The 144,179-nt window shown below is 42.6% G+C and overlaps 4 protein-coding genes across 8 annotated transcripts in view; 3 read left to right on the forward strand and 1 right to left on the reverse strand.

The window, feature by feature from the left end:
• Positions 1-24,999: 24,999 nt before the first annotated feature.
• RUBCNL (rubicon like autophagy enhancer) lies at positions 25,000-48,180 on the forward strand. Of its 4 annotated transcripts, XM_065054038.1 has the most exons (17): positions 25,034-25,139; positions 25,730-25,843; positions 27,901-28,009; positions 28,209-28,271; positions 30,197-30,865; positions 35,579-35,664; positions 38,663-38,870; positions 39,707-39,811; positions 40,970-41,012; positions 41,378-41,510; positions 41,972-42,117; positions 42,929-42,993; positions 44,071-44,309; positions 45,068-45,129; positions 46,419-46,572; positions 46,674-46,764; positions 47,722-48,180. In XM_065054038.1, the coding sequence occupies exons 5-17, from the start codon at positions 30,340-30,342 to the stop codon at positions 47,832-47,834; spliced, it is 1,971 nt and encodes a 656-aa protein (XP_064910110.1). In that variant the 5' UTR covers positions 25,034-25,139; positions 25,730-25,843; positions 27,901-28,009; positions 28,209-28,271; positions 30,197-30,339; the 3' UTR covers positions 47,835-48,180. The 4 variants fall into 4 exon arrangements, with proteins under 4 accessions (XP_005501870.2, XP_064910110.1, XP_064910089.1 ...); XM_005501813.3 differs by lacking the exon at positions 28,209-28,271 and having other exon boundaries at positions 25,000-25,139; XM_065054017.1 differs by lacking the exon at positions 28,209-28,271 and having other exon boundaries at positions 25,119-25,170.
• A 13,938-nt stretch (positions 48,181-62,118) lies between these two features.
• LRRC63 (leucine rich repeat containing 63) lies at positions 62,119-69,540 on the reverse strand. The gene is given in 8 exon segments (XM_065050185.1): positions 62,119-62,418; positions 63,196-63,347; positions 63,350-63,442; positions 65,683-65,789; positions 65,792-66,094; positions 66,301-66,449; positions 66,997-67,072; positions 69,284-69,540. Coding segments are annotated over 8 exon segments (1,155 nt in total). The 5' UTR covers positions 69,399-69,540; the 3' UTR covers positions 62,119-62,258.
• A 4,215-nt stretch (positions 69,541-73,755) lies between these two features.
• On the forward strand, positions 73,756-132,872 carry LCP1 (lymphocyte cytosolic protein 1). Of its 2 annotated transcripts, none has more exons than XM_065054056.1 (16): positions 73,756-73,860; positions 112,605-112,695; positions 114,493-114,644; positions 115,396-115,525; positions 116,990-117,122; positions 117,716-117,797; positions 119,783-119,948; positions 122,365-122,507; positions 124,911-125,006; positions 125,509-125,704; positions 126,350-126,428; positions 126,661-126,775; positions 127,618-127,751; positions 128,727-128,850; positions 129,751-129,875; positions 131,376-132,872. In XM_065054056.1, exons 2-16 carry the CDS (start codon positions 112,629-112,631, stop codon positions 131,506-131,508), a joined length of 1,875 nt encoding a protein of 624 aa, XP_064910128.1. In that variant the 5' UTR covers positions 73,756-73,860; positions 112,605-112,628; the 3' UTR covers positions 131,509-132,872. The 2 variants fall into 2 exon arrangements, with proteins under 2 accessions (XP_064910128.1, XP_064910120.1); XM_065054048.1 differs by lacking the exon at positions 73,756-73,860 and adding an exon at positions 99,988-100,236.
• Positions 132,873-143,803: 10,931 nt separating this feature from the next.
• Positions 143,804-144,179, forward strand: part of CPB2 (carboxypeptidase B2) — a 16,337-nt gene continuing 15,961 nt past the window's right edge. Inside the window, exon 1 of the mRNA XM_005501812.4 lies at positions 143,804-143,954. Coding sequence (XP_005501869.2) covers positions 143,884-143,954 — 71 coding nt within the window. The 5' untranslated portion in view covers positions 143,804-143,883. The remainder of the gene's footprint in view (positions 143,955-144,179) is intronic.

Consider the following 144,179-nt stretch of genomic DNA (forward strand, 5'->3'; position numbering starts at 1 on the left):
GTCTTTCTGAAGATGAGGATTTTTTTGGTATCTATCTCAGAAAGGTAATAAAAATACTGCACATTCTTCCTGATTCAAATTCTGCACAAAGTAAAGCAGAAAACTTCAGCTGACTTTCCACCCTCACGCATTGGAGAATTAGCAGGAACTCCAAATTTAAATGAAGCAAGTTAGAGAAGTCAAGATTTGAATGTAACTCAGGCCCAATATGATACATCAAGATGCCATTTAGTACACAAATAAGAGTTTATGGTAGTGGAAAACCACACAAAACATAAATGATGACAAACTCTGCTCCATTGTGCTTCCTGACTGAAAATCCAAGATGCTGAGATAGGTTTATTTCAGTAGAACTGGTAGGGAATATTTCAACGAAGCTTCTGATTTTCTTTGGTTTTAAATGAAAGAATGTAAATTTGTCTAATATTTTCATGGAAATCTTCTGTTTCAGTGAAACTTCGAGTGGGAAGATCCTTATTTCTGGAAAGGTCTTCACGGGCAAAACAAGAACTTCCACTGTAAAATAATTGCAAATCTGTGGGTTAGGGCACAAAACATACTAAAACTCAAAGAATAAAAAAACCCTTGTTTGAATCCATCTTAAACTTTATGTTTGAAACCTGGAAAGTGTTTTAGATGTCATAAAAGACAAACAATTCACACTTCAGACTTTACTTCATGACCCTGGCGAAGAGGCATCCATCTCTTTTCCTTCATGCCTTGTTGCAATAGCAAGAGACCCTCCTGTGAAAATCCCTGCCTCATTTTAAGACTTCACTTGTTGGTTTGAATGAGTTAAATTGTAGCCATTTGTTTCTGTTAAGTTTTACCATCCTAAAGAGTCCAGCATTTTCTCTCAATCAAGGTACTTACGTGGTGCAATGCTCTCATCTCTTAATTTTATTTTTGAGATATTAAAAAATCAAGCCTTCTGTTTGCCTTATTTCAGGGGTTTTGTTTGTTTGTTTGTTTTGGTTTGTTTGGGGTTTTTGGGGGGATTTTTTGCCTCTTCTCTCTGCAGTTTTTAACAGTTTTTTCCAAACAAGCCATGCAGATCTGATGCCAGACTGACTTACTGTGGTGCTCAGCTCTTGGCCCCAGATTCTCCTAACTAGCTGACTCTGTCCCTGGCCATGGTCTGTACTCTTTGTTCTTACTTGAATGTCCTTTCACGTGGCTGGGCCAAAGCAAATCTGAGACTACAATAAGACCTTTCAACAAAATTGTTATTAATATGTACCACAGCAGTGCCCAGAGTTGCCAGTTGAGATGGAGGCTGTATGTGTTGTCTGTAGACATTGTCTCTGTCCTGGACTGGAGACAATCCCTGTGTAGAGTCTGCCACACTCCCCTGGAGTATCTTGTTGCTCAAAATGACTAGCTCCATTGAATTCGGTGGCACCATCCATGCATCAAAGTACTGTTTTTCATGAATGACAGCAGCAGCAAACAGCCAAAGCGATCTGGTTAAGTTTAGAATTACCCTCATCCTTGGATGTGTGATATTTCTTGAGTTCATTGTGAGAGACAAGGTGAAAGAGAAACAACCCTAAAAATCTGTTGAGCTGCTTGCAAATCCTTTGTGAGAATCCTATTTCTTCTACAAGAGAAGCAAGAGACATTTTAAAACTAGGATTCAGAATGGCATTTCATTAAACTGGTAGACAACGACATATTGTATGTCCATATGCATTTCTGTCTAGTGAGACTTCAAAGGATTCAACTGATAATGTACAAATTAACTGATTCAAAACTCTACTCGAAGACTAGTAAATCAGAATGAGATTTGCATGTTCCACTTCTGCATTACTAAACTCTATCATTAATACGTTCTGGCTATTATTGGGGTCATATCACTGCGGAGGGGCTTGCTGGCTGATCAAAGCCTTTAGAGTTTAATTAATGACAATAAACAGCTGCATAGAAGTCTTGCACACCAGGTAGCAAATTGCATTTGAAACTATAGCCTGAGCTTGAGCATGCATAAATTACGGATAATTTTTCTCATCAGTGACACATCTTCCTTAACAGTGTCCTTGGCTGGGCCTTCCAGGCATTTCTGTTCTGCTTCAGAAACATGGATGGAAAATTAAAGATCGTGGAGCTCTGTGTGCAACAGTCTAATTTATGGTTCCATTGTCTCCACATTAAGTCTCATTCAGAATGAGTAGATAATTCTGAGGATAATGAGCTGTTAAGTTTAATTTACTCACATTTTCAGAAGGGGTTGAGGGCTTCTGTGAAATTTGCAGAGTTCCAAACTTCTTATTAACCCAGAGCTTTATGAAATTAATTTATACATGAACGATAAATAAAGGCAGAATAATAAATATTGAACAACATTGTTTGCCTCTTTTAAGACAGTGGCACATTAATTCTTTCCCTTACAGGCTTGCTCAGGGGCAGATAAGGTTGGAACATCCAGATTTCTTAGCCTAAAAAGATTCAGTCGCTTTGTGCTTTGTTTGGGTTTTTTTTTGGTTGTTGTTGTTGTTTTTAGAAACAGTTATGATGTAGAGTTTTTGAAACTACAGCTTCAAGTAGAAATCACCCCGATTCTTTATCAGATGAAATGAACTCCTGTGTCACTGTGTGCTTTGGGGATTAATTCAGAGAAGACAGAAGATGAGGATGCCAAAGCCTCTGCTAACCTGGAGTGAGAACCACGATGGCCCTTGGGCACTCTGATCTTCAGAGCTTCAACGCGTTGTCTACCGGAGCCTGGACCTCAGAGGAGAAAGCACAGTCCTAAATTTGGAGCCCAACCACCTTCCAGCAGGAGCAGAGCCACCTCTCCCCACCACACCTGCTGGGAAGACCCTGCTTTGCCCTGTGAAGCTGCCCTACTCTGCAGCAAAGACTAAAAGCTTGAAAGGCACAGCAACAGAGGGCATACAAGAACAAGCGTAGCTGTAGCCCAGGGATTAAGGGATTTGCCCAAGAGGGAAGAAAACTGGTTTAATCCCTACTTCAAGGACTTTTAATGCAAATTAATGCAAAACAGGCAAGCTGCCTGTGGAACAACTTGCATGCAAGCAGCACTCTTCATTCAGGAATGAGCTGTGATGGGGCTGTGGGAGGAGAATGAGGATCCCTGAAGTGAGGTCCCCTTAGCAATGCTGGGCAGCATGAGGTCTCTGCAAGGCTGATGGACAGGGCAGTCAATCATAATTTCAGCACTGATTGTAACAGCAACAAGCCAGAGCCCAGGGATTTTGAAGTGTTTAAGGATGAAAGCTGCCATGCATAGTCAAGCCACTGTGCAATAAGGCATCACTTTAATCCATTAACTTTCCATTACGGGCTAAGTATGTTTCTTAATTACTGAGAGTGACTTTGGAGAGTGGCTTAACCACATGATTCTCACCAACATGAAAGAAAAGTTTATTGTTGCATTCTAGACTTTGCCTGATATCTTAATCTCACCCTCAGAGTTGTGCCTGCAGGCACCAAAGTCAGATGAGATCCATTTGAAGAAAAATGTGTTTAGGATCAGCATTCAGGATTTATTGCACATAGCCTGATCCACTCTGTATTTGTAATTCCCTGATCACTCATTTCCCTTCTACACTGTGAAAGCAACTGGTAATGCTCTGAAAAGGCCATAATGAGACAACATTTGGTGCAATTACGGCAGAGTTGCTTTTCTTGAAGTTAAGGAATGTGAACACAAGGATTCCTGGGCCTGTCCAGTTTTTAAAATCAGATTGTGGTCAACCACAGAACAGGAAGCAGGGAGCAAACAGGGTTCTGTGTCTTTTTTCTCCTCCCTTAGGTTGCCTCCAGTGTCACCAGCCACATAAGATCAAATCTCAGCTCTTCAACTACTAGTGCTCATCTGCTGGGAGCTGCCACAGCCCTACCCCCTTGCAGGCCCCATCAAGGGCATTGCAACAGCTGAGAATAACAGGAATGCAGCAGCTCAGGTCACCTTTCTCTCACCACCACCCGCCTTTAAAATGCTCCTCTTCAGAAAGAAAAGCAATGGATTGTTCTGGTAATGCTGCACCATTCAGCAAGACTCCTCAAATTCACAATATTTGAAGTTGTGGTGGGAGAACTTAGAGGTGTCAGTGCAGAGCAGACAGTTGACCCCTTAGAAGTTGAGGGGCTTGTTCTGGAAAGCTACCTTTACCAGTGGGAAACTGATTAAAAATCTTTCCACCCCTTCCTTCCACATGCTGCAGCTCACACTCCCTTCAGTTGTGTCAAGGCACCTGCTTTGGAGATCATGCTGAAAACAGGATCCATTCAATGATCTCAGTTTAAAAATAAACCTTTTTAAAATTTTATTCTTTAGCTTAAACAATTTCAGTAATCCTCTTTGTAGCCCACCCACGCAAGCTGTTGCATTGCTCGATGGAAGGGGCAGAGAGGTGGTGTTGGGAAGGGAAATCGTGGCTGAGGAACTGCTTTGTTGAACAACAGCTCCATTCACCAATTAGGTTCCTGTAGTGTGACCTGGATATTACAGCGTGTACAAGACTCTTGGTTATTAATACTGAGCTGTACACCACTTGGTCAGGCAGCATTGTGAATTTATGCCTAGTGAAACATGGACACACTATTGCACATTTGCTAAATTGGGGAGATAATGCACCATGGACTGTGTCATCTTTAAATATTTCACCTTATGTTATGGGAAGCAAAGCAATACCTTTCCCCATGTAAAGACTGCAGGGACCAAGGTACCTCATCAGCATTCCCACATGACTGACATTAAGCTCAGTAAGCAGAAATAAGGACTCAAATCAAGTTCATATTTTGAAAAAGACCCCTAGTCTTTTTGAAGGAGACCCTGCTGGAAGACTGATGCTTATTTGGTACCAGCGGCTTCTATTTTGGTGCATCTATATGGGGGTAGGACTCCATGCTTGACTATGCCAGTCTTAGTTAGGCTCAAGTGCCTGAGCACGAGGCCCAGAGGTGCTAGTAAGACTTTTTTGCTGTATCTGAAGCAGCCTATGGGAATGGCAAGGAGAAGGAGAAAGAGACAGAGGAGAAGGAGAAAGAAGAACCAGCAGATCCTACCCAGACCACCTCTATGTAATACTATGCTCAAAGGTACTAAAACAGGATTGATCTCAGATGTTGGGACACAGATGGGAAGAGCAGGGGGAGGCAGGAGCTGCTTGACACACAGCTGAAAGAGAAGAACAGTTCATTTAGGTCACAGCTGGAAGGAAATGGTCTGGGGCCCACTGAATGTGTTGGCTGAATAGCGTGTGGTGCAGAAGGCACTGGGGGAGGTGAAAGCTTGCATATAAAACTAAGCTTGAAATAAGAAGTACGTATTTACCTGGTAGTTTTAATACTAGAAGTCCTCAACTGTTTTACACCCCTGGATGACTTATCAGGTTTACAAATTAACTGCGCTTGATTGCACACAGCAACAGCTCACACACAGTCAGTTTTACTGGTTTAGATGCACAACATCTGCAAATGTGGCTATTCTTGTATCTGGAAGATATACAGCTGCTCTAGTGTAAAGCAGAGCTGATAAACCCTGTTGCAGCCAGGCCAGCTCTGTGAGAAACGAGCTCGGGCACCTTGGTACAACACTGTGGAGAGCATGCTCGGTCAAGCTCATAAACCCCAGTGCACCACGTGGACCTGCTGCTCTTGCTCTGCCCAGCTCCCATAGGGTCAGAGACTTCTCACCACTCAGCTTCAGCTGGAATGAACGAGATCCATGATAATGCAAAGCCTGTGAAAACTAGGCCAGCTGTATCGCAGTTTAGGTATCTCACGCAACTTGGCATTTCTGCAGATGTCAGCTGAACCATACAAAGGTCAGGAAGGGGACATCAACATGTAAATAAATGTACTATATGCACACATACACCATCTCATGAAAGAACGGCATGGTTTTGGATTTCTCAGTGGTGGAAACAACTATAACACAAGGCAATCATGTGAAGCTTAAGAATGAAAAATGTACATTAAATAAGAACAGTAAAATATACTGGATTAGGCACTATCTTGCAAGAGAAAAAGCCTGCATTTCTTATATTCAACAAAGATTGGATTAAATAATCAAAATGCAACACAGGGAATAATTTGTCATAGGTGGTGAGACAATCACAAAGATAAACACACTGATCTTTTTTCTGTCTACTTTTTATGAATCTGAGAATGTAAAAGAGATTTATTTCTCACAAAAACTGTAAAAAGGTTTCTTTTTAACCACTCAAAACATAACTGAGTTTGTTAAATACTTTATTGAACTCATCCAGCTCTGTTCGTATGAACAAGACAACAAACATTAACCAAAGGATGGCCATTTTCTGATTTGCCTGAAAACGTCACTGTAGCCACTGACTTTCCATCTGAGTCTGAGCCAAGGCAAATTTATAAGCTGGATCTACAGCACAGCCTGTTCCATGCATATTTTTTATACTGATTTTAACCATTTTGGCTGAAGGTGTGGCTTACTCTGAGGAAGTTAAGGGGTGCTGCTGGAGGTAGATGCTTAAGCTGTATTTCTACTGGAACTTCTGGCTAATTTGAGGAGGAGGGGGTTATTTTAACCATAGTCCCATCCAACCGAAGCAAAGGGCTGAGACACTGTATGTAAGCAGTCCTTAAATTATTACTGAAGCCAAATTTCTTCTGCCTTTTTTACAGCTGGAGGACCTAAGCTTGGTTGCTTTGCCCTGTTGAGCAGGGAAAACAACATTAACATAAACATTAGCAGATAACTATGGGCGTTGCATTTAAGCAGGAAGGGAACTTGTTAAAATGGTTGTTTACTCTTCCACTAGTCAGCCACCACCCTCAGCCACCACCTGCATCTCTCTATTTGTCTTGCTTTTTTTTTTTTTTTGGGGGGGGGGGGCAACACCGTCCTCAAAGAGACACAGAGACTTACATACATACATTGCAGAAGGGAGATGTGATGAATGCTTCCAACCAGCTATTATTTTCCTTTGGGTTCCCCCACACATGGGCTTTCTAAATATTGTTTTGGAGGTACCTGTTATCCTCCATTAACAGTAAAAGGGAGTCTAAACTCTATAAGGTCTAAATAAGGAGTTCTAGATTTCCCTGATGAGGCCAGGTGCATTACATTTAGCCTTGAGCTTAATGCAGGTACCAGATTTGGAAGATCTGAATGCTACTTGTAGAGTTTGTCCTTATGAGTCCCCATGAGACAAGCAAATATTCTCATTTGACCAGATTTTTTAATTACACAACTGTCAGCTCAGACAAGTATTTATCTGCTTTTTACCTACAGATACTCTCCTTTAGTCCATCTGAACTCTGCCCGATCTTCTTTTTCCCCCTGAAATTCTGTACTGGTAAGGCTGCCTTCATGAGGTACGGTAACATGCTTGTGATTGAAGCAAAATTTTCTACACATTTTGGTAAGACACATAGTATAAATTTGGAAGGAGTCACATTTTCTGCAAACATCCCAGTTTTAAATGTGAACGGCAGCTTTAACCGAGAACATGTAATGATGCCAGCAAGATATGCCAGGGCAGGTGAGGTAAGAGAAACAGCTGACCTCATTTCTTTCCTACCTGCCAGTCATATCAGCACAATGGCTCATTATTCCTCTGCTTACTTATGGGCTTCTGTATATTCACACTTGCATTATCAGGCCATATTGGTACTGAATCTTGATTTTTGCACCTCCTCTTCTTCTCTGAAGTGGAAAAAAGGCTATTGATTGGCCTTTAAAAAGCACAGGTGTTATGAATCTCCGTTTTCCTACCTTGCAGATGGCAACACTTGGGTTGAAAACTTTTGAGGACAAGTGACTTCTTGCAGTTCTTTGTGTACCATGAAATAATCTAAACTGGCGCCAGACAATGTGGTTTAAGTGTGATACTGGCCGGCAAAACTCAGGTTAGGTGAACATATGCCTCTTTATCGATGATTAGGAAAGGTCTCCATGGCTACTGGTGCACTGTAGGAGGAATCATAGAATCACAGAATGTCCTGAGTTGGAAGGGACCCACAAGGATGGAGTCCAATTCCTGTCCCTGCACAGGACAACCCCACAGTTCACACCACGTGTCTGAGGGTGTTGTCCAGAGCCTACCCCTCCTCCTCCCCTTGTGAGGAAGCTGTAGCGGCCATGAGATCTCCCCTCAGTCTCCTCCAGGCTGAACAAACCAAGTGACTGTAGCCGCTCCTCATATGGCTTCCTCTCCAAACCCTTCACCAACTTTGTAGCCCTCTTCTGGACACTCTCCAGTAGCTTTATATCCTTTTTATCCTGTGTTGCCCAGAACTGCACACAGTGCTCCAGGTGAGGCCGCACCAGTGCAGAGCAGAGCGGGACAATCACCTCCCTGCCCAGCTGGCAATGCTGTGCCCAGGACATGGTTGCCCTCTTGGCTGTCAGGGCACTGCTGGCTCATGTTCAACTTGTCGTTGACCAGAACCCCCAGATCTTTCTTCGTGGAGCTGCTTTCCAGCATCTCATCCCCCAGCCCATATGTACAGCCAGGGCTGCCGTGTCCCAGGTGCAAAATCCGACGCTTGTCCTTGTTAAACTTCATGCAGTTGGTGATTGCTCAGTTCCCCCATTTGTCTATATCGCTCTGCAGAGAGGAGGCTGAGTCCAAGCCCTACACTTTGAGGCCAGGCCGGTTTGCAGGACGTGACCCAGCACTTCCCTTACGCGGGTTTGAGAGGGAAGGACCCGCTGGAAAACGTCGGAGCTGATGAATACGGACCTTTCCCAGGGGGTCTCTCGGGGACAGGCGCGTTCCCGCCAGCTCAGCGCGGACGCGCGGGGCTCTGCCGCCCCCTGCCGGCCGCTCGCCTGCCCCAAGCGCGCTCCCGCCGCCGGCCGAGCCCGCGCTGCGCCGTCCCGGGCTACCGTTTGGTGGCGTAACAACTACGTCATGGTCTTTCGTGCCAGTACCCCCTGCCAGTGGGTCTTCAGGGACTTGCTAAAGCTTTTAGGTGCCTCCTCCAGCCACCCCGTGTGCGGATGGTGGTGGTTACACTCCGGTTGTATTTCAGGGTGTTTTAACAGGCTGTAAGGAAAACACAACGCAAATCTGCTCATTGCCAACACATGCAGTAATGCCATAAGCACCAGAGAGCAATATGAACTGTTTTGGATGTTGTTTGGTTCACAGAATCACAGAATGTCAGGGATTGGAAGGGACCTCAAAAGATCATCTAGTCCAATCCCGCTGCCAGAGCAGGAACACCCAGATGAGGTTACACAGGAAGGCGTCCAGGTGGGTTTTGAAAGTCTCCAGAGAAGGAGACTCCACAACCTCCCTGGGCAGCCTGTTCCAGTGTTCTGTTACCCTCACTAAGAAGTTTCTTCTCAAATAAAAGTGGAACCTCTTGTGTTCCAGTTTGAACTCATTACTTGTCCTGCCATTGGTTGTCATGGAGAAGAGCCTGGTTGGTTGGCACAGGTCACTGCACTGACTCTGATCCTTCTGTAACTACTTGGTGTAAACCTAACACAGAACTGTGGTCTCCAGCATCCCACCCAGCAAAGGTTCATCCTTGCATTCGCCAGCCACCAGTTGCTATACAATATCAACACAAGTGCCATCAGGATCTTAATTTCCATAGCCACTCTGGAGAAAATGAATATCCAATGTCCATTTTTGAAAAAGCAGAGACCAGTATTTTTGATCCAAACAAAAGTTGTCCTCCTGAAATGTAAGGTATGAAATAAAATACTGTGATGTACCAGAGAGCAATATTTGCAGACCCTGTGTGCTGCTAGAATTAAAAACATTCGCTACTATTTATAAACTATAAACAAGGATGTCTGCTTGAGGATTCCTCCATAGATGTTTCCCCTTTCTCAACCTTGAAACTCCAATTCTGGGAAGTCTGTTTGCAGACATGGCATGGGGCCAGATCCCACAGCCATGCACCCCCAGCCCTGCACCCACCAAAGCAAGTGGACACAGCATGAAATAAAAAGCAACCATTCTGTGATGGCTTAAACCCGTCTCTGCTGAGGCTGCCATGGTCATCTACCTCTTTTCCTTCTCTCCCCAAAGCTGGCATCACTGGCTTCAAAAGTAGATGTCTGTCCCCCCCGCTGGCTGAGGAAGAGTCAGTTTAGTTTAGAGATGGCCCTGGAACAGCTTTTGGGTGTACTAATATTATACTACTACCATGTCCCCTGCCTTCTAACAACAGACTGAAGTTATTTCAGATAGCTTGTTAAATTGTGGGACTGTAGCAAAAGCAGAGGTACTCGATGACACACAGCAATTGTGCTTTTAGCATGAATCACCTGCTTTTTCAGGAGCTGGAAACCATTTCTCTTGCTAACACCAAAATAAATCAGATTGCACGGCGAGCTACCCACTAGGTCTCCAAAAAAAATACCATCCACTCCCTAAGAGCACAAGGAAAATCCCTGGAAAACAACAAGGAAAATCCCTGTGGTGTTCTGACAGTGCTTTTGTACAATTTGGCTTTATGTTTTTTTACATGGATGGTCTAATGATCTCACAATAATCTCATGGACATAAGTAATCTGTACCTGCAGTCAACATATCTGTAATTATGGGTAAAGTGCTGAACAACGCTCCCTTTATGTACTTTCTGATTAAGTTAGTACTTTTCCTAAATAAAACCAGAAACGCCAGTATACCCTCTATTCTCAGAATCCCAGTGCATTTTAATGCACAGATTCATTAAATCATCTGAGTCAACTGACCTGTACGAAGTGGGTCTTATAAAAAATAGAACAGAGAGCCTTCTTGAGAAATCATTATCATTTTTCTGGGAAAGCATTAATTGGAAATCCCATTTTAAATAGCTATCTAGTTCATTTTAATATTAAAAGATGAATTCCTCCTTTCACTGCTATAAATGCCTAAACACCTTAATTATTAACTCCTTTAATTTCGCACATTCTTTCTCAGCTATTAACACATATCTCACTGCTGCTAAGCCATGCTGAGAATTGATGGGGGGGCACTCTGCGCTCATTTACCTCCACAGCAAGAAGCCCTCATAGCTGCCAGTGCCTCCATTATTAATTGTTCCCAGTGATTTCCTTCATTTGGGGCCTCAGCTGATAATGTGAACCATTCAATATTGCACGTTGGCTCTTGTTCCCGTGAAGACTATGAACCTTTTTGTCTTTGGCCATTGGTTAAAACTGATGGGAGTGCAGAGGAGATCAGAGAAGCCAGGAGGTCTCGAGGTAGCCTGAGGTACCCGACATGAAGCCACAAAAGTGGGGTATTTCCCAGAGTATGATGTAGGAGTGTGGGGTGACATATGCACAGGCAGGGCGGCCACAAGGTTGGTCTCTTTTATCTCAATGTATGTCAACTAATTTCCTTGAAATATTGGTCTGCTGTGGCTGATTCACCACTGCAGAAGTACCAAAATTGCAGGAAGCTTTGGCCAAGAGTGGAGTTACCAAACCTCCCCACGCAGCCAGCCTCAGCATCGCTCTGCAGAATATTCATTTCAGTCAGTTTGGCAAGATGAGTAACTCAGGGCTCAGATCCCATAAAGTCGGAGCGACTCTTTTGTGTGCTTCATATGTCATTAGCTTTTATAAAAAGGAATCAAAATGTAAAGCAAAGGGAAGAAAGCAAACAAATAAAAATAATTTAAATAGAGAATAGAAAGTGAACAGAAAAAAATGGGCGAAAGACGATGTGACGAACAATCTATGCCTGAAGCAGAAGGACAAACTCTGCATTTACTTGTGCTATTCACATAGAGAAAAAAATTCCACTGATTTCCTTGAGAGCAGAATCATACCTTGGCTTGATGCCTGTGACATTACAAGAAAGGATATCTATGTTTTGTGCCTGACGTAATCCCTCTGCACTGAAAATTCACTACTTCTCACTTTTGTATCTCCTGCCAACTGACAATTTTTCTATCATATGGAGGGGCTGTGGTTTCTGAATTGTATTTCAGGGATGTTTGGTGACCTGTGAAATCCCCCCATGTTTCTGACACTATCACAGAGGCTGTCTCTTCAAGCAACACGGCCATCTGCCAGGGCTCCATCCAGCTTCGAGGACTTCAATGGTCGCTGAAGTCATAACAAAACCCAGTAGCTTCTCTGTTCACAGCTAAGTCAAGTCTTTAGGCTCATTTATAAATACCAAGGTCCGTGCACTCAAACTAGGTCACTTATTTTCTTGGAAGAGTCTATGGACTATTTTAGCCTTGAAAAGTAACTAAGAAAAGCAAGGATATGGACTGTAGACCTCCATCCACCACATAAATTTACTCATCCTTTGAAAAAAGTGCAGGATGCCTGCACATCAGAACAGTTCAAGAGCACTGCAGACGTGATCAGGAAGAAAACAAAACAAAACCAAATGAAACAAAACTGGAAAGAGAGGGAAGGAAGTATAAGGACTGTCAGCTGTTCTAATAGGTCAGCATTATAAAGAAAACAGAATTGCAGGATATGCCCTAACAGGTCCTATCACTGGATTGCACCAAATTCATTGTTGAATGTTCGATCCTTCATTGTCAAATCAATACCCCCACAGGTACCTGAGAAGGTCTGTTATCTCTCCGCTGTTCAGTTATTGATATATTAGACACCAACACATCACTGGCAGATGATTTCTTGGCAAAAGTACTTTAGAGTGCGTATGGTTCAAAGCAAGGACTAGCTCCCAATATCCTCTCCCTTGTGTGAATGCCCCAGCAGCTAAGCTACAGGCTCAACTAGTGTTTTGGGGTTTTCAATGAATTTTTGTTTCGCAATACATCTTCATTTAGAAGGAGACCGAGCACATGCAGACCAGAGCAACCCAGACCCTGGTGCTGGAGGTCCTCCACTCAAAGCCAAACACACTGTGTGAAACCTCTCACAAGGAGGAAGGAACTACACCCACCAAACCCACAGCCTTCTCAGTACTAACCATGCCTGAGAACATGGCCTCTTTCAGAAAGCCTAGCTCTTTACTTCCCTGCAACGAAAAGGTGGCATTTTCTCCAATTCCCATTATGGGAGAAAGCAAAGCAGAACTGAATTATCGACATTTACGATTTTGACAAGAAGGCATTACTGTTGGTCTTGTTTTTTCAGCTGTCCAGTTGGGCAGCCAAATAAAAATTCAAATGCTTCTACCTGGGTACAAATTAGCTGTGAATTTGTAGAATTAAAGGTTTCACTTATTGACACAAAACCACTTGTAGTCAGTGGGTGTTGCAGTATATTTTTAAGAACTGATAAAAGACTGTAGATACAAAAGGTTGCCTGTTTTCTCTTCAGCTAATGCCAGTTGTCCTAACAGTCCAGGAAACTTGCCCAGTTGCACTTCCCTTTGACTTTGCCTCTTCCTAAATTTGGAGCTTCTTAGTAGCTGCTAACAGTTCGTTTTAGAGAATACACCGTTAACTGTCACATATCACCACATTTCACAGAGAGGTGGTGTCCACTCCCTCTTCAGGAAATAGCTTGCCTCATCTAGTGCAAAAATTTACTTGCATTATGAACTGTTTTTTAAGAATTATGTGAAAACTTCACTAAACTTGGTGAAAGAGTTGGGGCAAGGAGTGGGTCTGTGTGAACTTCAAGATGTTCAATACAGCCAAGTGCAAGGTCCTGCACATGGGTTGGGGCAACCCTTGGTATCAATACAGGCTGGGTGACGGATAGATAAAGAGTAGCCCTGAGGAGAAAGACTTGGAAGTGTTGGTGGATGAAAAGCTGGACATGAGCTGGCAATGTGTGCTTGCAGCCCAAAAGGCCAACCATAACCGGGGCTTCATCAAAAGCAGCGTGGCCGGCAGGTCAAGGGAGGTGATTCTGCCCCTCTGCTCTGCTCTGGTGAGACCCCACATAGAGTCCTGTGTCCAGCTCTGGAGCCTCAGCACAGGAAAAACATTGACCTGTTGGAGAGGGGCCAGAGGAGGCCACAAAAATTATCATAGGGCTGTAACAGCTCTGCTGTGAGGACAGGCAGAGGGAAGACTTTTTTGCGGCCTTTCAGTATATAAAGGGAGCTTAAAAGAAAAGAGAGAGCTGCTTTTCTCCAGGGCCTGTAGTGACAGAACAAGGAGCAACATTTTTAAACCAGAAGAGGGTAGGTTTAGATTGGACATAAAGACCTTTTTTACAGTGAGGGTGGTGAGGCCCTGGAACAGGCTGCCCAGAGAAGCTGTGGATGCTCCATCCCTGGAAGTGTCCAAGGCCAGGCTGGATGGGGCTGGCAACCTGGTCTAGTAGAAGGTGTCCCTGCCCATGGGACTAAATGACCTTTAAAGGTCCCTTCTGATCCAAATCATTCTGTGATTCTACAAAATCCTAATAGTAGTCTAATCTCTCACATAATTTACGCACTCTAAATGTTAAATGCTCTGAAAATAACTCAACCTCAAGCCCTCTTTCACAAAGCTTTCTTCTGAATTTAGTGGTGTTGCTTTGCAGTACTACAACCTGAACAGGTCCAGTTTTCTCAGTGAACCCATACATGTGTCAAGTTACCATAACTAGGCAAAGAACCAGGCTGCAAGACATAGATTTTGAATGAAGTTTCACCCTGAAGAGCTGTCAGATGCTTCCTACCCATTTTTATTTGCATGTGTTTGCCAGACCCCGTAAAATGAAACTCGTTGCAAGCCTGACTGCTGGTTGATGCCATGAAATGAAGAACTGATTTGGTTTGGTTTTGGCCATTTGCAAAGATCTTATTAATGAGAATTTGGATCTATTTAAACTCTGTTTCCAGCAGACTCTGGAGCCAGGATAAACTCTGTACTTGTGTGCATACAGTGAAGCTCAGTGACAAGTCTGTACTTGAAAACAACTTCAAACCCAAACTCATCTGGCAAACCTGGGCACACCCAGTATTTTACTTTTCCAACTTCTTGCCACCCACCGCCCACTGTGGATTTACAAATTGGTGTCTAATTGACAATAACTAAGCAGGCAGCTGGATTTTCTTTTCTGTGTTGTGAAAGAAACTGCCTTTCTCATAACCAGTTGCCCTACATCTTACAGGCGCTTTAGATTTTATCTGGAGTAAAGGATTTTACCAGCTGAAGTCCTGCTAGCACAGGTTTCTGCTGGTGGTTTTGAAAAGCTGCCCAGAAAGTACCTTGAAGCAGCCATGGAGAGCACTAGGAGGTATCACAGTGGTATCTAGCAAGACTCATACTGTTTAACACACACAGAGAAAACACACACTGGAGTGGGCTAATCTGAAGCTTTATTTCCTAAATTAATTAAATTAGTTTGTTCCAGGTCAGTATGTAAATGATTCTGTACTTTCTAGAGTCTGAAATAGGTGGTGTGTGCTAGGATTTGGTTTCTCTGGTGTAAGTTGCATACGCAGTTGGAAACTTTATTCACTTTGACTGGACCCATCTAATATTTCAGCAAAATTTTTCAGCTACAGACATGGCCTGAAAAACAGCTGGTTTTAATATCTTAGGAAAGTAATGTAGCAATACGCAACAATAATGGAAGCAGCTGATATTCTCATTTATGAAGTAAAAGAAAAGCAAAATAATTTGATGTGGTACTATGTACAGTAGTACCTAATATGCTATCTCGATACTCTTCAATCAAAATTTTTACATTCTTTGTAATTGTTTTTCTTTCAACGAGAGAACTAATTTGTTAGCACAATTGACATAACTTCATGGATTTTTTTTTTTTTTGACAGAAGGCATTTCTGAAAGAAAATAATACATATGGAAAATCACTCTGACCTGCTCATATTATCAACAAAATGGTAGTGATATTTAAAGGAGGATGATATACGTATTTAAGGGAGGAAAGCAGAAGGCTGCTGCTGCTAGATATTTGTCCACTGACATTTAGCTCTACATTTAAGAGTATTTGTGATACATAAAAAAAGAAGTCATCGGCCTTTTACATGGCACGTGACAATTTTGAGTTACAACTCAGCTCTCCGGTGGATTTCATGGGTTAAACAAAAGTAAATACTGAGGCAACAGTTATAAAATATGTCTTGGAAGATGCAGTTGAAACAATAAAGGCTCAGACTCTGCATTGCTTATGCAAATGTGTGGCTTCTGCACAGTTTGTTTGCTGTATATCACTACATTATTTTTTTCCAGGGCACATGAGCCAGGTCTGCAGCTGCTGCCCAGTGGCTGTGTGCTCCCAGGATTTACTGAGAAGACAGTCATCATCTGAGAAGTACTGCAAAATCTCAGCTCCTCCTGAAAGCAGCAGGACTAAGAAGCTCGAGAGCTGTGCAGGGCCAGACCTCTCCAGTGGCCTTTCCAAATGTTTGGGAGTTGAAAAATACTGGGCACTTCGTCCTGCAGGCGTGGCTGGAGCTTCAAGAACAGGTGTGGAGCACCAGAGAGATCTCCCTAGCAAGATTGTCCCATTCATTTAAGCTAATTTATGGCCTTGGAGGACATGGTTATGCAGACACTGTTTTGAATGGCAATAGTGCCTTATGGAGCTCTCATTCAAATTCTCACACCTGTCTTACCCCTTTATGGAGTCACTAAGGTATGTGTGTGCGTGCAGCCATGTGGTAAACTGATCTGGTTAGAAAGCAATTTCTTTTTTTCTGAATCAGTCCAGTCTATCTCTGTTCCACTACTTGGTTTGCTACTGCGCTGTGCCAGCTGCTGCCAGGGTGGTTCAAGGAGGCGGTGGGAACAAGTAGTCATGAATGGAGAGGCGAGAATTGAGCTGCTAAAGCAGCTTAGGCAGTGCTACCACCAAATGTGACACTAGATCTGACGCTGTATGTGTTGCAAAGAAACAAAGGGAGCCAAAATAACGAGCAAACAAGTGCTGGCTTACCAATGCCTGGCATAGATTCAACCATGTGCAGGGCACTTCAAGGCCAAACCCCAGATCCGTCTCTTAGCTGTTTCAGAAATCCTTGGGCCACATAATGTAAAGTGGGAAGAAACCAGAGCTGTCACTAAATTTGGTGAAGTTAGGTCACCATATAAGTGACTTCATGAAGGGAAGCTCTCATGATGTGTCCTGGTAAGTGAGAGACAGCACGAAGCATTCAGCTCACACACTTCTTGCAATTAGCTTTGTTCATGCCAGGCCAGTCTTATTTCTACTTTTCCATTTAGTAAAACATTTTAAACAAATTATTTGTTATTTAAAGGCTGTAGCTGGAATTAAATGTCTGCTGTGTAGGTTTCTGATTTTTTTTTAGCTATTTTCTCTCAGGAGGAACTGAATTGCATCCTAGATGTGCACAATCCTCAGCCTGGCTGAGGACAACTGGCTCAGAAGTGAGGTGAAACATGTGTTGGGTGAAACATGTGGCTTCTTATGTGGGAGATCTATCTTGGTGCTCTGGGGTGGGTGACAGCCACTGATGTGGCAGGATGCAAGTGGGAAAAGTGTGAGTGAACAGAGTCTCCAAAACTGCCTGTGAGATCCCCAAAGCAGGTCATGCTAAAGAGGAAAATAACAATAATGAAGTTTGTTTAAGAGATGGCAATCAGATGGATTAAATAGTAACCAGGAAATTACCAAGAGATGCTGGGGGGGGCGGTGTGTGGAAGAAGTCTGCTTCAAAAGAAGTCTAAACAAAGCATACAGATTCCTCACAGGGGAGGAGGAGGGGCAGCTACTGTTTGTTCTCTTCTCTCTGGAGACCAGTGACAGGACCCGAGGGAATGGCAGGAAGATGTATGTGCCAGGGGAGGTTCAGGTTGGACATTAGGAAAAGGTTCTTCACCCAGAGGGTGCTGGAGCACTGGAACAGGCTCCCCAGGGAGGTGTCATGGCCCCAAACCTCACAGTATTTAAGAAGTGATTGGACAACACCCTCAGACACATGGTGTAAACTGTGGTGTTGTCCTGTGCAAGGACAGGATCCTTGTGGGTCCCTTCCAGCTGGGGACATTCTATGATTCCTTTATTCTGTGATAAGGAAAGAGAAACCTGGCCTGACAATGCAAAACACCACCCCATTGGGGTGGGGTACATGAGTTAGGGGTGCCCATAGCAGCTCTGTGCATGTGGGAGGGGGTTGAAATTTCAAGAATTATTCATAGAAGGGTGTTCAGTCATTTGTAGGTCTTTTTTAACATCCTGGCTTATCTGTTGCATTGCTGATACTGATCCCAAATTTGTAGCACACTGATTATCAGGTGATTATGTGACATTAATAAATCAATGACCAATTATTAATGAATCCCTGTGACTGAAACCAGGTGGGTGAAGCAGTTTTTCCCTGTGGTGGGAACTAGCAAATTCTACCCCTTCTCCCACTGGCAAAAATACAAACTGGAGTGGAAGGAAGGCTGATAGACATTAAATGCAAGTGCATTCATACAGTTCCTCCCTGAGACAACACGTCTTCTGGAATTCTGAATTCCTTGATAATTCTGGAATTTTCTTCTCCTCCTCCTCCTCCAGTATAATTTCATTGTCTTCAAGGCAGACAGGAGCACATTCGTTAGCCTAGATCATATAAATGTGTCTATGTGAAAGAAATTTAGCGCCATAGCAATGCTTGTAATACTTTTCTACTGCATTCTACCCCCTATATTAGTAGAAATAGAAGTAGACCTGTTTGGATATTCTGATGTATTTCCCCATGTAGAAAAGTATCAATATCAAATGTGAACTTTGCTAAATGTGTTTCTTTTGTTTCATGCCAAAAAAACTTGCTTTCTTTGTCATTACTAAATTCAGTTATGGTCACAAGGCTGTTTTTCCATTTCTAGTTAGAACTACAAAGTTTCAGTGTATTACTGACAGGGTTGTTTGTTTTCTTTTGTTTTGTTCTTTTTTAAACCAGCACTTCACTGAGAAGTATCACAGGATTTCAGTGTGCGTGTGCACATTTCATCTATGTTTAGAATGGAAAACATTTTCTAAATAATTGGTAATATATAACAGGCACTCTTGTTTTAGACAGTGTTTTGTCATTCATTGTTACCAGATTTGTGCTACAGCATCACCTAAGAGTATAAGTTTTAGCCATATGAAGTGCGAACACAATACCACTTCTGTCATGTTAGAGCATGTGAGATGATATTTATACCAGTGTTATGTTCCCTGGGTTCTGGCAGATGGCATCTGATCCACTGTAAAATCTGCTTGGACAAAATAGTTTCTGCTAAGTATGCATTACACTTCAACTGGCATTACTAGTTTGTAGCACTTAGCGTGAAATAATGGCACTGCTTCTGATCCAGTGCTTTGTGCTCTAGGACCCAGTTTCCCATGTTGTTGGACCACAGCCTTGGATGGAATTCAAGCTCCATGAACAGGGCCACCACCCTCAATAATATGAAGGACTTAGTGTCTCCATGAAAGCCAGCCTGTTCACCACTGCATCATCTGATCTAATAAAAGATATTACCTCTCACTGTAGGCATTGTCTCTCTTTTAAGCACTTGACAGCTCAAAAGTTTCCCTCTCTGAAAGACTGTCTTGACATTTCTATGCTATCACCAGAATAGTGTGTGAGCAGAATATGTCCATTATATGAATGAGACTGCTCTATCACAAGAAGTAAAATTCTCTGGGAACGAGCCTTTGACTGAATTGCTCCCACTAAGTTTGCCTGGGTGGACAGCTGTGCCTCCATACAGTCCTCACGATTTCCTGGGGACATTGTGTGCATGAACATTATTCCAAAAAATGACACTTTTGGCTCTGTCTGCAATACAAACACTACACCAATTTGTAAGTCTAGTCTAATTAAACAAATGCAAGACTGTCCTGGAGATAAAGTTCTATTGCTTTTGCAAGATTTGTTCAGTTTAACAATTTAGTGTTGCAAATACTGAAAAGCAGAAGTTAATAAAATAACCTCAGTACACTGATTGGTTCATGCTATAGTTGAAAGAATGGTGGATGTCTAAATAGCAGAACTCCTGTTTAAAAACAGAAGGCAGAAGTAAGCGAATGACTAATCATCTGTTTCAAAGATGCTGAACTGTGAATATCTGCATGTCCATCAACATTGCTAAATGCCATGAAATGTTCTGACTGAGATTACTTTTGTGAAGACAAAATTATTGGAAGAGAAAATAACTTCTGTTGAACTGGAACACATTTTATGTACTTTTCCATGTAGATAATGACCTAGAAGCTTGATGACAGAGGCAAAAGCAAGTATCTTTAAGCCACTGAAAATATTTTGTAATCTGATGTCATGTTTCTTTCCTCTGCTGTTCAGTCATTCAGCAGTGATTTTTTTTTATGATGCTTTTATATATATTTTTATTATTATTTTCCTAACAAATGGCAGATGTTACCAGGACTTATTTTAGAAATTGATCTTTTAAGCAGTAGCCCTGCAGGCTTAGGAAACAGCATAAGAATACACTACAGAATGCTCTCCAGCATTGTGGTATGGAAGTTTTCGAGAGCCTTATTCTGACAAGTGGACCTCTCTCAGCAGCAGCTGTAACATTTTGCAGGGTAAGACACCCCGCGAAAACACTCGGTTCTTCCAGCATGTTGCCTGGGAACTGCTCCTCGCCAGAACAGAAGCAGCATCACTTCCTCATCATGCAGCTCTCCAACGCAGAAGTTAAATGGTTCAGACGTCAGAAGTCAAACTTGTGATTCTGGCAATAAAACGTTTATCACTTATCAGCTGGGTGCTGAAAACCTTGTTAGAAAAGAGCCCTTTTGTTCTGTATAAATAAAGGAGAGACCTTAATGTAAATCGGGTGAGCCAGCTTCACGTTTTCATTTGAGACACATAGTTTTCCCAACCGTCCTGGCAAAGACTGGAGGAAAAGAAGCTGTGTCTGCCAGGCTCACCTACTTTAATGACTTGCAGTGACTAATCCCGCTTGATCTTTTACTTTCTTTATTTGCAACAACAGTTCTTTGAATTTTAATTTGGGTGACTTCCTTCATCTGGATCAGCCTTGTAGAGCTGTGCTGTACATTGGTTTGCCAAATAAAAACATTCAATAATAAGCTATAATACCCTTTTAATTTTTTTTTTTTTTCATTTGAATGTACAGTCTGAATTACAGTGACACTGGCAACTGTAGGGTCAATAAAATGCAGGACAGATGTAGGAACACATAGCTATGAGACAAGATAGGTGGCAGCAAGGACAAGAACTTAAGCCAGTTTTGCCAACTGAGAAAATGTATGATGCATCTATCCAGATGGGATATGGAGAACTACAGCCCACTGTTCTCTCTTCATCACACATTCGTGCCAGGAAACTCCACTGTCATCACCCAGCAGTGTGTGAGTTTGACTACGTAAAGAGGACTTAGCACAGTCAAGAGTTAGCTCTTAAATGTCTCCATTTCCTGTGTCTTTAACCTACCTTATGATTCACCCTTCTCCCTTTTTCTACTTAATCCACCCCTCCCCACACGCTTAACTTCAGAAATTGCTATGCAAATTATGTTTCCAAATTATGGGGTTTTTTTTTTAGTTGTCCCCATAAGGAATAGTTGCGTCCTGAGCTACGCAACAGGTTAAAAGCAGAAGTTACTTAAATATGCATGTACATATGTTGTTTTACTGACTTTAAAGATACAGTACAAACCTTGCCTCAGCAGTTTTATTTGTACAGAGTTTACTATTAAAAACATCCAAAAGTGATGTTTTTTCAGCTGTTTCTGGTATTCAATTCATAGCTATAAGGATTAGCCTTTTCCCAAGATGCCAAATTTTCCCATCTGCCTTGAAATGGACAATACTGGAAAGCCTTTACAGCCTGATTTTAATAGAAAACTGCAATGTCTTTTCATTTTTCTTCACTCTATCTCCTGAGTCCAGCTCTGCTCATCCTAAGACCAGTTTCACTCTGTCCTTTTCTCTGCTGCATGATTTCCACTGTTTGAAACCATGTGTGGACCGACACTTGGTTCTACCTTCTAATGGCAATCATTTCACTCACTACAGAGTCTTTAAAAAGGTCTGAATCTCATCTAAGACATAAATGCGTGTTAATCATGGCAGCTGCATAGTACCAGTAATGCACAGACTCAGAGTTCCTAAGCAGGAATGGCCAAGGTACCTTCAGTCTACTTGCCCTTTCAACGTGAGTGGCTGAGCTGCCCATAAAACAACTGTCAAACTACTAAGATTAAATGACATTATCACAGAAATTATGGTCTTTGGCTGTATTAACACTGACTACATATTTGTAAAGAAATATCCACTAGAATAAAGCAGGATGTGCGCTGCTCTGATGGAGATGTGCCATAGCACCATAAGATCTGCCAGCAAACCGAGGCTGTGGTAGCTCACGCAGGAGCAGCATGACCAGCTACCCAGCAGCTGGGTCGAAGGCTAAGGGCACTATCACAAGCTGTTGTCCTCTGCCAGGCTACAAGCATCCTCTGACATGTGGTGTGTTTTGACTGGATGCCTGTAAATCAGCATGTCTGGAATTCTTTGGAGGGTTAGCTGACCATCAATTTCCTGGATGTATGTTTTGCTTGGGATAGTTATTCAATCCTTGTAATTATTCTGTTTTTACATGCAATTATTTTTATACTTCCTTTTCTTAACATACTGCTGATATTTTAAACTTTAAACCTATTCCAGGTACCTTTTCCCGGAGAAGTAGGAATTATGAATATTTTCAAAAGGTAGAATAAAATACTCCTTTCCTTCATTTAAAAATACAGCCTGTTTCTTTCACACAATTTGATGCAAACATTAAGTAGTGAGCACTGTCTTTGACCTGTCAGGAACAATGCCTTGAATGTGTTTAAATAAACTGTATTAGAGACACCAGGGATATCTGCCTTCAGTTCTCCCCAGTGTACCCTTTTCTAGCTCGAATATCTCACTGTCGTATATATTTTGGCTACTGTTAAAGTTTTAAATCCATTTACTTCCATGTCAAGATGTGGAAAGTAGGAAGATTCATCTGCAGAAGTCTATTGATGTGAGCTCTTAATCCACCATCTCTGCTCGCAACCTAATTCTTCTGTTTTTTGACATTCTGTTGGAAGGTTTGGGGCAGATTTTTGATGATGCTTTTCATTTTGGCATGTACACTAGACAAAATAGCTCATTTTTCCTCTTCCTAAGCCAATGCAGGTCATTGTGGTGTTCGGGCAAGATGCCAGCTTGGTGCACTCTGGTCTTGTTAAGTTTCCACCTTGTCAACTTTAGAAACAGGTGGGCATTTCCTTCCTCTTTTTTCCTTGTGATCTTGCATCTGTCAGTTTTCTAATATTTCTGTTGCTGACATCTGCAAAAAACAGAGATCCTTTTAATCACATCTCAAGTAAAGGGTCTCACACAATACAAGGGTTCCTGATAATACACGTACACAAAGAGACAGCAGCACAGAGGGAAAAAAAAAAGGCACCAAATGGATATGAAAATCTTTGAAATGCTACCACTTTCTTCTTGTGCAGTAATTCTTTCAGACATATTTAATATTTTGCATTTGCATAACACTTTTCAGGTAGGAATTTTGTAAAACTTTATGGGAACGAAGCATATATTCCCTAGCTGATTTTAGCTAGACTTAGTAAGAAATTTCAGCAGAACTATGAACAAATCTATAGCCTTTCCCACCTTAATACCTGTTCTTCCCAACCTGAACATAAGTTTATCAAAAGTAGAATTTATTTTTACACATAGCCATGTGGAAATACCATTTGACAGCTGGGAATTTGAAATACATGACAGGACAACACCCAGGCCAAGTTCAGACAGCTCTGCAGCTTGGCCAGCAGCTGCCCCTAAGTTTCCAAAGCCCAAATCCACTGCCCTATTTACTGGCCAAGTCACCATCTGTGTTTAAAAAAGGGAGGGAATTTCTGCAGAGCATCTGAAAGCCACATTTTCAGCTGAAACTCTGTTTTGCATACTGTTCACTGTTTCTGCTTATTTCTGCATAGTACCATCTGGATTCTACCTCCTTTCTACTTCCTGATGGTTTGCAATTTCCTACGTTCCTGCAAATTTTTTTTTCATTTTATGGACAATCAGCAGCTTTTTAGCTCCACAAATACTGCTCAGCATTCCTTCACTTTATTTTTAGCCCAAACTGGCTATTAGGAACTGCAGCTTGCTAGCTTTAAGCCTGCAGCTGACTCAGAGACCAGCCTGGCAGATGGCTTAGTCCCTTTCTAAAGCTAAGCGAGAATGGGTCTTTGTCACCTTTAATACACCAGCTGGTTGCAAATCCTCCAAGACAGCTGATCCTGGAGGTGTGTCTGCACGTTACCTGTGGGCATCAGCACCCTCCAAGCCACTGTGGCTGAGAAAACACCCTCTATTTGCTCCCAATTGGCTTATCTTTGTTTTGGTTTATAATAAAATTATTTCAGTTGGAAGGGATCTACAGCGATCATCTAGTTCAACTGCCTGAGAAATTCAGGGCTGACCAAAAGTTAATGCATGTTGTTAAGGGCATTGTCCAAATGCCTCTTACACAATGGCAGGGTTGGGGCATCAAACACCTGTCTAGGAAGCCTGTTCCAGGGTTTGACCACCCTCTCGGTAAAAAAACATACTTCCAAAATGTTGAGTCTAAACCTTTATCAATATGTAAAGGGTGAGTGTCACGAGGATGGAGTCAGGCTCTTCTCGGTGACAAGCAATGATAGGACAAGGGCCAATGGATACAAACACAGGAGGTTCCACTTCAACATGCGAAGAAACTTCTTCACAGTAAGGGTGCCAGAGCACTGGAACAGGCTGCCCGGGGAGGCTGTGGAGTCTCCTTCTCTCTGGGTGTTCCTGCACCGACAGGGGATTTGACTAGATGATCTTTCGAGGTCCCTTCCAAGCCCTAACATTCTGTGATTCTCTGATTCCCTGGCGCAGCTTTGAACCACAGGTCCTGTCGCTCAACACCAGGAACAAGAGCCCAGCACCTCCCTCTCCACGTCGCCCCCTTGGGGAGCTGTAGAGAGCAATGGGTTGGCCTCTCAGCCTCTTTCCTTCCAAACGAGACAAACTCAGAGTCCTGAGCCGCTCCTCACCGGTGTTTTTTGTTAATGTTTACACTTGTTTGGCTTAGTTCTGTTGGGTTTTGTTTTCTCCCAGTCGTGCCACGGTACCCTTATCAAACAGCCGCGTCGCTGCACCCCACAGCCCGGCCCTACCGCCCCCCTGCAGCCCCGCCCGCCCTCGAGAGGTCCCGCCCCAGGGCGGAGCTGCGCTCCCCGCACCGGGAGGACCGGCGGCTGCTGCCGTTGCAGCGCGGGAGGTGGCGGGAGCTGCGTTGTTCCCCAGCGGGCAGGAGCGCTGCTGGCCCAGCGGGAGGAGCCGGGCGCAGGTGAGGACGGGCAGCCGAGGCTGAGCGGGAGGTCGGTGTCTTGCAGGGCGCTTGGTGCGCCTTGCTGGGGTGGGACGCGCTCGGGCAGCGGTATGTTTCGGTGCCTGTCTCCGGGTTAAATACTTTCCAAAGCTGTCCGGCCGGACGAGCGCTTCCCTGGGAAGGGCTACGCGGCTTTCCGACGCCGTGCTGAGAGGGCAACGGCGGGTTTTGGTCATCGCCGGTGCCTTCTGCCCGGCACCGGGGGGAGCGCAGCCTCTGCTACCGGGCTGGAGCGCGGAGGCTTCGCTGCCGCCGAGTGCGCTCCGTCCCTTCTTGGGGTTACAGATCGATACATTCTTCTTAATGCATGTGGTAGGCAACCCCCTTGTGTTGTTTGTGCGGTCTATTTATTTATTTATTTTTGATTCTAAATAAGGCTCTTTCTAACAGATTTCCATTGTTGCTGAGCTCTGCTTTTCGCTAAGCTCATAAGCACGCAAGGTCAAGACCGAAAACAGTTCAGAATGTTAACATCTAGAGTCTGCAAAACACATGGAGAATCGCGGTTACCGCGGTGGTGATTGTAATTCTTTCTTTATTGCTTCCAGGTACTCAACAACAGCGACAAAAAAAATGAACGTTTTCCCATCATGTCTCTCCATGCAGTAGCTCTCGCCAGCTACAGCGGAACAGAAGTTTTCAAGCCCCCCTGCTCCAAAAAGGTACGGCAAGGCCGGCATCCAAGTGTTGGTTCAGTGTTTTAGTTCGCTGGGGGGACTTTTTTCAAAAAAATAGCTTTTATTTGTCAGTGGTTGTGGTAAATATTTTTAATCGCTGGTGGTTTCATTACGGAGTTAATTTTGGAAATATCATCCCAATATTGGGGGGGGAAAGGCTGTTTTTATTTGTCATGTCAGCATGTTGTGATACTTTTCATGCATCTCTCTTGTCACATTTCCTTATAAGTACTCTCTTTAATTTTTAGTTTGATAGTTAAATGCTAAAGGAGATATTTCCCAATCTGTGATATAATGAAAATTGTAACATGTTGAAAGTAAATGGTAATATTTTATTTGAATTCTCTGAACACTGGTTGCTTCTGATCAGATCTAAGAGATGGGAACATTGTTTTTTAAAAAAGATACAATCTTAAAATTTAGCACTCTTAATATTTACACTTACTGATAATCAGGTAATTATGATACTTCCATCCTAAGAGGTAGAGCCAGTTAATTACTGATACTACAAAACCTATTTTTTTTAAAAAAAATCGACATAATTAATAAAAACAAATTCCTATAAGAACTACTTTATTCAGTAATATTGACAATATGATAGTTGTATATGTAAAGCCTCCCTACACAACAGTTTCTCTAAATTAGAGCAGAGGAAAAATAAATAAAGCAGTATCAGATGCTGAAAAAAGTATTTTTCTTAGCACCAGCATTATCAAATGCTAAATATTTTAAATTCAGCATGCTATTTTTTGCCTGAAACATTATTCTTCAGTTAAAAGGGAAATTCTTTGTGGGTTTCAATTTCTTCTGCTTTCCTTGAGTCTGAAGGGTATCTGGGCTAGATCTGCTTTCAGAGTCATCTTGGTCTCTCACAGGACCACTCTGGGAACATAGACAGGGTGTCAGAGGACAGCACAACTTTTAACTCCCCTCTCTTTCTATGGGATCACAGGGTGCAGGGGAGGGTGAGAGGTGTGTGGGGATGCTTCAGTGTGGAATCATCTCACAGAAGGCACAAGGTACACCTTGGTTAAGTGCCTTTTAGTGATGCACTGGTCAGAGAAGGGCACCCCTTTGATTTCTCTGGTTTCCATGGTGTGCTCTGCAGGTCCATGACATGCTTGAGGGAGTGGGAGATAAATGTGTGACCTTCCAAGGAATTTGTGAGCTTGGGGAGGAGAACTGTTTGTTGCTTTGCTGTCCTGAGTGTATCTTACTCCCATGTTGGAATTAGCCCCTTGGTGTCTGTGCTAAACTGCTTGCCCTGGTTCAGCCTATGCTGGTTTGACAACATGGTAAATCCGCTTTGGGGTTCAGAATACCAGATCAGTAGCACTCGACTGCATGAAGTGAAATGCTGATTTGATATAAACCTGCTCAGTCAGTTCAAATGCATTCACAATTTTTGTCAGCTTACACTGGCAGGCTGTATGCCAGGTCAAGTATTATCTATTTGTATTGCTTCTCGCCTTGTGCTGCGCCAACCACATTGCTGTCATGAAGCACATGTACTATGTTCAGTCTAATTAGGCAGGTGGAATTATGTGACCATGCTTGCTCCCAGTCAATACAGCTGGAGATCAAACACCAGTACTTGTGGAGCCAGGGCCTTGTAGGTTTAGTTCATAGCTTGTATACATCCAAACAGGCCCATGTTTCCAGCTACAGATTGGTGTTTTTTTGAGTTCTTTTCCACTTCATTGCTGCTGTTGTTTTGACAGATATGTAAACCTCTGATTCAGCATTTTGTCTTGCATGTGCCTCATGCACTTGCTTAATTCTCCTACTGTAGAGGTTTCTTTTGGTCATTTGCCGTCTGGAGGGAAACATAAGATGCAGAGTTGAGATGCCAGTGCTCTTCAGATGGTGTGTGCTTCTGGGGAGATTTTCAGACAACCAGAAATACAGGCAGTGGTTAGGTGACTGTCAGCAGGCCTTAGCATGGTGTTCTTCCAAATGGGATGACTGTGAGACCGGGTGTATGATTAGCAGGGTATTGTTGTCTTATAACTAAATTGTCTGCCTGTGTGTTCTTGTTCTAGTTAAACTGTGAAAGCTTAAAGGTGGCTTTCACCGACTCAGCATGTTCTTCAAATCCCTCAGCGAGGATTAGCTGCCTTGCTCCGACACCTCAAATCTCCGTTCTCTCAGGTATGCCAATTGGTGCTAAAATGTCTCCCTCTGGGGAGCTTTGCTGGTGCTTGTAGTGCTAGCAGAGACTATCAATGTTTGTGTGGACTAAACAGGTATAGTCTGGTTGGAGAGGGACCCTTTCTTACTGGTTTTGAAGATAAGACAACATCAAAGTATATTATACCATTTAAAAGTATGTTCTTTTTTTTTTTTTTAGTTATGCTGGCATTTTGAGTGCTCAAGAGTGAAATGCTTGAACCATTCAGATGATTCTTGGCAGGTTAACTTCTTGTTCATTCAATAAATAGTTTTTCAGATTTTGTGTGTGTGTTGGTTTGGTTGTGTGGGGTTTTTTTATTATTATTTTTTTAAGCTTGGCAGAGCAGAAGCATGAGTTAAATTTTTAAAACTTGTTCTTTCTTCTTTTACAAGCCACTAAGAACAAGTATTTGGCAGGGTAAGTTGGCATGGATGTGTGATCAGTGCTAGAGATGCTCTGTGGTGCTGGAGCAGGGGAGATGATGAAGGTTGAGAGGGGTGGAAAGGCTGTCAGAATGGGCTTTGCAATAGGAGAGCAAAGCAAAAGAGTTGAATAAACAATAAACATTTTGTCTTGCATAGAAAAGTTGCTGTTTTCAGCCCAGGTTAAGGTATTCTTGCGCATTTGAAATGTCAGTCATTACCAAAATTGCTTTCTTTTATTGAAAAGATCAATATATGTTTGTTTGAAAGTCACCTAGGTTTAATTTTCCCATTCCTGCCCTTACACTGCTGTGGCTGGCTATGTTGGCAAGGTGTGCAGGCAGTAAAATGTGCAGTTTTGCTGCTGTTTCTGCAAGGGTTTTGTCCTCATAAGTGGCAAGTGGCTGATGCTAATCACCAGTGAACTTTTCAGCTAATTTTGACCTGGCCTTACTAGGACAGCATTGCTATCAGCTCTTGCAGTAGAGCTTATACTTATTTTTTTTTTTTTTCTTCAGCTTTCTCTTGATGAGGACTGCTCTTCATGTAGATTTGCTTTTCCAAAGTATATGGGGGTTTTTGGTTTGGTTTTTATACCTTCATTAGTAATCTTTGTTATCATGCAGTTTTAGTGCACGCTGGCTTCCGGGTGAGTGACTTGTGGAGAGGTTTAGTGTTTTCCCTTGAGATATGTCCAAGGAGAGCAACCTCTGGGCAAAGTCTGCAGTCTGCAAGACTTGCTGTTTTTTTCACCATCAGTGTTTAACATTCTTTGTGGTCCTAACTAAGAGTTCTTTGCCCTGGAAATGAATCTTCTTGATTGTGTCTATTCTTAGAATTTTACAACTGACTTATCTTCCTCAAAGAAGACAGTTGCTAACTTCATTATCATAATGTGGTCAATAGTTTATTCTTGAACATAGACTTTGTATCTAATCTCTCCATTGCTTGAATGATGGCAGTTCCGTGAGGCTTTTTGTTCAAGGTATTGGACTTCAATTTGTTCTCAAATAGCTACTGGTTGCAGTGCACACTTACACATCATGCTAATGTTACCATGTTTGCCACTAAAAGCAGTTTTTCCATTTTCTATTGAACTCCAGTTTTGCAGTAGATCATGTAGGACCTTGGCAGGCAGTACTTTAGATTCCTTCAGAGGCATTATAATGAATGCTGTGACAGAACTAATTTTCTTTATGGGTTCATGTAAATGTTGCCACCCTTATGAATAATGGACTAAAGGTTGCTTTAGCCTTTTCCACACGAGAAGGTGTGCCTGACTGAACATGTAGGCATGTGACCTTTTATTACTAAGTGTATTTTTATTTTCTTCCTGCTCTATTGATATTCCATATGTCTTGCTATAATATGACCTTCTCTTTTACTGGCAACAGAATCAGTACCTGTACTGCTAACTGTACCTCATCCAGTTTTGTAGAACAATGATGTTTTTGAGCATGCTGACAATCAGTCACCAGAGTCCTAGCTAATTGTGTTTGGCTAGCAGCCGCATACTTTACTGTTGTTTATTACCTAGTCTTATCAATGGCAGAATTGCTTCCTGACTGAAGAAAGCAAGAGCTTTCTCGTAGGAAGAGGCAGCAGAGAGTGGTGCGTGAATTCAGTTCTTACCTTTCTTCTCACCCATGTTAAAACATTGTGCATTTTATTCATGTTGTAAATAATTATTTTTTTCTTTAGGATTCTTTTCTAAGTTCTCAGTTTCTTCTGTTTTCTGAACAGATGAATACTTCAGGCCAGCGGTGATTGGACATGCTGGAAATTTTAGATCATACCCAGACAGTGCTGAAGCTATCAAAGACATTCTCGTGTCTGTTTTAAATGCATCTGGTTTGAAGCCATCTTTGGTGCTGGAGCAGACCACCATGCAGGGAGCTCAGAGCCTGGACAGTGACACAGAACAGTGGGAAGAGAGCAGTGGTGGAGACAGCCATGACGACAGTGACAGCGATTCTGCACATAACAACACTGCCTGTACGCAAACAGACATTCGGTTTACAAGGCACCGGGCATGTTGGGACAACACATGCTGCAATTCCCCTAAACCTTCACTGGATACTTTCTTTTGTCCCTGTTACTCAGATGGGGATGCTGCTTCTTCCTCCTTGAATGGTTTTACACTGTCGCACGTGTCCCCTCTGAAGCGGGACTGCTTTACCCAGGTGACGTTAACTGGAGGCACTGTTACCTCGGCTGTTGTGTATTCTGGAAAAGAACATTATGCATCCCCTGAGCAAGACTTGACTTTCACAAGGTTTCTTTCTGATTCAACTGTTTGCCAGCCAGCAGATCTGTTGAAATATCCTGATGCTTTGGAGCCTACGCCTGTCAGCAACAGTGACAGCAGTTCTCCCAGTGGCCTGTCCCAGTCAGAGCCAGTCAATCGAACAGGTAACTTGAGAGGTCCACCTTTGTTTTAAGATTTCTGTGCTAGAAAAGACAACTGTAATTGAAGGGGGCCTTGTTTATGGTGATTGCAAATTAGGCAAGTGCTGTCATTCAGAATAGGAGAGAGGGGACAAATAGCTTAAAAATTAAGGAGAACCAGACAGCTGGACTTGGTGAAACGGGAGACATTTGTGCTTGCAGTGGTCATCTGTCTCATGATGCAGAAATGCTTCTGTAATATGCAGCCTTTGGTTTGTTCAGCCTGGAGGAGACTAAGAGGAGATGTTATCACAGTCTACAGCTTCCTCACAAGGGGAGGAGGAATGGTAGGGGCCAAACTGTTCTCTTTAGAGACCAATGAAAGAACCCGAGGGAATGACAGGAAGATGTGCCAAGGGAGGCTTAGGTTGGACATTAGAAAAAGTTCTTCCCCCATAGGATGGTGGAGAACTGGAACAGGCTCCCCAGGGAGGTGTCACAGCTCCAAACCTGACAGTGTTCAAGAAGCAATTGGACAACACTCTTAGACACATGGTGTGAACTGTGAGGTTGTCCTGTGCAGGAACAGGAGTTGGACTTGGTGATGGTTGTGGCTCTTTTCCAACTCAGGACATTCTATGATTCTAAAATGTAAAAACTGCTGAGCTGTGAGCAATACAGAACATGCATGGGATGAGGCTTCCACCATCTTTGTCTTATCTTCATGGTTACCCTTTTCCCAAAAGCAGATAGTATGGATCTGAGGACTTGGTAGTGATTAATTGTGTGGGCTCCCTAGGTCATCTTGTGTTTGATGTGAGCTGGAGGAGAGGTCCTTTGATTCTGGGATTTTAGAGGCAGGGCATTAACATCCATTCTCATTATGATTAAACTGGCTTGTGCTGTAGTGGGACTATTTTTCCTCTTCCCCTTTTCAAGTGTGTCCGCTGTCTCGGAGACACATAGCTCCATCTGCATAGCATCCAGTTTCTGACCAGGGGCTGGCCTGGCCTTGGGGCTGCGTGTGCCTCCATGAGATGCTGCCGGCCAGGTCCCCTCATGTTTAATACCTGACGTTGATATGAGCAGCTTTTGCTACAGCAAGATGAAGTCTTTTTATTTATAAAGGGTGTTATCAGTATCTAAAGCCTTGTTCTTACTAGATGCTGAGCCTTGGAAAGATGGTACGACTGAGGCCTGATTTTCTACTGGAAAGAAGGCAAACAGCAGGGAGCACTCAGCCTGCCTTTATGTTGTAAACAAAAATGGCAGAAACTCTGGGTTTTTTGTCCCTTTGGTCAATAATAGTCCTAGCGGTGACACTCTGAGCTCTACATCCAAGATCTGGTCCTCCCTAGCTATTTACCCAGAGCTCCTCCAAGGCCCCAAGTCAGCAGAGATACCTCAGACAGGCACGTGCTGTTGCAGGACTAGGAGCTTTTAACAATAGTAACTCTGTCATCTGGGATAGGATGTTGTCAACAGTTAATGTAGCGACGATTATGGTTGTTTCCTACTGGGTGTTTTGCTGGCCCTATGTGAGAGGTGCCCATCAGGGAGAAGGAAGCCACACCTGGCCTTGGAGCCAGCTGGAGCCTGTCGCACAGGTTTGGGTGGCTGGGTCTGGAAAACACAGCCCAGGCTCTCCGTGTCAGCAGGGACCACGAGGCATGTAGGTAAGAACAAATAAATTGTGTGTGACGTGATCTGGCACGAGTAGGACGTGTCACAAGCTTGTGTTGGGTCAGTAATGCTGCTGGCTCTCCAGAAAGCAAACAGAGGAATATGGCAGCCAGGTGACTGAAGAAGCAGCATCATTGATTTTACTGACAAATACTTCTCATAGGAGCTTAGACACTGTGCAACGTGGTGGGCTCTGTCTGCATTAGACTTTGGTTTGTTCTGTACAAAGTAAAGATTTCTGCATTTCATCATTCCTTGTTACTTCCAGCCATTTAACTCACTGCTGGGTAGCCTGGGGTGAGGGGAGTGAGGTCTCATTCTCCCCTGCATTGTGCAGGACTGTGAGGATGAGGAAAAGCAAATGGCAAACTGAAAAGGAAGAAATAAAATGCCTGATTTGAAGTCAAGAATTACACAAGAGCATCTCCTGAGTTGCCATCCTTTCCATTGCTTTCTCAGACGTGGTGGTTTCTCACTTTTGTTTCTCACAGGAGAATTGGTGAGGGATGCACAAGGCATAAAAAAAAATGACATAAGATGATTTAAATTGGAATAGATACTTTTTTTCAGTGGGATTTTCTATTAGTCCTGTGGGACTCCTGTTAGGTCTTCATACTTTTAAGGGCCATTTTCCAGTGGCCTCATGTAACCTTCTGAAAAGGCTCTGTCATTAATGATGAGCCTGTGACTGAGTTTGTTTTATTCTGGGGGCTTTGTTGTGGCTGGTGTGTCACTGGCAGTTCACAGGGCTCGTTCTTGCTTTTAACCTCTGTGTGCATCAAGGCCTCTTCCTTCTGTGGATCTTGAGGGCTCTTTCCCCAGCCCCAGCAGCCCCCAGGCAACAGTGCTCAGGAGCACAAGGGCAACCAGATTATTTTTTGCATCAGACCCAGAGCTGCATCCTGTTGCTGGATGTGCTGGGCTCCTTCCTTCTGCTCCTTCCCACTTTACATTCTTTTCACTTAAAGTTGCGAGTGAGATGCAAGAGGTAAGCAAAAGAGAAAGGTCCCGTTAGATTTCAAAATTATATTTGATTATTTGCATCTTGAGAAAGGAATACTTTTCCCATTTCCTTGTTTCTGTTTATTATTTTTAGTTCAGAGAGTAATGTTTGTTATCTTGACTAATGAGAATGTAGGCTTTTATGAAGCTGTAGAACCTTTAGCACTTACCCGTACTCCACACACAATGCTTCTCCAGTAAGGTGAATTATCAAATAGGTATAAAAATAACCTAATTAGGTGATTAAATCTGTTTTGAAAAGTCACATCAACAGTGGTTCCATTTTTCCTCCGTGGTATACACAATAGAGGTATTAATAAACCTGTACAAAAACACTACTTCTGTCTTGCTACACTTGAACACAGTATTGACTTTCCAGCCTGATGTCACTGCTCAGGGAAGCGTAACATGGTTTCTATAAATAAGACAATATAAAGCATCTAAACTAGGCTTGAGAGTCAGTGCCCTTAGCTGGAAAAGAAGTTTTCATAGATTATTCTGATGTTTTGTGGGACCTCTTTAACCTTTCAGTGACTTGTAAACAAATTCAGGAGTAGCAATTTTTATTTTTTTGTAAATACAAAGAGCCTTTGATTATGCCCAGTTATCTTCAAGGAGTTTAAATGTCACATGTACTGGTAGCATTTATATATGGTCTATTTTGTGATGTAGACATCACCACAGTGCAAAAGAGAAATTGCTTGGTTATAAGGTCAAAGAAGGAGTAGTAAATAAACACCACTCAGTGTGGGGAGAAAAAAGAGACATTTCCTTTCATATCTCAATAGTGTGTGCATCCACTGACATTATATATAATTTTCCTCATCCTTCCAGCGAATTTCTTGTAGCAGTGGTTGTCAGTGCTTTGAAAACAAAACGTGAGCACATGATCTCACAGCTTCAGTTCTCTGGGGAAGAAGATTGTGACTATATATTTATAAAAAACAGTTCATGGTACATCAATAGAAAACCAGATGTGTGCTCTGCATAGTGAGAAGTTCTTAACAGGAAAAAGAGATGGATTTTGTTTCACATGCTCATCATACTCAGGAGCAAATGCCAGGAAAACCAAACTGCTATTCTGGGAAGCAGGGAATACTGTGCTAATGCATCCACCCCAGTTGTACGTGTTACCAGGCAGTATGGGTTGCATTTGGAAACAGGAGGGAGATTTCCTCTAGGTATGGAAACATAACAACAAAGGGTTTTTTCCAAATTTGCTGTAGTCCGATGCTGCCAGCAGTGATTTGGGGAATATTCTAAGGCTGATGCACCTCTCTGCATGCCTAGGCAGCAGTGAGATTTTTCTTGCAGGTGTTGTGAATGAGCAGAGAGCAGGGTTAACTGGCTGTGATGCAAACTGCAGAGCATCACTGTAACCCCACGTTCTGGCTCTTGTTTTCCCCAGCAGTGTGGGTCGTATCTGGCAGAGGGCTGGTGTTGCTGTCACTGCATGGCATTTAAACCATGTATCCCTAGTAATTGATACTGAGGCTTCAGGTTGCCAGGGTAGTTCAAATGCCAATGTGTTCCTCGCATTTCTCTCCTCCTTAACTTCTGCCACAACCTCCAGCCCTAACGTTACTGAAACACTAACCAAGAAAACTCTCCAAACATAGTTTAAAAAGCTGACACTGGTTTATTGCAGCGCTGGGTGCGTGTGGGATTTCTCTTCCTACCATGTGTGCCAAGGATCAGAAGCACACTTATTATATACACTACAGTAATCAATATTCATGCAATTTCTGAGAAGTACGTTACAAAAATGAATATTCATACAATTTCTGAGAGGTCCTGTCAGTCTTCAAGAAATCTAATGCATATGCTAATCTATTACAGGAGTGCACAGGATGTATAGTGCTGATATTGAGAAACACAGAATGTATAGCGCTGATATTGAGAAGCGTAGGCCTGCTTTAACAAGATTATTCAAGCCAAAGGTGTTCAGTTGTGGGAAGGAAAGTTTGCTTTGCTTTCTGGAAATCACCCTGCTCACATCATGGGAGCTGCAGAGAAAGAAATAACTGATAGAAGTTCTTGTTATGCCCACAGGTTCTACTTCTCCTTTGAACATAAGTGCTATACCCTTGAATCGTTCGTTGCAGGACATCTGCATGCTTCCAGAAGATGTGGAGAAGGTAAGGACAACACTAACTGTTGTAATAATATTTTCTCCATTTTGATAGTGGCAAAAGCAAATGATAGGAGTCTCAATAACAGAATTTTCTGATAGATGAACTAGTCTTTTTAAATACTGTATTTTCTCCCCACTGAGAGTGAACCTACGAACCTTTTTTGTTTTTACTCTTAATCCATTAATAAAATATTTCAATTATTTTAAAATAGTGGGAATATTTTAGAACACTATACATTTCTGCTTTTCATTCTGTCATTTTCCCACACATTCCCTGAGACAAAACTTTAAGATTTTTATGATGACTTTAAAGTTACATTGGAATATATTACGTAAAATTTGTTGCAGCTACATGCACATGGATGGGATTTACTTCATGCTTTTACAATGAGGAGATAGGGATTGTATAAGGGGCCCAAATGATCTTAGGAGTGTTGCCAGATAGGCAGCCTATTTGAACTTATAAACAGAGGTAAAGATGAGAAAATAATCCTGTCACACATAACTCTTTGTGCTAAATGTTAATCTTTTTTAACAACTGGAAAAGACGGGTTAATCTCATAATTAGTTGTTGCAATGAGGAGGAAGTAATACAAAAGAGCTTTAAAAATGTGCCTAGAAAAAGAGATTTTTTTGCTGGCATGTGGATGTGCTTGTGGTCCCATGTCCTGGGCCCAAGAGGCAATCACCTTTGTGCAAAGCACTGGAGTGGCAAGTTCTACATTTGATTTGAAGCTCTCAGCATCCCTAAGGTGCATTTAAAACAAGGACAAAACCCACTCAATAGATCACACACCAAAACCAAGGAACTTGTGAACTGGCTTTTCATGTTGCCTTTTGTGAAAGGTGTTTTGTAAAGGAGATGATGTTTCTCAGTCTGTAATTTGGGAACCAAAACCAAAGTAATTTGCTTTCAGTCACCAGGAGACCAGTGAGTAGGTATCTGGGTTAGAAACCATAGTCTGAGAACTATTGAGTGAGGCAAGATCGCATCACCTATCTCTCCAGTACAGATAAGTGGGGGCTGATGTGGTTACAATTTAAAAGATATGAAGAGTTTAGTCCGTTACAAGTGAGGTTGCCTTAAACCAAAACAAAACACGAAAACCACACAAAAAAACCCCACCACTTCTAGGTTGTGAAATAATACCTTTGAAACTTAGGAGGCTGAAAACTACTGTACATGTAGTGTCAGCAAATCTGAGAGTTGTAGTCATGGGCCAGAAGATCTGGAGGGACCTTGCGCTGATGCAAGTGGGAGGGAAGAGAAATGAGAAGGCTGGTGTGTCATGGCTGAGTTGGTACCGCTTCCTAGGGTGAAGGACCTAGCTGGTGGCAGAGCTGAAAGCTGGTAGTCATGCTGAGTACAGGAGTGCCTGTCTCCTGTTCCATCTTTCTGCAGCGCAGCTGTCTCAGATACACTCATTGCTTTTGTCAGCAGGACATGCTGATGTGCTGTGCACTGCCACTAACGTGGGGTTAACCAGTGCCGCACAGGCTTTTTGAGTCTTCAAAGTAAGAGAAGTCTTCTTTATCTCCCAAAAGGGAAAAGGCTGTGTAATTATTTCCTTTGCTAATGGTGTGTCCTGACTTTCACTGGAAATTGTCTCTGGAGAAACTGTGCACCAAACAAGTGGTATTAATCACTGTTAGAGAAAAGATAAATCTCTTCAAGCACCCACGAGGACTTGTGGGCTCTCTCTAATGTTGAGATTAATCTCTCCTAAATGCATTTTGCTGTGGACAATAAGAAAGCAGGGATGTCCGTGATGCTTCTTAAGATTTAGCTATTTCAAAACACTGATGTCTACGTGCTTCCCAAAGAGGTTGTAGGGGATGTCATGAATATTGATGATGGGTGGTACAATTTTCTGACCATAAGCCACTTTTATAAAAATCTTTTAATTATTCTGCACTCAGAATCTCTAGCCTTAGGTACTGCCATGGTGTTTTAGATGGAGGTTTAGCTTTGCATGATGCAAACACAGGCAACTGAGGGGAGAGGGCAAGAGTATCCTGGGCATCTCTGGGTTCCCGTCCATGCACCTGAGTGTACCTGTCTCTCCACTGCATCCACTTCTGAGCTGGGCACTGGCTGGGAAGCTGTGCCCAGGCCAGCAGCAGTAGCACAGGTGGGGCTGGTCAGATTCTCTGTTAGACCAGAGGAAACGAAGGATACAGCAGTGACATTGGGGCAGGGAGTCCTGGGTCTGTCTGGATTAGTGGTGCCAGAGGTGACTTCACAAATTGCCTTTTCCCAGAGGATGGGTGACCCAGGCAGGCAGATAAGGGACACCCTGGGGAGGGGTTGTCTGGCTGGGGAATGCTGCAGTGAAGCTTTGGAATGGCTCCATTTTATTTAAGGCACTGTGAACCCCAGGGGAGCCAAGTTCTCACTTACTCTCGTCACAGACTTTCTGTGCAGCCTTGAGTTGAGCTTGTAAGGTATCTCACAGTATAGTCCCTACTTCACTGCCTTATTTCTTAACACATGAAAGCATTTTACTAGCTTCTGTACCACCCACCACCTGAAGATCTACAGTCCCTTCAAAACTTGCCAGTTTTAGCCCCATCCAAGTTAGCATGTGTGCAGGACTGCTTGTACACACTGACTTGAAATTAAATCCTATTAAATGGGTTACATGGATTCACACTCTCATACTAGATCACGCAATGTAACTAGAAGACTATGTCCCTAAAATGCATACATATTCATCAGTTAGGCAAGTAATCGAGTTTATTTTTATCTAATAGCTGGGTAAGATAAAAGTAAATTGCATGTTTTTATCAGGGGTGAGACAATTATCTGGGTAATTGCCTTTTGCATGTTGTCTCTGAATTGCCCTTGGGGTGTTTTTTTGATGTTTAAATGAAAGGTGAGATAGCCTTACATTTTTGTTTTTCGAGTCAAAAAAGTGCGGGGAAAAAGTATGTATTTCACTCAATCTTAAGTAAATATCAAATATACTGTGTACTAATGAGCATTCCAATTTTGTGTCCAGGAAAACGCACACTTTTTTGTTGCAGATATGATCATAGCATCGCTAGAAAAAATGAAATGTAATATCCTAAGCCAACAAGCGGAGTCCTGGGGTGTGGAGGAAAGAAATGAATCAGATGGCAGCTATCACACTGATTTGGAGTTGCCTTCGTACCCTGGAGTGAAGAAGTCTGATTCTTCTGTTGCCTCTTCAGACAGTGGTTATGAAGGCAAGTTACTCAGTCTGTAATGCAACCTTGTCTGGCAGTTTTTGCCATTTATTTTTGTGCAAGAAAACACTAAATGAATTTGGGCATTGCTTGGAACCAAATCCTCTGTTACCTTCAAGTCTGTTGAGAGCTGTGTTCCCTGGGGGTCATTATGACACCAGTGTTTTCCCTGTCAGTCAAATTCTTCCTTTTGAATGCTCACATCTGTATTTTAGTTATTACTTTTTTTTTACATAAAAAAGAAAATGTAAGGCTGAAGTGCCATATGCCAAGCACAGCTCTCCCGTGCCTGTAGTTGAAGAGTTTTCTCTGTGCTTAAATCCTTTTTTTCCTTTTGTGTTTACTTCTACACAGGCCACACGACTGGTGTGAGTGAAGCTACCCAGAGCATTCATTCACATACAGTTTGAGGCAAGATAATAAATACTCCTGGCACTATAATGCTTGAGTCAGAACATGCATTTTTAAGTAGATTTTACCCTCTTGAGTAATATGGGTCTTAGTGACAGAACTTAAGTCTGAAGTCTAAGTGACGTCACTTCTGGGGGAAAATGAATGGTGTGCTTGCACATGAGAAGGGGAGAGGCCACTGATAATATGAAAGCTTTTAGTTTAGTCTCTAGAAGCTTCTTCCTAAGAAACTGAGGGACATATTGTATGACAGACTCCCAAGAATTGGCTTTCTATGTGCATGAATAAAAATAAAAATTAAAATTGCTCTGTAAATACAAGGCTGTGTGCTAAAGTTTTGGTAAGCGAAGAAAAAGGTAAACATAATTGCAGCTACTCTATAAATGCTGGGGAAGTTGAACTGGTGTTGTCTTTGTCCTGGACAGGCTGTGCTGTGCTGCCTGTCAGCTCCCCAGTGCATCTACCGTCACATCATGAGGTTACCAGATTCTATTGCAACAGTGATTCAGAGGATGAATATGTAATTATTGGTAAGACTTTAAAATTCTAACTGCAGAAATAGCTCCATTGTTTAGCTGAATCTATTGCATTATTTGGAAAATCCATTGACTTAGTAGATGTTATTGCAGGAGAAATAACATGAGAAAATGGAAAGAATGATGTATGTGTGACATGCAGAAATACCAGACTGGTGCAGGATTTCCTTTCTACAAAAGAATATCGTTGCTGGTCTGAAGGACCTGGCACAACCTCAGCCTCAGAATTTAGGATATGATAATTTCTTAATTAAAGAGATTGAATAGGTTTTAGGCAAATCTCCCTCTGCTTCAGGACTAGAGCATAATGTCCCTGTCCCCTTACAGTCACCACTGCTCTGCTTCTCTTCAGGACAACCTGAGTTTCTTTTGTTAACTTCCGTTTTTCACATATACAGAAATAGAAGCCCTTAAAAGTAGCCCAAACAACATTTAACCTCTGTCTTATTTTTTCCTGTTAACAAATGCTTTTTTAATAGTCCCTTTGGTTTTAGAGACTGGCTTATTTTTTCACCTCCTCTTTCCCTAACCTAAGAATGAAAAACTAGCTCCCAAAACTGAATTTCTACTAGCAAAAACTATTTTGACACCTATGAATGGGGAAGCATTTGTTTTGAGAACAACATGCATGGCCAAAACTGATGTTACCAGTGTGAACACCTGGTCTGCAGAAACACAGTTTGTCTATATAAACTTAATGAGGAAGTGTGTGCTTTAATTCTGTTCATCTCACCCGTTACTTGTTTATAACGTTAGCTGGTGTGTTTGTGACCTGTGTCTCCAAATATCCGTCAGCGTCCGAAAAAATTCACGTGCACTTTATGTCTGTTGCCTTCTGTCTGGAGCTGGACTAGCAGGCGCTGAGTCTCTCCTTACGGATTCTCCTGCTCTTGCAGGGAGACTGATGCGGATGCACAGCTGTTAGGGAGTACTCGTCATCAGCGGATGCCAGATCTGCTGAGGAGATAAGATTCCTTATGCCTGTTTTATAACCAGGGCTGAGGTTGTTTCCCACATCCAGAAAGGGTGTTGTAAAGATGAATATATGTGAAACTGACACCGTAGTAACACAGGAGGTAGATTTAAAACAGTGCTGAGTAACAGAAGCTTTGTTTATTAGATGGCTTGATAAAATTTTCTTATTTACCACAGAACTTGAAGACCTTGAAAATCTGTCTGTCACCCCAGATGAAAGGTAACGTTCTGCATCTTTACTGTAATAGCCTGGTGGTGCTGCCTTTTCTGCTGGACCAGCTTTCCAGTGACTTTTCTGGCTGGGGTGGAGAAAGGTGTGGGAGTGGTGAATTTGGCCCTCCCAAAGAAGGGGAAGGAATGCTGCTTGACAGCAAATGTCGGTGCTTGGCTTAGCAGAGCATTTCTCTGCTCCCGGAGTCTTGCTGGAGGGTGGTGGCTGTGGCTCTCTGAGGGCCTGGGTGTATCAAAGCAAGAGGATGATAGGAATTAAATGATGGGAGAAAACTTTTCAGGGATGCAGAAGAGGCAGCAGAGCTGCTGATGACTTGCTGCTGTCTTTCACTGTCTGTATTGCTTAACTTTCAGATCATCGTTTGAACCAGGCAGCAATTCTGCTGAAGCAACAGCGCAGGAGTTGTGCCGAGCTTTCAGAAAACACTGGTTGCAGACAGACTCTGCGGTTCAACTGTCTGGTTGCCGGAGCTTGTCTAAGCAGAGAGTGAGTCTGAGCCAAAAACAGCGGGCTCTTTATTCAGCTCCCAAATAACCATTGTCTCACTGCAGCTGCTTCACTGTTAGGGAAAAGGGGAAGCTGCATTTAAAACAAAGCAAAACAAAACAAAAACAAACAAATCCCCAAAAAAACAACCAACCAACCAACCAAAAGCAAACAACAACAAAATACAGACAAGTACTTAGAGTTTAGTATTTCATGTTAGATAAATTTATAGAAAATTTATTTTCTCATTAGCAATTTTCAGCACATTTGAGATGTGCAGTTGTGAACAATCAGGATTCACTTTCTTCTGGGACTGATATGGGGGAGATTAACTCAAGGGTGCCTACATGCAGGTGAAAGTTGAACTTTAAAATCCTGAGTATAAAGGGAGATGTTTCATAGCATTTACTTACATCCAGCTGATGGGCTGTTCATCCTCATACATTTGTCTTTCCCAATAGTCTGTGCTGAAAGAAGAGATTCCCAGAGAGCTTGAGTCCAGTTTGAATCTGGCTGAAGAAATAAAGATCATCTCCAAATTAAGAGGATCTTCTGGCTGGGCTCCACCAAGATCACAGATTATATTTAATATTCACCCTTCAGTCAAGTAAGTCTAAGGGATATGAGCACTGTTGCTTAGTACAGTGTGGGGATTTGTCTAAAACCTGCTGAAGTTGATGGAAGGAGCCTGGGTGATGAAACAGAAATTAAGGTTGAGAGCTAGTGCATGGTGCAGCCTTCTGCAGTGTCTGTCACCAGCTTCACTAGAAAGCAGATGGCATCTTTTTCTCTCTGGCACATCCTTATTAATGTGGCATGTGCACTTTTATGTGTGATAACACACTTGCTGTTTGGTGTTATGGTGGCAGCGTACTTAACTGAACTCCTAAAAATTTCATTTTGTGAGGCTGCCTGGAGAATATTCTTAAGAGTTTTCCCACTTCCCTGCTGATGTTTCATGGGTGGTAGGTTTTCAGGAAATGGGAAGAAAACAGGTTATATTTCGGGAAACTACTGTCTCACTCTGCATAAAGGGCTGTTGAATGCACACAGTAGGCAAACCAGCTAATTCCCCCAGTTGCTGCAGGTCCAGTTGCTTTTGCAGTTGCAGATGAGGATTTCCCCCCCACCTTGATATTAATGCCACCTTAAGAAATGGAAAATAATTTACTTCTTGCAGAAGTCATATTTAGAAGCAGTAGCTGATAGTGTATTCTCCACAGAATAGCTGAGAGACTCCCACTACAATAATAATCTGCATCTCCCTGCAGAATGCCCTTCTTCATGTGGCAGAGCAGGAGTCAGCTCTTAATTTGGACATTTTCACTGGTGCCAGTGTAGCTCTTGCACTCTGGGAGAATGTTAATTAAACTGTGTTTTGCATGCTGCAAGGTATAACTATTCGCTTCTGTATGCAGGAGAGATGCAGTGGTGGCTGCCCAAAACTTTACGTGTGTTGGCTGTGGAACCCCGATAGAAAGCAGTAAGTATTACCAAAAGGGAAAAAAACCTAATAAATCCATTACTAGTAATCAGGCTATAATCCTCACCAATGTAGATGTACCACAATTGTAAAATTATCTGAGCTAGAAGCAAAATCTCATTGTTGGATGTGCCAGCAACAGTAAAACAGGCAGTGGGATCTTACCACTGCCTGGAATTTCTCATTGCGGGCAGAATACAATGCTTGATAGATGTCCTTCTCATACACAGTAAACATTCATGGTAGTCAACAACAGAACAGGGAAAGCTGTTAAAGAATCAAACTTCCACGCTAGAAGGTGCTGGTTTTACATCTCCAGTGGTTTATTTCAATAATTTTTTCTCTGTGACAATTTACACATTTCCAAAAGTATCTTTTTAGAGACTTTATGGAAGCTTTATGCAAGCTTATGGTATGTGTGTGTTTTTTTCTTCTGGGGTGTCTTTTTCAAACTTTTTTTTCTTTCAATCTTGATAACAAAATCCTGCTTGTGTTTTATTTTTGATACTTTGTGACAACTGCTTGAATGCATGACGACTTACAGGTCTGATGACCAGACCTTACCTAAGAAACCTCTGAAGTGGCTTTCAAGACTTGTTCTGGGTCTACTCACAAAAGAGCAGCGTTTGCCATGGCCTGTGACTTATCAACAATCTGTGATGGCACGTTAACTCGAGCAAGCCTGAGATGCTGAGATAGCTGGCAAAAAACCCATGAGCCTCTTTATGAAAAAGTATTATGCAAATGTGGCTCCAAGATCAGCTTGTCATTCCATTTCGTGGCAGTGTTTTGTTGTGTGTTTTATCTTGTGTCTCTTTTTCGCTGGTGTAGATGCAGCGGTTTCTCTGAGATAAATATAATCAGTTCAATTTGACAAGTGAGGAAAGCCTTCTCTTCTAATGTAAAATGCAAACCTTGTGCATGTGTTTACCGTAGTAATAAAATCCCCTAGTTGAAAAATATAAATGAAATTACTCACTCCAGTCGATCTGAGTTTAGACATAACAGGCATACAGACAAGAGGTATGTCCCATCAGTATTAGAAATATTAACAATTTCCTTGCTATCTATCTGCAGAATACATCAGGAGACTTCGCTATTGTGACTACCTGGGGAAATACTTTTGTGAGTGCTGCCACAGCTATGCTCAGTCTTCCATTCCTGCCCGAATACTTCTGAAGTGGGACTTCAAAAAATACTACGTATGCAACTTCTCCAAACACCTACTAGACAGCATATGGCATCAACCACTTTTCAACGTGTCGTGTATTAACAAAGCCCTCTATACAAAAAGCAAAGAAATGGACAGGGTGGGGGTAAGTGTGGCCTTTTTTTATTGTGAATTTATGGATCTGAGACTTGGGAAGAACTCCTTAGGGCAGGTTGTCCTTGTGTGTGTATGTGGGAAGCAGGCAAAGCTGGTTTCTCCACACTTAGACTTGTCCCATCACTGCTTCTAAGACTTGTCTGCCCTCAGATGAAGGAGAAGGGAGAAGTTTCCAGCCTATGACAGAGGTCTCATTTCCCCACTTGTCTTTGGGAGGTGTTTCCTTATTGGTTTACAGTTTTAATTTGGCGGGGGGGGGCTGCAGCTTGGTTCCTGCAATAAATATTTATCTCTGCTTGGCAATTAGCTGTTGGGAAGATCTGGAAGTTTTGCATGACTCATTGATTTTGTGGGCCATTAGACAAAACACCTTTGGCTCATTAAGTGCGTCACCTCCTACAGCTTGGGGAAGGGTTCTCTGCCATGTGCTCCCTTCTTGGCTGAGGAAACACTTATCTGTTCTTACTCAGGTGTGGGTCTAGCATCTCGGTGGGCTGACATGGAACCATTTGTAGTGTTAGGAATTTCTTCCCTTGTCAGTGAATTAAAGTAGCCTTTGCCTTCCTTGCCCTTTTGTGCCTTGGAAGATCCATTTGGTTAATTCAGTGCTGACTGGTAAGTTCTGATTTTTAGCTGTGGCTTGATGTACTGACTAGGGCTGCTGACTCAAATAGTGGTCTTCCTCACTTAAAAATATATAAATGCAATTGATTTTCCGTTTTTTTTTTTTTTTCCCTTATCTTATAGGAGGCACAAGAACAGCTTTTTCATTTAAAAAAGCTTTTGAAAACCTGCAGGTTTGGTGAAAGGTATGATCCATGATTGTACATGCAAAATAGCTTATTAAAATGTACCTAAGGTGCTTATGGAGACACCTTCTCTGAGACATTTGGGTGCAGTTTTAAATCAGTTAATATGATCATTAGAGAAACTTCTGATAACACAGCTTCCTTCTGTTCCACTGCAAATGTGAAGTGAAGCAGAGGTTTTGTGTGGTAACTGTTTCTTGTAACAGACAGTTGTTTTTAAATGTTGAATGATTTTTATTAGGTGTATAATTCCTACTCTGTCTTAGATTCTCACTCACTCTTAAAAGGTGAAAGACACTTATGTATATCTCTAAGATGATTTGGATTTAAAAAAAAAAAAAAAACAAATGTGTTCCTTGAGGATTTAAAGATTTCTTCCAAAAATCTGCCATAATGTTCAGTTTGGTTTATTTTATAAATATATTCATTTGAAAGTAGTAACCAAAAGTGAGAAATATGAAAACACGACCTTGCTTGTTGCTGCAAATTAAATGTTTTTGTATTGACCTTCTCAAAGTATGGGCATAACTAACAGGTAAACATGTAAATGATAAAACCTTTACTGCAGAATTGCTGACCCTTTTAAAAATTGACAGAAGCACAATAAGCTTTAAAAATAGGTTCTGTTCTCTCTTTGACATGGACCTCTTTTGCGTAACAGTTGTAAGTTACTCACCAAAATTAAATAGAAACATATTTTAATGTCTTTCTTCTGGACAACCACTTGTGATTCCATTATAGAAATAAGCATTAGGATCCTCACCGTACGTTCTACATTAGTGACATTTTAAAAGTAGTAGCTGTATTTTCAGTGTTCGCTCACTCAGTACAAGCGTAGTTTCACCCAATAATGATCTATGCAGGATAAAAACTCTCAAAGTTCTGTTTAAAAAACAAAGCAAAACAAAACCAAAAAGCCCACAGCAACAACAACAAAACCTCAAACAAACACACAAGCAAACAGCTTAATTCCCTTAGTTACCATATGGGATTTTACCTGCTGTTTCTGGGGTGGGAGAGAGCCTTTTACACATTATTTAAGAATTGCTGGGATGACTCTGCATGGCAACTTCAGTGCCCAGGGAATGCACGTTTGAAGTTGACATTTTATTCTAAATCCCAAAGCCTCCAACAGTTTTTGTTAATGTGATTTCAAACTGGGAAGGGAGGTAGGATTTAGCATGAGCTTGTCTCATATGATCCCTGAGTAACTAGAGAAGTAAAAGAGGCTTATTCTTCAAATATACTTTATTTTTGTAACTTGATTTGGTTTTTCTTTCTCTTTGCAGTGTACTGAAAGAATATGAACAGGTCCCCAGCCATCTGACAGAGGAGCTGCATCTCTTCTCACTGGATGATCTGGTGAAAATCAAACGAGGGCAGTTACTGCCCCTTCTTAAAGACATCCTGAAGTGCTCCACCTCCCATGTGGATGGTTGTGAGGTAAGGAAAAGCAGCTGTTGGTGTGGGGAATATCCCTGCTGACATTCCCAAATAACTTTTTTCTTAGATTAAAAATAAATCTACTTTTGCTATCCTTGCAGCTCTGTCAAGCGAAGGGGTTTATCTGTGAATTCTGTCAGAGCGCAGATCTGCTCTTTCCATATCAGATTGCCAAATGCAAACGGTGCACAGGTACGTTCCAGACCAAACATTTTTCATTCTTTATTGTGTGGATGTGGTGTGTAAAACTGTTCAGACTTATTTTAGGAAAACATTGAGAACTTACTGCCCTGAAAGCGTGTATATTTGAAAATCTGCATGTGTATTTGAAAACCACAGGTAGTGTGTATCTTTGAAAAACCAGCCTGTGGCAGCTGTTTTGCATCAGTGAATTCAGAGAGCAAACCCAGGGAATTGTCTGAACATAATTATGGCTGCAGGGGGAGGCTATTTTTTGGGTCTACCCATGAGAGAACCTGGGACAATGCTATACTGCTGGTACATCAGACCTTGCTGACAGAATCACAGAATCGACTGGGTTGGAAAAGACCTCAGATCATGAGGTCTAACCCTTGGTCCATCTCCAGTCCATTTACTAGATCATGGCACTAAGTGCCATGTCCAATCTCAGTTCAAAAACCTCCAGGGACGGTGAGTCCACCACCTCCCTGGGCAGGCCATTCCAATGCCTGACCTCTCTCTGTAAAGACTTTCTTACTAATATCCAGCTTAAATTTTCCCTGGCAGAGTTTAAGCCCATGTCCCCTTGTCCTATTGCTAACTGCCTGGGACAAGAGACCAATCCCCACCTGGGTATAACTTCCCTTCAGGTAGTTCTAGAGAGTGATGAGGTCAGCTCTAAGCCTCCTCTTCTCTAGACTAAACAACCCCAGCTCCCTCAGCCTCTCCCCATAGCTCTTTTGTTCACGTCCCTTCACCATTCATTGTAAATCCAGCGAATCTTACAAAAATGTTTAATTGTAGTTATTACAGTGGTAGTTGTTGTCCCAGCCTTGCACTGCTTCCATTTACTTTTATATTTGGGTGAACTAGACAGAACATCCTTCAAGGAACACAGCTATTGATTAATTTTTTTTTTATTTTTATTTTTTTTTCCCTGAATGTTTAAATGCTCATACGTGTAAACAGAGTGCAAAGCATGCTTTCACAAAGCATGCTTCAAATCTGGAGGCTGCCCCAAATGTCTGCGGATTGCAGCTCGGAAGACGTTTTCAGAAACTCCGTCACTGGTGCCTCCATGAAACTGGATTCCTCTGGCTGTTGATTTCAGAAGATGCTCAAAACCCAAATCTTCAGGTGCCTGACTAAAAATTAAATAATGTTGTTTTAGACATTACTATTTTTAATTTGTGTCTCCTTTATGGGGGGTTAAGGAAAAAAAAAAAAAAAGGAAAACTTCAGTATCATCATTGAGAAGTTACCCTGAAGGCGTTTGATCTTAACTGGTGACAGAAAGACTGGATGATAATTCTGCTATGTCTTGTCCTTGTATGTAAGATTTTTAATGTTATATTTTTCCATATAAAAAATATTCTTCTCTGTAATTCTGCAAATAATGCATAGAGAGTAAATGAGTGTTGGAAATCATTACCTTTGTTGGATTTTGGAAACTGGAAAAAGTGGTGAAGTACCAAATCATTCTCTCAAAAGTTCTACAATAGAAAAGCTTGTCTACAATCTTTAGGCAGATGCTGATCTAAAATTCTATTCTGGCAAATACTTAATGTGATCCAGTGAATTTTAAGTTTCTTTTAAACAGATGCATGCAACAACTTGTAGGGGGTTGACCTTGCCCTGCTGCTAGATGCCCATGCAGATGCTCTCTCACTCCCTTTCCTCAACAGGACAAGGGGAGAAAATAAGGCAAAAGAGCTCATAAGTCAAGGCAAAGGCAGTGAGATAATTTACTAACTACTGTTATGGGCAAACCAGACTCAAATTGGGGAAAATGATTTTTTTTGCCAATTAGAAATTGAGTAGGGTTGTGAGAATCAAAGACAAAAAGTAAAACAACTTCCCCCTACCTCACCCACCCTTTTTCTCAGGCTCAACTTCGCTTTTTCATTCCCAACTCTCCTACCTTCTCCTTTGCCCCACGTCGTGCAGGGGGCTGGGAGATGGGGATAGTGGTTGGTCCATAACAGCTCCTCTCTGCTGCTCCGTCCTCCTCATGCTGTTCCCCTGCTCCACTGTGGGTCCTTCCTATGGGCTGCAGTCCCTCAAGGTAAACCTACTGGTTAAATGCAGGTGAACCTGCATGGACTCTCTAGGAGATGTGGTTCCATTAGAAATATCCATGTGCTCCAGTTGGGGTCTCTTCCATGAGTTGCAGGGGATTCTCTGCTCTGGTGCCACCTATGAGGAAAAAATGAACAGCAAAGCCCCAAAACTTGAAAGGATGTACCAAAGTTCTGATCACTCCAATGGGGAGCTCCTAATATTTTGAATTTGCTGTTCTCATTGTATGCCTTTTTTTGTTCTTGCTGCCTGCTAGCTCCAGCTTTTATCAAGGGAAAGATGAGCTCTCTTTTACCGGGCTCTGTGTAAGTTCACCTCTGTGCTAATGCTCACAGTACTAGTAAGTTCACTATCTCTTCCACTTGGCTATTTTTTCTGTGGCTGAAAACAGCTTACTTACTGCTCAGAAGCAAGGTTATCATCTCTCGCTCAATATCACCAAATTGATACTGATGTAGGGTAAGACATGGTGAAAAAGAGCCTGCTTATGCAGCTCATTGTATTTAACATTATGCAAGAGTAAATTCTCATTTAGGTTGGGTGCGAGACTAGCAGAATCACATGAAAGGCCTTGCTCTAGGGATTTTCTGCTTATGAAGGACCTCACTTGAATAATCCTTCTGTGGGATAACTTGCAGGGCAACTGAATACATCCTTTTCATTATTCATGAATTTAGAAGAGCTGATCTGGTTTCTGGCTGTGCTTTTCACAAATATTCAAATCTCAATAGACAGTAGTGGTATGCAGGATGGGGACCATTAGAGAGCAAATTTCATGCATCAAATGTTGATGCATCCACTCAGTTTAGTCCAGGTCTCCATAGAGCCTGTACAGTTTGTCCTCACTAATTATTGCTACGTACCACAACACGTATCTCATGCGGCAAGAGAAGATCCTCGAAGAGCTGGAGTAGCTGGCAGAAAGTGGAAGACCCAAGAGGATTTGCATGCCTGTAATCCAAGTAGAACCAGTTAAACTGCTGAAGTTAAAGAAGGACCAAGTTGTGAGGTGCCAACAGGTTGGTCACGAGTTGGAAGGAATAACAATAGCTTCTATTTGCTGCTTTTGAGGGGGTGGTGAGGTCTGGAGGAGGGTCACACCAAAACCACGTCTTCGTGTGCTGGTATCAGCACAAGTTACCACAGGAATATGCTGAGGCCATTCACCATGAACCTCTTCTCTGGTGAGGAGGAGTCATGGATGTCTAGGCATTGTAGCCGCAGGGTGTTCTCAGTGTGACTGAGGTGAGTTTCTTCTTATCTGCTATACTGGAATTAGGATAAAGCACCATGATAAAACTGAAAGCACATGCTGTATCTTCCTGTGTTTGGTGATAAAGTGGCTTGGACACAAAGAGATTACTTCCATTGCTACAAACCTTCTAGGTGTCTTTAGGTTGTAGCCGCATTCTTTGAATCAATTTTGAGACACATTAAGCTTCTTAGATCAATACTATGCTCTTCCTGAGCATATCTCTATGCATAAGTAGTCAGTTTTATTATTTTGGAGATTAAACCAGATGATAAGGCAGATCTGAGATAAGAACTCTTTAAAAAACAGAATGGCTCCTGTGAACATCTTTGTAGGACGTAAAATCTTACATATGGAAGCTCTGAATTCTTTGAGAGAAGAGATAGAAGGGTTAGGCTGTCTTACCAAGGAGTTGGGCCAGTTTAAAATAGGGTTTCTCGCTTTTACTGTTAACAATTTTACCTGCTTTCCTACTGGTTATTTCTTTATACTTATTTGTTGCATTTTTTCCTCCTAGTTTCAGCTGTGCATTGTCTGGAGTTGGAAGTGCTTTGCTAAGACTTCGTGCAGTGTGTTGCAGCCAGGATCTTTCATGATACATCATAAAGCTGTTACTGTAAATAATAGAATAATACTAATTGCCAGGCATAGTATGGATTCACAAATACAAGTCTTGTTGCAACTGTAAGCAAGTATGCCAAATAATTAACTAGTTTTATGGGCCAGATAATTCCAGGGATGCCCATCATACCCATATACTTTAAGAGAAGAAAATATCTATGTATTTTATGTTAAATTTTATTTTGTTCAGTTTGGCACACAGAGTACATTAACTCCTTCAGCAGAAGTCTTTCATGTCTTGATGTGCCTATTTTCACGTCTTTATTTCATTTTTTTTAAAGGAAATTTAACATTATTGCCCTACATTTGCTCTGTGACTGGTGCTTGACATATATATATATATATCTTTATTAGGCCCACAATCTGAATACTCTGAAAAACACCTGAAGTCTTCTCTTTTAAAAGTGGTTCAGCCACAGATGGTCTGAGCAGATCACCACTTAGGGAAATCTGATACAAGAAGACAGGAAGAGTTAGACATCAAAGTGAGTGAGTGTCCAGCTATAGGGGCTACATCCGTGGCATGGATTTTTAAAGTGACAGTGCCCATTCCATGGAGTTGGGCAGCTGCCTCCTGCTTCAGTGCAAAGGAAGCCAGACACCAATGGCCTCAATCCTATAAAAAGTGCTGAAATTGGGATTAAGGAGGAACTGAGGAAAAGAATTGCAGTCTCAGAGAGAGGCCTTAATTCAATGGTCCTTTCCAGTAAGAATTTTTTCATTGCTGGAGATCTCTTCTTCAGGCCCAGAACTGCCCTAGTCTGAGTGGCTTGATTCTAGTTTCCTGCCTGTGCCTGCCTGGGATTTGGAAACAGGGAATTCTGCCTGAATGACGAACAGATGCTTGCTGTAAGAGAGAGCTCAGGAAACAGGACAAAATGCTTGTGGAACATCTTTCAGTGTCAGCTCTTAGCTGGAAACATAATTTCATTCAAGTGCCTGTGGTGTGCCCCCGCACAGTGTTGCTGATGCTGAGAATGGTGCAGGTTCTGGACACACCCAGAGCTCTTTGCACAATGGACATTTGTAGGAGCTGAGCTGGACTGATTTTTGACAGCTGCTCCTAATGTCCCTGTCTCACTGCTCTTACATGATCTGACTCACTTGCCCAAGCAGCAGTAGTTCCCGTTGGATTCCCTTGTCTGCTATTTTAGTCAAGGTCTTCCAGTTGACCATAGTGGCAAAATGAATCAGAGAGGTAAACCTCCAATGTTACTAGCCCCTCTTCTCCTAGGTCTGTTTTATTCACTTTCTAAACCATTTTTACCTCTTTAAAGCTCTGATGAATTTCTTCAAGATGTGCTTCTTATGATAAAACAATATAATATCCTTTTGCTATCCTATAACCTAAGGATGACACTGAGGAAGATGTTAGCAAGGAAAAACAAACAAACAAACAAAAACAAAACCAAAAAAGTAGAGGGAAGCAAATTCACTGAGCTGCTTTCAGCCTGAAGAAAAGAAAAAGTGCTGTGGAGAAGCACAGACAGATCCTTGGAAAGACCTGCCTGTTGCCTTAAGAGACAGTGCCAAGAAGCATTCCCTGGAAGAAATCACAGTGCCTTGCATAAAGCAGAAGGAATGCAGTGCTGTGGTCACTTCAAAGCAAGTCAGTGAGTCTGCTGAAATGCTTACATTGTGCATCAAGGCATGTGGTGTGGGAAAGGATAATTTATTTGCCTCACCTGGAACCAGGAGCTGTTTTGCTGTGTTCTCATCTCAGTCCAACAGTTACTGTAAATCAAGTTCCCTTGTTCTCATCTCAGTCCAACAGTTACTGTAAATCAAGTTCCCTCTCCCGGAGTTCTCAGTGAAACTGGGTTCTTTAGTGAAACTAAATCAAAGTGGGAACGGGGTACTGAAATAGGGTACATTTTCAGGCCTCCTACACGTTTTATGGATGAGACAAGAGAATGCGAGTAATAGTTTATGTGCTAATGTAACATATCCATGGTTCTGGAACAGATGATATCCTAAGCTAACTCAGACCCTGGTAACATCTGGCTGCAATAGCAATGATCCTTTCCCAGGAAAACATCGTGGCACAGCGTTAACATGGCCAGCATGTCCTGCTGTGTCTCGCTAGAAAGAAGTTTGTGTGTCTGACTGAAGGAGAGCCCCAGGGCTACTTAGAAATGTAAAAAAGATTGAGAAGTCACTGAGGTAGGAAAATATGATGAGATTATATGATGAAAAATTGGAGACAAGTGTTTGCATTGTTTTGTGGATAGCAAAATGTAGTCGAGCTGAGGCTGAAAGAGCCCTGAGGAAGCTGGTGGTACAGATGGAATCACATCCCACATCTAGACCAGCATCCTGAACAGAGGAGCATCTTTCTTCTCTAACCTTGAGAGACACAACAGTGAAGGAGACAGACTATCTTGGGAAGGATGAAATGCACAAAGAAAGGGGGAGAGGTCTTGTCTGTTTCCCATAGTAAGGAAAAATTGTATTATCTTATGTTTCATCAATTTGTTAGTCAACATGTTAACAGCACCACTTATCAACTTTTCCTCTCAGGGTCTGCTCAACATGGAGTATGTGGTTGCCCCAGACTCCCCTCTAAGTGCCTTGAAGACACATAGCTCTCTTTCCTTGCTGAACAGCACTGTGTTGGCTGTAGTAGGGCTCCTTCTATAGGTCCCAGAGCTCAGGCACAAGGCCTATACCAGAGTTAGGCTGGACTCCCCCAGCCCCAGTCCTCAGGATTTCTGTATTTGACAGACTGATGGGAAAGCAGAAATAACCAGCAGCATATCCTTCACATTTCCTATTTCAAAACTGCTTTCTGGCTACTTAACACATGCGCTTCCCCTTTTACAGGCCAAATGTGCACAACTGCCGCTCTGGCTGGTGCTGGCTGGAGATGGCCATGACACCTCCCCGAGTCAACCTTCCAGCTGCTCCTGCCAGGAGATGGGGAAACCCACAAATAGCCCATTTACTGCTTCTGGATCTGGCCTCTGATGCTGCATCCAGGGCCTGTCTCCATGACAGTCTTATTCCAGCACTGTGCTGAGTGCTCACCAAAGGTATATGATGACCTTTTCTCATGTTTTTGTCTTCCCAGAACTTTCCACGGGGATAATCTTCAGACCATCCTGCTCCATCCTTTCCTCTTTGATTTCCCGTGGACATGTCATTCACTCCTACCTTCCCAAGGGTTCCTAGCTTCCACAGCCACACATTTTCCCTCTAGCATTTCTTCTCCTCTTCCTCTAGCATCTGCCACCAGTGGGTGACCAGAGCCATTGGTCACCTTTGGTCACAACAAGCATTCCTTCCTTCACACCTCACCTGCCACAATAGTCCTTCTTGGTGCCTGCAGCTTATTGCCTTCAGCCACTGCCTCTCCTGGGCACTCATTTCAGGCCCTTCTGCTCTCCATCCCCGTTTCTCCTCCAGAAAAGCAACTCAAAGACCTCTAATTTTCCAGCACATATCATATGAATTAGCCTTTGACTGTTACTAAGAGACTTCACTTTCTCCATGACTGAAATCCCCACCACTCTCTGTCAAGTATCTTTTGACCACTCATCCTTTATTCCAATTTGATTGACAGGGAAGCCTGAAACATCTTTCAAGCACTTAACTGTGATTGTATTTCCCATTGCCCCTTGTTTACCTGCATAACTTCCCAGTCCAAGGAAATCAGAATTCCAGTCAAGCTAACTAGAAGAAAGATCTTTTTGATGGTGTAAGACTGAACTATCTCACACTTTTGCTTCCCCAAGGACAGAACAAAAGCACATGCTTTTTTCTCAGAAAAAGGAATTGATTGTGAATCCTCAGATTTTATAATCCAGGGAGTCACACCTGCTCTAGATCTAGACATGCCATTTACCATGCGCCACTTCTTTGTCTTCAAAGGTGGGCTGTGACCACATGTGCTGCAGTATCTGACTATTCTTAGGGTGCTATTTTTTTAAGTCAACAAGTCCATAAGTGCTTCTAGTCTTTTACGTATGCTGGGTCTTACCAGGGAAACAAGTGCTGAAACGATGCCAGTGCCAGAGGGCAGATTCCTCAAACAAAACCTATCGTCCAAATTTGACAGCAGATGGCACAAAACTTAAACCTGCTGGTCCTACCACGCAGCTGTGTCACAGATCATTTCAAGCACTGCTCATGCAGGAACGGGTGGCAGCTGGTGTTTACTGTTTGCCACTCACTCATCTTGGCTGACCAAGAACAAAACCTCATCTAAAGAACAGACAACTTGTGGGTACACAGGACTTCTCTCCAGAGTTCTGCCTGAGTCAGGGGAAGGAGGAACAAGGGGAAAGTTGCTGACACTGAATCATTTATTTTTCAACCCCAGTGAAATAAAAGCTGGCTCAGGGATTTCCTGCTTTTTGCCAGAAAATCTTTGTCCCCTCCTTCCTCTCTGCTAAGCAGGCATCAGGAGGGGGCAGGGGCTGGATATGGGGTGGTTGATCCCTGTGTTTGCACTATGACATGCAGTGCTACAGCATTTGGCCCCTGGGAGTCACAGGGTGAGAAGCAGGTCCCTGGGTCACGCTGAGGCTGAGCAGTGGGGGTGCTGGGTGCCACTCCAGCCAGAGTCTTTGGCATGGCATATAAGCCACCTTGTGGCAGTTCATGCACTGGGGCTGCAGGAAACTGTGAAGTTCCTACATAAGCCTGAGCTTCTAGTAATGTGTGGTGATTGTAAGCTGCTTGTAGAAACCCCAGGTGGCCAGTATGGTATTTAATGGTCAGCATAAGTAGGTATTTCATCATTGCTATTTATGAGCTTCTCAGCCATGTGCAACTGGACACTGGAAAATAAGACATCACTTACATTTTGCCCTGTACACTGCCTTAAGGCTTTGCCTTAAGCTGAGGGGCAAGAAAGGAATGAAGAGGGGTGTTTCTCATGTTGATCAGAAAGATGTGCCTTGACCTCCAAAGGGGTTTGGCATGGTTCACAGGCAGAACAACCAAGAAAAGCAGTGATTTTTGTCTGTTCACCACCTCCCTCCTCCCCTGGCCTCAGCCAATAAAGCAGAAACCTCAATTTTCCTCTCATTGTGGGAGGCGTGAGATGCTTGCTTAGCTGGACTTCAAGAGATGCTCAGTGTAGATGGCCTAGGAGATGGGGCTGTTGCAGGTGACTGGAACAGCTGAGAAAGTGTCTAAGGGGGCTGACCTCAGTGAGAGGACAAAACGAGGAACAGATAAGAGCGAAAAGCAAAAGCTAGGAATAGCAGGAGCAAGTCTGTTGGGAGTTTTGTAACTCTGATGAGGCAACAGTATGGTGCTGTTAAGCACAGATCATTGCGGTTTTTCCTGTTGTAAGCTTCACTTCATGCCCCCCGCACACACACTTTCTTGTGCTTGCCTAACACACAACGGGGCTGCGGCAAGTAATTGCTTTCTGGGAGGAGGATACACTCTGGAATGGATGAGGCGATTACTCCACCTGTTCCAGCCCTGTGTGTTGAACTGGAAACCTGTCTGTATTTCACACGTACAAAATGCCACACAACCAAGCAGTACACAGTCCTCAATCGTTGGTTTTTCCTCCATAAGCAATGGGAGATGACGTGCCTGTCAGTTATTATCTGTGGCCCAAATCCTCCCCACTGACTGTGCAAAATCAATGTACAGGTGTATGTCGTTCACAGCTACTTTATCCTCTGCATGCAAAGGGATGAGCTCTCGGAGTGTCTTGCTACACCGTCAATATTACCTGCACCCTTCAGCCACCTTCCAGCTGATGGGAGCAGTGAGAGAGGTCGTGCAATGAAATGGTTTCTTCTGCTCTAACCCTGCCTGCCTGTACAGGTACGTCCACACATAACTACTTGTACACACATGCACACACACTTGTGTGTTTAAAGGAGCAGGAGCCAATGCAACACCATCAAGAAATGCCAAGTTTAACTTTGGTTGAATTACCACCTCTTGTCTCCAAATCAGGCCACATCCGAGAAGCAGGAATGCTGTACATTGATCACCCAGTAATATGCCATTGCTGCAGTGTTTAAACAGGATGTGAAAGTCAAAGTTATGTTTTCAATGATCTTTTGATAAAACAAGGTAATGTTTTTTCTTCTAACCTCACTGAAGGTCTTTGGCCTGCCTCCAGGGTACACAATTTCAAAATCTTGAGTTAAGTTAGTGGGAAGATCAAACCAAGGCCTCTAGCACAAGCTGACTGTAATTTTAAGCTTTTCCAGTTCTCTCTTTGAGGAACTGTGTAAGCATGAGCTCTGTACATAGGCCATCACATGTAAAATATGATGCCTATGCTCCAGCATGTGGGTCAGATGCCTTCAGTTATGCTGCAATAAATACTGTTAGTAAAATGCTCAAGTATAGTTTTAGGGACTTTACATTTAAGAGGAAGGCAAACTAGCCTTGAAGACTTTCACAGAGGAGAAGAGGGAAGCATTAGTGCTGAACTGAAAATCTGTGTATTACCAAGCAGCAACTTCGTTCACATTTGAATAGTTTGATCATATTTTTCATTTTACTCTGTCACAGAAACTTCAGAACTTGCTCCGTATGCCTTGCTCTGCAGAGTAAGAGAGTTTGGAAGCAATTCAAACAGTTTAAACCTCGATCATGTCACTATCTCATCACACCATGCTACATGTAAAAAATAAAACCCAACCCAGTTTCACAAAATTCTAAAACTTTACGGTAAAAGTACCACTAGAGGGGGCTGGTTGCACATAACTCAGTTCAGGTTTCTGCTCTGCAGGACAGGGTGCAGTGATGCTGTCCTGGCCCCTCAGCACCACTGCAGGTACATGGCCAGTGCAGCACAGTGGACACTCCCAGCCTGTGCAAACAACCCTCAGTGTAGCTATAGCCACATAAACTGCAAAACCTGCCCAGAACCAGCGGCAGAACCCAGAGCGCTGACCCCAGCGAGGTTGTGTTGCTGTGCTCGTGCAGCACTCAGCTCCGAACGTGCATCTGCTGAGCCACCACAAGCTGGAGATGAACAAATGTTCATCCTGAGGAAGCAATGCCCACACGCACCAGCAGTTCTAGTGGCTGCAGAACACAGCTGCACCATGCATTTGCTTCAAGTTCTGGCTCCTCTTTCTCACAGCTCCAAGCTTGGCCACCTCTATTTCTATATTCCCCGAACTCCTTTTGCTACTCGTGTTTTGTGAAAGACACACTGAGTGCCAAGTCTCTGTGCTGCTGCCAAGTTAGCAATGCAGAGGATACAGCCCTCTGCTCTTGGGGCCTGTCAGAGAGGCTGCCAGTCTGGCCCAGAAACCCCGAATGCATTTGGAGCTCTTCCAGTCTGGAGACACTTTCTATTAATTAGTACAGAGAAGTTTTACAGCCATTCCTAAAGTAATGAAATAAATTGCTTAAAGATATCCCTAGAGCAGCTCAATGCTAGCAAACTTTTTTTTTTTTCCACTTTTTTTTTGTTTTCTTTTTCCTTTGGAAGACACAGGAATATTGTCCCTTAAAGGTGTATCTGTTCAAGCAGAAGCTGACACATACCACCTCCTCCATGCTGGCACATCCCAGCTCTCACTGAGAGTGAAGCAGTGCTGCACTTGAAATAATAGTAACAATAACAGCAACAGTAATCACAGAACGGTTGGGGTTGAAAGAGACCTCTGGAGATCATCCAGGCCAACCCACCTGCTCAGGCAGGTTAACCAGAGCAGATCACACAGGAATGTGTCCAGGCGGGATTTGAATGTCTCCAGAGAAGGAGACTCCACAGCCTCTCTGGGCAGCCTGTTCCAGTGCTCTGGCATCCTCAAAATAAAGAAGTTTCTCCTCATAATCAGATGGAACCTTCTGTACTTCAGTTTGTGCCCATTGCCCCTCAACCTACCGTTGAGCACCACTGAAAAGAGTCTGATCCCATCCTCTTGACATCCACCCCTGTGATATTTATAAACATTGATAGGATCCCCTCTCAGCCTTCTCTTCTCCAGGCTAAACAGACCCAACTCTCTCAGTCTCTCCTCGTAAGAAAGATGCTTCAGACCCCTAGTTATGTTCATGCTGGACTAGTTATGTGCTGCTGGACTCCCTCCCTTAACTCCTTGTCCTTCTTAAGCTGTGGAGGCCAGAACTGAACACAGTACTCCAGATGTGACCTCACCAGGGCAGAAAAGAGGGGGAGGAGAACCTCCCTCCTCCTGCTGGTCACACTCTTCCTAATGCACCCCAGGATACTGTTGGCCTTCTTGGCCACAAGGCCACATTGCATGGAAGACAATGTAACCACAGCTCACAGCTCATCCTCTGCCAGCCAACTCCAAGCCCAGAGCACAGAGGTGAAGCGTGTCTGTGTTTAGTTGTGCTGCCCCCCGCCTTGCAGAAGCACCTACTGTACTCTGCAGTGCCAGAGTTCATTTTCCTCACTGTGAGCAGCCAGGAACAGGTGAGCAAAAGCTGTTGGAAAGTTTACTGGGGATCTTCCTAGCTGCTGAATTTGGTGATGCTTTGAAATTATTTTGAATTTCAGCCATGGGCTTTTCAGCGTGTACAAATCCTCTGGATTACATCAGTCCCAGAAAACTTCAAGGAAAAATAAAAATCTCCCTTCCTCCTGTGCTATGGAGCTTTTCCCTTCTCACTCCTCTCGAGATCATGGGGTGGTTGTTCAGACCACCTGCTCTATGGTAGGCATTGAAACTGATTGATTTTCTACTCTGTATGTGGAAGTTTAACATTTAGCAAAATGCAATTTCCATGCAAGTGACACATTTCCCGGTTTTCTGTGTTTGAATAATGCTTATTATTATTTGCATAAACTCTTTCAGCTTTCTGTCTTCACTGTAATGCCCATGAGTTCTACTAAACCTCAGAATTCCCTTTCATTTCTCTTTCTGCTACATCCATTTCTGCTTCTGCATTTTAATTTCTCTAACTTCACTTCCAGTTCACACTGCTGCCTATCCCCAGCCTGTGGCTGGGTACCTACACTGAGAGAACATTCAGCTGAATTAAATGACTCTGGTGAAAATCCCAGCAGATAAAGCAGTCTGAGCTTTTTACTATAATTAGTATAGCAAGCAGACAAAGAGTCATGAAATTACTTTCATCCTTCAGCTCCACAGAAACCAGATTTCAGGTGCATTGAGCTAATAGAGTGAAGCCTACCTGGATCCTTGGTTTCACCTTTGTCCCCAGGCACCTAAATTCTGGCAGGTCCCCAAGGCTTCACACATTCCAGCGAGCTACCATTCCATAGGAACTACACAAAGACAGCACCAATTTCACCTGAAATCGCTGAGGAAGAGGGGAGAAGGGAAACGGTGCCTGTCGTGCCGTGCAGAGTTTGGAGCACTTACCAGGAAGTGAAAAGCATTCCTTCTTCAGCTCAGGTGGTTTAATCTCCTCATGACTGTATCACAGCAGAGCTCACCAGCCATGAGTCAATAGGAATAGTGTGATGTGTGGGGGAAAGCAGAAGGGGTTATAGAGAGGGAAAAAGGGACTACTTTTCATGCCATGCACTGATGCTGTCATCAGGCATGCAAGATTATGGAAAGTGAGAGGTCGGCAGAATGCACCTGCCTTCATGGTCAAATACTGACAATGTTCTCTTAGGAGCAGGAGGACCATGTGTTTGGCCCTGCCCCTTGATATTACTGATGCATTTTATCCAACAATTATTCTGTGACAAATGCTGTAAATGAGTCACTGGAGCAGAGGTGTCCCTCTGTCCATAGAAGTGCCTGTGTCATCAGTTTTTCACCTCTCTTGGCATTTCCCTCTCCTGCCTCTGTGTCCCAACTGTGTGTGTAATGTTTCATTTACAACTTCTATGAAGAGCCGTGACCAGTCTTTCTCAGGTCACACAACATTGAAGATCTGCTCAAACACATGACAAATCCAATGCAAATCCAGCTGAAGGCTGTGAAAATGCCAAGTTTTGGGCAAGTCCTGTGGGACCGTATCAGGAAGATGAGGCGACAGGACTTTCCCCTGTTGGGTACAAGTTGTATCTGTGGGAACTCCAAAGTCAGGGAAGACTCAGGTATTGACTTCAGTGCATCAGAGTCCAAAGTCTGTCACAGACCAGTGATAAAATTCCTTGAAAATAAAAAATGGTTGCCTTGGCACAGGCACAGGTACAATGGTTGTTACAGAGATCAGAATAAAACCCTTGAAGTCTAGCTGTGATTCTCACCCTCTACTCGGCTCTAGTGAGGCCCCACCTCTAACCCTGTGTTCAGGTTTGGGCCCCTCACTACAGGAAAAACATTGAGGTGCTGGAGAGAGTTCAGAGAAGGGCAACAAAGCTGGTGAGGGGCCTGGAGCACAAGTCTGATGGGGAGCAGCTGAGGGAACTGGGGCTGTTCAGCCTGGAGAAAAGGAGGCTGAGGGGAGACCTGATCACTGTCTATAACTACCTGAAAGGAGATTGTAGCACGGAGGGTGTTGGTCCCTTCTCCCAAGTAGCAAGTGATAGAACGAGAGGAAATGGCTTCAAGTTGTGCCAGGGAAGGTTTAGATTGGACATTAAGAAAGATTTCTTCATGGAAAGGGTTGTCAGGCATTGGAACAGGCTGCCCAGAGAGGTGACTGAGTCACCATCCGTGGAGGTGTTTAGAAGACACGTAGATGAGGTTTTTAGAGACATGATTTAGTGCCAGTGTTAGATTATGGTTGGACTTGTTGATCTTGAGGGTCTTTTCCAACCAAAATGATTCTATGATTCTGTGAAAAAATGCTGAATTTTTGTCATATAACCAAAAGGCATGAAAATCTGTTGCACTTCATAATTCTGTATCTGTCCTGTTAAGTGGTTTTGAGTTTTGTTTATTAAAATGGCAGTTGATTTTCACTGTTTTTCTATATTGTATTACTTGCACTGATACAATGTGGGAAGCTACACAAAGCATCAACTAAGCCCTTACTGAACAATTCTGTGATTAGGGGCACCAAATTAGAAGCTGGAGCTCGGATCCCAGTTTTGTTGCAGGCTGTCTTCATCATCAAGACACTTAGGCAAGGGTTTTTTTGTTTGTTTCATTGCATTGTTTTAATGTTTAGAGAAACATTAGGCATTCAGAGTTGGGAACTGGAACTCATTTAAAAATACATTTTTTTCCTATAGTAAACAAAATGTTTTTAAATTGAAAAGTATTTATGAGACTTTCTATAGCTTGCAAAAATGTTGCAGTTTTGACAAATTGGTACTAGATGTAATTTGTAGTCCAGGAATAACGTTATCTTTTTTTTTTTTTTAAAGCAATGACAAGTATTATGATGTAAAATGACATATTGCTAGCTGTGAGGAAGAATCTGATACCTTGCCAGATATCACTGGAGGAAATACAGGGTCAGTATATGACTTCATTGATTTTACATAGGGCTGAGTCTGCCTTTCATTTTCATTCAACTACATATTCAGTGGTATGAAACAGACCCTCCAGAGCTGAAAACACTTTAAGGAATATGGCAAAAGTACACAGCACCTGATCATATCATTCCAGCTGATTCCCAGGTTGTCTAACAGAATAACATGAGATCTTGTACTTCTTAACTATTTTATCCCATTTGCAGTTCCTCTGCTGTAATCCAGATCACTCTCCACAAAGTACTGGAGTCAAGTCTCAGTTTGAGAAATTAAGTTTCTATGGTATGATGATGGGCAGCCATGGGAGGAAAAGGGAAGCCTTCCAAATCTAAATATGGTTCTGTAACATCAGACAAGCCCAAGTCCTTTGCCATACCAAAGTCCACAGCAGCAATCACAGACAGCAAAACTACAATGGGGAAGAAACTGGGTAAAAAACTTAGCATCATCCTTCTAAGGCTACATTCACACCCACAGCAGTTCAACTTCCTCACTCCCAAATGCAAATGAAAGAAATTATCTGGCCTCAAAATGATTATGGTTCATTGCTGGAGGAGGTGCTTAAACTTTCTTAGCTCCATTTTAGCAAAGGCCCACACTATTGCAAAGAAGTAACTACTCTAGCTCTAATGCACAGTCTGCAGGGCTCCTGTGGGCAAGAAAGAGGCAGACTTGTCAAAAATAGAAAGTTGTACCATACAGTGGAGCGGGGTGGAGAGGGAGGGAAGAAAATGTTTCTGCAAGTCCCAGAAATGGAGCTGACATCATTTTTGTCTCAGCTGTAAGCTTCAGGTCCATCTCCTTTCTGAACACACCGGCTTGACACAGTCTCAACATGAAGCTGCAACTCACGTTTTGTCTGGAGGACAGGTGGCAGTGTAAAATCCTAGGAACATTACATAGAAGGAAGTATTTTGCATGCCTAATAAATCTCCCTTAAAAGTAGTTTTGCTTTCCCCCAGATATACTCAAAATCTAAACTGACTATACCTGTGTGGAAACCATTATATACCCCATATTATCTAATAGCTAGCTTTGATCAACATTAATTTAGCTTGAAAGAATGGACCAAGTATGAACTTCCACTTTCCTGGTACTTTTAGAATTACTGATTAGGACACAACTATGCGTATTTCTTGCTCGCTCTGGAGTGCAAGGGAACAGCACATATTTCTCTATTACTTACTCATCTATTTTATTTTAATATCTTCTGTGATGTTTGGAGAAGCAAAGGGCAGGTAGATCAGTGAGCTTCTGAGGCTGGTTCTGAATCTCTTCCTTCCATAACAATGGGTGTATGAAGTTACTTTCTATTCTGAGGCATTTTAGTGGAAGATTGTGATTCTGTGATTCAAAACCCCAGATAGCAAAGCAGGGGGCTGGTTGCCTTCAATGTTCAGACATTCAAGTTTTCTGTAATTTTGAAGACCACCAGGCATTTATAGGCTGTTCATACCATATCTTACCTTGACCAGATTATATAATGTCCTAATTCCAATCTGATTAATTAGTAAACCAAAGTAGCACATATGCATAAAATACTATGTGTTTCTTAGAGTGCACTTTACATAACAGATACAATCATACATACAATAATCTTCTAATTATAATTTAAATACCTGGGTTGTCTCGAAAAACAGGGGTGGGTATATCTGACTGCATTTGATAAGTACACAGAGAACATCGACAAACCAAGACCAACACAGTCTTATGTATGAATAATTCCTTTTCTATAGTTTCTACTGGGTGAGTTCCACGGAGCTATGTTTTAATTATCACCTAACTGACACATCATGCTGCTTGAAAACAACCACATATGGTTTAGAAATACATTTTCTCTTTCCTCATCATATACAAACTGTGTACACATATATGGTCCAAATGAGAGAATGATTGTATTTTGTGTGGGATATTCAACTTACAGCTATCAGCAAGATGCTTGCAAATAGTGGTTGGCTCTTTCCCCAGCTATTCCAAGTATACAACTGTCATTTACTGCTTTTGTTTAAACAAACCTGTCACACAGGGCAGGATTAAGAAGGGGGAGAGAGAGTGCAATTAATCTGCCCGATGTATTCACCGACACAATTAATATCCAAATATGGCCCACAGCATTATGTTATACTGATCTGTTTTAATTTTATGCTGCTTATATATCTAAGATTCTCAATACCATGAGGAATAAAGCTAGTATCATTATAGGCAATGTCCAGATACTGGAGATCTTCCAATAAAAACAATCTACAGTGAAAGAAAACAGAGTGATTAATTAGAAACACAAATGACAGAAAAACACAGAGTCAGAATAACTTAAGTTGAAGGGAACCTCTTGAGGTTACCTAGTCCAACCCTGCAGCTCAGACCATTCCTAACTGCTACATAGTGTGTAGGCCTCTGTTTTTTTACCTAGTATAAAAAGTATGATGGCTCAGCCTCTTTTTAGCATCCAAAACTATGTTTCAGCTAGCACATGAGCTGAGATGACCTCAGAGGTATTCACTCAGTGTGGATGTTGAGATGGGCACCTCAATCAAATATCAAACCCGAGGAGGAAGAAGCTGGGTCTTAACATTCCAAAACAGTCTAGAAAGAGACTTTTGCTTCTGTACTCCAAAATCTCCACAGGACAGTCATATCTTAAGGTATTGACTAAGATTTAAGACGCTACATGGATTAATAGTTGTGATTAAGTGATTAGCCTCAGGGCAAGTTAGGTGAGATGAACTCCCTCCTCAAGGTTTCAGTTAGATCTGATGGAGACTGCCTCACTGTCATGGAAGGAAGCATGGGTTTGCAAACTTCACAGATGGTTTTTAGAAAATTTTTTAGAAACTGTTTTGGACAACAGGAATAATTATTATAATAATAATTCTTATTTAGGAATAAGAAAGAGTATATCTGCCTGAGAAAGAGAGGGAGAAGGTAACACTACAGCATCAGTTATTCCCAACTCTGGTGGTCTCCCTGGAAGGGAGATGCTGAGGTAAGACCTTAGAAAATGGTTGGGATCCAACATATATTTTCTCCTTTCAATGCAGCTGAAAAGAAACCCATGAGAGTACCTCTCTAAGAAACCACCTTTTTAGTAGGATGAGACCTCCACGTTATCTTATCTACTTCCTCAAAACCACTCTTCTAGTCCCTGGTGACATGTCAACCATTCCTACCCATGCAAATAGTTTGGACAAAACTACAGCTAGCAGAAAAGTCTGTGGCAACCGTACAGTGCTGCTGGTAGCCTTCCACAGGTTTGGGTAGACTGGATGCAACTGGGAACACGAGCCTTACAGCAAAGTGTCTGTCAGAAAATCTCTGAGTGCTGCTTTTTTCTTCCGAGATGCAGCACATCTCTCACGCTCTGAGGACAGCAGAGCTCTTGCCAGAGGAACAGCTGGTCCCTTGGAGCTGTGCCCATGCAACCTGTGCTACAGAACCACACTGCAGCAGTGAGAACCACTGGAGAATCACACCCTCTGGGCCAAAGCACACACAAAACCAGAGTGTGACAATTAGTTGACTCTGCATTTTCACATCTCATATCACTGCAACACATCAAAATGCCATTTCCACTGTGTGAATGATTCATAGTGGAAGTATAGAAACAGCTGTATACCTGCTTCTAGAACACCACAGCAGAATTAGATTATCTGCTGTGCAGCATGGCCACACAAACACTTGTTTTAGCACAGCTGAAGAGGTAGATGCTACAGTGCTGCAAGCTCCTCTTTTCAATCATTAACCATCTACTGAGGACTTGACAGTTGTAGTGGGAAAAGGCAGCTTTTTGAGTGTTGTCTTCAGATGCAGAGGGTGAGAAGATGAAACTGCAGCCAGACTTTCCAGTGCAAACACAGGAGTGAAATGGGCAGGGCCAGTGCTCTGTAAGTCTCAGTGCTTCATACAAGAGAATCTATGTTTTTTGTGGGATGGGTAGCTATCAGGCCCACTAGGAATTTCAGTAACAATAAAATTTCTCCTAGGAGGTTGGACAGAAAAAACGTTTTTCTCTTTGCTTTGTTTTGGCATTTGGCTGCTTGAGTAGACAGGAATAATTTCATATTGATCAACTCTGCTTGCAGTAATGCCTGGTAAAGACCAACATGCAGGGTTGCAATTCTTAGGCACCAGATCTGGAGAGTATCTATCACCTTTCTGCTCCACTTTCTCTGTTGGGAAGCTTGCTTCAGAGAGAATCAAACCTCTCCTTACATCATAGAAACCTGTGGTTTGGGGCTGGAATTGTATCTGTTACTGTCTGGATTAAGGAGATTCACATGTCTGTGTTGGAAACATTGGGCAAGAAGGAACGAGGTCAACTGGGGCTGTGTACTGACAGGCTGGAACTAAGTCTGAAGAAGGGGGTCTTTGAGATGGATTTGTGTCTGACTATGACAAATCTAATGAACAGATGTGCAAAGGGACAAACATTTGGGGAACTTCCTTATCAAAAAAGCACCCTGGAGTGGACTTGTTTTAAGTCTGATTATTCAAGTGAGGTCAGTTGTGGTCAAGCTGTGAAAAGAACAGGTGAATCAGCTTCTGGGAACTGTCTCAAAAGTGACTGCAGGATCTTTTCCAAGTAGGCAGTTTCACAGAATCAATCATGCCTGTGCAGAAGCACTTCTAGCAGCCCCTGAGGTCTGGATTCATCCTTCTACTGCAAGGCACCCAGCTGAAGCACCACAGTCAGAAGTCTGTCTGCTCCTGTCCTGGATCCTTCTAGTAATGCAATACAATATGCAATTCCTCTCTTCAGAAGAGGATTAACCTCTTCAGAGGATGAAACAGATCTTCAGACAGCTGAACAACTCACTGAAATTGCTTGCCCCTACTTCACAGATTACCAAGAGGCTTAAAAATTCTGTTTTCGTTTTCACCTCCATTCAACAGCATGTGGTGGGATGGCACTGAGCCCTGGTGTCCCACACCAGTGAGGCAGAAGTTCATTTTGCACACCTCACACAGCTGATGGACTATCACCAAAGACCTCATACTGGAAGTCCACCGGTTCCTTACATAGTCCCTAATTTCCAGACAGTACTGCACCCAGCCGATGTTTAGTCCTGAACATTTTTATCAACATAAATATTTAGTAAATGATCCTTCATTCAGCCTGTGTAGTTCCACAAGCTTAGTGATCTGTTCCTTTTGCTAGGAAGACTCATTTCCAGGGACTTGCTGAAGGAGAAGTCACTCAATACATTCCTGGAAGTATTTAAAAGACACGTAGATGTGGTGCTTAGGGACACAGCTTAGGGGTGAACTTGGCTGTGTTAGGTTTACGGTTGGACTCAATGATCTCAAAGGTCTTTTCCAACCTAAACAACTCCATGATTAGTAGTTCTCTGCTACAGCTCAGCTCTCAAAGCAAGTTGAGGCCATTCCTTTTCTCCCTGGCTTTCTTGTGCTCCACCACTGTGGCTGAGAGCTTCCACCCCTCTGCTGGGCACAGTCCACCCCCTGACATTCCTGCTGCCTTTTCAGTCAACTGCTTCACTGTGTTACATCCTCGCTTTCTATATTCCCCCACAGGGGAACAGACACTTACACTGCACCACACTATCTATCATTTTTTCCTAGCCCAGGGCTCCTGATCTCGGGTCTCAGTCTCACACTTCACGAAGCACAAAACAACCCATCCACCAAGATGATCGAGTTACCACTGCTGAAGAGTTGCTTGCTGATCAATGGGCATGCTGCTGTATAAATCTCTTTCAGGTGTAATGCTTACATTTGGAGAAATGATCCTTGAACAAACTTTACTGCCCAGCTCTTAGATTCTTGGCAGGTTTACTATATAAATGCGTAATCTATAAATAGCATCAATCACTAATATGTACTACTACAAGGAGAGCCATCACAACAGAACTTTGTTTCAGGATAAAAGGTTTATCTATCACTTTTAAGATGTTTTAAATCTTTGAAGCACAGCTCTGGTAGTGAGCCAGAAATATTTACATCTGTTAGGACAGCCCCAGACTGGAAATGTATTGTACAGAAATAGATTTTACCAGCCTCTCAAAATAATATTCAGAAGGGCTTAATAATATCGAGGGGCCAATAATTATATCATCTGGCTTTTCAACCTTACTTCTTTAACTGAGTTTTCTTTACTATTTTTCATACTGCATTACTTTCAATATATTATTGTTGTTCCTTTTGAATTAATATTATGCAATTATAATAACGAATACAGTATGACAGTATTCTAACAAAACAAAAAATCAAATTACCTACCATCCATTTCAAACATCATAAACATTATTTTGACTTATTTTCTTTCTGTTTGCCTGCTTTATTGACCATGTGAAGATTGAAGAGTTTTAGCTATTTAGATACTCCTATAGTATTACAGAAGCTAGACAGTAGAAAAAAGTGCTTTCTTTGGTCTCTTTAACTCAGTTTGTAGGGCCAGCATTGTTTTTTCATGCTACCACTTTATTTACTGTGCTGATCTGTGAAAAAAAATCACTGTAAAATTTCTGTATGCTGTACTTCTACAGCACATCCTGGGGCTTGACATTTTTGACAGAAGTCAGCAAACCTGTTCAGATGCTGGGGTCCTTCTCTACAGACCAGGTTGCAGGACCAGTGCCTAGCTTCCAGCTTATTTTTTTAATTACTGAGGTTAAAAATGTTTCAATTATAGAACATGTTATTGTTTGCCAATTTTACTTCTGAAGATTAATCCTTAAATATTTAATCAATAGCTACTATGTAGAATCTAGAAAGCGCTTTTCATTCACATACACAGACACACAAAATGCCCAGTTATTTCCAAACCATATGGCACTGCAAGTCCTTTGTTTTAATTGGAAATCCCTGATGCCTTTAAAATAATATAAACCAATGTATGTGTTTTTACACGGATGTGTATTCTGAGAAGAGCAGGACCATCCCCCAAAACCTAATTTCTTTCACTTTGTGTGAATCAAAACTGTATCTCCCTTCCTTGTGGTCTTATTCAATGTGATCTAATTTAATTTTTCTTGACGACAGCAGTTTTTCACGTTATCTCATACTTTTGAATGAGCTAGGGGGAATGCCTCTGTTATCCGGTGGGTAGTGTTCAAGCCTGATAAGTGGAAGATGCAAGTTCCAGGACCTGCCCCAATGACTCTTCCACTGTTTACATGAAGAGCCTCCCAAAGAGATGCAGGTCATAGGGGTCATACTGCAATCTTATTCACACTGCTTTGCACTAGTACCTTAACTTCCAATTTATTTTCTTCTATGTTAATTTTAGAGAACACATGGAATTTGAAACTAAGCACTACACGAACTGTCTTTGTACAATTTACCTTTACCAACATTCTCGCTTGGTGCAGACAGTTTAGATGGTAGCTTAGGAGCCAGGGGTCTATGAAGCAGTTTTGGCTGCTCAACCATTTTCTGCTTTGCCTTTGTTCCTGCCAGATGACTGAGGATATTTCAAAAAAAATCAGAAAAATCTGACAAGGCAAACCAGAAGAAATCACAATCTCTGATTTAAAGTGCTGAACTCTACATGTCTGCTCAGATAAACTAGGTGATAAAAGAAACATAAAACAGTAGAAGTGGCCAAAAAGGGAATTTGTTCTCTTAGTGACTGATTCAACAGGTTTTCTAGTTATCATTAGTGTTTCAGGAAATAAATCAGTGATGATATACATATATATAAAAAGCTATTCTATTAATTTTTGAATGCTTCCATCAAAGAATTTTTTCAACACCTCAGTCACAAAAGATGAGGCAATTGGAGGAGGTTTTAATCTCTGAGCCAAAGAAGGAACAGTAAAATAGAGAAAAAAGGATGGCAAGGATTCTGAAAGCTCCTGGAAACAGTTTTCTGCTGGATAAACAGATTCAATAAGAGCAACAGTTAACCTCGGTAAAAGGCCGAGTCTGCAAGTAGTAATTTCATGCTTCTTTCTGGCTTCCTATTAGTTTATGAATGCATACAATGATACTGATTTCAATCGAAGAACCCCTGATTTAATTTCAGAAATCCTCGTATTAGTAGCCAAGTTTAGCAAATCTCTGATTCACAGTAATTTTCAAGATTATCTACATCCCAAATTGCAGAGTGTTTGGTGGTTTTGGGAGGGTTTACTTGTGTGTGTGTGTGTGTGGTTTTTCCCTGGGGTAGGGCTAAAAACATTTAAGACATCACACAGTATGAAGACTCAGTCCTAAAGAGCGGGAAATCAGAAGGAAAACGCAAAAGAGAAAGCATTGATGAAGGTGACTTTGAAGAGAAACCGAAAGTGTCATCAGGAAACTAATGGCTCGCAGGAAGATTTATGAAGATTAAGAAAATTGTCACATACAGCTAGGAGCAAGGACATCTCCAGGCAAAAAATATTTCAATAATTTAATTTGCAAGTAGATAAACCTGAGACTTCAGTGCAATTTTGCATGTGAACAAGATTAATTTAAATGAAGTGTAGCATTATATAAAACTGTAATGAAAAGAAAAATAATGCTATGATGAAAAAAATGAACACAGTCCTGAAGTGTATAAACAGGACTGAGTTCAGATTTGACACTTAGCTCATGGACTTGAATGACAACTAAACAAGGGGATGGAGAAAGGAAGAAGCAGAGGAAGCTTGAAAAAGACGCCTGGAGTTCAATTATAGCCATACTGTGTTTGAATAAATGGTCAAACATCGCAACAAGATGAGCTGTCGCTATGCAAAAATAACTGGAATCTGGTATGGTTCATGAGGTCACCCAGAGGCTGGGGACAGCATCCTTGCAATAAACTGGAGACACAGAAGGAAGAACATAATATTAAGGAAAAAAAACCCAAGCAGCTCAACAACAACAAAACCCCCGCAATGCAGGACTTTTTAAAAAGCCAAAGACCATTAACTTCAAGAACAGGAACAAAACACTCTATACCTATGTCTGAACTTCTGGGTGATACACTGTATCTTATAATTCCAGTCTTCCATTCTTCAGGATAAGGGTTCTGCCACCTGCCACACAGATCATGACACAGGATAATAATTTGGGTTGGAAAATACATCAGGACATCTCTAGCCCAAACTCCTGCTCACAGCAGGGTTGCCTGTGAGGTCTGAGCAGGTTACTCAGAGCTTTACCCGAGGACAGAGACCCCACCACCTTTCTGAGCAACGTTTGGGCCTCCTTCTATAGAAATCAAGACCTAGAGTGCACACCCCATCAGGGCATAAGTCTAAAGATAGGGAAATGCTCATGTTTTCTCTCTTTTAGAGGTAGTCTGTGCTGAAACTGGTTGACAAACCAAAGATGGCAAGAAAAGTTCGCATATTTGGGTAAGAAGAAATCATCAGTGCCTTGAGGAGCACTGCCTGCAAGTTGCCCAAGGGCAGAAGAGACTGGAAAGAAGTGAAGTGGAGGATGAAAATGCAGTGGAAGAACTCCTGACAGCGAGTGTGCACAGCACATTCAATTGGCTCAGGGTCAGGGAAGGAGGTGAAAGCAGCAGGGGGAACCCTGAAGTTGTAGAGATGAGCAGGAGGGATATGAAGGAAAACAGGAGATTAGGTGGAGGCACTGGAGCAAATGCAGCACAGGCAAAAAAAAAAATGGTGTTTTTGGCAGGGAAGGAAGATAAGATTTATTCAAGCTGCTAGAGACAGGAAGGATAAAAACAAGCTAAAGGGAGAAGGAATGTGATTTTCTCATGAGACAAAATTGCCCATTATAGTTGGTGAGATTCAAGATAAAAATAAAAACGAAAGCAGAACCGAGAAGTATAAAGATGGTGGCCACAAAAACATGGCTGTGGTCACCACTGTAGGTCTAATTTAGTTCAGGACACCGGACAGTTGAGTCAACAAGCCTCATCAATGCTGAAGTTGGGAAGAAGAAAATTAGTAGTGGGGAAATTCAGCCTGGTGAATATTGAGGAGCAGAGTAAAGGATACAGGAGCAAAAGAAAGCACCTGTTATGAACAGGTTGAGACGTTGCTATGGGAGAAGAGCAAAGTTGGTGGTAGAAGAGAGCAAGGGGAAACAATTTACCACAAACATATTACAAAGAGGGAGAGCAGTACAGAGACACTTCAGATGAGGATCAAAAGAAACCTTGATACAGCTGTTTTCTGCTCTAACCATGGCCAAATAACAGGAACTTCCTGCTGCACGGTAACAAAAGCAGGTTAATGTTGACCAGGAAAAAACACCTGTTCTGTGTATCAGCTTAGAGCAAAACTTTACAGAGTTATCCTTTTAAAAACCATTATTTTATTGAGCAATATAGTCACTGTGAAGTGCAATGCACAATACCAGTAAGATATAACATTGTGCTTCATTTTGTTCTTCACCTTGAATCTTTCCTGACTTTAAGCACAAATTTTCCCTTCTCCTTATCACAGTTTGTACATCTTCATTTAAAAGGTTCCTTGTGCAGCACTGTTTGACACAAGCAGAACAGACAAACCTTCAACCAGACTTAGCTCCTGCCTCTGATCTAAATAGGGGCAGCCTGGTCCCACCATGCAAACCTCTGCAAACTCTGTACACACACCCAGGACTTCTTGCTCTGATTCATCCATTCATAAAATCATTTTGGTTGGAAAAGATCCTTAAGATCATCAAGTCCAACCATTAACCTAACACTAGCACTAAACCATGTCCCTAAGAACCTCATCACAGAATCACAGAATGTCAGGGATTGGAAGGGACCTCGAAAGATCATCTAGTCCTGTCCTCCGGCCAGAGCAGGAACATCTAGATGAGGTTACACAGGAAGGCGTCCAAGTGGGTTTTGAATATCTCCGAAGGAGGAGACTTCACAACCTCCCTGGGCAGCCTGTTCCAGTGCTCTGTCACCCTCACTGTGAAGAAGTTTCTTCTCAAATTTAAATGGAACCTCCTGTGTTCCAGTTTATATCAATTTCTCCTTGTCTTATCATTGGTTGTCACTGAGAAGAGCCTAGCTCCACCCTCGTGACACTCACCCTTTATATATTTATAAACATTAATAAGGTCACCCCTCAGTCTCCTCTTCTCCAAACTAAAGAGACCCAGCTCCCTCAGCCTTTCTTCATAAGGGAGATGCTCCACTCCCTTAATCATCTTTGTTGCCCTACGCTGGACCCTCTCCAGCAGTTCCCTGTCCTTCTGGAACTGAGGAGCCCAGAACTGGACACAATATTCCAGGTGTGGTCTCACCAGGGCGGAGTAGAGGGGAAGGAGAACCTCTCTCGATCTACTAACCACTCCCCTTGTAATACACCCCAGGATGCCATTGGCCTTCCTGGCCACAAGGGCACAGTGCTGGCTCATGGTCATCCTGCTGTCCACCAGGACCCACAGGTCCCTCATCTATAAGTTTTTTAAACACATCCAGGGATGGTGACTCCACCACTTCCTGGGCAGCCTGTTCCAATGCCTGACAACCCATTCTGTGAAGTAATCTTTCCTACTATCCTATCTGAACCTCCTCCGGTGCAACTTGAGAATGTTTCCTCTTGTTCTATCACTTGTTAGATGGAAGAAGAGACCAACACCCTCCCTGCTACAGCCTCCTTTCAGGTAGTTGTAGACAGCGATCAGGTCTCCCCTCAGCCTCCTTTTCTCCAGGCTGAACAGCCCCAGTTCCCTCAGCTGCTCCTCACCAGACTTGTGCTCCAGGCTCCTCACCAGCCCCATTGCCCTTCTCTGCACTCTCTCCATCACCCCAATGTCTCACCCGCTCGCCTCACCGCCCGCCACAGGCGAAAGGGGCGTGTCCGTGAGGCGTGGCCACACGGGCAGTGGGCGGGGCCTCCCGGCGCGGCAGGGCCCGGCGCGGCGGCGGTGGGAGCAGGCGGAGGGGGGTGCGGCAGCCCCACCGCCCGCTCGGCATCGCCTGTTGCAGCGCGGCTCCTGGCTGGTAACTATTCCGTAATCATTATAATTAACGGGTAATTCGTTATTTAGTTATTGGATAATTTATTGTTAGTATCATAATTATTTTCATTATTATAATTATTATTATTCCACCCCGGTGCTTACCGAAAGAAAAAGAAAATAAAAGAAAAATTAAGTTGAGCGGCTGGTGACACTGTCCCCAGGCGGCGGAGGCTGAGCGGGGGCTCCCGCAGGGGGTGCGGGGTCCGGGGGGCAGCTGAGGGCGTGTGTGGAGCTCTGTATGGTTAACATACATCCCCCGAGGGGCTAGGAACGGGGCTGCTGGTGTCACACTCTGCCTTAGCACTGCAGCACCCGCTGGCTGGATGGGGTAGCAGGTGTAAATCTGGTGTTTCCTAAAGCAAACTGGGTCGAGCTGAGCCAAACCTCTTCAAATTAATCTCGGAAATATAATTACTTTCAGAAATAGACTCGGCATTGCAGTCCTGGTTCAAGCAAACCCCATTTGATCAAGTGTGAGAGAGATCTTGCCTGGATATAAAAAGTCTGTTGTGAGTGACTTAGAAATGTGGGATAGGGCAGAGAGGGGACTGGACAGGACAGGGAGGGATGGGACACCGAAGTGAAGGCGGTTTTAGCATCTCTGTTACCTGAAAATGATCTCATTAGGTTGCATTTAGGAACTAATGAGTAAGTCTGCATCTGTGTTATGTGAACACTGACCACCAAGCATCGTTTTCTATGTCAAAAACTGCTCTGCTGATACATTCAATCTTAGTATTTATTTATTTTTTAAATTCCTTTTTGTCCACAGGGTCCCGCTAAAGACAACTTCTTTATAGTGGTAATAGTTTTGAGAATTTCTGAAGGGCATTTCCCTTGACTCACTATGGAAATGAAGAAGCTGGTTTGCACGTTGCAGATGACTCTGCTGTTTGTCCCTTGCCTGCAAGGTTAACGTTTCCCTACCAGGCTGGCAGCAATCAATTCCCCTCTCTTTCCTCCGCTTCTGCTCTTCCTTTGCACGTATTCCACTGCAGAAAGTGAGTGGAATAGGCTGAAGGAAAAATTTGGATGTCTTTCACAAAAGAAACTGGGTAAATGAAATTAAAGGTATGGCTGCAACGTCCATAATGAATGCCAGAGGGGAATTGTTTATGTAACAGGCCAAGGCATTTACATTTTTTATGTAATCATCATAGAAGAATCAATACCATGCCCGGGTGATTTATTTTATCATTGGCTTTTGTGCGTAGTAGTGCAAGATTCAAAGCAAAACTTCACAAAGAAGAAATACATCTTACGTGTGTGCCCTGCCAAGGCACAAGGTGAGGTCTCCCCTGTTAGGCTGTAAGCTCGTTTGGGCAGCTCTGGTGTCACTGTTTTTGTGTAGTAGTGACAGTTGCATGTCCACCAAGGTGTGTCCACCCATCCTGGCACCCCTTTCCATGGGAGGCAGAACAGGGGTGTTCATACCTGCGTTTGGATTTGGAGTTAGGGTACAACCAGGGTGAGCATCCAAATCTGGGAGCCCAGACACACTCCTGAGCCTCCTGCTCAGATGCAGGCATGTGTTACTGAAGATGACACCATGAGGAAGGCTAAAAAGACACCTGAAGGATCCCAGAATCCTCCTACTGAAACATTTCTTGTGTGGCGAAATACTGGGTTGCAGTCTTCTTTTGGAGGTAAATGGTTTTATCGAGGTTTTATGACTGGCAATAGGAATAATCCAACAGAACCTTGCCAAAATGTGTAGTTTTTCTTCACAGTAGCACTGAATTCAGCAGGATTAGTAGTTTCACCAACATGCACAAAGCCAAGTGTTTGGTAGGTGGGATGTTGTGTCAGCCTGGGTACAGCAGGTGATGGTACTGTGCTTGGGCTTGGCCAGGTCCCCTCTGCCAGGCATCTGCTGGCCAAGGTGGTAGGAGAAGTCCTTCCCACAGTTCTGTCTCCTGGCTCTGCAGCAATGTCTGCATGTCTGTATGGGCCAGTGCTAGGTGGTATGTGGATCCCAGACTGAACACCCAACTTGTCAAATACCGGAGTGTGCTTTAGGGACCCAGACCACCTGATGGTGCAGAGTGAGGCTGCAGGTTTTGCATCCTGTATTCTGCGAGCGGGATGAAATTTTGCTTTTACAGGGGCCCCTGGTAAAACTTCTCCAAGCTTCACTGGGATTGTTTGTTTGTTTCTTTGTTTGTTTTTTCCTTTCAGATGAGAGGAATGAGGTGGCCTTTGTGTTTGCAAGATCAAGGCCTGACTTTTTGTTTGTTTCAGCATAAAAGACAGTTACAAGAGCTGTGCTTAAAACATCATCTCACTCAAAGGTTTGTGTGAGTTCTCAGTGGTGGGCAAAGAGCCTTCTTCCATTTTCTGTTCCAGAACCTTCCCATGGCTCCCATGGCAGGGGCCGTGACAGCAGCTGTGTGGTGGCACAGCCACCTGAGTGGGTGTCTGGTGTGGCAAGACAGGTGGGAGTGACTGTTGGCTCCAGATCTCCAGTGGTGTCTGGCACTGATCTCCATTGGTGATCTCTCTTGGGTGGCTGGTTGGATGGTGCTTCTATCAGCTGCATCCAAAATTATGCCTCTATTCATTTAATGAATGCTAAAATGTACTGATTATAAGGGAGACGGCCAGCAAGAGTGACTGTCCACTAATGGAGTATGTAATACATCTTATCTCTGATTTAGAAACCAATATGAAGTTCAGATGAAACTCCCTTTCCCACACCACCACATCATGTGGTACTTTCTCACATCCCATCGCTGTCTTTATGACAGACCTTCAGTTCCTGAATTTTCCTATGTACAACTCACACTTCATATAGCCCTTGCTCCATTAAAGGTACAATGCTAAAAAAAAAGTCCTCAGATGACTCAAACCTTCCAGTCACCCATGCAAAATCAGAGAAAGAAGCAGCAAGGAACCACAGGCAGGGCTGTGTTGGGAGCATGTGCTGGGAGATGAGGAACTCAGAGATAAACTGCTGCTCCTCTGCATGTACGTGTGTAATGCGTACAATTGCTAAATAACCAAACTTATTAATTTACATGTTATTTATGAATTTATTTTACAGATTTAGCTCACCAGTCATCAGAAATTATATTATTTTCCTTGTATCAGAGAATCCATATTTTTGTTTTTGATGGCTGGATGAAATAAATGCCAATTGCAATGTTGTGGGTTGCCAAAAAAGAATGATTTTCACCAAGAAGCAGCTAGGACCATGCGGCTAGTCCTACTGGCCTTTAGGATTGGTGACATAGGGAGCACACAATTGGAAAATTCACAAATTGGTAATAGCATTACAAAGCGGACTTGAGGGGTGGATTTCTAAATTGGTGGCGTACTCTGCAAAGAAAACATCAGCTGCTTTTCCTTCAGTATTTTGCTTTTCTCAGGCTCTCCATGTGGGCAGAGACCCTCTGGAGAGTGCCCAAGCAGAGCCCCTGACCAAGCCAGCTCTCAAAAGCCCTAAAGTTGGTCGCACTGCATGCAGGTTTAGGGGCCTGAGTCAGAAACCTTGTGTTAGGGAGGGGAATAATCCCATGTAAACATCTGCAGTCTGTAGCCTTCCTCTTTTCTTTCCTACCTTACCCAGTGACCTGGTGACCCTTAGTATATACAGTGCATTCATTTCGTTCACTCTTAGGGGAAGACAGCTAGTCCAATTTCCTTCTCTCCTATGGGATGATAGCTAGTCCACTTAATCAGCATTTTGAATAAACCTAATTTATTTTTTAATCTGCTGTAGCCTTATTTAATCTGTTTTTATTGTTATCATCCTTATAGTTTTTTTTGAGAGTTTTATTCTGAATCCTTAGTTAACATTTTCCTAGTTTAAAATTAATCCTTGTTGGTTTTCATTATTGAACCTTCAATATTTACTCTTCCTTTCCTGTTGTTATGTTTTAGCACTAGTAGACATTTATTAGATTCTGAATGTACGCCCTTGACTACTACCATTTCAGGAAGCCACTTAAGTTGTTTTGTAAGGTTTTTTCTTTAAAAAAAATCTCAGAAGAAGGTCAAAACAGTTCATTTTGTTCTTGCAAGGCCTTATCTTGCAGAAATTGAACCGTTTTCACTGGGAAGACTCATATGTATGAGCAAAGCAATCAGGTATGTTTTTACATCAGAAAAGTTTCCTTCCTCGTAGCATTGCATTTTAATGTAACCCACTGAACATGAGATTTGGGGGGATGAACGCCAGAGGTCCCTTCTGGCCAGCATAGCCATGGTTTCTCTCAGCCTGGTTAAACTGGGTACCACAGTATGAAAAAGTGTGGTTAAAACCCTAGTGTTGAAGTATTTGTCCAGCAGAGTGGCAGTACATGCCTTTCACATCACACTTAAATCAGCAAGTCCAAAAGGTTTTTGGAAAAGGAGGCCAGCATAATTTCTGGAATTGATTTCCCCAAAGATAAACCACTGTAAAACTGCAGTAAAAAGAATATTTGTTTCAGAGACCTGAGTATTTTACAAAATGTTGTTGTTCCTGTAAGCAGAATTTCTTTCCCCATTATAGTTCCTGTCACTGTGCTGTTATGTTGCCTAACCCTGAAATGAAAGCAGTTTTGTTAACTTTTTGCAAATGCTCATTGCCATGTTGGGGTTGAATTGCCTACCTCTCTCAGGGCAGAAAAAACCCAAACCATACCAAAACAAGAAAAGTTTCATTTTCTTGTGTGTACCAGTAAAAGGGAGCCAGTGTGCTGGGTAAGAGTGGAACTGAATGAAAAAAAATTCTGAAAAAAAGCCAGAGTCACTTTTTTTTTTAATGATAGTTTTTTATGGTCATCATAACAAGGTTAAAAAACAAGGAAAAATGGAAACCCCGGTGTCTGCTGTTAAGCAGAAATCCCACGTTGAATCACTGAAGATGTACCTAAAAACAGTATCTTTAGAAGCAACTTTTTTGTTTCATGATTATATAAAGATAAATGAGAACATTCTCTAATTTTTCTTTTATTGCTTATGGGAAGAACTGAAAAGATGAAATTTCAGTGTGTCTTACAGACAAATGCTTCCTTGCATTTGCAAGAAAATATTTTATGCCATATATCAAAGTCTTTCTACAAACTGTACAACTTTTACCCTACTTTTAAATTCAAAAGCATCTGTATTCCTAAGTGTCAGCAAACTTTTCTAGCATTTATTTCCTGTTGTTTTGTATACAGTCCTTGCTTGCCTGATGTTCTGTTGAGAAAAATATGAAATACAATTTGCAATATTTTTATGGTGAAATATTGGTAATAAAATCTTGAAAATGTAACTAGCACCTATTAGTTAGCTTTGGCAGGCTGTTTTTCTTCCCTTCCCAATATGTTTGCTGTCTTTATGTACAGGCAGGTGTCATGACTTTGCCCCTCAGTTTTTTCTCCTGTGTATCCATGCCAGAGTTTTCAAAATAAAACGTAGATTTCAGATTACCTAGTTTAAGGCATGAATAAAATAGAGCAGTCTCTGAGCAGCTGTGGTCAGAGAGCTGTGCTGTGCTCCTCTACGTCCCAGGGAAGAGGATGCATCCAGGCTTTCTGGAAGATCTGCAGACTAGAAGTTCATGGAAGTCCTCAGGTTCTGGATCTCAGAGTTCACCCAGTTCCACGCAGGGTTAGAGAAAACAGCAAAGACCACACAGCATAAGTGGAAATAGCTTGAATTACGTTTTGCAGGCACAGTGAGGCCATTTGCATGTTAGTGACTTGGTCAGCTTGGCTTTAATGAGCAAAGGTAATCAGAACTGTGATAACACAGGAAGTATGAGCAGGGTCACGCAATGAGCAGGAACAGAACATTTATTTTTGCCTATGAATTAAAATGAAGTAGTTTATGCGTTCTTTAAAAAAAACACTTTAGTTTCTCCTAGCAGTTCTATTTTAAAATACCCAGCTTGACATTTCTCCATGAGCATGTTTACCCATTGGATTGGACTCTGCTCATCAGGGGGGTCCTCACCATCCACTATGTTGTAAGGCTAGACAGAGTAACTCCTAGCTTTGATGAGCTCCCCTTGCTAAAAAGACCCAAAATCAGAGGCAAGCATCCTCCTCACCAGGTACCCAAAGCCAAGTACCTCGCCAAGCCTACTGTTTGGGTTGCCTCCATAAAGAAGCCATCCCTGAGTTGGTGAATGAGCTCCCTTGTATCTGGTGGGAGAGACCTGCGATGCCATCAGGTGGTAAGCCCAGGGGCATCTGCTGCCTTTGAAGTGGTGCAGTAATTACACAGACATCAGATGGACAGATGGGGTAAGTGGACACTGTGGCAGAGGAATTAACACTGTGCTGCTCCCTTCCTGACGAGCTGGGGTCATTGGCCACTGAAGGTGTCCCATGCTCACGAGACTGCGTTTCTCAGAACTAACACCAACCATAAACTCTTTAAAAAGAAACTGTCTTGAAATACACATGTCAGCAGGGAGCCTGATATTTGCAAAAGTTGTTGTGGTTTAGGTAGTACTAGAGGTGTCAGTATGCACAGGGCATTTGGAACAAATAATTAAAAAAAAAAAAGTCCTGCAAAGGGAAAAGAATGTTTTGCACATTTTGCCTCTTGATGATGGTTAATGTTTTACAGGATGAGGCAATAATCAGTTTCTTTATTGTTATATTGCAAACACAGTTCTTATATTGTCTGTTTTCCTCAGAGAGATTTCTAGGTCAAGAAAGAGATACCAAAGGAGAAATACTTCCCAGAAAATGAGAAAGAGATCTATAGTCATCAGAGAAGGAAAATGTGCTTACTAAAAATCCTTCAGATCCACCTTTAATCTCCTGTAAGTAACAGGATAACTGATACATTTTACACCTGATTTCTAGTATCAGAAATTGTTAATATATCACATTTCGTAAGAAATGCCACCCTTCCCCTGCCTTCTTTTCATTTTGAGTGTTCATTGAGTTAAAAAGGCAGTGCAGGCTTAGTGCTGTGATACACCAGTAAGCCCCAGTATTTTTGTGTGGATGCTACACACATAAAAGAGAAAATTTTTCAAACCAATTCAAAAGCAGATGTCAGGTGAGGACTGGCATTTTACACTGATTTTCAGATAACCCCTGCTGGCTGTCCTTGCTGCAAACCTGCCAGTGCCCAAGCGTTTGCCTTTGTCTGCAGTTCTCATTTGCGTCCCAGTGTCCAAACTTCATCAACATCCACTTTCACAATTACATGCCTCCCATAGACAAGCAGGAAGTCAGAAGAGGAAGGACTGCGCAATGGTTAGACCACTATTTCAAACCGTGGGTGATCTCTCTCAGATGTATATACTAAAAATATATATTTTTCTAAATAAGAGAAGTAAAATACATTAGTCAGTGGCAGCTCAGTTGCTACCAGCATTTGAGCCAGGTTCTTTAGGCAAACTCAGGTATTTCTGCCTTGCTCTGCTTTCAGTGTCTACATAGCCTTAGTTAAATTTGTTTGTGCAACCAATGGTAATCAGAAATCCTAGTAGCTGCAAGAGAGGTTTCCCTGTAGGCTGTGACCACTATGTATCTGCCATGTATTTATCATCTCATCCTTCCTCTCACAGCCTTTCTTGTGGGGAGATTTGAGGCCTCTCCTGTGTTGTCCCAGGTGCACACAACACATGCAGTGGCATGTCCCAGAAATCTTAGACAGAAACACACAGCCTTTGCTTAAATTGTGACTTATTTTGCAATGGCAGGTAGGAGGACATGCAGAAAAGATGGCCTTAAATAAAAGCTGGGGTTTGTGGCTGCAGATAACCTGTGTGCTGGGAAGGAAGGGAGACCACAAAACTCTGCAGAAAGGCTGCAGAGCAGCTGATACACAGGCTTTTACCAAATGCATAGTAATTTTTCTCTCATTCATGAGTCAACATCTCTTGCATCCTTTGCTGCAACATACCCTTGGGCATAGAGTAGCTGGAGCATCATAGTTCACATGCCAGCTGTCCTCATGGTGCCTCATTCCTGTGGCTGTGGCCAGAAATGCACCCATCAAAGGCGTGTGCCTGTGCTCTAAGTAGAGAAAGCTCTCAGTACTGAAATCTCACTGTGATATGGAAATACACTTGCTTTTAAAATGAAAGGTAACAGCTCTTCAGCTTTGGAGGAAACAGAGATTACAACATACAGCTGAAACTACTGAGGAAATGTAAAGAGGCTGAACTAAATGAGGTGGTGGATGCCCCATCCCTGGAGATATTCAAGGCCAGGCTGGACAGGGCTCTGAGCAACCTGATCTAGTTGAAGATGTCCCTTCTCATTGCAGGGGGGTTGGACTAGATGAGCTTTGAAGGTCCCTTCCAACCCAAACTATTCTATAGTATTTGCAAAGGCACCTGTGAACCCTCTTGTTTAAATGTGATTTGCTAGTCAGAGCCTGCAGCATGCTGTTGAAGATGCACTTACAGTATCAGTGTGCTGCACATGAGCATGGTGAATCTTTGTGAAATGAATCAGGACAAGGTTGGTTTGTAGGGGTTCATTGCAGGCCATCAGAGACACCCCCCAGTTTTCCTTCCTCTTTCTGTTGCAGGAACAGCTCATGTGCAGAGGAGGGAGAGGGACCAGGGCCAGCTGTTGGGATTTTCTTCAGTGTAAAATCTTTGTGTGGCTCTTCTATAGTTTGGCTGTCTAGTGTTTCTATTGGCTAAAATGCATATTTGGTTACACCTACTCAGTCATGTAATATATAATGCTGTGAAGAGCTGAAGAACATATTTTGTTATACCAACAACTTAGATACTTTCCACATGAATGCTTAAGAAAGGATTTAGAGTTACTGTCATGTAGGAAACTCATTGCTGCTCATGTGAAGCTCTTAACTCACCAGGTAGGAAAAGGCAAAGAAATGCCTGAAGGAGCGTTAAACCAGCCACAGCAAGTTTGACCAGGAGGCAGACTGCTCCTGCCACTCTTGACACTGAACCCTCTTTCCCTTGAGCTATTCAGTGGTTGTGCCAGTTTTTTATCTCAGTCTCATTGCACTTGTCCTGTGTGCCTGTTCTTCGGCCCTGGCTGGCAAAGGGGTGGAAATAAAAATTGAAAATGGTCCTGCTTTCTTCTCCCCTCACCATTTGTGGCTCTCTGAATGATGGTGGTAGAGCAAACCATTCTTCCATTTGTCTCTTATATCTGATTTCTCTTACCTCCCTCCCTGTCTCATCTGGGATAGTTCAAGCCCTTCGGGGAAGCTTTTTTTCTTATCTTCTGTCTTTCTTCATTCCTGGAACCACAGTGCCCAAAGGCTCCAGGAGCTCTTGTAGAAACCAGCTCTAGGAACAAAGAAAACGCCAAGATGCAAAGGAGATAAAAAGCTGAGTGCCCAGGAGGATTCTGGAAGAAAAATTCCTGGCTGCATTACTCATTCCTCTGTGCAAACCTGAGGTGCCAGGGAAGATGTTTTCTGGCCAGCACATCACAGTGACTGAGGCTATTTTCATCCCTGAGCAGTAACATGGCTCATTGTACCTAGTCCTGAGTTTTGGAGTGGACTTCATGGCCAGTCTGTACATATTGCCTATGGTAGCACTTGCCAGGTGTGTCTTTGCCACCAGCTTTGGTGGGAACATGTCCAACAAAACATGACTGTCAACATCGGAGGGATGTGTAGGTACCCCAGTCTCTGGAGATCTGCAGAGGACTCACATTGCAGCCTCCTTGGCTCAGTCCTTGTGGCCATGGAGCATGCAAAATGCTGCCAGCACTGTGAGGTGTCAGAGCTGTGGGAGGACACCATCTCACACTGACAGAGCACCAAGAAATCCTTCTACCCAGGTGGTATTCCTGGTGCCCATGCTTCCTCTGCGTGCCCTCAGTTAACCTCTGTGAGGTGTGCAGAGGAGACTGAGGCAAAGAATAAGCTTCCCTAAATGGCTGTCAGCTATTTGGGAAGCTGGTCTGATTCCATCCACCCCCTGTCTATGGACCATCACCTTTCCCTCATCCTTGCTGCTGCCACAGGACAGGCACCAGCCCCCTGCATGCCTGTGTCTGGTCCTTGGCACAACTTCAGCTGCCTAGCCAGAGCGAATGATGGCGGGGCTGCTGGCCATGCTTCAGTTGCCTGAACCAGACAGTTGTCCGCCTCCAGGTCATGACATAAACTGGCCAGTGGTATCATCTGCAGAGATTTCCTTCGTCTTGAATGTGTTCAGGGGTCTGTGTCCCCACAATATGGGATGATGGCGTTTGCCATTAATTCATTGCATGCAACACTGATAAATATTGGAGAAGGAGCTAAACAGATCTGCCCAAGGTCATCTCCAAAGCCAGCCTGCTCATTGGCACAGCTGTATAATGAGGGGTGGAAAGTGGGCAGCAATGCTGGCTGGGAGCAGGACTCCTGACACTGTCCCTTTTGGGGTTTCAGATTAGGGGATGGGTTGTGTGCTCTTGCTCCCTACATGTCAGTGAGTGCCTAGAAAAATGGACCTCACTGTTGACTTGGGGCTGACCTGCAAGGATTCTGTGGTCTGTGCATTTATTTAGTGGGGTGCAGAGCTGAATATTGTTAAGCACTATTGATCCTTGGACTGTTTATGCGGGGGGTTTCTGGGCAGCTGCCTGGAAGAGTTTGTTCTTTTTCCGTCATCTGGAAGAGCAAAGAAGACACTGGCTGGGATTATTAGTGTGTCTGTCACTTGGATAGCAGAGGGCTTATCTCCTGGCCCTGGCCTGTAGACGGCCTTGGTTTCCACATTCCTGATGCCACTGATGAACACACAAGATCATTACGGTGGTGGAGTTTTCATTTGCTACCATATTGTTTAACATTTATGTTTCTCCTGTGCCCCTTGAATGCTGTGTCAAAAGAGTAATTAATATTTGTTTCAAGTTTATCTGTCTTTTAGGTAACACTAAAACTAATGTTTTGTGCTCCTTTTCAAGAACAGTTGTTTAGGGGCTTTTCTGAGTCTTCTGACTTTTGAAAACATACCTGATGACTTTGCCTCATTGGCTTTCAATGTGCATTAGCCATAGCAGCACAGAAAATGAAGCAGCTAAGTGAGGATGAGGAGATGAGAAACTCGTCTCCTTGTCTGAGGATGAGTTCTGTCTGTCTACTAGCACTGATATGTATGATACCCACTGGTAGCAACACAAGCAGCTTCTATGTGAGCAAACTCATGCCACATGATACACATCTGACACTTCACAGTAAGTACTTGCTTATGAGTTGTGCATCTTCCATCTCTCTGTGTTCCCTCAAAGATCTTCCACTTTAAGCAGTCAGCAAAATTAAAGTCTAGTTTTCTCTTTTACAATATGTGCCTTCTGTATGACTGCTAACTTAACTATTACCCCAACATAAAGATTCTTCCTGACCATATTTTACTCAGATGCTAAATACATTGTTTGCTAAAATTTGTCCAGGCTGCCTCAAACTTTTGCTCAGATGTGCAAAGCCTCACAACCTTGGCCACCATTTCTGTCAAAGCCCAGCTGCTTCTCTATATAGACTTCTATAACAGAATTGGAACATATCTTTGGAGGAATACCCTTCAATTGCCTTGCAGAGCTTATTGACATCTTTCCCACCTTAGCTGAGCCTCCAAGAGGTGTCAGTGCCAAGCACTTGGACAGGAAGGAGTTTGACCAGCAAGATGAAAAACAAATGCAAGGAAAACCTTGTTTTTTCTTATTTGAGATAAGCAAAGCTGATACTGAAAACATGAAGGAATCATAACTGGGATTTTGTGGGGCTTGGGCTGATGCAGAATTTCAGCTAAGACCAGCTGCAAGTGGTATTCATGATTGCTAGAAGGGAGAGATGGGCAGAAATGTCTCCCCATTCCCAAGCTTTTTCCCCTCATATTTGTCAGTTTATGTGTGTCATGGATGGGATTCATCACAAATACAGGCTCTGACTCGGAGTTTTTCTTAATTACCATGTAAAAACATTTACTGGGACTAGATTTGTTGGGAAAGAGTGTGGCCTTGTCTGCACTCCTTTTCCAAAACCACAGATGCACCAACTAAGAGTTTGCTGGATTCAGGACCTTTGTGGAAAACCTGACCTCAGATACCTCCTGTGTTTAATTTCCATTCCCTCATCTGCCGGAGGGTGGTGAGTCCTCCTGAGGCAGAGCCAGAAGCAGAGCTGGGTCTGCAAACACACCTGCAGCAAGGCTGGAAATGAAATCCCCTTGGTTCAGGCATTTGTTGTCTAGATTCTGTAATTCTGTACTGAGATTTTTTTTTTAATGTACTGTAGGAAGACAGCAAGTTCCTCCAAGAGGAAGCAAATTTCCCCTCCCAACAAGGAACTAATAACTGTTTGTATGGGTTTCTGAGCAGCAGTTTCTGTGCAGAATTTCAGGATGTTGACCCCCCCCACCCCGGCTTGGAAAATGCAGGTGAGAGGATTCAAAAGAAGTGGAGCTTCTGAGCTGAATACCCTTAGAAATATTATGAACACTGGTAGAACAGCACTGTGTGAACACAAGCAAGCAGAAACTACTAGGGCAGGAGTCAGGGAGTGAGGAAACAGCAAGAAGAAGCGGGAGAAGGGAAAAAATACAGAAAATGTGCCAAGGGAAAATGAAATAATAAAGGGAAACATGACAAAAGAAGAGGAAGAGATACAAGAATGTAACTTTTACAGAAGCTGAGTGAGAAAAGCAAAAACAAAACAACAAAAAACCCCAACCAAAACAAAAACAAGAAAACCCCAAACAAACAAAAGCCACAAAAACAACTCACACCAAATAAACAAACAAACCCCCAAAACAAGCAAGCAACCAACCACAGAAAAATAAACTAAAAGTAAAGCAAACAGCCTAGGAGGTAAAAATTTTCTACCTTTAAAAACGTATTAAATCAAAACATAATGATAGATTGTACAATAAGGTATGTATGCAACATTCCTGCATGAACATGATATTTTGTTCAGTCCTACAGGTGTTTGTATACAGATTTCTGTCTGAATCCAAAGCAAATTGAATTATTATTTCCTTGGCAAAAAGCCACCTTTGGAGAACTTGTTCGGGAGAGCAGCTTCATTTATAATTGTGGGGGATATTTTCCTGCCATCACATCACTTTGCAGCAGAAGACAGGTACTTGAAATTTTGGCAGTGGGTGGTAGCGCCTGGGTTCCCAGCAGAAGAGCTTTATCTTTGCTGTGACAGCTGCCCTGGGCACATGGTGGAGCCTGGTGTTCACATAGTGGACAGGGGCAGGGGCCTGGGGAAGCCCATTTTACTACCAAGCCCAAGCCCATTCTCCAAATATAGAGTGAGAATGAGGCTGTTAAGTGTAACAGATAAATGAGAAGGTTGGTTAACTATGACACAGCTTTTGCCAGATTCAAATTTTCAAAAATTATGTCTTTGTTTCCTCCCAGCTTTGCAAAAAAACCATAAAAACATTAAAAATAAAACATCTGTTCCATCTGTTTCTCCATGCTTTTTACTCCTAGAAGCTTCTGGCCCATTGAACCATCAAAGTCACATTTTCATACTTTCCCCCCCTGATCACGAAGATAAAATATTTCCTTAAAGAAAATCAGAGCAGCTAGAAAACAGATTTTGGGTTGAGTCAGGGTCTGAACAAAACTCTGGTTTTCATAAGAGCGCAAAACAACCCCAAACCATGAGAGCCAACGTTGTTGCAATAGCCTCTGCAAATGACTCTTCTGGACACGTATCCTCCTGGAAATGGGTTTATGACCTAGCGGAGTCACTGCTGGTCTCTGTTCACAACGTGGGATTTGGGCACTTTCCCAGGAGACCCATGGTTGCCTGCCCTCCTTGTGTGGGCCATGGCTATTCCATTGGCTAATAGTGGCCAGGCTCTCCCAACCTCTTCTTTTCTCCACCCCACCAAGTAAAAGCTAAGATTAGCTCATGCACTGTTATTAATATTTCAGTAATACTCCCTGTTGCAACAAATGGATGGTTCTGCTCAATAATTCATGGCTGGGCGTAGCTTATTAAATTTGTAGTGGGGTATACACTTTCATGTTATTTATTTATTGTTGCTTTCATTTTACAGTTGTTTTTTTCCCCTGCTATTTCATTTTTCACTTGCTTAAATGCGTCTCCTTCAAAGTTCAGACTGCTTGCAGGAAATTAATCTTCTTCCTTATGCCTTTTAAGTAAGGCTAAGCTCCTACCGCAAGGGTCTGGGACTGGGCCATAAGGAAGACTTTCAGACACCGTAATTTCAGAGCAGGCGATCCCTTTGAAGCAAAGTCACTTTGGGGCTTTGGTACCAAGTCTGACAGCCCAGAGTTCATCCCTGGCCTCATAGCTATCTGCTTTTTGTTTCACAGGGATTCTGGCTCCTTCTGCTGAGGGAACAACCTCCTCCAAGACCAGCAACTGATTGTTGCCCGATCTCCTCTCCTAATCACCCACACATATGTTTTGACTGGTTGTACCCCCTGCTTAGGAGTGATCTTTTGCTTTGCTTTGTGGAAACAGACTACTCATAGCTTTTTTGATCTTTGTGGCTCATCTTTATTACTAAATAAGACAGCCTGTCAGTGAAACTGAAATAAAGATTGCCTTAGAAGACTCATAGCCAGGTTTTCAGAGTTAAGGGGTTGGAAACCAAAAGCTGCACAAGCATATAAAATCACAAACCAGTGTCCTAGCCTATGTTTAACAGGACATTATCCTCCTGGCCATTCTTATGCCCAGCTCCAGGGAAAAGGGTATACTTTGGAGAGCCACTGCTTCTCAGAATGACCGCACCAAAACCACACTTTTCGGTATGGGGGAACTTCCTTTTATGTGCCTCTGTCTCCAGACATGCCAGCATACAAGCCTAGATGTCTCTCTCAGCCCAAGTGTAAATGCCTTTTTGCTGGTTTGAATTGGAGGTTATCAGCTCTGCTTTGTGGCAGAAGTTTCCCTTCGTTTCCTTCATGCCTGTGTAGCACGGGCCACCACCCTCCATGCTACCTTCTCCTTTCTCCTCTGGCTCCATGTAGCAGCTGTACAGGGCGGTACTGGCAATGCTGATACAAGAGGTCCATGGGAGTCGGTGGGTCCTGGCATGGAGGATCGTGATTGCATGGGGATCGGAGATCCTATGTCTTAGGGAGGGAGAACATGGTGGCAGATGAAGCCCTGCAGGGGTAGGTCTGTCCCCTCCTTCTTGCATGACCAGAGTGAGACAAAGAATGAGAAGCTCTTGTTGCACCAATAGATATTTCATGGTATCATGATTTCCTCCCCCAAAAGACCCCAATATCTGTGCTGTGACAGGTTCAATGTGATCACCCATCATTGCTTTACATTCTCAAGGCTTTTTCTAGCAGATGTAATGCAGGGAGCATGCAGTGTAAAAGGTATTATTTTCACATGCATCCTGCAGAGCCCCTAGTCTTTAGCATTCTCCTGCAGAGATCACACATGGCATTTCAGGATATATTGCTAACACAGACAGTCCAAGCAGTGGGTCAAATTACCTCCCCCCACTTGAGCACACGCCATCAGAGTAATGACTTCTGCTTCACAAGGACTCATTTACCTTTCAACAGCATTTAAGTACTCAGGGTCCATTTTCAGAAACAAGGCAGGCATTTCAGTACCTAAATCACTAGTGGCTACAGAAGTGTCACTGACTTTAATAGGAACAAGAACAGGGTCACACGAAATAAAGGTGTGATTCAGATAGCATCAAAATGTAGTGGGAATTAGATCAGGTCCTCTGTACTTACATAAAAGCAAGATTTTATTTTTTTTAAATGAGATCACTTTTAAATAATTTCCATTAATTTTTATTTGCCCTAGTTTGTCATTGATCAGGAGGTTCTTCTCAAAGGGTTAATTTAAAATTGTGCTGTCATTAAAACAAAGATACTTTGCAAGGTCCACAGGAAGCTTTCACTGTCAGCCTGGAAGATCTGTGATGCTGTTCCTGCTTTTCTCCCCACCATACCCATCCCATCCAGTGTATGTCCTTGGATGGGGGACCTGTCCACAACTCATGACTGTATCGGCAGTGGCAATGAAGGTGTTGCATTATACAAATATGATTTTGCAAAATAGCGGCTTTTGTAGACACTCATTCCCTGAAGCAGAAGCAGTCTGCAGGAAGGCAAAGGTCTTGGGAAACTGCAGTGGGCAATTACAAATGTAAGAGCCAAGAGGTGGTTGTGCCAGAAAGGCCCCTGCAGGAATACCCTTCCCTAGTTCTCACAAGGAAAATGTTCCCCTACAGCAGACCCCAGCTCTCTCCTCAGCTGGGGACCCCTACAAACCCTCTCTGGGCTGCCAGAACCAAATTCTGCCATGTACAATGAAACTGCTGTACCTCTTCTTACACAGATGCCCCATTTCCTGTGAATATAATTCCCATTCATTGGCAGAAATGGGATAGGTGGCTCCTGCAGACTTGATGGCCTGAGAAAGCAAGCAGTCACCACCTTTCCTAAGGGTCCATGAGGCACCCAGGGGTGAAGATGAGAGCCCATCGGCAAGCCAGGACGCAGGAGTGGACACACGCTGCCATGCAGAGCTGCAGGGCTGTCTCAGAGGCAGAGGAGAGCTGAGACTGCAGTAGAGGAGGAGAAAAGCCGTGCAAGGGTTTGACACCTGCGGTGACACGGTCTGGATGACCTGCAGCAAAGCGTGGTTGCATTGCAGGGACAGCAGGATGATGGTGCCAGTGTTGTAAGAGGTGGGTGGAAAGAAAGGTCTTTCAGGCACATGGGAAAGGGTTTTGAAGTGTTTTAGTGGTGACAACGGAAAAGAAAGAGTTGGTTTTGACCTGTTCTGCTGTGGCTCTGGGGCATGATCTGTTTATAATTATAGTCTTCCTCTGTGAGTGATTAGACACAGGGCATGTTAATTTATGGTACTTAATTTGTAGACAATCTTAGCTGTTTCCTAATGTTTTTACCTGTAACTGGAGGAACATCCCTCTCTAGCTCTTCTGCCTTTTATGCAAGCAAACTTCCAAGTATCTTCATTGGAATTTTGGCCCTAAGACTTGAGCTGTAAGTCAAGTGTGTTATTTTTTTAATGCAGGACAGTAATGGACATCTAACTTAGTAGCACAGTGCATCCTGTGCTACACCATCTAGGCTGTTGCTAACCATAAGCATACTTTATTGCAAAATACAAGCTATTTATATTGAAGAGTTATGATTCAGCACACATCTAAGAAACTGATACTATAATGATTTCCTGCAGCATTCTGCCCCATGTAACAAATCACAATAGAGAGCTCATTGTCATACATTGTCAGCAATACCACAAGCAAACATCACACAGGTATAAGTTAACCAGGTACAGGTAGGAGTTAACTATTGCACCATACCGGTTAAATGTATTCCAATCCTGGCAAATAAAATTGTTATTTGTGTGATGCTTCCCAGATGCACAGCACAGCATTTAAATAATGTGTTGTAATGACAGGACTTCAGCTGGGGTTGTGTGTAAAGACTACTTAAGTTTAATAATGATTGGAGAGACAGCATTATTAGGTATACAGAGCAATTTTCCAGTAGGTCTTGAAAAGGGAATGGGACTTATGGTCCACATGGCAAATATGTAAAAATCTTTTGTTTATATGTGCCATATAACTCCATCATATTTTAAATTTCATCCGCACTGTCCTTGTATTTCGAAGCTTGTTAGAGCACTGGTTTAGCACAGCTGGTGCCTATTGGTATGTACTGGTATGAATCAGTGCTGTGTACTGGTGACACAATATAGAGCTCAGTTTGAGTGAGATGAATATAAAATATCATACGCTAGTGTGGAAAATCTGAGTCCCTCACCTACCTCTGCATATGCTATAATAACTCAAGAGAGGATGTTAAGAGTGCTTAGCAAACACCTCTGATAAGGAAACACCCGCCACTAGTTTTCCTGTGCAAGTAAGATGTTAGATTTAAGGCATGCAGTGTAATACCAAATAACGGTGCGGTATTATCCATATGGTGACCTTTTCCCTATCTCAAAAGAGGTTTTGCAGCATTTTAGGAGATGATGTGGAGAGCAACAACAATTATTAACAGTTTGGAAAAAGTCTGTAAGAAAGAAGTTGGGGCAAACCATTGGGTTGATGTTAAATATCCTAGAAAACAAAGAAGAGGAGCTATGGCACAGTCTATCAAATAATGAAATACCACAGGGGAGGTATTTTTCTAATAGAAAAAAGGTCCTCTATAAAAAAAAAAAAGCCTGTGTCGAGGGTTAAGATTGCGGGGTGACTATAAAACCCTGGCAGATGTATTGTTAACCCCCTCTCCCCCCCCCACTTCCCCCTCCCTCTCCCCCCTTTTCACTAAGGAGAGGCGATTGGAAGGAAAAGAAGCACAGAGTGAAGAGAGTTGGAAAAAATTAAAGATGTTTTACTAATGAATAGAGAAAATAATACAAAATATACAAAACCAATCTTGAAAGTCTCAGCAACTGCAGAGCCGGCACCCGAAGTCCTGGATTAGACTCTGCAGCCAATCGGAGCTGGATTCAGTCTCTCACTAGGCCTCAGTTCGCAGGGACGACTAGCAAGGTCCTCTTCTAATGTCGGCCATAAGCAGAAGGGAAAAGGGAAAAGCAACACGAGATCCTCATGATCTCCCACTTTTATATGAAGTATTCACGTGAATGGAATGTTATACCCAGTTGGTCAGTTTCTTGGTCTCTTTCTTCTTGGTCTCTTTCTTCTCGTCGCCCCTCTCGCGAGATGTCCATCTGTGCTTATCATTAAATTTGCATTCCATTGATAGGTTTACCAAAACATGTGTCTGGTGCTCCAGGAAAATGCAGTTAATATGAAGGCTTTAGCTGACAGGCAAAATTCACTGAAAGAGAAACTTGTTTTTAGCAAAACCAGGACATTCCACCCCTTATAATATGCCATTCACTGAATGCTTAAACCTTATCAATACAATCTAATTAATCACTACTACTATATATATATACATATATACACAGGAGTAATTAATCTTAATCAGTGGACCATCCTTTGAAAAGTTCATTAAGTTCATTTTGTCACAACAGTCTCCCAGGGCAGGAAAAATGGTACAAGTGCATCTCATGACCACTGTTTGTGGGTTAAAGATATCAACTTCAAAGAAGTTGTCAGGCGCCACTCGAAGAAGCTAGCTCTGGTTTCATCATCACTGTTTTGATCTGAAAAACACTTATTAAACACTGTTAGTATGGCAATTCACATCATGCAGTTCAGTATTGAATATTTTCACGTAAACTCAAATCCCCTTGAGGTACACACCGAACTTCTCCATCCTTAAGCATCACCCACCAGGTGCTGCCAGGTCCCTGGGCAAAAACAATCCCACGAATGGGCTTGCCTTTGCCTGAGGCAGGAGTAACCCAGACTGCCTTTCCTAACATGTTTTTCATGTGTACTACAGGGACTTTATCTCCTTCTACAGTCCGTAGAATTTCTGATTGGGCAGGCCCGGCCTGATTGGTTGATCCCCTGGTGTTGACCAACCAAGTGGCTTTTGCTAAATGTGAATCCCAGTTTTTAAAGGTTCCACCACCAAGTGCCTTTAGTGTAGTTTTTAGCAAACCATTGTACCTTTCAATTTTCCCAGAGGATGGTGCATGATATGGAATATGATATACTCACTCAATACCATGTTCTTTGGCCCAATTGTCTATACTACTGTTTTTGAAATGGGTACCATTGTCTGATTCAATTCTTTCTGGCGTACCGTGTCGCCAAAGGACTTGCTTTTCAAGGCCCAAGATAGTATTTCGGGCTGTAGCATGAGGTACGGCATATGTTTCCAACCATCCAGTGGTTGCTTCCACCATTGTAAGTACATAACGCTTACCTTGACGTGTTTGTGGAAGTGTAATATAATCAATCTGCCAAGCTTCTCCATACTTATACTTTAACCATCGTCCCCCATACCATATAGGCTTTAACCGTTTTGCTTGTTTGATTTCGGCGCAAGTCTCACATTCATGAATAACCTGTGAAATAGTGTCCATAGTTAAATCCACCCCTCGATCGCGAGCCCATTTATATGTTGCATCTCTACCTTGATGCCCTGAAGCATCATGGGCCCACCGAGCTAGGAAAAGTTCACCTTTATGTTGCCAGTCCAAGTCCACCTCAGCTACTTTAATCTTAGCAGCTTGGTCCGCTTGTTGGTTGTTTAGATGTTCCTCGGTGGCTCGACTTTTAGGCACGTGAGCATCTACATGCCGAACTTTCACAGGCAGGCTCTCTAGCCGAGCAGCAATGTCTTGCCACAGTGTGGCAGCCCAAATGGGTTTACCTCTGCGCTGCCAGTTGCTTTTCTTCCACTGCTGTAGCCACCCCCACAAGGCATTTGCTACCATCCATGAGTCAGTATAGAGATAAAGTATTGGCCACTTCTCTCGTTCAGCAATATCCAAAGCCAGCTGGATGGCTTTCACTTCTGCAAATTGACTAGATTCACCTTGTCCTTCAGTGGCTTCTGTAACTTGTCATGTGGGACTCCACACAGCAGCTTTCCACCTTCGATGTTTTCCTACAAGACGACAGGATCCATCTGTGAACAGTGCATACTGCTTATCAGTCTCTGAAAGAGTATTATACGGTGGTGCTTCTTCAGCACGTTTTACTTCCTCATCTGGAGACATCCCAAAGTCTTTACTTTCTGGCCAGTCTGTAATCACTTCTAAGATCCCTGGGCGATTGGGACTTCCAGTTCGAGCTCGTTGTGTGATCAATGCAATCCATTTACTCCACGTAACTTCGGTTGCATGATGTGGAGAGGGAACCGTCCCTTTGAACATCCAGCTCAGCACCGGCAGTCGAGGTGCCAGGAGGAGCTGTGCTTCAGTACCGAGCACTTCTGAAGCAGCTCGAACTCCTTCATATGCTGCTAGTATCTCTTTTTCAGTTGGAGTGTAGTTGGCCTCAGATCCTTTGTATCCTCGACTCCAAAAACCTAAGGGTCGACCTCGGGTTTCTCCTGGTGCTTTCTGCCAGAGGCTCCAGGTAAGTCCATTATCTCCGGCTGCAGTGTAGAGCACATTTTTAACATCTAGTCCAGTCCGAACTGGTCCAAGGGCCACCGCATGAGTTATCTCACGCTTAATTTGTTCAAAGGCTTGTCGTTGTTCAGGGCCCCACTCAAATTGGTTCTTTTTACGAGTCACTCGATAGAGAGGGCTCACAATCTGGCTGTAGTCAGGAATATGCATTCTCCAAAAACCTACAACGCCCAAGAAAGTCTGTGTCTCCTTTTTATTAGTAGGTGGAGACACTGCTGCAATTTTGTTGATCACATCCATTGGGATCTGACGACGGCCATCTTGCCATTTTATTCCTAAAAACTGGATCTCTCGTGCAGGTCCCTTGACCTTGCTTCGTTTTATGGCAAAACCAGCATCCAAAAGAATCTGAATTATTCTCTCACCTTTCTCGAAGACTTCTTTCGCTGTGTCGCCCCATACAATGATGTCATCAATATACTGCAAGTGTTCTGGAGCTTTACCTTGCTCCAGTGTGGTCTGGATCAGTCCATGGCAGATGGTAGGACTGTGTTTCCACCCCTGGGGCAAGCGATTCCACGTGTACTGGATGCCTCTCCAGGTGAAAGCAAACTGCGGCCTGCACTCTGCTGCTACAGGAATAGAGAAAAATGCATTAGCAATGTCAGTTGTAGCATACCACTGAGCTGCCTTTGACTCCAGTTCAAATTGCAGTTCTAGCATGTCAGGCACAGCAGCACTCAGTGGTGGTGTAACTTCATTCAGGCCACGATAGTCCACAGTTAGTCTCCACTCATCACTAGACTTACGCACTGGCCAGATTGGGCTGTTAAAAGGTGAGCGAGTCTTACTGATCACACCCTGGCTTTCCAATTGACGGATCAACTTCTGGATCAGAATCAAAGAGTCTCGGTTGGTGCGATATTGCCGACGATGCACTGTCGTGGTAGCAATTGGCACCTGCTGATCGTCAACCATCAGCAGTCCTACAACAGAAGGGTCATCTGAAAGACCAGGCAAATCAGACAGCTGTTCAATTTTCTCAGTGTCCACAGCTGCTATACCAAATGCCCACCTATACCCTTTTGGGTCCTTAAAATAACCTCTCTTGAGGTAGTCTATGCCAAGGATGCACGGAGCATCTGGACCAGTCACAATGGGATGCTTTTGCCAGTTTTTTCCAGTTAGGCTCATTTCAGCCTCTACAACAGTCAGTTCCTGGGATCCCCCAGTCACTCCAACAATATTGATAGATTGCATTCCTTTATAATTGGAAGGAATTATTGTGCACTGAGCACCAGTGTCCACTAAAGCTTTGTACTCCTGGGGGTGTGTTGTACCAGGCCATCGTATTTGTACAGTCCAATAAACTCTGTTATCCCTTTCCTCCACCTGGTTGGAGGCAGGGCACCTCTAATTTCTGTTTTGCACAGTCTCTGGGTGTGAATTAGAGGTTCCTTCAAGAGCATCAGAATCTCTTCTGCTCCTTTTGTAAACTGGAGCAGCCACCTTCCTAGGAGTTTTTCCTTTTATCTCACGTACTCGTTCTTGAAGTTCTGAGGTAGGCCTTCCATGCCACTTATTCATGTTTTCTCCCTGCTCATGTAGGAAGAACCACAGTGAACCTCTTTTTGTGGGCTGTCTCCGTCCTCTCTCTCGAGATTGGAAACGCCTTTTCCTAATAGCTGAAACATAGGTTTGTGCAGGTCGTGAATGGTATGTGTCTTCTCTGAGTTCTTTGATTTCTTGCAATATCTTTTCAAATCGGTCACCAGATTTTTCACACAGTTTCTCTACAGCAGAGACACAAGCCCGTAGAGAACCAGCAAGGCTGTCCTCAAAGTTCCGAAGCTGCTCAATCACTTCATTAATCTCTTGTTGACCTCTAGCTGACCAGACCATTCCTGCCAATGACCTAGCATATGCAGGGGGTGCACTTTGTACAAATCTGCGCCACAGAGATCGTGTACAATTGATTCTATCTGGGTCTGTCCCCTCTTGGTTGTCTGATCCAAAATAGATGATCTCTCGCACAGCTAATTCTCTCAGGACCTGAATACCTCTCTCCATAGTATTCCATTTCCCTAACTTGGATATACAATCTTCCTTGTAGGGAAATCTTACTTTCATAGCTGCCAGGAGTCGGGTCCAGAGACTAGTGGCATTAGACTCTCTTGAAATTGCCCTATCAATGGTGGAATCTCTTGACAGAGATCCCAGCTGCCTGGCTTCACCACCTTCCAGTTCAATTGTTTCTGCCCCATTGTCCCAGCGTCGGAGCAGCCAGGTTAAAATATTCTCGCCTTCACGATGACTAAAGTCTTTTCGCAGATCTCTCAGCTCACCTGGAGAAAAGGACCGAGTAGTGGTCACTTCATCTCCTCCCTGTCCTGATGATGCACCTTGGGTTGATGTTGGCCCTGTGCCATCATCTGCTGCACGAGTAGTCTTTCTAGTGACTTTCTTACAACCAGCAACTGATGCTGATATGGGTTCACCATCATTTGATTTATTTCCAGAGTCTGAATGACTGTCACAGTGGTTACAGCAGCAACAGTGCCCAGTGTGTGAAGAAGGGGGGGCTGCCTTGTTAGCCTTTGAGGCTGGAGAAGTAATGTTATCTGCAGTGACCTTGGCAGAGAAACTCTGCGGAGGAGCTGTAGCTTCAGCCTGCGAAGCCACCGTTGGGGGGGCAGTGGCTGCAGTGGCAGCTTTTGCTGTTTTGCTCTTTCTCGAGCGGCTCGGAGTGCTTTTTGCTAAAGCTTCCGAAGATGCACCGCAAATCTCAGGACAACAAAGAGACGCAAACCTCCTGTTGAACGCCATTTCTCTTAACAGAAGCACAAACTGACACACATTCAGCAAACCAGATAACACCATCACAGTTCTATCAAAACTCCAAGGATATTCAAAGTTCTCTAAAACATTTGCGAACTGTCCTAGCGAAAAAACGAAAGTATTGTTAGTCAGCCTTTCTAAAGATTCGCCTGACCAATTAGCAAACACAGAGCCGTACTGCTCTTTAATCTCTCCTGGAGGCTTTTCAAGGTAAAGCAGAAGCGAGTAGAAATTCATTAGCGGCTGCAGTATAATGAAATAAACCAGTGACAAACCACACAGCATCATCATGACCATTGTCCAGTTCCTTGTTGTTATATAATGAATACTTCGATTTAAAAAGAAAGCCCAACACAGATATGGAATCAGCGAGCACAATGTAGAAAATAACTGATACAACTTATGCCATAACATCTTTAAATCAGTGTAATTCACTTTGCCTTAATACAACTAAATATTATCCAAAGCAAACAGATGCGCAAGTATCACAACTCTATGAGTTGGCACCGTGCCAAGAAAACTGAAAGGTACGTCAGAGCAATAGAAAAGCCAAAAAATCTTCAAATTTACCCCTTTCTCTTTGCCCCACGTTGGGCGCCAATTTTCTGTCGAGGGTTAAGATTGCGGGGTGACAATAAAACCCTGGCAGATGTATTGTTAACCCCCTCTCCCCCCCCCACACTTCCCCCTCCCTCTCCCCCCTTTTCACTAAGGAGAGGCGATTGGAAGGAAAAGAAGCACAGAGTGAAGAGAGTTGGAAAAAATTAAAGATGTTTTACTAATGCTACTAACAAGAATAGAGAAAATAATACAAAATATACAAAACCAATCTTGAAAGTCTCAGCAACTGCAGAGCCGGCACCCGAAGTCCTGGATTAGACTCTGCAGCCAATCGGAGCTGGATTCAGTCTCTCACTAGGCCTCAGTTCGCAGGGACGACTAGCAAGGTCCTCTTCTAATGTCGGCCATAAGCAGAAGGGAAAAGGGAAAAGCAACACGAGATCCTCGTGATCTCCCACTTTTATATGAAGTATTCACGTGAATGGAATGTTATACCCAGTTGGTCAGTTTCTTGGTCTCTTTCTTCTCGTCGCCCCTCTCGCGAGATGTCCATCTGTGCTTATCGTTAAGTTTGCATTCCATTGCTAGGTTTACCAAAACATGTGTCTGGTGCTCCAGGAAAATGCAGTTAATATGAAGGCTTTAGCTGACAGGCAAAATTCACTGAAAGAGAAACTTGTTTTTAACAAAACCAGGACAGCCTGGGACCCGTTTCAATGTAATTCTGAATGCAGTGAATCTATGTGTGCTTCAAGGATGGATTTTAACTATGGGAGTTGTGCATGAGAAGGTTTTCCTGAAGCTTTCTACATCAGCATGTAGCTGATGGTCCAGCTGGTCTGAAAATTGTGAATGACAGTTTTTACATTAAAGCCACTCAGTTTGTTTCATTTTTCAGCTGCCTGTTTTCAGAGGTAAAAGTCAGAACAGTTGTTAAAAAAGCTGAAGGATGATTCTTCAGCCTGTGAAAAGTGATGGGAATTTTACTGCTAAGGTGGGACATTCCCTATAATCCCCATGGGGTTGATGAATCACTTTCATCTATTGATGTTGTGTTTTCAGTTCTGTTAAAACTTCTGCAGCACTGCATCATAAGGTTTGAAAGACAGATAACGTTAGCATCCATAAATCACTTTTATGCTTCACCCTCAGTGTAGCTGGAAGACGTGCCCTTGAAATCAAAGTCAGTTGTGATGTGATGTAAGGAGCACTGTGTCCTGTTTGAGGCTCTTCTGTACAAAAAAGACTTTGACAGACTGTAGGGAGTCACCAGGATCGTCACAGGCTGGAGCACATGAAGTCTGAGAAGAGGTGGAGAGGGCTGGACTTCTTCAGCCTGGAGAAGAGAGAACTGAGAGGGATCTTCTTGGTCTCTACACCTACCTAATTGAAGATTATAGAGAAGATGGAGCCAGTCTTTTTGTCATAAGTGAGCACTGAGAATAGGAAGGTCACAAGTTGCATCAAGGGAAATTCCAACCATATGCAAGGAAAAAAATTTTCACAGTGAGGACAGTCATATATGTTGGCAGAGGTTGCCCAGAGATGCTGAGGTGTCTCCATCCCTGGAGACACTGCCCCAAGTGCTCCAGCCAGCCCTGTGTTGAGCATGGGGTAGGACTGCAGACCTTGCTGTTTTGCAAGTCTAAAATGTGTCTGCTTTTAATTGCCAAAGAAGGAAGGTGTTTTGTGTGTGCATGTGCTTAGTGAGAGAGAATGGAACATAAGAGGAGTAAAACTTAGAGGAAGTGGTGCACACCAGTGGACCTGTTGTAGGAGTAACGAGGTGAAGAGGGAGATCAGAGAATGCTAAATTTCCTTATAAAGACAAAATCTATTTCACTGTGACATTTTTGTCACCAGTCACTTCCTCCTCTGGGCTCAGTCTTGGGCTCACAGTCTTGGGCTTGCCTACTTGTTCTGCAGAAAGGGAAGATTTTCCTGGTCACGCTGCAACCTGTTTCGACATACCACTTCACAGTTCCCCAAGCTACAAAAAGTTTGGGGTTTTTTTAAGAAGCTCTCCCTTTCTGTTGGATTTGCAGCTTGTCAAGCAGTTGCTTCAGCAGTTTGGACCATCGCTTGAGCTTGGGAGGTAAGATGACAGCACCTGCTGTTTTTTAGCAAGCCTCATCGTGCATACAAGCAGTTTAACTGCACAGGAAATTGTGGTCACCATGAAAAAGCAGTGTAGGTTCTGTATTAGCATGAAGCATGTTCCATTTCTCTTGTGCACAGCATTTCTTCTGACCTTCAGAAAAGTATTTGATGTATTTAATTGGACAGAGTGGTCTTTGACTGAGTAAAGTGGTAGTCTTTGACTTTGCATTAGTTTGGCAGGGTGTGATGAAGTAAGAAGCCATTATCTAGATTACAGAGTGGATCCCTGTAAGAAGGTAATTGTAATTCCAGTGCTGAAAAACACTGATTCATAAAGCTAATGTATTTTGGCCCTTATATATGTTTACAATATACTCTGCTGACTGTTAGAACATTCATACTAGACTTTTATAAATGTGATTTTACTCTCCAGAGAATAAATAAAACAGATTTATGGTTGAGCCTGACTGTAATAAGGACTTCAACTTTAAAAATGATATGGGGTCGTCTTAACATTGTATTTGCCTTTTAAGATCTTGACTGTTGAAGCTGCTCATGTTTGTCCCGTTTTCCTTGGGATTTCAGTACAGGCTGTAGATGAGCTGTGACTTGCAAACACCTACAGACATTTTAGGCTGTAGTATTGTGAACAGGAGCCTTTGGGCTTAACTATGTGCTCTGTAAGAGCAGTAGACTTGCTCTTTTTGTCAGACAGTGGTTTCCTAAGCATGTGCATTTGGTTTGAACACTGTCTGTACAACTGACCCTTAAGCCTGTGAGCAACTTGACTTTTCAAGCAAATGGGATCTCAGGTCTCTGTTAGTGTGGCCAAGGTCACAGACACCAGTGGCCAGTTGACCCCTCACTGCTGCAGATACCAAGTGAAGATGATCTCTAGCAAATGGCAGGCGAGATTGTGCCACCGGAAGTGCAGATGGTTGCTCAGCAGATGGCTGTTTGATTATCTTGATAGAAGTAGATCACGCCCCGAAACCTCTCATGTAGGGAAACCCCAGCATGTGTCACCTTCGTCCCCTCTTGCTTGTCACACAGGAGCAGTTTGCCCCCCAAAGATGAGGCCGGAGAGTCCACAGTGGGCCGGGACTGGGGCTGGAAAAACCCTTCTGAGTGGGCAGGAGATGTGGAAACCCCATCTGTGGTGGGAAACTCCATTGAGGAGGGATGCTAAAGCCAGGAGGGGATGGGAAGTACCTGCCTCCCTACTAGTAACAAGAATGGGGATTTCTGCTTCAATCCTGACCATGAGGTCCAGATTTACTTAGCCCAGAAGGTGAAGACAGTGCTCACATAATAAGTCAAAAAAAAGTATTATGTTACTGGTTTTGAGTCTCCTTCCTCAGTTGAAATCAAGGGTTTGGACTGAGTACTGTTATGGTTATAAAATGATTGAGATCCTATATGAAACTCATTGTACTTGAACGAGTCTAGTGGTGTTGCTTCGCTCTCCCTCCTCACAGAACATACCTGTTTCCTTCTGATTTCAGTCATCAACAGCTTAAAATACAGCTGTGGAGCATGGAGCAGAGCTATCTTGATAGAAATCCTACAGTAAAGTTGTCACCATATGTTTTTTTCTAATGTGTGAAAGAACTTTAGAAAGAAGTTGAGTAAAGGGGAAGGAAGGAGATGGGGGAGATCAGGAGAGTAGAGTGCATTCAGAAATGTAGCTGATTTTCGTACTCATAGCATTTTCATGAAAAACAGCAGACTACAGTGAAATGCTGATACAAAATGTAAAATATTTATCAAAAAGAAAAATATTTATGAAAAAAACTGAAACAGCATTTAGGATGCTGAAACCAGCTGTGCTGCAAGATGGAGTGGGGGGCTCTGCACTGATCACTCTCTGCATCTTTGAAATTGTAAAAGGGGAAAGCTCTAGGATGGAAAATAAATCCCCACCCCCAGGTGTTTGGGACATAGAGGCAGTGCCTGTGAGGAGGAGAATTATAGAATCATAGAATCATCAAATAATCATAGAGGGCGGTGTGCTGTCCTGAGGGGTGCCTGGCAGTGGGGTCTCAGGGACCACACCATGAGGATGATGCCTCCTGCTGCTCCAGCTCCTGCTTTGGTTCCTCATTGCACTCAAAGACTCTACAGCTCCCAGGATGGCATCACTGCAGGAGGGGGTCCCAAGCAGCAGGACAGTTCATAAAGAAGGTGGTGTTCAGATCTGCTGTCTGTTTTCTGGCCTGGTTTGGCTGACGGAAGGGCCTGATCACCCAGGGAATTGCTAAGCCCCTGGGAATCCTGACAAAAGCAGAGAGAAGTCCTGCAAAACTGAGGACAGTATACAGCTCCCAGCATAGGAGCAACAACAACAGATTCATAAATCCAGGTGGAATCATTCAAACACAAATATATATTTCTAACTACCTCCTTTTTATAGCTGGAGCATGTTTTTAATATTTTCCATGCACGGAGGAACTGTTTTCCTGCTAACAAGCTATAAACACAGGCCATGTTCTCCTTTTCTTTTATCAGACACTCAGCTTTCACAGGACATTTGGGACTGAGTCAGTACTTTGTGACCTGACCTTCTGCCATTGGGCTGCAGCATGATGACTTCCTTACAGGAATAGGAAGAGAGGCTTTTATCCATCTGCTCCACAGTTTGGTGTTCTCCTCTTTCCCCACCTTAGTTAGCAAAGATGGAACTGTGTGGGGCAGGGCTTTCCTTGCCAAATAGGACATTGCTGATTGACTGAAGATGTTTGTTAATGCGGCTTGATTTGAAAAAGAAAAAAAAAAAATAATAATAATTAAAAAATCATTCTAAAGCACTTGAGAATCCAAATTGTTCCTTTTTCTATGGAAAAATGTGTTCAATTAAAAGCTAGCTAATTTATCTTGGTAAAGGGATAGAAAATACAAGTGATGCAACAAAAAACGTAGTGTATTGGATTATTTTTTTTCTTAAAAAAAAAGATCTAGACTTCGAAGAATAATATACACATATATACTGTCTCCCTCGTAGGTTGTATCTGACAGATAAAAGACACATAAGGAGAGTTTTTATGGGTTCGCAGCTCTACTTCTTCAATGTCTTAGTTTCCTTGAAGGACTAGCGCTCCCTGCCACTGAGTGCTATATTGGAAAGAGATCTCAATTTCTCTACAAGCTCTGTGGATTTTCCCTTCCTAAGCCCTGCTGACTCATATTTGATTTAGGACTCAAGCATCGCGTTGACAAATAAGGTCCTTTATAAAACAGAACATTAAGAAAATAACTCGTGGGCATCACCATGTTGCTTTCTGAACAGCAATAAATGTCTTTTATCTATGTTTCTTCAAATTGTATACAAAATAAAATATGTGAAGTGCAACAGCTTAGCAATTTCAGTGCCTGCATACATGGTGAGATTTTGCTGTTGCAGGCACCAATCTTCAAAAATGCCGTTGAGGCAAAGAATGTCATTTGTTGTGGGCTACACTGCGTATCTTTATCACGTACCAGGGAGGAACTATTTGCCATAACTTCAGAAAGACTCCTCTCTGTATTTCGTATGCTGATTTAAACAGCAAGATCCCACCCAGACTGAAGGCACTGTAATATCCAAATTACACGTTGCTAATAGATCCAAGTTTGTTTCTATCTACTTTTGGGTTTAAAATTTAACTCAGCATCTTCGAGGAAATTACAAAAAGCTCTTGTGTGTATCTTTAGCTGTTTTAATAGGGAAATAGTCATACCACTAAGTGTACAGTTTGAAAAACAAACTTTTTTTATGACCCTCCTCACCTCATCAAAGATGCTGCAATTCTTTATGCTTCTTCAATGATTTTCAAAGTTGTTGTGTAAGACGTGCATCTAACTGACACATAGTTCAAAATATGATGGCATTTACTGATGCTGTCAGTCATGTCGGGTAGCTGGCTAGCTGAACAACTCACCAGCAAGGAAGAGATATATGGATTCTAGTTCTTATCTTACATCATTAGCAGAAAAAAGCCTATTACAAAAAAATATCCATGCGATCTGCCTGGAAGCTGTGATGCCAAACAAGAATAAAGGACATGGATGGGATTGTTTATTTGTCTAAGATGGCTGGATACCTAGAGCCATCTCTGTGAATTATCACTGCTCCAAACAGTCAGTAGGCTGGGGAAATTTAGTGTTAATGGTACTATCCTGCATTGCTGTGGGTACACTATGGATCCCCCTGCTCGTGCAAAGATTCAAGTGCATTATTTTGATGACAACTGTAGAAATCACAACCAATAATAATAATAATGTGAGAAAGAAGCATGATAATAGCAAGTATGCTGAGAATATGAAGCTTATTTGGGATATAAACTCTTCTGGATTGTGTCAGAAATATGTGTGGCTGACTGCCAACAAGATGGCTTTGCCTGTTGCATTTTAGTTGAAGTTTTTTGCAAATGAGCACAAGATGAAACTTTAAAATTGAGGAACTTCTGGGCCACACTATCGTGGTTATAGCATTGATTCTTCTTTCGACATGCCATCTAATGCATAATTTCTCTTTTTCTCACCACTTGGTGAGAACGAAAATGAAAAAAACTTGTCTCCAGAAGTAAAATATTTAGCAGAGCCCAACTAAAAAATCTTTTCCTTGCCTCCTCCTTAGCCCTTCCACACTGCAGAAAGTCAGATGACTGAGACACACAGTCTCAGGTTCCAGTATAGGTTGGGAAATTACATATTAGAGAGCAGTGTAGGGGAAAGGGACCTGGGAGTCCTGGTGGACAACAGGATGACCATGAGCCAGCACTGTGCCCTTGTGGCCAGGAAGGCCAATGGCACCCTGGGGTGTATTACAAGGGGAGTGGTTAGTAGATCGAGAGAGGTCCTCCTTCCCCTCTATGCCGCCCTGGTGAGACCGCACCTGGAATATTGTGTCCAGTTCTGGGCCCCTCAGTTCAAGAAGGACAGGGAACTGCTGGAGAGGGTCCAGCGTAGGGCAACGAAGATGATTAAGGGAGTGGAGCACCTCCCTTATGAAGAAAGGCTGAGGGAGCTGGGTCTCTTTAGTTTGGAGAAGAGGAGACTGAGGGGTGACCTTATTAATGTTTGTAAATATATAAAGGGTGAGTGCCACAAGGATGGAGCCAGGCTCTTCTCGGTGGCAAACTGTCACGGAGCCACCCCGTAGGTTAATTTAAGGGACAACAAGGTCCAAAAACAACTTTTATCGAACCGGTGAGAAACAGGGTTTTAGCACTCCAAAAGTGACTTAAATACAGGTTCGGATATCAGTTGAGAAGAATTATTGAGGCAGCAACCACTAATACAACAGGCGGTCCACAGAGTGCATGCACGTGGCTTCACCCAAAAATGCCGGAGCCGTACCTGAGTCTCGGAGAAATACACACTTGCCTAAACACGGTGCGGGATTATTTTTTAAGAGATACACGCACTCGTAGTGAGTACGGAAAGTGTACACTCGCGATTCCGCAAGGGTAAATTTATAATACACCCGCAATCCTGCAAGAGTTAATTTAATTACACGTGCAAGTGTGCACGGAATCCTACACGTGCTTACGTGGAAGCACGGGAGGAAAATACACTCGCGATTGTGCGAGGGGCTCTCGGCGGCCACTCGCGATTGTGCGAGGAAATAATTTATACACGTGCTCGTATTGGGCACGGAAAGTTACGCGTGCAAGTGTGCACGGAAGGAAAATACACTTGCGATTGTGCGAGGAAATAATTCAAAGTACGCATGCAAATGTGCACTGAAAGTTGTACGTGCATATGTGCACGAAAAGTATAAATATACTCGCAGTCCTGCGAGAAGTTTTACTTACACCCGTGTCGGCGAGGCAAGCGGAGTCCCCATCCCGGGGAGGGGGGCTCTCAGTGGCAGTGGCTAAGCTCGTGCTCCAAGAGACCCGCGACAATGGGCGGAGTCTCGACGAGAGTCCCGTTTTTGTTATCTGATCAGATCTGACTGTAGGCACTCTAGAAGCTTCTCTGCACCCCCACACTGGCTGTGGGTGCCCCTGAAGCCTCCAAACATCCCCCACACTGGGCGCGGCTCAGTGTGCCTTGGCACTCCCTTCGTCTAATGTCCCAGGAGCCAGGGTGCTCTGGGCCAAACAAAAGAAGCTGTTAGCCTCAAGTAGCAGAGAAAGGGGGAGATGTGCCATACTGAAGGAGGGAGGGGGGGTTACATTCTGCCACACAAACAATGATAGGACAAGGGGTAATGGGATCAAGCTGGAACACAAGAGGTTCCACTTAAATTTGAGAAAAAACTTCTTCTCAGTGAGGGTGACAGAGCACTGGAACAGGCTGCCCAGGGAGGTTGTGGAGTCTCCTTCTCTGGAGACATTCAAAACCTGCCTGGACATGTTCCTGTGCAACCTCACCTAGGCGTTCCTGCTCCAGCAGGGGGATTGGACTAGATGATCTTTTGAGGTCCCTTCCAATCCCAAACATACTGTGATACTGTGATACTGTGATACAATTTGAACAGAGATGTGTATGGATATATGGACTTATGTATGGGACCTTATGAGACAAGGGTAGAGAGAAATATTTCTGAGAAGCAATATTGTATCAGGGATGTTATAGCAAGTGACCAGGAATGAGGAGGGCACCAAAGGTGCAAGAAGTATGGGACAAAGATTGAATAAGCTCCAGATACTTCATTTTCCCTTATATTTTTCTGGTCTGCAAGACACTACAGATCTATCACAAGAGTTTCTGCACAATTCTGAGGCTCCTTCTCTTATTCCTGCCTGCTTGTGGTGGGCTGTGTGTTGGGGGAGGATTGATGGTGGTGCCCCTTTGATATCAGCCAGGAAGGAAAGGGTAACACAGGAGAGAGCTGGGGAAATACTCCCCAACCCTTATGGAAAGCCAGACATTTGGAAACTGAATTTAAGGATGAGACAAGAAAAAGAAAAGAAACTGGAGCTGTGAGCTCTGCCAAAGTAAAAGGCAGAGTTTTGTGTGTGGAGTGGGACACAGTCTTACGTTGCCCCAGGCAATTCTAACAGCTGTGTTTTGCAACAGCGAGTGCCTCTTGTTTCATCGCTTTCAGAAAAAATAAACAAGTTTGAAGCAAAGAAAGCAGAAGAAATAGAGAAATTTACATATGACAGGGAACATACGTACAAATCTTTATCTGATCACTCTCCAACAGCTAGGTTTTTGTATTATTAACAAAGTACTAATGCATTAAGAAAATTAAGCTCTGACGGTAGAAAGTGAGTAAATATTAGTAATTTATTCAACTTTCTTAGTTCCAAATTCACTGTTAAGTTGTTCCTGCCAACTTAAATATGTGTTTTTGAAATGTAGCATTTCCCTATGAAATATGCTTTTCTGTTTTGAGGAAAGGTACAACTTAAAGTCTGGCTGTTAAGTGTGATTTCACATCTTCAAGGTTTTCATGCCTTGCTTGCAATAAAGCTTAAACACCAGAGAAGTGGAGGAAAATATGAAACAAGATAACCATTTAACACAAGCCTTGGAAACTTTTAGGTTTTAATGGCTTTGCCATTTATTATTTATATTGCATAGTGTGTGTACACTTTGCCAAGTAATACATAACCAGGGAGCTTCTCAGACTATGGCTTCAAAATGGAAAGAGATGAAAGAACATCAATATCGCTGTGTTTCAATTTAGCTGTAACGTTCAGATTTGAGATTATTTTAGTTCTTCCTTTATATTCCAGGCTGAAAATAGTATGTTCTTAGACTTCTTAAGACATCAGAGTGATAGTAGGTTCTCCTGAGGATAAGGTCAAACAAAAGGAGGCTTTATGGCATGTCTGTAATGTACTGGTTTGGAAATGACATCAGGAAAGAAAGTGCTTCATAGAGGCTCTTTTGATATCAGTTTGTTACAATACTCAGCAGCTTAGGTGAGACCATTTTCCATTCTTCACGTTAACTTTTAACTCAGCTGTCTTCTGGGGAGGAAGGAGTGCATTTGCACAACTTTATTTTTGCTTTTGCAATAGCAGGTTTCTGCTGTTTGGCAAACAAGAAAGAAGTGTCTCTTCCAGGCAATGTGTAATCCGGATGTCATGATGCCATCTGAAGCTCAGTCTGTCTCAAGGAGTGTTTTATTTTACTTCTGAATTTGTATTACCTTCCATTTCTTTCTTGTTGGCAGTTCCACCATGTTTCTTGCTCTGACCTGTAGAGCTCTCTTCCCCTCCTCAGTGTCTTGCTTCCACATCCGAGCATGTGCTGACTTTCATCTCGCTCTCCCTAAGAAACTTCAGTTATTTCACTGACCTTCAGTCACACCAAGTTCAAGATCCTCCTCCCAGCTACTATGGACCTTCAAAATCTCATTTGTGCTGATAGCTAAGCTGTTTGCATTTGTGTCTTCTCAAACCCCACTCCCTCTTGCCATGCCTATCCAGCTTTCTTCTTCTTGCTGTACATCTCTGTGCTCAAAGCCTGATTCTATCAGCTGAATTTCCTTTTGCTCCTCCCTCAGCTCCTCAACAGCTATTCCCTTCAAAGAAGCTGTTTCAACTTGTTCATATTGCCCATCTCCACGTTTTCTCGTTTGCTGTATTACCATCCTCTGCGTTTTTTTCTCTGTATCTGTCTTGTCATACTGATTTTGAAAATGGTTTGGAGCAGACCGGTGCACTGTATTCTTACAATGCCTTGTGGATTATCAGTAATTGAGCTATTCACCCAGGGTTGCTGGATGCCCCCTTGATGGGATGCCCAAGGTATTTTCAGGTTGTATTGAGGACGGTGAAGTGCTGGAAGTGTTTTTCCCCTAGAAGCAAATGACTCTACTACTACCCTGTTTCCTTGAAAATAAGACAGGGTCTTATATTACTTTTTGCTCCAAAACTTATTACTTTTTTACATGTATAGCTGCCTGGACACTATTTAAATTGACTTTTTAAATGAACTATAACTAGGGCTTATTTTTGGAGTAGGGCTTATATTTTGAGCATCCTCAAAAATCCTGAAAAAAATAATGCTAGGGCTTATTTTTGGGGTAGGTGTTTGTTGAGGGTTTTGAGTGTGGGGTGACAATAAAACCCTGGCAGATGTATTGTTAACCCCCTCTCCTCCCCCCACTTCCCCCTTTTGCCTCTCCCTCTTCCCCCTTCCCACTCAGGACAGGCAATCAGGAGGGAAAGAAGGACAGAGAGAAGAGAGTTGGAAAAATTAAAAATGTTTTACTAATGCTACTGATAAGAATAGAGAAAATAATACAAAATATACAAAACCAATCTTGAAAGTCTCAGCAACTGCAGAGCCAGCACCCGAAGTCCTGGATTAGACTCTGCAGTCAACCGGAGCTGGATTCAGTCTGTCACTAGGCCTCAGTTCACAGGGACGACTAGCAAGGTCCTCTCCTAATGTCGGCCATAAGCAAAAGGAAAAGAAGGAAAAAGGGATTAAATCCTCGTGATCTCCCACTTTTATATGAAGTATTCACGTGAAAGGAATGTTATACACTGTTGGTCAGTTTCTTGGTCACCTGTTTCTCGTTGCCCCTCTCAGGAGAGGTGCATCCATGCTTATCAATAACTTTGCATTCCATTGCTATGTTTACCAAAACGCATATCTGGTTCTCCAGGAAAATGCAGCTAATATGAAGGCTTTAGCTGACAGGCAAATTCACTAAAAGAGAAATTTGTTTTTGATAAAACCAGGACAGTCTTATTTTTGAGGAAACATGGTATCTTATAAAATCAGAAGGAAAATATAGGACCTGACCTCCCCCACCATTGTCCAGAACCATTTTACATTTCTGTGTGTCTAGATATCATAATTTACCTTTAATGATCTAAGCAAAATAAGCAATTATGTACTGAAAAGTAACTTTTTGAAAGTGGATTTGTTCCTTTTTGCTGTGTGTTGCTAAAACTTTGGACTTTTACTCTCTCAATTTTCCTATGCTTTGTTTTTACTATTCAGTTTTTTAAAATGATGGCATTTTTAATTGCCAATAACTCTGAAATCTTTAATATGAAAATTCTGATTTTTATTAATTGAGTGTAAGTTTGCAAGCTTCCATGCACTTCTCAGAGGTGTTCTGGCTGCAGGTGAGCCTTGAAGGCCCATGACAAAGACCTTAAACTCTTTCTCTGGCTTTATTGCAATCCCTTGCCAAAACTGGGACTAGAGGTAACCCTGAAACTATGTAGAGGCGATGGCTATAAAGCGATTATCTTGCTGATATGGCATATTGGAACAGGCAGTGATGACACCTTCATAACTCCAGTACAACTACTCCTTGGGTGATCGAGGACTAGTTCTTGCACTCAGTGCAGAGATTCATCTGATTTCTTGGCTAAGTGTAGCCACCTTTGCAACAGAGTGGATAATATTACCTAAAAAAGAAGTCAGAAGGGTAAAGCCCTTAATTCTATTATGTATTATTAATACAAATGCCCACACATGTAAACATATGCACTATGAATAGCATTCTGTCTTTAACAGATCAGTTAGTTACTTGTCAGAGGCCACAACTTCTTATGCAGTCAAGAAAAGTCAATTTCATGTTGGTGATAATTTTTTCTCAAGGTTATAAAACTTTTTGCAAAAGTAATGTTACAGGCAACAACCCATAGTGTTTCCTATCTGTTAGGATCTAGAACAGTCTTAATGCTGTTAAAAGTTGTGTCGCAATTTATATTGCTTCATCAGGTGAGTGGACTGGAAGGGGTGATCTTGCAATGGAATATGGATTTTCTTGCTGATAGTTTAAGATTTTCATGTGTTCACATGCATTTTAGGGAATCCATATGTTGCAAAGACATGCAGCGTGTGACAGAAAAAGATTGTTAGTGAGGAATCAGAGGCAGGAAAGATATCAGGATGAAGAAGGAAGACTATGGATTTAATATTACCCTAGTATACCTAACCCACATTGCTAGTGGATCATAGGGATTTTTACAGGTAGCCCTCGAACACATGGTGGCATTATGGATTATCCTGCATTTCTCTACTTGTGAAGGTTGGATGGAGTAAATGAACAGATTTTTCTCTGGAAGCTGTCCTTACCTTCAAATCAAGGTGATGAGGCAGATAAAGGGTGCATGATACTACAGGGAGGCAGCGGACAAAAAGCCACGCATATGAGGTTGCCTTTGGCCTATTTCAAAGCCATATCCATATTGGTTCTCACAGATACAAGGAATCAATGCACAAGTTCAGGAGAGCATTAAATCTGAAGCCCATATAGGCTGTACAGAACTCTGTGTCTTTTTAGAGGGCTATAGCAAATCTGTATTTCAAAAAATTATCTCTCTCTATCTTCGTATGAAGTTTGCAATCCAAGCTTCCAGGATGCAATGTTGGTTTCAGTCTGGGAATAAGGTACTTCTGATTTTTTTTTTTTCTTCATTTGAACACTGTAGCTACAGCAACCACTTTCCAGGATCAACTCAGGTTTCCATTCTATTCTGTTTAAATAGTTGTTTGGTTAATTAATACTTAAAGAGACATAGGACACTACAGTCATTCTCACAAATATAGAATAATAGATAGTCTTTCTCCTGGACAGTTTCCTTATGAATAGATGTAAGGGACAGTAGATGCCTGATAAAACAGAAGGGTATAATGTGCATCTTCTGGCAGAGTATTAAATTATGCGAAAAACAAGTAAACTTTCCCTTTCTGATTATTAAGAAAGGTGTCTAGAATGGAAAAGTCTGATCCTTCCTCCTGTTCTGTATTTTTGGTGGGAGGAAAGGCAAGAAAACTCTTTCTGGCCACCCATTCCTAAAGTGCCCTCCAACGTCAAGCACTAACTTAGGTACCTTTTGGGGGCAAAATCCCTAAACTCTCCCCATAGCCAGAAAGAGAATTAGTGCTCTGGAAGCCTGACCTGATGCTCTGAACACCTTGTGAAGGAACTTCTCTCCATCCATCCACCCCATAAGGGTGACCAGCTTCTTCATTAGGTACCCAAAGATAGGGGTGCAAATATCACCCGGGAATCCAGCTCCAGCCCAGAGCCCCTGGAGCAGACAGGGCTGCTGCTTCTCTGCCAGCACTGCTAAAGAAGCACATGGTGAATTGTGTTTCCAGAGGGGGAATAAAACAAGAACCAGCACAATTTTGTCTGCTTTCTCCATGAGAAACAGAAGTTAGCAGAGGTAGGGCTTAATTCCAATTAAATTTGTACAAATAAAACTTGTAGGATTTTGAGCAGGGCTTGGCAAAATAATGAGAGTGATGTTGATTTTCTTTCACATACTTAGAATTTTACCTCTTCCCTTCATTTTGAGTTGCAGACAAACTGGGTTTTCAGCCATGGAGAGCTGCTTCAAGACTCCGAGTCATGCTGTCAATCCCCAGTGAAAACCCCTCTTTTTTATCATCATTACAAACTCAAAAAGACACAAAATAAAAACAAGTGCTTTCTTCTTGCAGACCCGCCCCTCGGAGAAATAAGAAATGGCGTCGACAGCACACTTCTCAGAGGAGGAGATGGCAGAGCTACGAGAGGCTTTCGGCAAAGTTGGTGAGTACAGCAAACAGGAAAGACGCTGCTGAAGTGTGAAGCTGTAGCAAGCTCTTTTCTCATCTACCGACCAGCTGCGAGGAAATGGAGATTACTCCAGCACTGATCTGCTGTGTCACGGAAACCACAGAAGGTCCTTTTCCTGCCACCGCAGGCCTCCTGGATGAAACCCCATCAGCATGCTGCAGAGCCATGTCTTCTCACTGGAGAGAGATGGTGGGGCAATGAGCAGCAGGGTTTATGAAACAGCCTCAAAAGCTGTACAGAAAACCATGTTGGAAATACTCTCAAGTATTTTCCAAAGAATATTGCTTATTCCTGACAAATTATTTTGAAGGCAAAAAGTTTTTATTCTAAGGTAAATTGAGTACACTCTCTGCGGGGGGGAGAATCTGGAGAGGACAAATGCACAAACGGCTATAAAATTTGTAATCCCTTTACTATGACCTTTCAAGCTCCTTATGTTTTTAAACTGTGTGTTTCCTTTCAAAGGCTTTAAAGATCTCATCTGATTTGTCTCCTTTAAAGTCATGCAGACATATCACTGTCTACCCAGATTCTAAGAAAAAGGTCCTTATGCTTCTCACATCTCACTTATCTTCTATTAGATTTGTCAGCCTCGCTGGATTATGTGTTAATCAGTTGTCCTTGCTGCTTCAGGTGATGGCTGTTTGATTTCTGAGCACAGTCTTCCAGGCTGGCAATCCTAAATATCCGGCTGCTGTGTGTGCCCCATACACCCAATGCACTGACAAGGCAAATGCTCTGGTTCCTCTCCCAGACATGTCCCTCTCTGAGTCCAGATCCTTCTGTTGTATGATTTCACAAATGGATAGGATGCTTTATGCAATCTGTATGAATCTGTGCTACTGGTGCTGAGAACCCAGTGCCTTTTTGCAGTGTGCAACAGGTGACTCACATTGCAACTCCTCACGCAGGAAATCTGCAATATGCTTCTTCGAAATTACCTTAGGCACTGGGCTGGGGAAAAAGAGCCTGCAAAACAAGAAACACACAGATATATAAAATACAAATATAGATATATAAAACCTAAATATAAATATATAACCATATAGATGTATATATAACTATGTACATAACAGTAGTGTTTTAACAGAAACTCTTCACACAATAGATTCTGTTTCCTTTTTTATTTGTGGGGATTTGCACAAACTGGTGGAGAAGAAAGGACCATTTAACATTTGTTGGTGACCTTCTCATAAATTCCTACCCTGGATCTTGTAACGGGCTCAGCAGTATTATCCATGTTGGCATCACTGCGGAGATACACCAAGTTGCTATTTTGAGAATGACCATATGCAGCTCCAAGCCTCTGAACTCATGACTTTTGATGCAGAAAATGGGCCAAAATCACTAGTTATACATATGAATACATGCACATGTAACATCTAACTCTGTATTGCATCTAGTCCATTTTCTGTAGCTGTTCTGTAGACAGGATACTCCCTCTATAAAACACTCACATGTTTGTCTACATGTAAACCTTGGGAATACAATTATATCCATCTAAACCTAGCTTTGTTAAGATATTACCCTGTTTCTAAAACATATAAATTCATCCCTGTGAGCTTTGATTTGTTAAATAGTGATTGTGATTTTTTATTGGGTGTGAATGACACTGCGGTGGTTGAAATTACTAGATTTTTAGATTTCAGGATATCAAATCTTTACGTACAATGTACCCTTCCCCAGGTACAATTAAAAAAACAGCCTTTGTGTGCATAAAATTTTATTAAGCTAAAGTTGAATCTAAATGTTTGCTTTAATCTTTTGCAGATATTGGTGGGAATGGCTTCATCCACGCCAGCGATTTAACAGACGTATTGAAGGCCGCCAATCTCCCTCTCCCAGGATATAAAGCCAGAGAACTCATTCAGAATTTGACCACCACGGGGGATGGCAGGATCAGTTTTGATGATTTTATTTCAGTAAGATATTATTTATTTAGTAAGTGAGGTGCCACGTGGGTTATTCAGGGTGGTCCCCAGGGCACAGCAGAGGCACAAGCACAGGGTCTCATGGGCAACTAGTCAATCTGAGGAGTCCCCTCACTGGAAAAGATGAGAGCAGGAGGTAACTGAACTAGAAATCTTGCAATTAAGTGGGACGAGTTACATGAACGCAGCTGCGTATTGAACAGACTTAATATTTTCCTGTTTGGTTGATGCAGCAGGATGAAGTGTTTCAGTCACAAGTTGCAAAAATATTGTGTTCTGGCTAGATAGTTATGAAAAATTCCACCAGATTGAAACTGAAAACTTCATGGGACCTTTTTTCTACTAAAAAGCTGCTTCTTTTTCTAGCGTGAACTGGGACAAAAGCAAATGCTAAAATAGTGGAATTTCCCTTGGGATGGAGAAACAGATTTTTACTCATATTTTCTTCAAACTGAAACTGTTAAAGGCTCTCCTCCTGCACATCTTAGCTCCATGGTTTGGTACCATGTATGCGTCTGTTACTTAGGTGATCTTTGTTCACTGCTTTGAAAACATGAAACTGTGTACGATCCTGCTCTGCCACCGCAGATACACAGGTTTTACACAGAAACCCACTGAATAATACTCAAGCTGTGCTTCCATGTGTTTGAAGCAGAGAGGACACATCTCCTGGTCCAAGACATCACTGTTTTAACTCAGTTTGATTCTCTGAAATTTTAAAATTGTCTCTTGTGCTTGAAAGATTTTCCAAAATCTGAAGAGTGATGATGTTGCTAAGTCATTCCGAAAACAAATCAACAAAAAGGAGGGGATCTGTGCCATCGGTGGGACGTCCGAGCAGTCAAGTGCCGGCACACAACACTCATACTCAGGTAGGTACAGCTGTCCTACACTGAGAGTAAACAGGAACAAGTGTGCCCTTTGAGATCATCTACACCAGGGGTGTCAAACTCTTTTTCACCGGGGGCCACATGGGCCTCCTGGTTACCTTCAAAGGGCCAAATATAATTTTAGGACTGTATAAATGTAATTACTCCTACATATATACAGTTGTAAAATTACATTTGGCCCTTTGAAGGCAACCGTGACTCCGATGTGGCCCCCGATGAAAATGAGTTTGACACCTCTGATCTGCACCTTATCTTGGTGCAAACCCAGGTGCTCTGGCCTCGGTGAGCTTCAGCAGCTGTTCAGGCAAGGCTGGTGCAGGGCAAAGAGTTGAGAAGGTGACAAAGCACCTGAAAAGGCTCTTTGTCAAAAATAGTGTGAGCTGGTTTTCTGGGGTGGACAGAGCTGTGGCTACAGGAGGAAGCTGCAGGGGCTCAGCTTCCCTTGCCATAGCAGCACTGCAGCTCGGCTGGAGAACAGCGTCCCGGCACGGCTGCAGCAGCACAAAGACTGGCCCAATGCTGTCCCTGCTCAATGGTGAGGCAAGACACAGGTTCCTCAGTGTTGGCAGTCTCTCCAAACTCACCTGTAACCAAATGTTTCCTGACATTTTTCTAAAGAGGGCACGACCCCATCAAGGCTCTTCTCCTAGCCTGTTTCTCCAAGCTGAAGGTTTGGGGCAGCCAGAGTGGTTTCTGCTGCTTCCTGGGCACAGTCTGCTCTGAAGCATCTCCACAGGGAGGAGGTCCCGCCCTTAGCTGTCTTCTCCAGGGGCAGGGATAGGGAACTGACTCTTGCCAGGGAAGGGAGAGTAGAGGATGCTTCCAAGGTCTCCACCCTCTTGAGCACAGAGGACACCTTCCCTAAGCTACTGGGGATGGTGTGATCTGCTGCTGGTACAGGATAGCTACGTTACAGCCCTCTTGGACTACAGGGAATGTTGCCCCATTACCCTCTGAATACTCTTTGTCAGTGTCCATCACACCCTGGCCAGGATCTTCTAGATATTCCACATGTGGAGGCTGTAATGTAAAATGCAGAATTCACTTATTTCAACTTATTTGAAGTTACATGGGATTTTGATTTAGCAGAGTGATACAACAATGCATTCAAATTATGGTGCAAGCACAAATTAGGCTTAGCAGAGCATAGCAACTGAAACATACAGTTGAATCATACGAACTTAATTACCAGTCTCTATCATGTGCCTGCCCTCACGACACCGGGCAACCCCAGTCAGCGGGAAGGAGTGTGGAAGGAGTATTAACCAGCTCATTTGCTGTCTTCAGCTCATTATTTGTCTCCTCGGAGCCTTCTTCCCTTGTAGGCGTTCATTAATCACTTATGCTGATAGGAGAGTCTTCTCCCCAAGGAGTTCGGCCTTTGTAAGTAAAATGATGGTAGAATTATTGCACAGCAAACTGATGGATTTGATGTTGTGTCCACAGAGGAAGAAAAGTATGCCTTTGTCAACTGGATTAATAAAGCCCTTGAGAAGGACCCTGACTGTAAGCATGTGGTCCCAATGAATCCAGAAACAGATGACCTCTTCCAGGCAGTCGGTGATGGCATAGTGCTTTGGTAAATAATACCTGTCTTTCTCACAAAAGGGAACTGTGACTCTGCAGAAACTCACGTCTCTGCTTAAATGGAAGCTGCTAACTTTACATTAAGCTCATTAATCTTTGCAGATTCAAGGCCTTAATAATGCTATTTTTTCCTCTCTTTTATTTTAAAAAATATAAAGCTTCTTTCATGTTAAATGAGAGTTTTTCCCTGCCTCCGGACCCTTGCAATAAGATGAAGTCAGTGAAATTTGAGGAGTTACTTGGTTTTATTTTTGTCCAAGGACTTTTGGGGGTTCACACAAAGCAGCATAAGACAGTGAGTGCTTTCACAGAAATTTACTGCACGATAAACTTTATGCACAATTTGACCTTGTGGCATTCTTGGCCTCACAATTATAGTACAATCTGCATGTGACCCAAAATAATTTCTTGAGTATTGCGTGTGTGCCTGTGTTTGTATGGGTAAAAACAGAGTCTGACTATATTTGTTCAGTAATTGTGCAGCTCTTTGACTTGTCCTACAGCATAGTTACAAAAGCTGTATTGTATTTTGTGCGCACATAGCTAGTAGTGTATTTATTTTAATTTCTTTTCTTTTATTTCCAGTAAGATGATCAACTTTTCAGTGCCAGATACTATTGATGAAAGAACAATCAACAAAAAGAAACTCACGCCCTTCACAATACAGGTACAAGATTCTTTGCTTTTTTCCTTGGGATGCTTTGATTTAATCACTTAAAGCAAAAGCTGGTGATACCATGGTGCTGCCCAACACAATGAGGCAAAACGGTTTGTGGCAAAGTGAGATGTTCAGGTCCATGTCGTAAAAACATAAACACTTACATTTCTGTGTCTTTCCAAAAATATGGGCAACCTGACTAAACAAATTATATTTGTGTTTGCATTTGACCCATTGTATAAAGTTTACCAGTTCAAAGATGTGTGGTAGATGCCATATTAATGCAAGAACAACTAGATAATACAGTGACCAGTTCCAGGTGGAGCAGCTCTCAGGAGGCTGAACCCCACGTCTAAGGTCACAGACTGTTTTGCAGTCTGGTGACCTCACTAAAATATTAACTGTGATTCAGGAGGTAACATGATGTGCAACATACCTGAGATGGGACCATAGCCTTTGCCTGCCTTTCACAAGCCATGCTGTTTCACCTTGAAAACTGAATACCTTCTTTATTTCTATTATGTGCACATGTATATGATATAAAAATTGGACAAAAAAGCTAATTTTCACCTATTGAAAGTTTATTGTGTTTCTCACACAGCATTATGCAGAGAGATATTTTTACATGAACAGCATCCATGTATCTGGGTATAAAATATAAATAGATATAAGGAATAGATATGAACCTAACCCAGTTTAGCCCTTAGCTGCTCTGATTTGATGGAACATTAGCCAGGCTCAAGTAAGCTCAGAAGCCATTAAATTGGATTTTTATGCTGTATACCACATTTTTCAGTTCTAATCATTCTAGTCAGCAGCACAGCTTAGAGATGCAGCTCAGATCAATCCCTGTCACACACAGACATGATTTGATCAATATAGCTTCCACTTTTACTTAACCCTTTTACAGCTGTCTGATGGAGAAAAGGTAATTAATTTGAAATGCTCCAATTTTTCTAGCTTATGAGAATTTACACTATGTCTCTCTCTGCGTTTTGTATCTAATCAAATCTCTCTGTCATGCCAACAGTGATGAAATTTATGTGAAAAATTGCAAATCTGTAGACATATTATATTTTCCAGGCTTCTTTGCCTGCTTTACTTGCCCTCTGTTTACTAAGCCACCTTTTCGAATAGTGCAGACTTGCGGATCAGATTTTGTTGTACCCTTTGTTTTAAATAGGGAGCAGTGAAGGAACATAATGTTCTTGAAAAATCACTTTCCTTCTGCCCCTCACTGTGCATCATGGAATCCCTCTGCTTCCCCTGAACACTCCCAAACCAGGACTCCATACTCCACAGTTCAAAAAGAAAATATCCAGGCTTGACCACTTTTGACTTGGGCTGAACTGCAAGGTTACAAACTCAGCAAGTTTATTCCTGTGACCATGTGTTTTTTGTGTACTTTGCCCATTAGCAACTTATTTGTATCTTAGGAGTTAGGGCTGTTGTGTACTGCTTAGAGAGAGACAAGCCTGGAATATCTGCTGGTTGACTGGGTTGTAGCTCCCTCATTCCTCTATGTGTGCAAGACTGAGTGGAGGAGAACTTGCCCTGTGCTGAAGCTAGGTCTGCACTTGAAAATGTGCCTGTGCATTGGCTATAGGAAGACCCTGGATTTGATAACCAGGATTATCACTGTGGATAATCACTGTGAATGCAGACGTGTGCTCTGAGCTCCAGTGCCCTGTGACGTGGTGTCTTTCACCTTTGCCAAAGAGGTCACAGAATCATAGAATAGTCTGGGTTGGAAGGGACTTTTGAAGGTCATCTAGTCCAACCCCTAAAGGTAATTTCCATCTTCTTGTTGGGACCCAGAACTCACCTGTAATCCCAGGAGATTCTGAATTCCCCTGCTCCCTGTGGTCAGACTTGTACATAAATGCCTTAACAGCAAAGCTCTTCACAGATTTCACTAGTTTTGTCTGTGCTCCCTTCCTGTATCCTCAGCTCTCCAGTTACTGCATAATTCAGAAGTTTTCTTCTTTCCCTAGGAAAATCTGAACCTGGCCCTGAACTCTGCTTCAGCCATTGGGTGCCATGTCGTTAACATTGGAGCTGAAGACTTAAAAGAAGGGAAACCTTACCTGGTTTTGGGTCTTTTATGGCAAGTCATCAAAATTGGGCTCTTTGCTGACATAGAGATCAGCAGGAATGAAGGTATGTATGGCTCTTGCTTTCAGTGCTCTACTGTTAATACTGAACAGCCTTTAGGATAAAGCTCTTTACAAAAAAATTCTTAATTCAATTTTTTATTCCAGTATTTGTTACCTGTCTTCTTGACCACTCTCATTTCCCTTGCTCTTCACAAGTTCCAGCACTCCAAAGTCCAAGGCTGTGGATAGGCTTTTATGTGCAGAGCCAATTTCATGCTCATTGGGTCAGGAATGATGATCTACACCCAGGTACATTGGTGTTTTGGCACTAATTCTGGGATAAAGAAATGCTACACTGCATTCAGGAAGCTGTGTTCTTGCTCTTGATGAAACCATTGCCAAGCATCTCCTCTTTCTTAGTGAAATCAGAATTATAGAATCACAGAATAATTTAGGCTGGAAGGAACTTCTGGAGGTCCACCCTGGAGGTCCTCTGGTTCAGCCATCCAGCTACCCACTTACAGCAGTACTAGTCTCAAGGTTAGATGAGGTTGCTTAGAGCCTTTTCCAGTGATCTCTGGGCAGCCTGTTCCAGTGCCCAAACACTCTTGCTGTGCAATTTTTTTCTTATATCTAGTAAGAATTTCCCTTCCCGCACCTCGTGACTTTAACCTCTCATCTTTTTGCTGTACATCCTGGCAAAATCCCTGCCCTTGTATAGTTGTTGAGGACAATACTTGTTCCCATCTCAGACCTTTTTCCAGGCTAAACAAACCCACTTTGCTCGTTGTCTTCTCACATGTCATGTACTGCAGCCCAACCATCTTGGTCTCCCTCCACTAAACTCACTGCAGTTTGCCAATGTCTCTTTTGTACTGGGGAACCCCAGACCAGACACAGTACTCCAGATGTGTCTCACCAATGTCAAAATTCTCCATGAAACAGCTTCAGCGTGAGGCTGTGGATGTGTACATGCTGTCCGTGCAGCACCTCTTATTGCTGCTAAACCAACAGTGACACTTCTTTCCTCCAGTTACCGTGCAGTTGTTACCTTAATTTCTTCACCCCTTGCACATTTCTATCCCTTTCATGGCTACAACCACCAGTTTCCAGAGTTCTCGGTTCCCATTCCTTTGCACGTAGCCTTGCCCAGCTTAATAGCTATTTTTCCTTTCCTGGTATTTTCTCCTTCATTTTTCATCTCAGATTTCAGTTTGTAAGGGTAGACAAGCCAAGGTCATTTTTATTTCTTTTCAGATTCTCTCTTTCCCTCATAGCCCTTCTCTGCAGCTCTTCCAGATGAAATTCCCCTTTCTTGAATATGGAACACTGTATTTCCACTGAGCTCTCATTAGCATATGGAATTAAGGCAGTAATACATCCCAAACTCTATGGGAAATACCTGGGATGCACTAATATCACGTTTAGTTTTTGCCTGGTCATATCACATGGTGGATCAGAACAGCTCAGATGACATCTAATATATTCAAGTTGTTCTCATCCTCTGTTCATATAAGCTTTTAGCTAATAGCAGTTATTCGTATTAATTCCCTAGTGAATGTCTTCGAACATGGCACTATTAAATTACATTGCATTTTTATTACTGTCATCTAGTTCTTTCTATCTGATTTCTTGATAATCTTCTGTGTTGACTATGCCACCTAGTGAATATCACCATCAGAATTTTAGCACATTGCTAGTATTTGTGCCAAGACAATTGATGCAAAAAATATGAAAATATCAGTCAAAAAATCAATCCATGATCAACTACACAAGGATCCTTTTTACAGGCTACTTCTCAGTGTTAACATTGTTCTCTTAATAAGATCCCATCTCTTTTCAGATACTTCTATTATCCGTATTTCTTTCAAGGAATGACAAAAGTAATCAGGAGATCAGAGCAGGGTAACACACTCTCCCTTTTTAGCAATTAGTTTCCATGTTATTAGTTGTTCTTCTCAAAACTTGTTCTGGAGCCTTTCATGCTCCAGAGACCAGCCGAACATCCTGCAGTTGCAAGGGTCAATTCTTCCCTCCTGCCTCTTCTTCCTTTTATGACATAACTAATACATTAATTTTTCTGTAGAAATAGAGTATCTTCTCCAATTGACAGACGAGTTAACCCTCCTGGCCCATGAGCCCATGAAGTCCTGTACAAATTCTTCAGAATACCTGTGTGTATCCAGTTTCAGCATGAAGGTCAAGATCTGGGACAGGGAAATTGGGCAGTTCTTAGAGCACGCTGAAATTGTCTTACATTTCTATATGATCCACAGCTAAAGCTTTGTCCTCATTTTATTAATGAGACCCTTTTTCTGTTTGTGTCCTCTGTCATGCTAACTCAATTTGAATTCTGGCAACACTTTTGTTGCTTACTTTTAGAAACTAGGGTAGCAAAATGAGTAAGAGAGAAAATAGTTATACGTTCTCCTCTACAAGTATTCACAACATCATGATTTTTTTCTTTTTCCCTTGTTTAGCCTTGATCGCTCTTCTGAGAGAAGGAGAAAGCCTGGAGGATCTGATGAAGCTGTCTCCAGAGGAACTGCTGCTGAGGTGGGCAAACTATCACCTGGAGAATGCAGGATGCAACAAAGTCAACAACTTCAGCTCAGACATCAAGGTATGAGAAACACTGACCAACAATAGCAAAACAGTAGCTCCGCACCCAAATATTGGCCCTCCAAACTGGGATTGTGCACTGAAACAATACAAGCAGCTGAGACTGCTCTGCCAAGCACATGGAGCTGGGTACATAAAATCATTTTGGTGGGATTTACCTTTCTGCTTGGTAGTATCTCTCCTCCTCTTGACCTCCCAGTCACCACTGCCAGTCCCAGCACACCAAATGCCTGGGAAAGGAATGACTGCTGTCTCTAGACAGGGCATACAAACACTGCCGCTGTATTTTCAGTTCCCTGCCTCTATTGCTCTCCTCCTTCCTCAGTGTCCTTAAATGCCTCTTGACCTGGCTTTGCTTTGGAGAAGGCTAGACCTTACCCAGACATGTAACAAAGGGCACCTGGGTCATGTGCTCCTCTGGCCCAACCTTTGCTATAACTCTGAATGCACTTACCTGCAGGTTTTAATTCAGTGGGACTATTCAAAATAATATAATATAATATATAATAATATAATAATATAATAATAATAATATAATATAGGTAGATGGAGAGGCGCTTGTAAAGATGTGTCTCTAGTCCATGCAGCATATTTCACATACTTGGGAGTTCATGGACTTGTAGGTGCAGATTTCAGCAGAGCTTTCTCAGTAGCACCTTCATTCCTCTTAGACAAAGCTATCTGAACCTCAGTGATGCACACTGATGAGTTTCAGACACTGAAGCCACAGTGTGAGACCCAGCCAGCATCCCAGGGCTGTAGGGGGTACATCAGGGAGGGTGTCTGAGCTGGCTTCCAGGCAAGCCAGGGGCTGGCCAGCACACCAGCCTCACCAGCCACGACCCCACCTGCCCACTCCCAGTATAACATGGGAAAAGCTCTGCTCCAGAGGTGTCTGGTTGTGGGTTTCACCAGAGGCTGAGGCATGAAAAGACATCTACCATGTTTTTCCTGACATATATTAAAAAAAACCACCAGAGAAGGCAACAGGAGAGTCTGAGAGTCACATTCAATAATGCAGTTTTTATTGTAACAGATTTTTGGTTCACTGGGTAGAAGTGACTGGAGAATATCCATTGAAAGGAAAAGAATGGAGTCTTTCCCATCTTTCTGTAGGCTGGCTGAGAGGACTATAATGCAACTGATTAAATCCTACCTGCAACTAAAAGATAAATCACACCATATTTACAACTGGCAAATGATCACACATTTACCTCTCAGAGGCCAAGACTTCAGCCTTTACAGCCACCCTCATAATTAAGTGTGTCACCCCACCTCTCTTGTATTATAAATAACTACTTTCTACATATGGTGGGTAGTAATGCGGGTGTATAAGACTGAAAATGTTTCAGGTAGTCTGCTTTATATTTTGAAGACTATTAGTTGAGTTGTTTAGTCAAGTTCCTAGACACTAACCTGTAGCTTTGTTTTCAGTTTTCTGAGTTATTTCTGAAGTGAGATTAATACTTTCCACACATAGAAGCAACATTACATTTCACAAAAAATGAAAGACAAAAGATGTTAAATCCTTGTCTTGTTCCTGCTCTTTTGCCTGAAAAATGATGATACGTTTGTCAGTTCTAACTTTTGTCCTTGAAAACTATGCTTTCTCTTCCATAACTGTTCCAGCGTTGCTTTGAAATCTGCTTTAAACATCTGCTTTCTCCTTCTGCATTTTCTTTTGTTAAATGCTCAGCAGTCTGACTTCTACAGCATTATAAAGGTATGTGTTTTCTTATCTCCAATCTAATATTCAGATTAAGTCAGTTCTAATATTGATTCATAGAACAGTTTGGGTTGGAAGGGACCTTCAAACGTCATCTAGTCCAACCCCCCTGCAATGAGCAGGGACATTTTCAACTAGGTCATGTTGCTCAGAGCCACATCCAGCCTGGCTTGGAATGTCTTCAGGGATGGGGCATCTACCACCTCTTTGAGCAACCTGGGCCAGTGTTTCACCACTCTGATTGAAAAAAATTTCTTCCTCTTCTCTAGTCTGAATCTGCTTTCCTTTAATTTAAAACCATTAAGGCTTGTCCTGTTGTAACAGGCCCTGCTAAAAAATCTGTCCTCATTGTTCCTGTAGGCCCTTTTAAGCTCTGAAAGACCCCTTTTAAGTACTTTGTTTTTGCTGTCCTTTTTTCTAAGTGCAACACACAGCCTTTTGTCTCATGTGTTGAGCATCCTGCAGCATATATATATTGGCTTAGGGAAGAAATTGATCTGGCAAATACAGCATAAAGTAGGAATTGCTAAGTGCTTCCAGATTAATTTAATTATGTAGCCCAATGATTGATGTAATAAAAACGAATCATGCAGGGACATTGTTCAGGAGAGCACTGGCATGCAAAACCTGAGCTTTAGATGTAATTTTTCCTCCATTTAATTTCTCTGTCTGTCACAGGACTCAAGAGCTTATTACCATTTGCTGAACCAAGTTGCTCCCAAGGGAGATGAAGAAGGCATTCCAGCTATTACTATTGACATGTCAGGATTAAGGGTAAGATGAGATAAGTTTAGAGTAAATGCTGATATTTTCTGTTACTTGTATTGCTGACCAACATGGAGTTGCACTGGGATGCCAGAACAAGCAAACTGGTTTTAGCGTTGCAATATGATCTTGTATTTCAGGTATCAAAGCTTTCAAAGAATTAAATTATGTGCTTTCCCTTTTATTAGATACCATTGCTGAAACTTTAACAACCATTGAACCACACTGATAAACTACTAATATGTAGCAAGTATATTGAAATATATTTATTTAGGTATTTCATCAATCCACTCCCTTTTATACGGAAAAAGCAATATAGTGAGATGGCTGCATTGTAGGTAAAGCCCATTCGAAAACACAGACCTGCTGTTAGTAAAAGCAGGAAAGGAGACAGCTATTAACCCCACAAGGATCTGCTTTAACAGCCCCACATGTGGAGACCACAAGTGGGTCTGGTATGCAGTGCCAGGCACTGGGCTGAGGCTGATGGCCCCAATTTCTGCTGGCACAGGAGAAGGACGACGTCCAGCGAGCGGAGTGCATGCTGCAGCAGGCAGAGCGGCTGGGCTGCCGACAGTTTGTCACTGCCACTGACGTCGTCCGGGGGAACCCAAAGCTAAACTTGGCCTTCATCGCCAACCTGTTCAACAAATACCCTGCCCTGCATAAGCCAGAGAACCAGGACATTGACTGGAGCTCTATTGAAGGTAAGGAAAATCCAAATAAAGGATGCCTCTGGACATCCATGCAGCAGTATCCCTGCTCTCAGTTGATGATACAATAACTTAACCTTATGTCCTTCCAGCTTATATTCACTGCACCATTAGCACAGGCATCCTTGAGAAGAGGGTTCTGTGGATAGCACATGTTAAAAAACTAAAACGTTTGTGGGATGTCTGAACCAGTATGGACTATTGTGCATACTTGTTAGTTGAAATTAGGCTTGATCTGTCATTCTGTTAACTGAGAACATAATTTAAGAATCAGATCTTGCAAAAACTTGCTGCCTGCTTGCTCTGAGTTGGGGTCAGGACCACCATTGTATGGTTCATTTGCTGAGCTTCAGGTCCTTTTTTCTCAACCTCATAGCAAAACTGTTTGTGTTACAGCACAGGCTGTTCTTGAATTTTTGAAGGCATTTCAAGGCCAGTCTGCCTAAATACTATAATATATAGGTCATGAAGAAATATTACATGCTGCATTGTGCTCTCTTATTTCACGTCACCCACTGTCTCCTTCTGTTTGTAGTTCAGTGCACTATAATTTCTGAGTTATGGCTTCATCACAAGACACTTATTTTACGAGAGAGTTGTGTTTTGCAGGCCTGTTGATTGATGTATCTGTTGTTTTAGGTGAAACAAGGGAAGAGAGGACATTCAGGAACTGGATGAACTCCCTGGGTGTTAATCCACGTGTAAATCACTTATATAGGTAAGGGGAGGTACTACACTTCCTTCAGATGATATTATCTACAGCCAGCAAACTGTTTACAAAAACATAAGAACTTTTGGACCCTATAAGAATACAAGCTGCCATTTTTTTGTTTGTTTTTGGTTTGTTGTTTTGTTTTTTTTTTTTAGGAAACTGAGTTTACTTCTACTGATAGGTTTAGTTCCATTCCTCTATTGTTTGTACAATGATATACCATTTTTATTTTTTTCAGTGACCTGTCAGATGCCTTGGTTATCTTCCAGCTCTACGAAAAGATCAAAGTGCCAGTAGACTGGAACAGAGTGAACAAACCACCATATCCTAAACTGGGTGGCAACATGAAGAAGGTACAAAAAGCTGGAATAGCTCCAGTAGCAATGTCTTACGCTTAAAGGATGTCTATATCATTTCAAACAGCAATGTGGCCATTGGTGTTACTCTCAAGCCCCAAGTACAGCACATTAAATGACTTTTTTCTAGTCAGTGAAGAATTTTTCATCTGAAAAAGAAACATATATTTGATTCACTGGTTGTTGTTGACAGATGAACAATATTTCTAAAGTAAAGACACTTGACACCATTTGTGTCAATATTTAAAAACTGTATTTGCAGAACACTTTTGCTACTGTCTTAGTCACCAATTATAATGCATCTTCATTGTGAGTCATATGGCACCAGCTTAATTGCATCTGTCTGGATCACTGCTCTCTACATCAAATGAAGACAGTGATGATAAGCATTCTTGACCAGATGCATCAAGAACTGATCACAGAGTTGCTGCTAAATACAGAGCTTTCTTCCAGCTATCCGGATGACTAATTCCATCCAGTTAGGCCAGAGTGATTAACTGACCTAAAATATTGACTGGGACACTTATCCATTGTGTCAGTGCAATATCATGATGCTGGAGGTACCTGTGAGCTATAGTTTTGTATTTTCCAGGGTAATCTGTTTTCCAGGCCCTGATGATGAAGTACAACATTTCCTTCTATGTTAACTCTTTACCATGGTATTTTTGGGATGGAGCTGGCTGCTGGTAGTCATACAGCTGCATTATCACAGAGCCCCACAGCTCCTCTTTGCCCAGGAGGTTCTGGGCTAAGCGATCCATAGAATTTAAAGTAATACTGTCTTGTCTTCTTTTTTTCCTATATTTTTGAACCTCACTAATTGACCCTGTCATTAACAGCTTGAAAACTGCAACTATGCAGTGGAACTGGGAAAGAATCAAGCCAAATTTTCCCTTGTTGGCATCGCTGGGCAAGATCTGAATGAAGGAAACCGTACACTCACGCTGGCTTTAGTCTGGCAGTTGATGAGAAGGTACATATGGCCATCAGATACAAACTTCTGAGTGTTTTGGTATACCCAGCTTGCGTTGTAATAGTTTCCTGATGCTATCACTGAGAAGGGTCTACAGGTTACAGCTTTCTCCCTCCTCTGTTTGCACTTATACGCAAAGACAGAGTAACCTTTTGCTCGCTTCTAGTTAGGGATGTGATCAGGAAGCACATTATCTTGTGGGCAAAGCCATTACAGTCAGCTCATGCAGAAGATTATTATTGTCACTATCTGTATAGCATGAATAAATGTTCATTGCATGGAAGAGTGAAGAATAAGTTGAAAGGTTTCTGTATCAGGGAATAGGGAGAATGTACTGGAAACAAAGAATTGATGCAGAAGTTTTATAATCCACCTGAAGTGGATGCAACTCTCCCCACTTTAATGTAATTCTGTGCATGTGTGCGTGTTTCTGTGTGAGCTCCATAATCGGATGTAAAGAGACGCAGTGGTTAGAAACTGAATGCAGGCTAAATTCAAGTTTATCAGGCAGGTAATTAATCTAGAGATGTGGTGATTACTTGCCATCAATTTGGGATGTCTTTTCAAGGTGTATGCTGACAAGCAAAATATTTGAGGCTTGTATTTATGCAGGTCAGTCTTACATGAACATAAAAATTCCCTTCCAGCTTTAAAGTCAGTGATTTTTTTTTAAGCATTGTGAGAATGAGTCATTTACACCAAGATCCATTAAGAGAGACCTTGTAGGAACTTTGAGTGTCAAAACCTCTTGACACTCCCAAAACAGTGATTAGGGAACTAAGGGTGAATTAGACCAAATAGATGAATATAATATTATAATATAATCCATATATACTGTGAGTGTGTGGGAAGCAGGGGAATATCAAGTCTAAGGGGACTGTTGGGGTGATCCCAGTCAAGCTGCACACGTACAAGACGGTTCTGAGGTTACAGTAGACTTTGAGCAAATGCAGGTATCCTGGTTTCCCTCTTAAGGTACACCCTGAACATCCTTGAGGACATTGGTGGTGGAGAGAAGGTCAATGATGAAATAATTGTCAGCTGGGTCAATAAAACACTGACTGCAGCCGGGAAGGATTCAACCATCTCCAGTTTCAAGGTACAGTTTTTTGTTAGAAGTCTCTGCTTAGGAATCTCTTATTCACTGTGTTTGTGTGTATATTATATACATTGCCTGTCTATAGATATATAAACATATATACATGTACACAATATATTATAATATAATTAATTACATTTTATTACTTTTCATTCCCTTTGAAAGGCATGTTCAGATACAGATCTTTTATTCAAGGGGCTTTATTATGAGAAGGTAACAGAAACATGTTATGAATGTAACAGGAAACACCTTCAATGACAGTTTGACACAGGAAATCAAAGTGTAGAGCCAGGAATGATGACTGGAATTAAGCAAGAACTGCTGTGCTATTGATTATTAAATGACAGCAATTACAAATGACAGTATTAAAAAGAACAGTAGCAATACTTTCATAATATGGTAGTACCATTCAGGGGTGGTGCCCTATTTTGCAAGGCACCTTATAAGCACAGAGATGGTTCAGTTCCAGAGTTTCCAATTTTGCTAACACATCTGAGACACTTGCCAAGCTGGGGAACATTCAGCAGATATAAATCAGCAGTGAGCACCAGGAGAAGACAGATCCATCAGACTTCATGTAATGAGCTCTGAAGTCACACAGCTGGTCTAACTCGCACCTCCCATCAGTAGATGTGTATCAATGTCATTTCCCCACAGGAAGCAAATTGACTAGCCCAGCACCCCATCTTTTGATTTAATGATGTCTCATTCATTGGGGAAGAAAAAAATCCTTGGAAGGATTTTTAGTCTGCCTTAGATGAAAAATTATGCTAAGCAGCCCTTTGTGAAGATCTAAATGGCTTTTGACTGAGCTATCCATGGCTCTTGAGTGTAGACTCTGGCTTTGTGGGAGATCTGTCATCCTGTTCTTGCATATAATTGTATTCTTCATCTCTGCAGGATAGCAAAATCAGCACCAGCATGCCAGTCCTGGATCTCATTGATGCCATTCAACCAGGATCAATCAAATATGACCTCTTGAAAACAGAGGACCTGAATGATGAGGAGAAACTGAATAATGCTAAGTACGTTTGTGCCAAGTGACACTTTACACGAGCTACCTGCTCATACTTCCCTAACTCTGTCTTTGAAAACTGCTCTGCTATCATTGTCATCTGGCACAACCTCAACTGAGAAATACCTCCAGAGTTAGAAGCATGAAAGCTAGGACTTAGGCAGTAAAAAAGACTATCAATGGAAATGAAGTGTGTAATGTTATAATTCCTGCTTTATAATTCCCTTGAAGGGATCAAAATTACTTGGCTTCACAGGCTCCTATTTTCTCTTATTAAATTTAAAATTCTTTCAGAGGTCATGGAACAATGCCAACAATAGTGAGCCATGGAAACCAGTGATTAGAGGTCATGATACCTCTTTAGTCACATACGTGTGGAACAAGGGCATATTTAAGAAAGAAGGGGAAGGACATGCCTGAAAAACTGGTTTTATGAATGTGGATATTGATTTTTTTTTTCACCTGAGTGCAAACCATTTCCTACCAGAGGATCAACCATTGGGGCATCTCCTTTTCCTTTCAGAGTTATACAGATCACTTCCTGCTCTGATCATCAGTTTAGCTTCTCCTTTGTTGTGTGGCAACTACAAAAGAGAAAAGAATGGTCAAGGCAACCAGAGCTGCCATTATTTTTATAAAGACTTTTTTCACTATTGTTTTTCCCTTCCATTTCCTACCAACTGCTCTCTTTCTTGCAGTCCTATGTGTGCTTCTCTCCATATTTAATTTCCTCATCCCTCTACTAATGTCACCCTCTTCAGTCCTCCTTTTCTTCCTCCCCCCCTGACATGTTTCTTTGCATTTGGGGGAGAATTTCACAAATGTGTGTGCTCTGCAGTGGGAAGAACCTGAGGTTTTCTAGCTTTTTTTTTAATGAAAAATAGAGATAAGAGACATATCCCCTGGACAATAGCCGACAGCTGTGAAACAGTGCACTCTGAGGAGGAGAAGGATAGGAAGGTCAGCTTGTAGATGCTGGGTACAACTCAATGTCCCTGAATGTTGATTTTCCAACAGCACTGATCTCCACCAACATCAGCCTTCTGCTTTCCATCCTCATGAATTTGTTTACATGTGAAGACTGAGCGGCAGAGATTGAGGATTTGATTTGATTAACTGGTAAAAGGAGCCTGTGATAAAGCTCCCAGAAGATTCTGAAGGGGTTAAACATGACAAACATAAACCAAAAATAGAGGGAGCAAGACCAGAATGGCTGTTTGTGAGGATAATTTTTCAGGAGATGGAAGACTAAATGTTTCATATCAGACTTTCACCTGCAGTCTCCCATGCTCTAACCATCAGGGAATGCACTCTACCTTTTACTACAAATTAGTTCTTTACAAACCTGTCTCATACATTCCTATAGAAAAGTTTAGTTTTGATGAATCAGTAAGAAAGTTCCCAACCCACTCTGGTACTGATCCTGTGGAAAACTTCTTAACAGAGAGAAAATTAATGCTACTGCACTAATTTATTTCTTTGTTTTGTTTTTTTCATCCCTGCAATGCAGATATGCCATCTCTATGGCAAGAAAAATTGGAGCAAGAGTCTATGCCCTTCCAGAAGACCTGGTTGAAGTAAAACCCAAAATGGTCATGACAGTGTTTGCTTGCCTCATGGGAAAAGGCATGAATAAAGTTTAAAGCACAAAAGACTTGTACCGATACCTGGTATTCACCCTTTCGACTTCCTCAAACTGGATGCTCTTCTTCGTATCAAGGAAATATGCAGAGTGCTCATGCTTTTAAGGCATGAATGTTATACATGGTTCCAGATCATACAAAAGTTGTGTATCCACGTGTATCCAGGAAATGTTTTGTTTTGAACAGTAATATGTGCTTGTTTTCTTTGCCTTATTTTCCACTTTGCTACATATAACCATTTCATATTCCTGAGTAAGTTTCTAATACTGAGGCCTATACATATCCTTTTATTAATGCATACCAGGGTTTTCTGTCAAAGGTCACCTGGAGATCTTTTTCTTGGGAGGTACAGACAGCTTTTAGGATAATGAAATGTTGTATGCTGCTTCTGCCTGAAAATGTCTTCATGCTTCTGGCAGCATTTCTGCCGTATTTTCCTTCAGTTTGCACCTGGGATAACAAAAGTGATTTCCCCAAGCCAATGCAAGTATGAGTGGTTTATATTGACTATATTTTTGGAATGGTAGGATCCTCCTACAAAATTCTTGTGGGAAGACAGAAGTGTTTGGAGACTACTATGTGTTTCTGGTATATGAACTGAGCAGTACTCTTCCCTGCAAGTTATGCCCCTGCCATCAGTGGCATTACTCCCAGAGTACATTGCTACTCACTAGAAAAAAATATGCTGTAACCTGGTCCTCCAAGAACACCCAAACTGTGGAACATTTGCAAGAAATGCTCTCCATAATTCATTTTTATGTCATAAGACAATTAAAACATAAGCAGGTTGAAAAGCATGATAGAAATGAAAACCATGTTAAAGAAACTGAGGGGATATACTCAGTTAGTAGCAATAAGATGTTAACCAAAGGGACACAGAATGACATATTTATGTAGTGGGTAAAAATTAAACTCTGTTAACTTTAAAGACTTGCACTTGAAGGGCTGTGGGCCTGATTCAGGAGAGCATTTAAATCTGTGCTTGTGTAGGAAACATGCTAAAATGCTTCCCTGAACCCAGGCTGGTATCTTCAATGGAGCTAAGTCAGCATAGCTTTGCAGCTGACAAGACACTGTCAATTTGCCTCAGCCGAGGACCTAGCTCTTTCTACAGATAGTGGGATATATTTGCACTGAATCTCTTCCTTGGCATGAGTTGTTTACTGTTCTGGCTTTTCTGTGGATTTTACTGTGGTGAAATGCAGAAGGAGGGAATTTTGCCTTAATGCAATCCCAGTGACACAGTCTCAATTCCTTCCCTATCCTCCTCCCTTCCCTCCCGCCCCTTCAGAATTGCCTTAATGAAGAACCAATATTCAGTGATGTGAGAAGTGTCTCCAAATAAAATGTTCTATAAAGCCAAATGTGGAGTCTTTGCTTTTAGTAATGCATGTGCTAATTGGGAAGTGTGTATCATATGGCTGAAATAGGGATGGATTTAAAAAGAAAAAAACCAAACTGTGGCCTTGCTAAGGATTTATCTTCCATATTGTTATTGAAGCTGTAGATTGCAGAAAGCAGGAAGAATTATTCCCTAGGTAATTTCTGAACATGCTGCTCTGAGACACTGCCAAAGATGGGACACTGTGCTGGCTGGACCTGCAGCCTGAGCCAGTACAATTTTCCCCATTCAGTGCAATCCCTGTCATCCTCTTCCTTTGCTCGTATACCCGTAAGCTTTGTTTCTTTAAGCACTCTGCAAGGCAAGCACGGTTCCTGTACTAATGATCAGATCCTCTTCCTGATCAGATCTGGCTGCCCCGTTCCTCTCCTGAACCTATGGCCCTGCTCTGGGTTCTCTGTCTCAGGGAGATGCCCTCACCCCAGACTCAGGGGTGGATGTGAGGGATGAAGTAGATGAGGGATGGGAGACGCCACTGAGGTGAGGGTGAAAGGGCTTTTCCCTTGGTCCCAACTCGAATGCAGGGACTTGCAATCCCCAGAAGGAAGAAGGGATTTTCAGGCATTTCCCATTCACCAGCCCTTAGCAACTCAGTTTTCTTTTTGCATGGGGATAGGATTTTTAGAGGATCCTGCTGAGAGGTGCAGGAAGAGGAGGCTTTCACATCATGCACGTCCCATAGGCAAGATGTAGGACTTCAGGGGCCCTGGAGCTTCAAAGCATGTTTTGTAAAGGGGGCTGCTTCTCCTTCTTCGCAGCATCCCGGCACTGGAGCTAGGCACCCAGCCTTACAGCCCTCCCCGTTGCTACTCACCTACCCCCAGGCTGAGTTTTGAGACACTATGTCTGAGCCCCAACCTGCAGCTCTGCACCAGCAGTGAGCCCTGGCACCAGTGACACCTTACCACGAGATGGCAGTCACTATATCTGGAGTTTTAGAGGCTGGCATGCATGAGCTCGGAAAATGCTCTCCTCTGGGAAAGACAGAAAAATTGGGATATTTAACCCAAGGCAAAGTGCTAGCACCTGCCAGTGCGCAAAAGGGAATAAGTGCTGTTGGCAGGGATATTATATTAAATGTCTTATCAGACCTTCATCCCTACCTCTATAATCCCCCTTGAAAAATAAAGCTCTCATGGACCTGAAGGTGTGGGAATACTTGCATTCTGGTAGAGGAGTATAAACATTCTCACTTTTCAATTCACCTCTTGTTTATTTGACGGACTTGAGGATTTGCTTTGATGAACTGGTAAAAGGAGCCTGTAATAAAGCTCCCAGAAGATGCTGAAGGGGTTAAACATGACAAACATAAACCAAAAATAGGATCTGGAATCTTTTGCCATTGCTTTTCTCCAACTTTTTCCATCACTTTTAGAGAAAGCAGCTGTCTTTGGGATTAACTCCCAAATCAAGCTGGCTTTGTAAGCACTTCCATTATTGATTTTCATTGCACAATTAATCATAATTTTCAAGGCTTCAAAAAAAGCTTAGACATCCATATGAGTAAAAATAAAGCATCAGCAGTTAGACTAACTAGGAGAAAAAACCATGAGGGCAATCAATCCACACGCTTCAGAGTACAGTCTAATCACCAGATGGACTCAGAAGGAAATATTCCCCCATAGTGTAGTAGAGCATAATTAAATGCATTATGAGGATTTTACACCTTCTTGTAAATCATCTATCCTGGCTAGAAATCATCTGTCCTGGCTTTAGAAAGGGGGTAGGAAGCAGCACGGCTGGCTGCTGTGCTCTTGTATAGACAAAGTCATATTTCTATTTCCTCCAGAGATGGAATTGAACCGAAAACGCAACCTGACATCACTCCTCCTTCCAACTGCAGCTTACTTCTGGTGCGAGTCAGATGTCAAACTTCAGGTCCTGGTGTCCATTGCTGCCTAACCATGCGGCAGCTTTGGTTTTGCCTCCTACTTGGAAAACAGGACCTTGCATCTGGTAGATACAGCTGCAAAAAGCACATGAGCAGCACTGGTCCTACAGCAAGTACTCAGCTGCTGCTGCTTTCAGCTTGATGGAGAAATGGGTCCTGGTGCCTCCAATCTTGCAAGCACACGTGTTGAGTTGCTACTAAGACTCTCCAGCTCCCCATCTTCTGTCACTTCCAGCAGCCTCCTCCACCATCTGGAGAATGGACTTGTCAAGAATTTGGGAGCATTTTCCTCCAAGCTGCTCAGCCACTTTAAGTCCAGTGTTTTTCAGGCAAGTGGACAAAGCGAGCACCAGAGGGTAGAGTCACTGAATGCCTGAGCCTCATTGGCTACTGTGTGGTGAGCAAGGTCAGGGTTAAAATTTACACACAAACTTCAGAAGCTGATCATTAAGCAAGTCAGTAATAGGAGAGCTCTGTGTGCTGGTAAGGTGATGGACTTTATATAGTTTAGTGTGGGCAAACTCTGAGTTAGGACCAAAATAACTCAATAACGTTCTCATTTTGTTCATATTTTTTATGTATATCAGTACTCTGCAGCAGTTCACTTCTGCCACCAAGAAAACTGTGGTTTTTTCCTGATGATCTGTTTGCTGCTCAGAAAGTAACACGCAGCTCTGAAATACAATTACTATTTTTAAGGCATTGTTTTTCATCACTTCTTATTTACTTTTTGAGCCCTGATCACTTTCTAAAGGCACTGGTATCTCACAGAAACCCATCTTGCTCCTAGGGTGAAAGCTACTGTTGCTATTACAGATCCATGATAAATTGTCCAAAGCTGAGAAGGGCCAGAATTCTCACAGGCCATGTGCTCACAAGTAATGATATGCCTGAAATTTGTGAAAAGGGCAGAAAGCTACACAACCAACCATGCATATAAGCACTGAGCTCCCACAGGGCAGGCACTCATCTAGTGCACACATTAAGGATCTAAAGTAATAGAGGAACAAGTATCTGTGAACATACAAAGCGTGGAGAGAAACCCCACACACCCACTCAGGAAATCTCCTAGCAGGCGGCTGATGTGCGTGGTGTTGCTTTGGACTCATGCAGGAAGAAAAGTGATGATGTCCCATGGCCAGGCACTTCTGGCAGCCTGTGAAGTTGCCCTGGCTCTTCATTGCAGGTAAGCAAACCAGAAACATCATGTGTTGGTTTGTCACTGAGGTGAGGAGATGTCTTCTGCCCAGCCCCTCAGCAAGATGTCCTCCTTTGATTTTGTAGCCCTGGAGGAGAACACCCTGCATGTCTGAGAGGTGGTGAATAAGCCTTAGGTGCAACAACCTCTCCATGCCTTCTCCCCAAAACCTGTGTCAGCTTGGGTGCTAGTGAAACAGACCTGTGGCTAAGTAACATGCCAGTGAAAGGCTCAATTAGCCACATCAGTGACAAGTAATAGAGATCTCCAAGGAGGGAGGCAGGCCTTCACTGCTAGCCCTACCTCCACTGCTTGTGGCACTGTCAAATTACATTTCACATTGGGGAAGTGTACCCCATAGTGCTTCAATCACAATCCTTCTCAGGCCAACATGGGGCAATGCTGCCTATGTGATGATCAGATCTTGTAGACCAGACAGATGCCTTTAGAAACTTCCCAAGTTTTCTGCTGGAGCCAAGTTCTAGAAATATAAGTTCTGCTAATTTTAGAGGTTGTGAACTGTGCTAGTGGGACCTGTACTGTCAGAAACCTCCTTGGCTCACCAAGGGAGCAACCTCCTAACACAGGTTCAGCTTCCGCTGACCTGGTGGTATCCATTCAGGAGTACTCAGAGGCTTTGAGCTTGGCAAAGGAACAAATTCTCATAAGGTCATTTCACTCCACACTTCTCATACAAGCTCTGGGCAGGGGGATACCCAGCACCATGACAGAAATTCCTCTCTAGCCCATGGTGATCTCCAAAGAGTTTGTTAATGACACCCCAAACAGGAATCATGGGGCACTCAGAGCATGGATGGTCCTTGGATGCAGATAGCAGAAGCTTTCAGCACAGGTGCTCTCAGCTGCCCAAGTAGTCACACTGGGCTGGGCTGGGCTGGAGCAGCCACACAAATGGTGTTACTGCTTCTCTGGAGGTCTGCAACTGCGACACTGAGAGTGCACTGTAGGGAAGGTTACCTCTCCCCATCCCTGGGTGGACAGAAGAAAAGTCAAATATCTATTTGGATGCACTTGTACAACAGCTCTTCTGCTGGGACAGTGATAAGTATCTCTCTGTAGTGTGGATCTGCTTTCCCAGACTGATGGTCAGCAAGGGCTGAGTGTGAGATGTGCCTCTCCAAGGTGGGGACCACACCAGACAAGAGGGGTGAACTTTGCTTCATGGAGCTTCTCCTCGACAGGATCCTCAAACAGGTCCTGACATCCTCCAAACAGCGAGTATACTCCAAAAGCCCAAAGGAAGGGCCCACTCTGCCAGATGCCATGTAAGCCATGTGAGCAAGTGCAAGCAGTGCAGAGAAGAACAGCAAATACTGTTGATGCACTCAGAGACATGCAGAAAGAATTGTTACTCCAGGGCTAATTGCATTCCTGACATGTACATACACACCTGTGTACATAGAATGGAGGATAGGTGTGCATCCATTTGCTTGCACCTTAGCCAAAATGTGCTTTCTGTACGTGGTACTTAGAGCACCTTTCTCAAGCATTCAGAAGCTCTGCCTGGAGTGCTCCTATGGCTCCATTCGATATCCTGTGTTTAAGGAAGTTAAAGTTGCTTTGTGAGTGCTCTTTGTTAAGATACAGGCAAATAATTAAGCATCTAATGGCAATAAGAAAACACGAGTCACTTAGACAACATGTTGTTTGGGTGGGAGTTGATAACAGACCATGAGGAAACAGAGTTCATGAGGAAAGTGTTTAAGCAATACAGACACTTCTTCACCTTGCTGAAACAGCACAGACGCTACAGCACGTTTCTCTCTTCTGACCCTGGAAAGCTAAAGAGCAAGGAGAATGGAATAAAAAATGAATAAAGTAGGTTGGCATAACTGAACACACAAAAATGTGACGTGAACATGTATTTTCAGCCTCTGCTCATACATATCAGCCATGACTGAAACATGCTGCTTGTACAGCACTCACCCTGGGATAAAAGCTCTGTTTCCTCTCAGGTTAACCTATCATTTTCTAGCACAGATAGCATCTGATTTTTATATTTGGGAATGATGGGAGGGAGAAATGCCAGAACCACAGAAATTTAGACATAGTCCAGATTTTCCCCTCCTGGTGGTTTCATGGGCTGCAAAATTGTTTCCAGAATGAAATGACAGAGGTTGGCGACATTGGCCATGTATGTAAATGATCACAGTGTCCTACGGAGATTAATTGGTTCATGAATAAAGATGAGGAGCTGAGGTGTGCAGGGAGAAATCATTTATCAATTATATGCCTTGGAAAACTGAAAGATGATGTGGCCTTAACGGCTGAATGGGTTTGAAAGGGAGACTTGTAAATTGAGTTCTAATTCTGTTCTGCTGCATTCATAATCAAGAGCTGCTAAACTAATTGCATCTTTGTGTGGTTCACGAGCAATGACACTCAGCTGCATCACACAGCAAGCAACAGAGATCAGAGTTTAGTCAGATTTTAGTTGTCCTTTGCTTCATGTAGGAAGGATGCTAACCAGTTACCTTTGGCCTCATTGGTAGTGATAATGCACAAAAAATTAAAAAAGCAAGAGCCTGCAAGTATTTTTCAGGAGATTAATTTTGCATTTGAATCTGAATTGAAAGAACCAAGAAGGATAGCACAGACTCACTTGGCTTTTGTGTTACGCTTTGGTCACATGGATCCATCAGAGTGATTACCCATCCCTGGAGGGACTGGAAACAAGGATTCTGGTGGATCAAACAATAGCAGAATATGCTAATCTCAGACAGGGAAAAGGATATGAGGAATGTGGCTGCTGCTGGTAACAGCTGACCTCCCCTTCTGTGTGCTTGTTAGCAGGTTTACTGTTACTAACAGGCAGCACCAACCTAGCATGTGCTCTGGCACATGCTGAAATACAGACTCAGATCTGAGAATCTCTGTGCAGAACGAAGCTTGTTATTTAAAATCTTGCTGCTGGATGCTGTGCAAAGCCCGGGATCAAAGAGAACAGCCACACTTAGGTTCTAGTTGAGCTTAGAGGAAATCTCGTCACACTTTGTTGCTGGAAGCCAAGGCTGCCAGTAATGGGGGTCACTAGCAATTACTCAGCAGCACTGCTGCAACTATTTGAAACCATCTGGCTGCAGCAGTTCAAGCAGTTCCTCCTTTTATACATGTTGTATCTGACCACCTTCTGGGGTCTGGTTCTCCTCCACCAGCAAGAGCAGCTGCAGTAGCCCAGTATGATGCTTGGGCACAGCTGAGAATCTCAGAGTATGGTGAGGCAGAGGGTGCTTGAACAATGATACCCTGACTTAGCTGGGACATGGGTGCTTGGCCTCTTCTGTTGTCACCTTTTTGGGCACCGACATCTCAAACCACCACACAGAGATGGGCCAAGGCCTGGTCTGGCTGAGGTACAACACCTGTGCAACATCAGGAGGATACGGGTGTTACTACATGACAACGTTGAGAGGGAGGTGAGAAACAGAAGATTCAGCCAAAACAGTGGAAGTATCTCTTTAGAATTGCCTTTAAAGTGTGATTATATTTTAAAAAGCAATCTAGTAATGGCACCAGGAGGCTTTATATACTGCCAGTCCTAATTCCCACATGCGTAGTTGTCAACAAAGAAATCAAGAGACTACTTTGCTAATTATCTGCTCTAAAAACTAGGGCTTGATCATGCATTTTTAAATAAAAGCCCATGCATGTCCCCAAGCTACTCTAAAGGTTAACAGAAACCAACACAGATCAAACTGTCTCCCATTACTGCATGGCTTCTGGTCACATCTGCTGCGTTAACACTTGCAGGCACCAGTTCAGCATAGCCCATGGTCTACCCAGTGTAGAAGTAATATTAATAATTAATAATAATAGTAATAATTAATCCAGGTGCAGAAAAACCTTTGAACTCAGAATTTTTGATGAAGCAGCACTTCATCAGGGAATGATGATTCATCAGAAGCAAAAAGAGTTGCTGGAAAGGCTGTTTTGCTGGATTCCCCAGCTAGAGAAAAATACTTGTTTGAGAAAGGAAGCTTTCAAATGGCTGAAATCTCCCCTTGCAACAATTCCTAAATTCATGCTTGTTTCCTCCAGATCTTAAAAAAATGCATAGAAATGTGAGTTAAATGTCAATAAAATCAAGAAAAAGCTTATAAATTGAGTAAAATTCAAACAAAAATTGAAATATTTGGTAAACCAAATTATTTTCTCTTTGCCCTTCACAGTGTTTTTAAGATTGCCTTTTTCTTCCCAGCTTACCTAGGAAATACTTCCCAGGTTCTAAGAAATTCTTGAAGATTAATATACAATATACGATTGTAGGTAGAGCAAGCATATCTTAATTTATGACTTTCATAGGCCAGAACACAGCAAATTGCTTCTGCCCATAACAAGTACCTGAAGTGTCCAAGCTGAGGGAGGGAGTTAGAATCCATAGGATCCACTGGAACAAATCTTCCTACATCTGAGTGAGTCATCCCAGCTCCAGTGCCCATGAAGAGGACCAGGCGTTTCATCGCCTTCTGAGATGCCTACAGGAGGTCACAGATGAATTGCTCCCAACAAGTGCCCATTTCTCTGCAGTGCCTATGCAAGCGGCACAGGATGGCTTGCTCAGGTACAGCAGTTTGCACCAGGAAGGGCTGGCATTAGAGGAGATAATTCTCTCTTCCTAAGCAGATGAGACAAGCAGATAGCGGAGTGTCAACGTAAGTCAAAGAAGAAATGATAACCCCTAACAGCTGGGTGGAAGCAGGGAAGTTAATGCTTAAGTTTGGTGTCTAAATACATTGCCATACCTTTCAATTATGTCAGTAGTTTTATTTTTTACTGTTCTGCCTGAGTAAGGCTACGGCACTCCTCAGCAGCTCACAAGACTTTGGGGATAATCAATGTACAGCTGGTTGCTCATTAGAGCAAACCACATCAATGTGGTATAAATAGATCACATCAGGAAAGGAAATCTGACCTGCTTGGAGACTGAACTGTCACAGAAATTGTCATTGTGTGTGAAATGTGTGTTACACAGTACAAATATGTTTGCAATGGAAGGCTCCATGCTTTTGAAAATCAGATCACTTCATGGAGGTGCTTACTGACCAGGAACCTCATTTTAGGCACCCAAATCCAAAGAGCTTGGCTGCTGCTGGTCAGTTGATGGTGCTGGGGGTTGTAGTGGATGTGGAGCTGCCATTTATTCACCAAAGGATGGTGACCAGTGGCACTGGGTTTGAACGCTTTGCATGACCTTGTTGCTGAGACAGACTATGTAAGTGGATGAGGATGTAGCCTGTGATGGTTAGATACTAATGCAGAGAAAAAAAAGCAGAAAAAGCTATTGAGCCAAACAAGCAATGTCCAGCATATGCTTGAAAAGCAATGGGTTTGTATCGTGAGACCTCTGAGGCTTTCAGACAAGCAAGAGGTGTGGGGATATACATCTCTGCCTCCTGGTTAGTCACATATCCCTTTTTGTTTTGGCTTGGCTTGGCTTAGATTTTTTGTTTCATTTTTCATCTTTCATCCTGCATTTACTTTTCTGTTTATTGTGTTTTAACCAGTGGGATGCCTTAACCACAAGACTCTCATTTGTCCTTCCCTCAGGACTTCCTCTAGTGCCTCTAGTTTCTTCAAACACCCATTTTTTTTCCTTTTTTTGTGTGGGTGAGATATTTCCAATGCATACCGGAAAACAGCAGCTTTCAAACAGCAGATGAACCATCTCTTTGCAACAAGTTGGGGAACCCACAGGAAAAGCAACCGACATACAAACATGTCTCACACCTACCATTTGTCCAAAACTTCCTTCTCAGTTAGACAGCAGAAAGCGTTCCCTTTTCCCACCTAATTAACACTTTAGGACATAGAAAAATATGATATTTCTTTTCCTCTGTTACCAGCAACTCCCACTCCATCAGCTTTTCAATCTCGTCTGTTACGCCTATCTCAGTAGACTTAGTTTTTCTTTAAAGTCCTATATCTATGCATCAGACATTTCCAGATGAAAGTGTACCTAGATGACCAAATTTTATCTCCTGTATTTTATCCTCTGTTGCCACTTTGCTTTTGCCTACATGAGGGAAAGGCATCTGAACCATTGGTTTAAAAATCAACCCCTGTGGTAGAGCGCTGCTCACTGCCCTTTCTGGAAACAGCCTCTGTACCTTACCAGAACTTCCTATTTGTTTGAACAACATCTAGAACAGATAAAGTAGGAACTACAAAATCTAGGTAAGGTGTCAGTGGTTTACCTTTCCATTAGCCTTTTTTTTTTCCCTTTCCCTTTAATGTCTAGTTTGTGCTCAACTCTAGTTCGGGGATTTTCAGTGTTGATGTATTTTCACAGACGTTAATCCCAGGGTACTCACTGGGGAGCATGATTCACCTCTGCTGACTTCAGCCATCTAAAACTGAGCTGTTTGGCTCCTTAGGGCAGGTCTGCCCTCCTAAATAAAAGAGAGCCAGGACTGAATTTGAACTCCAAAGCCCCAGCTGCATGCCTAACTAGAGCATTGGCTCAGATCTGAACCAGAGCAGTTTTAGAGGGTGTTAGTGGATGCAACTAGGTCCATATTACTTAATCTTAGTTCCGGGGCTTTCTCCAAGGCATTTTTCCCCCAGTTGTATAGCCCCAATCCTAAAATACACCTACAATCTCAAATAATGTAGTTCCCCAATCTTCTCTCAGGTCTGGGCTCCCTGGTGTTCCCATTGCACATATATTGATTCACTCCTCAGTCCTCTTCTGGAATGAATTCCCTCTGGAACAAAACCATGTTGTGTTTCTGGGGACCACTCACCTGAAAAACCTTTTATATCAGACAGCATGGATGAAACTGTCCCAGGTTTGGTTCCTTCATTCTGCACCCACACAAGATGCTCAGCGAAGGGATGGCATTAGGGTGGGTCTGATGCTGCAGATGAAAATGAGCAGTTCTCTACATATCATAGGGGCATTTTCTAAGCAGAGCCATGCCCTGAACTGTTATGTTGGTGTGTGGAAGAAGAGGACTTGGATCATGTAATAAGCCTGTAACGACCTAGGAAAGTTGGATTTACTGTTCCAACGCAGAACATTTACGGAGATCATCTATTCTGGACATGTCAAATTCATTCAGCTTTTCTGGACAACCGCGGGTAGAAATATAGGTGGTAAATCTTAGGACACACCAAAAATAATAATAATGAGATGAAGAGTTACCAGCAATTTTTCTTGAAAAGCTAACCCAGTATAACATATAGAAAATACATGGATGTCAGACTATTACAGAAAAGAGGACATGGAGCAATCTGAAATCCTTGGATGGACTGGGTGTTAACCAAAGAGGTAGAAGCCGGCTGAGGAAGACGGAGACCTAGTTGGTGTGCTCCATCCTGAGCTAGAGGAATGGCTCTCAATAGCAAAAAGTATCACATCTCTCTTGCTCCTCATTTTCTCTGCTAGCAAACAACAGGAAAGGAAGCTTTCCTGCTCAGGATTTTTCCATTTGGACTTAATAACCTCATCCCCACTCTTCTAAGCAAGCTTCATGCTTGGCAGTGATGTACTATATGAGTGCTGAATGCAGAGCAAGCTGCTGGGCCTCTGTAAATATTAGAGAATCACAAAAACTTTGCGCTTGCTGTTCTTTCTTACATCCAAGGTTTGTAGATATAATGAAATGACACAAAGGCTGAGACTTGTCAATATGAAAATGTCCAAAACATACCTTAACTTTTTGTGGATGAGTGACATTGATATGAGCAGGACCTCCCTGGGGAGCTCTGTCATATTGACTTAGCCACCAGGAGCTTGGGGTTGAGGGGAGTGACTGTATTAAATTTTAACCACTCTTTAAATAACATTTTTGAAATCAATAATGTGGGTCCTGAACCCTTGGCTTTCCAATTGCATTTAATTTCATTGTGGGTGCCATTAAGATGAAGTTTTACCTGCTCTTTTTTATCCTGCTTATCTGGATTCAGGAGCAGCATGTCTTCACTCTTCCAAGGTAAATATCTGCTGGTGCTACTTGGCTTTTAGCATGTGTTGAGTGGGACAGGGAAAGTACTGAAGCAAAATAACTCCAAGTTGCATAAGAAAACATTTGGCAAAGGCTGACATTTATTTATTACTCTTGTAATTGGATATGTGGTTCAATTTAACATATAGATGGTGGAGGCAATGAAATTATTCGAAGTCTTCTTTGCATCCATAAATCCTATGTTTTTAATCA

This window comes from Columba livia, chromosome 1 (assembly GCF_036013475.1).
Source record: "Columba livia isolate bColLiv1 breed racing homer chromosome 1, bColLiv1.pat.W.v2, whole genome shotgun sequence".
NCBI lineage: Eukaryota > Metazoa > Chordata > Aves > Columbiformes > Columbidae > Columba > Columba livia.

Bases quoted from the DNA above. Each gene is read 5' to 3' on its own strand.
- LCP1 (XM_065054056.1), top strand. From the start codon at position 112,629: ATGGCGTCGACAGCACACTTCTCAGAGGAGGAGATGGCAGAGCTACGA. The intron at 126,776-127,617 runs GTACAAAAAGCT...TGTCATTAACAG, and splicing joins TGGGTGGCAACATGAAGAAG to CTTGAAAACTGCAACTATGC. The intron at 127,752-128,726 runs GTACATATGGCC...TTCCCTCTTAAG, and splicing joins GTCTGGCAGTTGATGAGAAG to GTACACCCTGAACATCCTTG.
- RUBCNL (XM_005501813.3), top strand. From the start codon at position 25,772: ATGTCTCTCCATGCAGTAGCTCTCGCCAGCTACAGCGGAACAGAAGTT. The intron at 28,010-30,196 runs GTATGCCAATTG...TTTTCTGAACAG, and splicing joins TCAAATCTCCGTTCTCTCAG to ATGAATACTTCAGGCCAGCG. The intron at 30,866-35,578 runs GTAACTTGAGAG...TTATGCCCACAG, and splicing joins AGAGCCAGTCAATCGAACAG to GTTCTACTTCTCCTTTGAAC.